The sequence below is a fragment of the Tyto alba genome, unplaced genomic scaffold (assembly GCF_018691265.1).
Source record: "Tyto alba isolate M040663 unplaced genomic scaffold, T.alba_DEE_v4.0 Super-Scaffold_46, whole genome shotgun sequence".
In the NCBI taxonomy this organism is placed as follows: Eukaryota; Metazoa; Chordata; class Aves; order Strigiformes; family Tytonidae; genus Tyto; species Tyto alba.
The window spans coordinates 1-108,691 of NW_024881322.1; the positions used below are offsets into that span (position 1 = coordinate 1).

At 43.7% G+C, this 108,691-nt stretch overlaps 3 protein-coding genes across 5 annotated transcripts; 2 read left to right on the forward strand and 1 right to left on the reverse strand.

Moving 5' to 3' along the window:
- Positions 1 to 31,113: 31,113 nt before the first annotated feature.
- Positions 31,114 to 77,028, forward strand: LOC104362770 (ubiquitin-conjugating enzyme E2 E1). Its single transcript, XM_042806426.1, is given in 9 exon segments — positions 31,114 to 31,308; positions 31,447 to 31,458; positions 31,461 to 31,485; positions 32,031 to 32,095; positions 33,515 to 33,693; positions 35,854 to 35,904; positions 68,610 to 68,742; positions 74,899 to 75,046; positions 76,133 to 77,028. Coding segments are annotated over 9 exon segments (891 nt in total). The 5' UTR covers positions 31,114 to 31,128; the 3' UTR covers positions 76,231 to 77,028.
- A 1,393-nt stretch (positions 77,029 to 78,421) lies between these two features.
- NKIRAS1 (NFKB inhibitor interacting Ras like 1) lies at positions 78,422 to 92,361 on the reverse strand. Of its 3 annotated transcripts, XM_042806424.1 has the most exons (5): positions 92,264 to 92,281; positions 91,477 to 91,570; positions 90,666 to 90,792; positions 83,891 to 84,132; positions 78,422 to 81,139 (listed from the first exon to the last, which is right to left on the reverse strand). In XM_042806424.1, the coding sequence occupies exons 3-5, from the start codon at positions 90,757 to 90,759 to the stop codon at positions 80,900 to 80,902; spliced, it is 576 nt and encodes a 191-aa protein (XP_042662358.1). In that variant the 5' UTR covers positions 90,760 to 90,792; positions 91,477 to 91,570; positions 92,264 to 92,281; the 3' UTR covers positions 78,422 to 80,899. The 3 variants fall into 3 exon arrangements, with proteins under 3 accessions (XP_042662358.1, XP_042662359.1, XP_042662356.1); XM_042806425.1 differs by lacking the exon at positions 90,666 to 90,792 and having other exon boundaries at positions 92,264 to 92,361; XM_042806422.1 differs by having other exon boundaries at positions 90,666 to 91,570; positions 92,264 to 92,288.
- A 40-nt stretch (positions 92,362 to 92,401) lies between these two features.
- RPL15 (ribosomal protein L15) lies at positions 92,402 to 97,313 on the forward strand. Its single transcript, XM_042806327.1, has 4 exons — positions 92,402 to 92,497; positions 93,330 to 93,511; positions 94,554 to 94,690; positions 96,957 to 97,313. Exons 2-4 carry the CDS (start codon positions 93,340 to 93,342, stop codon positions 97,260 to 97,262), a joined length of 615 nt encoding a protein of 204 aa, XP_042662261.1. The 5' UTR covers positions 92,402 to 92,497; positions 93,330 to 93,339; the 3' UTR covers positions 97,263 to 97,313.
- The last annotated feature ends 11,378 nt before the right edge of the window (positions 97,314 to 108,691 follow it).

The following is a 108,691-nucleotide window of genomic DNA, read 5'->3' on the forward strand; positions in this document are numbered from 1 at the left end:
CCCCTGCAACCCTGCATGGCCTCCGTGTGCCCCCTGCCTGGCCCCCTGCCCTGCCTGGGCCCCCTGCACCTCAGCCAGACACTCAGCATCCTGTCTGGACCCCCTCGCACACGACACACAACCCCTGCACCGCAACAAGATCCTACACACCCCAACCAGATGCCCTGCAACCTGCCTGCACCCTGTCTGAACCGTCTGCCCCCCCAAGAAGACCTCCTGCACCCTGTATGTGCCCCCTACACCCTGTCTTAGCTCCCTGTTCCCCAATCAGACCCGCTGTAACCTCTCTGGCTCCCTAGCACCCTGTCTCGGCCTCCTGAACCCCAACCAGACCCCCCCGCACCCCAGAAAGAACCCCTGCACCACAACTAGCCCTACTACACCTTGCCTAGTCCCCCTGCAACCTAAACAGACCCCCTGCACCCTGTCTGAGCCCCGTGCACCCAGGAAGACTTGCTTCGCACTGTGTGGTTCCCCTGCACACCAACTAGACTCCCTGCACCTTCAACCCCTAGTCAGCCCCAGTGGCCTCCACTCCCTCCCAGTGTCTCCCAGTGCTCACACAGTGCCTCCCAAAGAATTCAGCGTCTCCCTGTATCCTCCAGTCCCTCCCAGGGTCCCCAGTGCCCGCCAGCATCTCCCAGTCCATCCAGTGTCCTCCTAGTCCTGTCAGAGACCCCTAGTATTCCCCCAGTGCCCTCCAGTCCCTCCCAGTATCTTCCAGTGCCCCACCAGTGCCCCCAACTGTGTCCCAGCCCGTCCAGTGTCCTCCCAGTCCTGCTCAGACCCCTAGGATCCTTACAGTACCTTTCAGTCCTCCCAGCATCCCCCCCACGGTCCTCTGCAGTGTGTCTCCCGCTCTGTTCCGTGTCCCCTCAGACCATCCAGTGTCTTCCAGTACCCCCCAGTCCCTCTCAGCGTCCCTCCAGTGCACCTGCAGAGTCCCTCAGTGTCTCCCAGTCCTGCCACAGACTCCCTGGTAACTCCCAGTGCCCTCAAGTCCCTCTCAGTGTCCCCCAGTGCCCATCCCAGCATTTCCCAGTCCAGCCAGGGTCTGCCAAGTCCTGCCAGACACCCCCTAGTATCGCTCCAGTCCCCACCGTGTCTCCCAGTACACCCCCAGTGTCCTCCAGGCCCCTCTGCAGCACATCCAGTGTCTCCCAGTTTGTGTCCAGGGTCTCCCATTATGTTCCGTGGCCCCGCAGACCTCCCAATGTCCCCCAGTGTCCTCCAGTCCTTCCCCATGTCCTCCTGTCCTCCCAGTGCCCTCTTGTTGAAAAACAGTGAAGGAAAAAACATTGTTTAGGGTAGTGTAAAAACTTAAGCAATTGGTCAAACACCTGCAACACGTTGTCCGTCACACAGAGGTCCCTGAGCTAAGCGAGCGTGATAAACGCCTCCCGGGAAACGCAGATGTGGAGGGGCCCCATGAGGAAATCAGGAGACTCCTAATCGCGAGCCATTGTCCTTGAAGATTAAGGCCCTCTGAAAAAGAACAAACTAGCTGAAGCTAGGCAAGAGATAAGAAAGTGCAAACATAAACCAAAGAAAGACCAATTCCAAACCATAGACAAAGTATAAGAACGGATGCTCTCCAAAGACCACCAGAGGTGACTGGAGACCACCGACAACCCCTGCAGAAGTCCCTCAGAGACCTAAACTGCACACATAATAATTATGTGATTACAGTAATGACATTTTGGAAATTGGATAAATATACACGTAACGGAGCGATATAAGCTTTGGCTATCATAACGTACAGCAAGCACGTTAGGCAGAACGATTCCCTTGCGTCCCTGGCCAAATAAAGCAATGCCCGCTCGTTAACGCTAAACCCGGTTTCAGTGACGGAGGGAGTGAGACAGGGAGATGCTGAGAACAGGTCCGAGTCACCGGGTAGAGGGAGACCTTCCGATGCGATTTTCACAAGCGACAGGGAAGGCGGCAGCGTGGAAGGAATGAAATGCTTCAGGCGGCTGGGGAGCCAGCAAGGGACCGGCGTGGAAAGGACGTGGAGAAGGCGACGGGGGACGGGGCGGTGTCGGCAGAACAGCAGAAAGCTGCGGGGACCCGGCCAGCCCGAAAGGCAGCCGGAGGCGGGAGCAGGCGGGCAGCTGGAGAAGCGCGGCCGGGACCGGCCCGGGGGGACGCGCGACCCGCCGCAGCTCCCGGTACCGGCCCCGGCCCGAGGCTTTCGCAGCCCCGGGGCTCGTCTCTCCGCCTCCGCCCCTTCCCACCTCCGCAGCGCCGGCTGCCCGACCCTCACCCACGCGGGGGCGGGCGGCACGCGCCTCCGAGCGCCTCCCCCGCGAGGCTTCCCGGCCACCCGGCGGCTCGGGGGCGCCGAGCTCCCGGCGCCGGTGCTGCGCTCCGTCGGGGCCGGCCGGGAGGAATCCTTCCTCGCCGCACGGACCGGCCGCTCCTGGCCGCGGGCAGCCGCGGCTGAGACTCTCTTTCTTTCGCTCCTCAGCCAGATCCCGCGGGCAGGAACCACCACCACCACCACCCCCCCCCCCCCCCCCGACTCCAGCTAGAGCCCCTTTGCACGGTAGGGCCGGCCTCAGCCTCAGCAGCTGCACCTGGGGCTGCCCCAGTCCAGCCCCAGCTCCCCAGCTCCCCAGCTGCAGCCTATTTAAAACCTTGGCCTGGTCCCATCCTCACCTCACCGGTCCCACCTGGGCTGCCCCGGCCTCAGCCTACAGCTGGAGCCCGTGGGTACCCGTCCTGCAATAAGGTGATCTTAACAGGCTCAGGAGCAATACCGTCTTTTATTCAGGCCTGGGGGCTCAGTGGATTTTCCTCAAATCCAGCACAGCTAACGGCAGGTGCAGGTGCTTCTTCTATACACCCAAATCACAGGTTGGTGCTTTTTCAAACATTCCTATTAGACACCGATTGGTCAGCAGCTCTAATACAATTATGATACAAATGACATTTCAAGATGATGAGGCACGGAATCATGACTTTACAACCAGTAAGGTTATAAACTAGGTATGTTTATTCAGCGCTGGGCGCACAGGGGAATCACTTCTTCCAAATGCGTGCCCCACTTGGAGCCAAAAGCTGCTCCTTTTTATTGCTTAAAAACGCTACATATTCATCTACTCTAATACATATGCATCACTTCTCCGAGGATAGGGAGGGAATATTACAATTAGTTCCAAGAAATCATTACCATAACCTCCCCGCCCCAAATTCCGTCGCGCTTGCGCAGTGCTTCTTGGTGGTCGTCGGCAGGGGTCTTCAGATGGAGGCTCATAGTCTCCTTCATGGTGCTCGCTAGTTGACCCTTACTTCTGCGCAAACTCAGTCCTGTAGTCACGTACACCTTGTCCTTCAAGTCTGGGCTAATTTGCAGCTCCTTTGTCTTTATGGTTCAGTGGTTTTAGTTCCCCTCTTATCTCAAGGACAAGAGATACCAGACATGGCCCATCCCATCTTCCTTCAATTCAATCACAAGGGAGTTACCATCCTTTGATAGGGACCATCAATGGCCCATCTTGTTCTTTCTCATTGTCGCGGTTTGAGCCTGGTTGGCAACCAACCACCACGCAGCGGCTCTCTCTCCCTTCTCTTCCGGCAATAAGAAGGGACAGCGAGCCAGGCTTGGGGTTCAAGATACAACTGGGATGGGGAAAAAATCCCCCTTTATGGTCACGAGCAAAAGGCAGACTCGCTAGGGGAAATAAAAAAAAAAAAAAACATACCTTTATTACAGACACTAATAACACGTAAGAGGGTAGGACAGTGAAAAACATTGCCACATCTTGAGAACACCTTCCCCCCATCCCTCCCTTCTTCCCGGGCTCAGCTCTGCTGCCGATATCTCTACCTCCTCCCCCAGCAGTGCAGGGGCAGGGAATGGGGGGTGCAGCCAATGCTGCCACTTTCTCCATCTTCAGTGAGGGGAGCTTCTGGAACTTCTTCCCCCTGCTTCATCATGGTCCCCCTCTCACAGGAGACAGTCCTCCACAAACTTTCTCCGACATGAGTTCCTCCCACAGGCCACAGCGTTCCCCACACTGCTCCGTTGTGGGTCACCAACTTTCTCCAACTGGATTCCCTCCCACGGCTGCAGCCCTTCCCGAGCTGCTCCGGTGTGGGACACCCCCGCATGCTGCAATCCTCCCAGCGCTGAATTACAGCAGTGGGGCTACCTTTTCCCACAAGACCCCGGCCTTCTTCGGGCACAGCACCTTGATCAAGCAGGCGGAAGCCACAGGCCATAAATCAGTGTCTGCTCCACCATAGATCTCCATGGGTGGCGGGGGGGGGGCGCCCTGCCACCTCACCACAGGATAAAGGGGGTCTCTGATCCTGCACACCTCCCCCATCCTTTCTTCCTCTGTTCCTCCACTGACCTTGGTGTTCATGCAGCTGCAGCAACTCCTCCTCACAAGTCCAACTGCTCGTCACCACGTCCCTTCTTAATTACGTTATCGCAGAGGCGCAGCCGATTGGCTCAGTTTCCAAACAGAGGTGGAGCTGACTTGGAGCTGGGGGAGCTTCAGGAAGCTTCTCACAGAGGGCCGCCCCTATAGCCCCCTCCCCTGCCACCAAAACAACTCTACCACTCACTCAACCCAGGACACTCATTCCATTGCAAAGGAGTTACCATCCTTTGATGGAGGCCATCTGGTGAGCACCCCAAGAAGGAGGGGGGCTATCGGGTTAGTGTGAGCATCCCCTGAAAGGAGGGGACTATGGGGTTAGTGTTTCCGCAGATCAGTTCCCCCCTTTTCTTTTCCCAGTAGTAAATTCTTTTACTTTTCTAAAATTTGGATCGCTGTAAAGAGCCTCATACATAACTTGTAGTCACTTTGCGAGTTGCCAATTCTATATATATTCATTCTTCCAATGACCAAATTTTACACTGTGCACATTGATCTATGCCCAGCCAAGGGGGCCCTCGTTTAGACTTTCCTTCCTCTTCTCTATTAGACAAAATGTGGTCCTCTTCTCCTGTACCTTTATAATGGTCCTCTGTGGCAGCAGAGAGGACAGAGATGTTAGCGGTTGCAATCACGAATAAAACTTATCTACACAAAGCAGATAAGCAGGCACTTCTTTATTCCAGTGCTGGGGAACACAAGGGATAGCTCCACCAAAAAATGTGTTCACTGACAGGTACAAAGCACAACATATTTATACACTTTTCCAGCAGAGTAATGGTTACATAATATCAACAAAATTCATAAAGTTTAGTTTGACCTTAATAATGATTGGCTTTCAGTTACCTCACCTTACCTATATTCCTATTCTACAGAAATCATTGGTCATCTTTACTGATTGATTTGAATAGAATGAGGGGAGGGTAATGATCGGCATATTCATGTTATTTCCTGGAAATCATTATCAAATGCAAATGTCTCTAGTGCATGCGTGGTTATGTTGGACGGGGGTCCTCTGGTGGTTGTTAATAGTCTTCCTCATTGTGTCCGCATGCTCAATTCATCTTTGGCCGATGCTCATTTCTTCTTTGGCTGATCTTCCAAACCAAACCCAGTATCTTCTGGCACCTATTGTTTTGACTCGAGATCCATAACCAGTACCCATTGTTTTAATTCAGAGTCCATAACGATTCGTACAGTGTTCAAGGCACACACCATATTAGCTACTAAGGGCCTTAGTGGGCTTTATATTCTCATAGCTGCTATAACTCCGTTTTAAAATCAAAATCATATTCTGAACTAAAATCAAAATAATATTCTAAGATTCAAGCTACTTTGTTAACTGTAAAATTACAAGACGAGGCCTCCTACGCACATAGCCCCGCTCGCCCGTGCACTACGTGGCTGTACCGCGCTTTCAGTGAGACGTACAGACCCTGCGGTGCACATTGGTGGTCTGAGCTGCTGCAGACTGCGAAGCGGGATCCTTCCTCACCCGGAGAGGCTGGCTCTCTCTTCCTGCAGCGGGAGGCAGCTGCCGGCCGGATGGCCACCGGTTTAGTCCTCTTTGCCTTTCTCTGGCCTCTCCAGCGTCAGCCACGGCAACTCCTGCCCACCGCCAGCCACCGCTCCACCTGTTCCTTTTTGCTGCCATGCCGCAAGGTGCACGAGGCCAGGCAGAGACAGCCCACGCAAGCCTGAGGCGGGTGCAGTCAGCAGCATCCCCAGGGGAGGAACGGACAGCCGCATCCTCAGCGCAGCCTCTGCAAGATGGAAAGAAGAAACAGATTGTCAGCACCAGAGCCCACCCCTGGCCACGGCCCCTCCTTCCGCAGGGGCTGCTGGAGATGCAGTTGCGGGCCAGCTCGCTGCCCTCACGACAGGGCTTGGGGGGCGCCTGGGGCTACGGGACAGGCTCCAGGGGAGGGGCTGGAGCTGAGGGCAGCGGCACGGGGCGAGCGGGGCGGGGGCGGCTCAAGGGGATCTCTGGCGAGTTGGGGACGCCCGCCTCCTTTCCCCCTTCCCGCTCTCAGGGAACTCCCCGGGGCTGCGCTGGCGAGGCTCGCCTGCCGCAGCGGAGGGGGTGCAGCTTCCCGCCCCCCCCGCCCCCAGGAGACACCCCCCCCCGCCCAAGGGGCTCGCTCGCCTCACCGCCACCCGCCCCGCCCCGCCCCTCTCTCTCCCGGGCTCCGCGCCTGCGCCGGAGGGGCCAGAGCCGGCGCGCGAACGCCGGGCTGCAGGACCGCGCTCGGCGCGCAGAGCGCCCGGCGGCACCGCGGGCGGGGGGGGGGGGGGGGCGGCGGCTCCTCACCGGGAGGAAGCGGCGTGGGCGGCGGCAGCAACTACCGACACTGCGTATGCGCGTTGCCGTTACCCGCGGACTGGGGCACCATCGCGCATACGCAGCGCCCTGGCTGCAGTACCGGCATTTGTCCGCCCGGAGGCAGCATCGCCCAAACTCTCCCGAGCGCGGAATAGGATGAGAAATCACGGACCGCCCCCCCCCCCCCCCCCCCCCCGGCCAGTTTCTACCGGCCAAAGACGGCAACTACTTACTGAGAGTACGGGGCTCAACCTTTCTCCTTTTCAACTTTTATAGATTTGCACTAATATCTATGTAGACTATGTCTATTTAGACTGACATAGAATATTTCTTTACACTTGTATCTATTTACGCAGACTTACATATTAACACTGATATAGAACATCAATTTATGTCACCAAAATTGGGAATAAAACTCTTAACACCAACATAGCATTAAGAAGCAGGCGTTCTCTTTATAATAGTGCTGGATGCACAGGGGATCGCTCCATCTAGTGTGCATGCCCTAAAACAAAAGTCCATTCTTTATATACCTTGAAGACATTAATATTAATACATTTTCTGAGAAGTCTTCACCTCTACACCTATCTACTACATCTACGTAATGCTGGCGTTGCAAAACTACACTACACACATGCGGGGGTTTCGGGTGGTCACCGGTGGTCGTTTCAGGAGTTAGCCCCCAACTCCTTTTTCCCTTTTTTGGTTACGAGTCTCCTGAGGACAATTTATTCTCCTTGGATGTTTCCCAACTCTGTTCTCCAGCCAAGCTGTTCTTCCTTATCAGCCTCACTTGAGCTGTCCTGCTAGGATGTTTCTATTCTCAAGGTTAGGATATCTTCTCTATACACATTAATTATTTATTGGCCTTGTTAAAGCTAACCATTGTTTAGTAAAAGAGTTTCTCAACATTTAGATTTATAAATTTTCACACTTTAATATCTTTCTAGATTTCTCTATTTAGTCTTATACTTAAAATTTTATCTATTTAGACTGAGTTATCTATTTACACTTAGCATAATCTATACTTAGATTACATATAATATATACTTAGACTTACTGTGGAAGTACAGACAGACTTACACAGGAAGTGTAGACAGATCTCTTCAGGCTTTTTTCTACTTTAAATTGCTTCATATATATATACACATACATATCATCTTTTTTTTTGCATTTTAAAATGCTTCATGTTTTAATTTATATATACAGGAGTTATTTTTGTACTTTAAGACCTTACATATCTCTCCCTCTCTCTCTCTCATTTGTTTATATTCTAAAATCCTTTATAGATATAGTAGCTATAGGGTTTTTAATCCTTTTTTATATATAAAAGACTTCTTTTTCAATACATATAAAAATGACAGATTCTTCTTTATTTCAGTGCCTCACACCCATATTTACAGTTTTTTTTTTAATCCCTCTTCCTGAATTTTTGTGTTAGTGATGGGAAAAACTGTTTGTGTTAGTGCAAAACTATTTTTTGATCTGTTGACTGTATCCGATGGAATAAGTCTCTATTGTTTGTGCCTTCGTCTGCATGACTGCTACACAGGACCCTGTTCTTTTGTAACTACATGTAATGTAACAATTGAAGGTTAAAGCATAAGAAAGTTAAAGATTAAAGGAAGCAAGCAGCAAAACGGACCTCTACCCATGCTATGAAACTGGGCTGTATGCCACTAAAGCCACAGAGGACATTGTTGGGAGGTGATGAAGAAGAGGGAAGATGAAGTCACGACCTTCGGGGGTCCAAGACGACCACCTTTTCTGTTCCATCACTCAGGGCGTGCTTTGCCCTCCTCCTGGCCCTACATGACGGGATGCAAAGGGTAGAGAATTCACCCGGAGCTGCAACACGGCGCGGCAACCAATTCCAGCCAACGCTGTTGTTGCGGAGATGTCCGCTAAGGATTGGTGCCTGGCTGTCGCAAAGTCCGGTCTGTGCTCCAGTGTGCGCTACGATGCCTAGTGGGGTTGACTACATGTGTGTGAGTATGCTGTTGCTGTGCTAAGAAACAACTGCTTTTTGCTATTTTAGTATAATTAATAAATCATTTCTATATATATATAACTGTGTACATATGTATATTTTTTCTACTGCACCTTATCCTTTATGAACCTTTAACGGGAACATAATTGGCGTCATGGACAGGATAAGGTGCTAAGTGAAGAACCTAGGCAGTGGAGTGAACAGCAGTTTAGGGGGATGTGTCAGACATTTTAGCCAGGCAAACCCCAGCAGTGGAATGCACAGCTGTTTGGGGATGTGTTGAACCTTTTGGGAGCTAAAGTGACCTAAACAGCGGGGTGCATAGCTGTTTGGGGAGCGCTGCACTTTAGCTGTGTAAATATTATTTTGAGTTTTTATTGTGTACAGCATTTTTATATTTTAAATAAGAGTTTTGCGTTTTGGTGTATGCAGTGTGGACTTGGCACTCCCTTGGATAAATTGGAGTGGGCGTTTTGTCATTGTTGTAAAAAAAAAAAAAAAAAAGAAGTGTATGGTGAGGTATTTCAGAATTTACAGATAAGAATTGCATATAGATATACTATTATTGAGTTAGGATTAGACTAGGTACCAGATGGGTACCCAGAGTTATACTGTTACAAAGATGAGTTTTCTTCTGAAAAATGGTAAAGATGCTCCTACTGAGAACGCCCCAGCCATGGAGCGCCCTGACCGGGAACAAGAGCCTTGCAATACCTTGTGGAAAAAATGGGAAACATGTACCTTTGTAGCCCCTGAGCTGTGGGTTACAAAAGATCTAGAAAGTTTGCTGACTTATTTGGGACAGTTTATTGAAACTTCTCGGACCAAAAAGCAAGCGGGCTTGTTACACGCTGGGAGAATGGGGGGAGCATTGCCTTTTGCATACAGAGGTGCTGTGGGACAGCTCAGTGAAGCAATAGAACAGGGAAAACAGCTAGAACAGCAAGTGCAGGATTTAAAGGCTGCTCAGACTGTGCATCAGTGAACGATTATAGAAGTGACAGCACAAAAGGAACAGTTAGAGCAGAAATGTCCCTTCTTGGGATTCACATGCTAGATGGGAATGGTGCCCTCCACTACAGATCCATATCGCTCAAGCTGATCCATGGCCCTTTGCTGTGTTATTTGGTGGTCCCCAGGAAACAAACAGGCCCTGCGAGCGTTGGTGGATACTGGGGCGGCGGTCTCTATTCTACATGGGAATCCACAAAAATTTGGTGGTAGAGCAGTTCCTGTTTGGGGTTTAGGGGATCAGCTGATTAGGGGCGTTTTAACTCGTGTCAGATTAAAAATTGGAGATTGGTTACCAAAGACTTTTAGTATTATGATAGCTGAGCCTGGCGAATATATTATCGGTATGGACATATCGCAGGGACAAAATGTAGAAATAAAAGGGAAACTTTGGGCTTTTGGCACCACGTGGTGGCTAAATATTCGCGCACTTCAAGTGGACAAAATAGTTGAAATAGCGGATGTTCCAGTAGCTACTGAAATTCTGAATCTGAAACAGTATCGTATACCAGGCGGTAACGAGGCAATTCAAGCCACTATTAATGACTTATTGTCAGCTGGTGTTGTCAAATATACTCATTCACCTTTTAATAGTCCAATCTGGCCAGTAAAGAAACCCGATGGCAGTTAGCGTATGTCTGTAGATTACAGAGGAGTAAATAAAGCGACTCCTCCGATTACTGCCACAGTGCCGGAGGTGGCTACACTGATACACCGAATACAGCAGCATCAGGGCACTTGGTATGCTGTTATAGATGTAGGAAATGCATTTTTCACTATTGCCATTCCAGAGGCTGCTCAAGCTCAATTTGCATTTACCTGGAATGGCAATCAATACACTTTTACCAGATTGCCTCGAGGATATAAGTATAGTCCTACTTTTTGTCACCAAGCTATTCATAAAACACTCCAAGGTGTATCCATACCTTCAGATGTGCAGATTTTGCAATATATTTATGATATCTTAATACAGAGACATACTGAAGAAGTAGCGAGGCAGTTAGACTGTATTTTGACAAGTTTGCATCAAGATGGTTGGGAAATTAATCCGAAAAAGGTACAGGGACCCAGCCAAAGTGTTAAGTAGCCAGGCATTTTGTGGGCTGCTGGGAAGCAAGAAATTACAGAAGAAGCGAGGAATACCATTAAACAGTGGCCAACCACTGAAACTAAAAGACAGGTACAATAGTTTTTGGGAGCAGTGGGTTTTGGAGAGTGTATTTGCCAGATCTTGCTGTTGTACTGAAACCTCAAGGAAAAAGACTCATTTTCAACGGACATCTGATCAGCAAGCAGCTTTTGACAGGGCTAAAGTACTAATAACTGAGTTTATGGAATTGCATGTTACTATAGAACAAGATGTAGCATTATGGAGCTTATGGCAACTACAGGAAGGGTGTCGCAGACCCCTTGGTTTTTGGTCACATAAACCTTCAGGAGCAGAAATTAGATATACACCTTTGGAAAAGCAATTATCAACTGTCTATTGCTGATTATTGGACACTGAAGCACGCACCATTCAACATGAGGTGCATGTCCGTTCTAACACTCCTATAATTTCCTAGGCCTTGGGGCCTATAGCTTCTCATAAAATTGGACATGCTCAAGAAGCCACCATAATGAAAATGCAGTGGTATATACAGGAACGTGCGAAAATGGGATCAAGAGGTGTACATCAGTTACATGAAATAGTAGTACAAGGGGTGAACCTTCTAACTGAGACAGTGCCACAAATTAATTACCAAACAGGGAAATGGGGAGTGCCATATGATCAATTAAGAACTGGTCAAAAACAAAATGCAAGGTTTACTGATGGTAGCGGAACCTCAAAAGGAGAATGGAAAGCAATCACTTTTAATCCCGTAAAACAGCAACAATTGGTACTTACCGGGAAAAACGGCAGTAGTCAGTTGGCTGAATTGGCTGCCACTTGGCAGGCACTGGAGGCCACATCCGTAAATGAGATCTGCTATTTATACAGAGACTCTTGGGCTGTGTCACAAGGGTTAAGTGAACTGGATAGCTAAATGACATGCTGACCAGTGGCAAATAGGTTCAAAAGCTGTATGGGGTAGGGAATTTTGGGAACAAATTTTGATAGCTCTCCAAGATAGAGATATCCAAGTGTTTCATGTTTATGCTCATACTAAAGAAGAGATAGAAATGGAAAAATTGAATGCTCTTGTAGATCACTTGGCTAAAATACATAAATTGACAATTAGTTCTCCAGAGGAAAAAGCCATGGCACGGTGGGCTTATAAGAAAAGTGGCCATGCAGGGAGAGATGTTACTATCTCTTGGGCTCATATGCATGGAATACACCTTACCCAAGAAGCATCGTTAGAGGCTGCCGCAGCACGTGAAATGTACAAATTGTTAAAACAGAATGATGTCTTAAAACAGCCTTGGGTCACGTTAAACGTGGAATGCAAAGTGGGGAAATTTGGCACATTGACTTTATAGGTCCACCTCCAGAACACGGGAGACTGCGGTATGTCTGTGTGGCAGCAGATACATATTCAGGTGTGACTGTAGCAACACCTAGCTGATATAGTAATGCTTTTACCACCAGTCGTTGTTCGGCTACCATAGAACTGTATTACGGAACCCCCCGAGAAATTCAATCAGACAATGGCTCTCATTTTAAGAACAAACAAGTTTTGCAGTGGGCTGAGGATCACCAGATTGATTGGACATGGCATTTACCCTATCACCCTCAAGGAGCAGGGTTGGTAGAATGAGTAAAGTTCATTCTTAAAGTGCAGTTGCGGGGGTTGGCTAACTCATTGTCTTTTTCCTTTATTAGGACATCACTTGCGGTCCCTCAACCAAAGACAAATGTGTGGGTGACATGGGCAAAGGCCACAGGACAAGACCATCTGTGCCTCAGTCTTGCTACATCCTCCAACCCCTTTTTCGACGTGTTTGGTCGGTATGCCGTTATCTGCAGCAGAGCTGACTCCCTTAGCCTGCAATAGTCTTCCCATACCAACAGATGAACTGCTTTCACAATGGGAGAGCTGGCTAGACACTGTGGGACCACCAGCAATATACCCTTGCAAGAACTGGAACTGTTAGGAACTCTACCCACAGGTAACTGCACCTATTTCAACTATACTTCCTCAAACCAAACTCCAGGTTGGTGGGGGAATAGTTCTAACCCCCTTTACCAGAATGGTGCAGTTTGGTGTAATCATTGTCGTCGTTTGAACCTACTCAGCAGCTAAACGCCCCGCAGCCGCTCACCCACCCTCCCCCGACTTGGGAACAGGGAGGGAATCGGAGGGGCAAAGGGAGGTTCGCGGGTTGAGATAAAAACAGTTTAATAACAGTAACAGAATAATACACTGACAGCAGTATCAACGGGTAATGGACAATACAGCTGCTCACCTCCCGCCGACTGACACCCACCTGCTCCCAGCTGGCAATCCCAGACACAAAGGCACCACGGCAGCTCTCCCAGGAAGTGGCAGCCCCTCCCAGCCCTCTCCTGCCTTTATATAGTGAGCGTAATGTCACATGACATGGACTATCGGCCAATCCGGGCCCAGCACTCCAGCTGTGCTCCCCCCGCCCCCGCGCACAGGTGAGGGCACTGGGACCTGGGGAGCCCCTGGGGAGCCCCTGGGGTCTCAGTGTGCTGCAGCGCTCCTCCCGCTGCCAAACCAACGGGAGCTCTAGTCCAGCCCCAACCAGGACAATCATACACAAGGAAAATGGACACTGTCAGGGAATGTTAACATCTTGTTACCAAAAGGACTGTTTTTACTATGTGGCGATTGTGCTTGGGCAGGGATTCCCAAGGGTATTAAAGGGGGACCATGTACCTTTGGGAAACTGACCAATTTACAACCTAATAGTTCTTCTCTGTTAGTACATCATCATCGTTCTGTATGAAGTGTGATATATGATGAACATTGTAAGTCTGACATTTGTCGCAGTCAAGACGGACCAAACTACAAGACAGATTCTTCTCTAAAGCAAGTTAACATCAAAAGCCCCCCTTTATTGCTCTCCTCCTTTGTTCCTTTATACTTTTACTACAGGGTGTACAGACTTTCCGGACCACCTACCGACACACCACTTCATGTACGTGTTCATACATCGCATGTTCATGGAAACGAACCCTGGCTCTTGCCAGGGCGGATAAATTGATAGGCATAAGCTCATCACACAAGCATAGTAAGATGAAAAGTTCAGAAGTTCAGGCTCCCAAGCTTTCTAGTATCTCTATCCACCTAAAACTAGTTCCAAGTACAGGGTTATCAGTTCTTCCGATGTGTCTCTTCTCTTATTGGTTCAGAGTTGTTATGCTCTCTTACTGCAGTCAATAAGCTTGCTCATCTTGCAGCTCCTCTTGTTCTTGTTTGCTCTCTCAGGGGTAGTTTGGAATCCTTTAAAGGTCAAAGCCGTTCCTTCCCAGGGCCTCAGTCCAGCTGAGGTCCCCCACAATTCCCCCTTTTTGTATTTGTGCTACAAAAATTGCCCGTGTCACCTTCTGCGGGGCCCTTTGCATCAGGGTCATTAAACATGGCAACATCAATAACACAACTACAATTACAATCAATACCAACATTCCAGCCTTGATCAACGATAGAACCCAACCAGATAGTCCCCAACCATGAAAGAAGTTATTTAACCAATCCCATGCATCATCAACCTGAGGCTTCTTCACTCCTTCCTTCAACATTTGAATACTTTTATGAATTGATTCTGAGTGATCTGACAAATTCATACAACACATTCCTTCAAAGTCTTCACATCCATGTCCTTGGGCTAGCAACAAAAATCTATCGCAGCTCTACCTTGCAATGTACCATGTCTGACACTATGAACATCTGTTAATAATCCACTTAATGCTATTATCAGCACATGTCTGTGGGCTAACACAGGAGCCCACATTCACAGGGTTGGGCCAGGTGTCTACAGGCAGCCCAACCAGGCAAGAGAAAAAAAGGTTTGCAGGGGAGGCAACAGAAAGACGTAATGTTTTTTGTCATGTTATGTTTGCCAACGTTACCCATACATTCGCTTTGGGTTGTGGCACCATCCATGCTTCATTATCCTGTGCAGCAGTCCACAACAGGCCGAACACAGCAAGCAGGAATCCATTGTGGTCTGCCATCTGTGGAAACACAAGCATATCCTCTTCCTCATGTCAACAGTTCACTTGGAGAGGACCATTGACCTGTAATCAGATCCCTTATCTGCACCTCGACCCCTGGTTTTACCCCAGAGGTAGGTGTCAGGGATCCAAAATGCCTCAGAATTGGCAGCTGCAGTGAGTCATCTTTTACCTGCAAAAAATTTAAAACATATGTGGCTTTATTAAGGTGTGATTCCGGACTTTCTCCTCCCATTCCCCTTTTTCGTTTTTGAAGCATGTGCTTCAATGTGCCATGGGCAAGCTCCACAATAGCTTGTCCTGTGGGAGAATGAGGAATATCAGTCACATGCTGAATTCCCCAAAGGGATAGAAACGACGCCACTTTGCTAGATTTATATGCTGGGCCTTTATCCGTCTTAAATTTGTTGCGGAACACCTGCAACCATAAACATGCGTTGCCAATGTGGAACAACATCCTTAGCTGATTCCCAAGTGTGCGCTGTAGCAATAACAGAAGAAAAAGTGTCAACTGAGACAAGCACATATTTCATGTGTCCAAAGTCTGACACGTGAGTAACATCAGTCTGCCAAATTTGTAAGGCTTGTAACCCACGCAGATTGGTTCCATAATACTGAGGAATATGCTGTCCTTGACAATCTGGGCATGCTGCGACAATGGCCGGAGCCTCCACATTGGAAAGATGAGACTGTCTTCTCAATGCTCGATGTCCTTGATGAAAAGATCGATGGGACTCAACAGCTTGCTGTTTGACATTAGGTATTGGCCCCATTGCTACGCCTGCTACAGCAGCATCGGCTCGAGCATTACCTTCAGTGATAAAACCTGGCAGCGTCATGTGACTTCTAACATGCAAACCATAATATGGATGCTGTCGCTCTTGAATCATAAGCCATAATAATTTTAGTACCCCAAATAATTTTTCATTTGTCACATGACCTAGCACCGGCTTATCCAATCGTTGGACCAAACCAGCGATGTATGCAGAGTCAGTGACAATATTTAATGGCTCCTCAAACTTTTGAAAAACCGTCACCATGGCTCGGAGTTCCCATTGCTTGTAGAGACTGCGACTGCCCTCTTTTATTGTTCTTATTAGGACACTCTGCTTTTCGGTGGCCAGCCTTGCCACAACTAAAACATTTCTGGTTCTCCAACCGGAGAGCCGACATGGCTGTGGCAAGTTCTGACATTTTACTGACCCTACATTCGCACAGGCAGTGACCGTTTCCTCTGTAGTTGGATCGCCTGGCATAGCTTCAATAATTTTTCGGCAGTCCTCATTTGCATTACCACGAGCTAGTTGTTTTACCAGCATCTGCCGCGAGGTGGGGTCATAGACTTGTTTTTCAACAGATGCCATTATTTTTTTCTGCAAACGGCAGAAACGGCTCTTTAGGCTCCTGCCTTATGGTAGTATATGGCGGTTTCGTCTCTGAAAGTTCCGCAGTCCTCATAATAGCCTCTATACCTGTCGCTTTCACTTGTTCCAACACAAGCGGATGGCAGCGGGCTTGTGCCCGGGCATCCCTATGCTGCCCTAATCCCATGAGTGCTTCTGTTCCCACCCCAAATCTAGGGTCCTGCTGACCTAACTGCAAGTTTTTCGCTGTCTGTACATCAGCATGCTGCCTCCAAATGTTGTGAAATACTGTGTTTTGCACAGGCTGAAATATAATTTGCTGAAGTTGATTTATGTCCAAAGGGACCAACTCATCAGTGGCTACCAAGCGTAATAATTGCATGACTGCAGGAGAATTTGGACCATGCTGGGTAGCAGCCTTCTGTAAATCTTGTATTGCTTTCCAGGCAAACGCAACATACTCATTGCCCTGGCCCTGTTGGGTGGCACGAATTACTGGATATGCGGAGGGCCCAGTGGACTCTTTTTGGACCGTAATGCAAGTGTCTCGCAATCCAGGTGTCTGGATAGACTCGGATAAGTCCCAATTCCCCTCCTCCATGGCTCGCTTCTTCACCTCCTTCCAAAAACTAGCAGGGTCTCTGGGGAGGACCGTTAGCTCGGTGGGAGGTAATGTCCAGGGCCGAGGAGGCCCAAGGCATCCCACTCCCTCTCTTAAGGGTGTTTTAAAATCAGCTGGCTGGGGTTCCTCACCATCCCCCATTCATCTCCCGGTCCTTCAGGTGGCCGGGGAGGGCACCCCTTGGAAACCTCCAAGTCTGTACCCACTTCCCCCACCACCCCTTCCATCCCCTATGGTAGTGGAGGTGTGGAAGGTACTGTCTGAGCCTGTTTCACTAGAGGAGGACACAGTATATTACCCGTATCCCGAGGACATGGATATTGCCGAGGCTCTGTAGTCTCATTGGGCTGCATATATTTCCGTGGTTCTGGGGCACCAGTCAATTTTGAGGAGGTGTCTTTTTTATCAGGAGAGGGATTTCCAACCCCATGGCTATCACTGCTTTGTCCAATCCGTCCTCTGTGTCACTGTTGTTGTTATTAATTTTTTCGATCTCATCTTAATTTTGCTTAAGGGCTTTTCAAGTGTCTAATAATAATAGCCATGTAGTTAAAAGTCATAACGCTTCCTTGTCACCCTGCATTGCACAGTCTATTAACTTTTCTCCTGTTTTTTTCCCATACTGTTATGCTGAACACAATTTCAGTGGATGCTGGCACTCCATTACATTTTCTCCATATCAGCATCCTCTGTAACATTAATTCGTCCATTTTCAGTCCCCGATTTTTCAGTATTGCTTTCCACATGTTCAGCACACTAGCCTCCTCATTTGTGAGTGTCATGCCCATGTTCCTGGTGGTTCACCTGGTATGTTATGTGTCAATTATTGGTCCACACACTTAGCAGCTCCACTGCCACTCTCAGCTTTACCGGCCTCCATCTCCACTGCCCATCCAGCAGTCAGTCTGTTCTCAGTGTTTCATTCATTGGTTGGGGTCACCAGTTGCTGTGGTGGAGACAGACCAAACTACAAGACAGATTCTTCTCTAAAGCAAGTTAACATCAAAAGCCCCCCTTTATTGCTCTCCTCCTTTGTTCCTTTATACTTTTACTACAGGGTGTACAGACTTTCCGGACCACCTACCGACACACCACTTCATGTACGTGTTCATACATCGCATGTTCATGGAAACGAACCCTGGCTCTTGCCAGGGCGGATAAGTTGATAGGCATAAGCTCATCACGCAAGCATAGTAAGATGAAAAGTTCAGAAGTTCAGGCTCCCAAGCTTTCTAGTATCTCTACCCACCTAAAACTAGTTCCAAGTACAGGGTTATCAGTTCTTCCGATGTGTCTCTTCTCTTATTGGTTCAGAGTTGTTATGCGCTCTTACTGCAGTCAATAAGCTTGCTCATCTTGCAGCTCCTCTTGTTCTTGTTTGCTCTCTCAGGGGTAGTTTGGAATCCTTTAAAGGTCAAAGCAGTTCCTTCCCAGGGCCTCAGTCCAGCTGAGGTCCCCCACACTAACCCTAACCCCTAACCCATTTGATGTGGGTGCTACTGAAGCTCATCTTCACACACAGTGTCTAGAGAGCATTGTAAGAAGGAATGAGATTTTCCAAGTGAAAGCTCTGCCGAGAAATCATCACCAGCTGGTGTTGCCAGACAACAGGCAATCACTGTAGGTCTACCTTTGGGTCTGATGTGGTTTAGAGCCCAATCACACAGTGAAGCTGAGCAGAACAAATCCAGGAGTTTCCTCTCACTCTTCCTCTGAGGCAGGGTGTACTCTGGAGCAACTGTGAACCTGCTGCTCAAGGTGTGTAGCTGTTCTCTTGTTTACAAACCAGAGCCAACACTTGTTTGGAGGGAGGGGAAAAAGGGAGAAATTGGATTCAGGCCTCTCTTGAACGTGAGCTGAGAGCTGTAGCTAAAATGGAACAAGAGGAACATCATTTGGAGTGAGAGTGAACCCAGACACACGTCACCTATGTCATTCTGTCACTTGCCACTCCTGGCATGTGCTGGCAGTGCTTGGAGCATGGTCTAAGCCATTGGACTAAGGTGGGGAGGACACAGGGGTGTTGACACACAAGGAAGGAGGCTGGGGAGAGAGGTTCACCCCTGGAGCTGAAGTCATTCATTAAAGCTGTGCACAGGGTACAATGAGTCAAGAAGCTATTCCTTTAAGACTGGAGGTGGGAGTAAAGAATTTAGGACATTACTTGTGGGCTTTCACCAAAGCCTAAGTGAAAGTCTGAGAGAGAGCAATGTGTTTGCACACTTTGCAGCCCAGCCAGGGAAATCTGGCACAGCTCAGGTACCACAGGGTAGAAGTTTTCCAAAAAATCCTACTTCCGTTCTCCCCCCTCCCACCTCTAAATCCATCAAGGCCATTCATAGGGCTCTGTAGACTGTGGAGCACGGTTAGACCGTAGGACAAAACACATTTGTTCTTCTGAACAGAGACCGTGTATCTGTGCCTGGATGCAAAGTATTGTGGGCTGTAGCTGTGAGCCGAGAGAGGCGTATATGAAGCAGGGCAGAAGGAGACCACCACACAAGCAGAGAGGAATAGAGCTTTACACCTGGTGTAAAGGCTTTAACCCCTCCCAGGCCAGAGGACCAGGTGGCGCAGTTTAGAGCAGCCATAACCCCCATCTGGCAGTTGTGGGTGGAGGTGCTGGTGAGTACCCCATACACCTTCTTCCCTCCCGCTCCCCAATCTTTCCATGCATGCTGCAAGCACATCGCCTATGCTGGGGCCAGGAGGGACTGGCAGATTAAAATCTCACCCCTTTGAGCTGCTTCAGAACACTTCATACCACAAGGCCATTGAGTAGTATTCATAGTGAGAGCCAGACCCTTCCTCTTAGTCAGAACTCTACATGAGGTAAGTCTAAGTCTGTTGTTTTCAGTTGGGCACTCGTGTTACTTATTAGGGTTTCTAAAAGTAAATCCAGAGCTTTAATCTTAGAAATACATGATGGGGAAACCTTCCAGCTGTCAAAGTGAGGTTTGACTCAAAAGGGAAGAAAGAACCTGTCTGTTCATAGGCAGTCTCAGAAATCAAAGAAGCCAGCATCTCCACCTCCCCAGCCACGACCTTCGCCGGAGCTGCCTTGGCACCAGGCTCCTTGCCTGAAAATGGGAGTGGGTGGATTTGTATTTGCAGGCTGGAGGGAGTTCCTGTGCTGACACGCTGCCAGATTCGGGCTTTGTTAACTGTTGCTTTCGTTGTCAGCCGCTGAGATTGTAAGGGGAGCATATTTAATAATGTGGGGGGCAAAAATTAAAAAGAGGCCATTAGATTAAGCAGCAACCTGGGATAATTTGTAAGTCATAGTTAAGAGAGAGATATCTGGAAGATCTGCCAAGTTCAAAGGTCTTCATTATTAATGTTCCAGTAGCTGGCTGGATAGATTGTCTCTGGTCTGTGTCCCCGTATTCCTTCCATCTTCTCTCCTAAAGACAAGTGCTTAAGACAAATTTCTAGATGGAGGGATAGACTCTGTAATAGATTATTTCTTATTACTTAGAAATCGGTTAATAATTTACTAGTTCAATTTCAGCGTTTCATCCCCCACTTCAATTAATCTTTAGAATATAAAGTAAATGCTGTTCTTTGTTTTTCCAATGCTAATGAAGAAAGAAACTAATGAGGAGGCCTGGCCTCGATACCTTTCTAAAGATGATTGAGCTGCATAGGAGTTAATTTTCCTTTTTTCCTCTTCTTTTATTTACTTCTACTTCTTAAACACAAAATCCACCCATAAAACTAAAAGTTGTACAAGATGGCTATGAGCCCAATTTCAAGAATGTTACACAAGTCTTACTTTAGTAAAATTCCATTTCTTGGCAGAGTGTTACAAAAGTCATGCATGCCTATAGTCTTCCATTCTGTATATATATATATTTATACAGATGCTTTATACATAGTCAAATAAAAAAAGATACAAGAACTTTTGTAGAGCCATTCAAACTGCTGTCTACCACTCTGGAATGGTGCTTTAAGATTTAGGAGATGTAGAGAGTGATTTGTTTCTAACAAATTGTATCTGTAGTTCTGTGACCATAATGCATATCAAAGAGATTTATTTTAATCACATCTGTCAGGAATTATACAAGTATAGTCAATCCAGCCTCCTGATATCCCTTCCAGTCCTGTTTCCTGTAATTCTATTACCTTTTGTTTCTTACTGTTCTTCTACTGCTTTTTCTTACCCTATGCCTCCCATCAGCATGCTGAGAAATGTTTTAAGCCCTGCCTATAGCACTGTACCCAAGATGCATGGGAGTCTGTGATTGATGGCTGCTTGTCTGCCAGTGCACGTGTGTGAATTAGGAAACCAGTTCAGATTCTGGCCAACAGACTTTTGTTCTTGCAGCATGTTGTGTCATTGGTGGCAGGGGTTTGGATGTAAACACTTAGGGCACTAAATGATACATTCTAGTGTTCAGATGCTTTTTTCCAAGTGTGATTTCACACCTTTGGTAGCACAAAAAAAAAGAAAAAACAAACAAACAAACAAACTGTCAACAAAGCTCTAAATAGCAACATTTCTGTGTTTTTACTTACCAGAGTCCTTTTCCTTAAGATTCTGGTAGCACTGTGCGGTCCAAGTCAATAAGCTCACTTGATGTAATTGCGACTGATGCAGGAAGAAAACAGCCTTTTCCCCCACACCTACAAGCTTGCTGAAGCCTGTCTTATTACAGAACAAGGGTGGTGCCTTAAGCCATTGAATAGTGGGACCAGAATCCTACCTGTGCAACAAAAGAGCGCAAAGGTGCCATTCAGCGTGGGCTCTGCTACCAGAAATGCTATCGGTCAGGACAGGACTCTTCACAGCAGGCTGTTGGCATCCTTTTCCCCACGAACCAGCGCACTCAGATTTGTATCTAGCTAGAGTTTGCTTCCGAGGGCTGCGTAAGCGATCACTGGCTGGAAGGCTATATCCAGGTCTGTTACAGGCCAGCACTCACGAGCTTTTTGTCTTTGTACAGGGACAGGAAATTCCCTGTGCGTCTTATTCTCTACTTTGCCCTTGAGCACAAGAGAGGGCAGGGCTTGCTGTATAAAGTTGACTTTACAGATTCCTAATTCTGTTAAGCAAATACATCTACACACCACAGAGCAGACCCCCAGATACATTAGAATTGTGAATTGTCCCAGATCTTTGGCAGTAGGGCAGTAAGATTTTCCAAGTGACTGAGTAAATTGATGCCTCCAAAACCACTGTAAGCTGACCCATTTGGCTTGACTCTGAACTCCCTTTATTCCAGCGTAAATCTGGAGTAAGCCTGCTGAACTCAGTATGGTTATGCCAAGGCAAAATCAGAATCCTTCTCTTTTCTTTTTTCTTTTACTATGCTAGCTAATCCCATAGCTGCAATGAAACTGAAAAATCGATATATACAAACTCCATTGGCCAGGCTATCTTATTGTGAAACCTACAGTATATCCCAACCTTATAAAAAAATCATTCGAGTCTGACACTGTCCTCTCTCTTGCTTTTCTGATAAGCACAGAGAAAGGGCTGCCAATAGCACGGAAACTAGAAGACGGGAAAATAATATTTCACAATAGGGGAAAAAACACAACTGGATGGAGATTGAGGCAGTTAAATTAAAGAAAGCCACATCACCTGGGTAACACAGCCACCACACAGCACATGGCTGCAGCAGAGACATTAAGGCAACTAAAGGATTCTCCCGATAGCAATCTTGGAGTTGCAGAAAGCAGCAGTATCCCCACTAATGAGTTACTTCCAAAAATCTGCTCCTATCCAATGGCTTGGTTTGAAATGGATTAAACTAGTGAAAAGAACCTTATTGACTTCATCAGTCGGTGCATGAGGCCTGATGAGTTTAAATAAAAGGTAAACTGGTGAAATAGTGTCATGACAAATAGACCCATAGTTTCCCAGACTGAAGATAATTGTAGTGCATTGTTTGTCCTGTGTGACACTATATTTAGATGGGCGAGTGTCATCTTTCTATGACATTGACAAAAAATGAATGGGCATCTTTTGAGATTAGCAGATGTTTAAAACAAAAATAATGGCAGAATTTAGAAGTGACATTGGAAAGGTGTTAGTCCTGTCTCTGCTATTTGAAAAATCTCCAATTTCCTTGCCAACAAAGTCCTAGAAAAAATGGCAGTATTCCATGTAATTATTAGCTGTTTTTAAAAAGCACATGAATATGCGTCTCATATCAGCCCACCCTGTAAAGACTGCCTGTAGTCTGTGGTTTCAATACATAAATTCTGAGATCTGAAATGCAAATCTAATTTTTGAGGACACAACAACTTGTGTACAAATCTTCAAAGAGCAACTGAAAAGATTTTTCTCTGTCCTCCTGGCTATATACAGCAGAGAAAGTACTCTTGGCATCTGTTATTCAGTGTCTTTTTTTTTTTTTTTCAACCACAGTTTTGCAAACAAACCCTTCCAGGGTGTGGTATCATTGTCACCCAAAGCACCACAGAGCTGTTATTGACATTGTATTCTGTATGGGAGGCATGTCCTCCTGATTTGCTTTAAGCATGTACACATGACTGGATTCTTACCAGCCATGTGCCTCTAGGCTGGTAGACATCTTACTAAATCAGGTTCTATAAAAATATTTTTTGACTTGGGGTATTGTTCAAAAAAAGAAGTTAAAACTCTCGAAACAGGAATTAAATTTCTGCAGTTATGTTATTGTGTCCTGTTCATATTGCGGTAATGCCTACAGCCTAGTTATACTACAAGAAGGAAAAGTTCATGTCCAGTGGGCTCCTATTTTTATCATGCCAACTAATGCAATAAGTAGTGACTCTTGAACTACAGGCCACTGTGGACCAGTGAGGCTGTAGAGCATTTGTTGTGTTACTGGTCTGTTGAGAGAAAGCTGCTTTCATGGCGATTTGCAAGGCACTTCAAGAAGCAGACTGTTAGCCTGCAAAAAGCAGGAAATAAGGAGAAGGAACAAATGTAGTGGCATTTTCTAGAGAAGTAGACACCATACCCCCTGGAAGGAAGGGGAAGAAGGAACTAATTGTCCATTTTGTATGCTTGGAGAAGATGGTAGAAAAAAAAATTGGCTGACTGGACACACTGGCCAAAATTCAGAAAGTCATTTGCAGGGTGTTAAGAAAAGCCAGAAACAAGGAAGCGTGTAAAGAAGCTGAAGTGGGAAAAGTTAAAAAGAACCAGAGAATCGTGGCCAGGCAAAAATGGAGAAAGACAGTGCTTCAGGCTTTGGGGAGACAGACGGAAAGAAAAGAAAAAGCCAAAGGCAGAGAAAAGGTGAAATGAATTCTTTGAGAAAGGATCACAAACATCATGAGAAAGGATCACAGCATCAAAGCAAGGCCCTCTAACTCAATGGAAATGTTGAATGAAAAGATTGGCAGAGCAACTTCGTTACACCATAAAGTTTCCCAAAGCATGTCTGTGCAACAAAAGAAGTTTTTATATTATGAAATGTTATATAATTATGCTGGTATAGTTCCTCGTGTGAACACTCTAGAAGTGAGTCTTTTTCCAGTTTTGACTCATATTGCTCTGGAAAAGGTTTTAGTCGAACTGGAGACAGTATTTTTATGTTGGGACAGGAGTTCACGGGTAGGGTTATGATTGTTTAACTATACCTGTATAATTGTATTTATGTGAAGGGTGAAATGTGCCTGTGTGGACAAAGCCTGAAATATCTAGCTGTCCTTCAGGCCATAGACATTACATTCTTTAGCTTAGCGAGAAGCCACATTTCAAAGAGACTTCTTATGATTGTACAGGAACAGAGCAGAATGACGCTTCTTTTTAACAAAAAAAAAAAAAAAAAAGTCTTTTACAGGTATTCAGAAATGTTTAGGTTTCCTAAGCTTATACTTCCATGTAAGCAATTGCTGAAGATGCTATGTGGAAGTTTTGTGATCATGAATGTAAGAAAGGATAACGAGAAAACATTATGTGTGAAGTTTTAGCCCATGCTGTGAACACTTCTATAACCTTTGGCATAATCTGATAGTTACCATGGCCTGTAACAGGAAGAAAAAAGTAGAAAATGGCATTTAAGAAGTCTTGAAATTAAGAGCTCTCTAATGCTGGAGTTTTTAATAGCATACACCTTTTTGTTTTAACTATGGATTTTATGTGGGAAATAAAGATTGCTTTATCCATCAATAAATATGAAAAATATATGATTCAAGTGTTAAATATAAGTAGTGGTTAACAATCAGATGCTTGCTCTATTCTTTTCTTCCATGCGCTGGTCAGACAAAAAAGAAGAAAAGAAGCGCTATACACTGGTTTCTCAAGAATGCAGCATCAGGGATCTGTAAAAGTCTGAGTGATTCTATTGCTTCCTTTTGAAGGGCTCTAATAATAAGGAGGCCTAGGGAGAAAAATTGTAGTTGAAGACCATTGAAGTCTTGAACTGTAGTCAAGCCACAGAGTGAAATTACTGAGCCCTGAACACCTCTCCTGATCCTTCTCTGTTGAGAAGAACCTTTGTTAGATGAGGAGGCAGAGGTTGAAAGACTCAATTGAAATCCTCACTAAATACATTTTCTGAGAAGTTAGGACATGTGGATTTTTTTCCCCACATGGATTTACAAATCCACAGAATTGGAGCAGATGGGGAATAGCTCATTTTTTTAGTAGAAAGAATAAACTAGAATAGGAATATTATCAATTCAGCATATGAGCAAGTAAAGCAGATTTTCTTGTACTAACCTATCTGAGCCAGGGTGACACATACTGTGACACTGAGAAATACTTGAAAGGGCAGAAAGAAAGGACTGTAGGTGTAAGTATTATTTACATGGTGAGAAACCCTTTTGTCTTGGATACTAGGAAAATTACTTTGTCCACTTATTGCTGAGTTCTTAAATAGCCCATTCAGTACAATTGACTGACATTTTATATGTCTTATTGTAGATCTGCAACTCCACAATGAGTGATTTTTCAGGGCACATCTTCAGAGTCTATGGTCAACCCTTAACATTCTGGTGACCATATGAAAAATACTGCCCTTTTAATCTGAATTTATCAAAGCACCTTACAAAGGCAGAGGCATAAACCATGAGCATACACTATTAATAAGCCGTCCCCAGTGATTCTCCTCTCTGATTATTCCGTTGCGAGACAGAGACACTCTGAGGTTAAGCTTACACCAAAAAAAGATCTCTTGGGATAGGTGTGCAGGCAAGACAGTGGTATAGGTAAAATGCAACATCAGGAGGTGCAATTTGTACTGGCAAAACAGTCTTTCGGACTGGCTTTTCCTGAGCTACACCTGGCATTATGCCAGCATAGGAATACCCCAACCTAACCATTTATTTCTGTGTTGGAAAGCTTCAGCTATGGATTTGGCCATTACCATTGGCCATTTAGTGGTGACAAATAAAAAACAAACACAAGTTTCAAAGTCAAGTTGGAATTTCCTGCAAGTTAGCAGGAGGAGTGGCAAAAGTAGCACACTTGTTGCTGTTTGACCCATTGCCTCCAGGAGTCCTTTTGTCTGGGTCTGTTGGCCAACACCTTTCACCTCACCCCAGGCTCTTGCTAACAGGAATGTCATTGACCTGGGAGCTTTCCAAGGGCAGGACTGATTGATGATAGTCCATCTACTGCTTAATCTAGTATAATCACTCAACTTTCTGTGTTTCTTCAGGGCCTGAGTACTGCTGCCAAGGAAAAGTGGTATGTAGAGATGGAGAGCTGATGAGGATCAATAGAGCGGCAGTTTCTGTAAAACGAAAAAGGCAGAAACAGGAAAACCATCTGAACTAAGGGAGCACGCAGTGCCAGAAGAGAAAAAAGTCAAGGAGTCTGGAATACAGCAATCCAGGGAGCTTGTGTGCTGCAGAGACAGAGAAGAAAAGCAGAGCCAGCTACTGCAAAGCCCGAAGGAAGCAGAGAGACCACCGGGGAGGCAGCATTCTGCAGAAAATCAGATCCATCAGGCACAAAAAGGAAGCGACAGAAAAGTCTAATGAGTGGCCAGGGGTGAAGTCTGTATGTGCACCTCTATTTACACTTTCAGTCTAACTCCTGAGTAACATCATTCTCTTCTTTTACAGGAGGGAAAATGAGGATCAGAAATACGGAGTCACTGCTAGAAACATAGATGGGGAAAGCATCACGCATCTTTCAGTCCCGATCACCAAGTACTAGCTATAGGTCAGCCAAACTAAGAAAGCAGTGAATCATCTTATCTTCAAGGTAAAGCAATTTTAAGGCTTAAACTCATCACCTGGAAGCAAGGCAGAAAACCCTGGAAATATATCTCATGAAACTTCTTATGATGCTATGAAACTGAATCGATCTAAGCATCTTCAGTATTTCAGTTTCCAAAATGAACCGGACCATATACCAGGAGAGGCATAAAAGAAGCACGGTAGAGGTAGAAGATATGTATAGTTATATGCAGCTATGCTTCTCTGCTTAAGCTTTTGGAATTAATTGCCAGCCACTCTTCAAGTCTGTGGGAGTTCAGCCAGGACTTTATTAAGGCCAAGAAATGTAACAGGTCTCAAGTCTTCCTGCCTGCACAACAATCTCCCGGCAAGGCCTTCAGAGAGCTCTGAGGACTAGTCTCAAACAAAACCAAAACCAAACAGCAGATAGTAGGGGTCTGACAATGAGAACTAAACTTTTCCTTCCACAACTAAGTCCTCTTTGGCACTGGAATAAAAGGAAACAAGTCTTTTTCCGCTTGTGGACCCTTTCATTCTTCTGTAAGGAACTGAAACAGATATAACTCTAAGGACTAAGAGCTGTATTGTGTGAGAAAATTACAGCAAGGGAAGTTGGACTGCATCATTAAGCTATGGCAAGATAGTCATGAGCAGGAAACTAAAGGGTGAGCCTGTAAATGCACTACCCTTATGTCACACAAATGAGCCACTCATGTTTTCTCTGTTACATTTTCTCTCATTTGAATACAGTTCCTTCCTCTTTCGGCTCAAATCAGAGTTTCTGCCTAGCTTTATTCAAACAGCTGTGTCATAAATCCTGAGCTTATTGCAGCTTTTCCTTGCTGCCTCACCTTGTATCGCAGGGTCACACAAAAAGGACAAAGTGTATCATCACAGGACTGTGTGAGATATCAGCATGTTTCTGGCTTTGCCCCCATCACTTCCAGGCATGACATTACCAGTGAGCTGACATTAGGAGAGCCAAACAGGTGATCATTTCTTTTCTGCTCCCCACAAAAGGCCTGATGCAAAAACTCACTGGAATTGGTAGAAATATAAGGGGCTTTGACTCAGACCCAAACAGACCAGCCAGGAATAATGCTGAAAATGTATCTGGAGCTGAGATGGTACAAAGGGACTAATCCCGGTCACCTTCCTTTACCAAGAGGCTCAGAGTGATTTGAATTGGCTAGCTTCTGTTGCGAATTAAGCTCAAAGCCCCAAAGGCAACTCGATTCTAGTCATCTAGCTTTGCAGCCTCCTCCAAACTTGATCCAGAGGGAAAAGTTACTAATCCTATTCAGTTGCTACACTGAGCTAGTGCCATTGATTAAAAAAGCTTGGGGCACAGGGAAAATGAATAATCTGGGTCAGCTTTCCTCTGCAAGCCCTTTGCACAACTTCACCAAAAAAAAAAAAAAAAAAAAAGGTAAGGAGACAGTGACAGGAAGTGCTGATACGAAGGAAAGTTTCACCCGATGCACGTGCTTTACAGAAAAGAAATTGAAGCAGATCGGTGAACTTTTGTCAAATTTCCCAAGGTAGAAAGAGATTGGATTAGAGGAGGTAGCTCTCCTATTTGCTGGAAAAAGGATCATGTTCTACACTCTTTTCCAGTTCTTCACTGTCCATGCAGGGCTGAGAGGACAACCATGGGTGGGAGCAAGGCAAGTTGCAAAATCACTTCTGGGCATAGAAATTAGCTTCTTGGCTCTGTCTGTCTCCAGGTCTATGGGTATGGCATGGCTAGCACAGGAGATCAGCCCATTGCCTGGTCCTAGCCATGACCTAGGAGGTGAGTCATAAAATGGGAGTTGCCACTGTAACAGCTGCTGAAATGATGACATTTAGTAGATGCTTTCAGCAAACGCACTTTTGGGTAGGCTTCAAAGTAAGTAACTGTGGCTCGGCAGGGCTACCAAGGATTGTGTGCTGCAGAAAAAGTTAAGTCTACAGACAACCCCCTACCAAGGTTGTTAATTTAACAAAGGGAAGATGCATGTGTGATTTTGTAACAATCTTTACGTTTTCCCTGCTCCTTATTGCAGTTAAGTGGACGGCTTTCATTATTAATATCAGTTCTCTCATTTGACCTTGGTGCAGGTTTCCTGTGATGACAGGAAAGGGCCGGAGGTTTGTTTGTGGTGAAAGTGAAGATTTTCTGTTTTAAAAAAGTTGTTTCATAAGCAGTGAAATGTGTGAAGCCTGGTCACCTTGCTTTGTGTCCTCTCATGTCCTGCATTTGTCGCCTGGCACGCACCATTGTGCTGCCAGCCCCATCCTCCACAGCCCCCCAGGTTAGTTAGGAGAATGCTGACAGTTGCTGTTAAATATATAGGAGCTGAATTCTGTCCCCCTTTTGTCAATGAGGTTCATGAAGTGACCAGATCACCCGCCTTTATCTAAATGCCAGTTTTCATGAAATTTATTATATGTCTTCGAGGTCTTTGTCAATGGTAGAGACGCCAAAGCTCCACAGTTACTGGAGGGAAGGATGACCATGGCTTCCCAAGTGTCATTCCCATGGGTCAAACTAGACAGGTTGGCTCTGCTAGCAAGCTGCTTGTGGAGGACAATTCACCAAGGCCTAATACATGGTATCACAGGTAGTAAAGACGGAAGAGGAGGGTTAGCAAAAAAAAAAAAAAAAAAAGGCAACAAACTTCAAAACCAAAAAGCACACCCAAAGGCCAGGAAGTGTAATGCTGCAGTGGAATTCCATGCTTCTGCAGAATTTCTTCTTCTGCCAGGGTGACTCTCACAGCGTCACTGGTGCACCAGGCTAGCACACTGCATGGCTCACCCACACGGGAGACTGGGCAGCAAGTCTGGGGTGGGTGTAGGTAGTTTGGGGGCTGAGCCAGGTGAAATGAGGTGCTGCTGAGATGTGTGCAGAAAAGGGGGGAGGATAGAGAAAGAGAGAGGATGAGGAGAGAGAAGCAGCAGACGCAGAGGTCCAAGGAAACAGAAAAGAGAGTGACCAAGGGAAAGACTGCCCCTGCACAAGCACCCCCTTCAGGGTACCTCTGGCCCAAGGGTTACTGGATATAAATGGCAAAAGATCAGCGCCACGACCAGATCCATGTGGTGAGTCACTCAAGTGTGAAGCTGCTGACCCACAGACGGGAGGCTCAGCATCCCCAGGCAGTCCTGCCTACAGCTGGCCCAAACACCCCTTTTCTTCAGGACCCAAGCGTCCCCAGGAGAAGCTACAGGCATGCATCTCCCCACCCCGACCCTTAGTTTTTTTTTGTTCCCGCTCAAGTCTGCGCCCTTGATAAGGGACAGGGGCACCCCCGCAGAGGATCGCCCGCTTCACCCCGCCGGTCCCACGGGAAGCCACCCCGCCGGTACCCTTCCCAGTCGCTGCGAAGCGGACATGTCCAGCCCCGGGATGTCCCCCCCCGGCGCGGAGCCGTGTCGCCCCTCCGTGTCCGTGTTACCGTCCCCGTTCCCCCCCCCCCCCCCCCGCCGCTCCGGCGGGCTCGGTTTTGTCATTGAACGCCCGGGAGTCCCAAGGCGTCACGCCGTAACCGCAGCGTGTGTGCCCGCGGGTCACCTCGGGGTGGAAGGATGAAAATACAAACTCCTGCAAACTCCTGTTCGTTATCGTGATGCGCGGCAGTGACAGTCATTGTATTTTCGGCCATTGAAGATGCCAAGTAATTCGATAGGCGGTCCCTCCGCAGGCTGTGGAAACTGGCGGCACCGAGCCAAATTTGCCGCGGGTGAGGTCGGTGGGAATGCTGGTCCCTGGTGTCCCTTCACGAGTGGGTCTGGCACCTCCAGGAAGAGCCGCGGCAGCGCAGCGGAGCGGTGGGCTGCTCCCTGTGCCCACGCGTGGGCCGGGGGTGGCGGGTCGCTACAGCCAAGTCACTTTTCTCCGTCGGGTGGACAGGGAGAGCGAGAGATCAGCAGCAAAGGTTTCGGGGAGGCGAGTAAAACGCCTCGCAAATGCGATACGCTAGCAGCCCAGGCGGCTAAACGCCGCTGCGCCGTTCCCGCAGATGGGCTCCACATCAGGAGACTCGGGGGAAAAAAAAAAAAAAAAAAAAAAAAGCGGAAGAAAGAAAAAAAAAATCCCTAATACTTTTACCTTTGGAAAATCGAAGGGGGGGTTTTCGTGCTGTCGCTGCCAAGCCCAGGATTTTGTTTTCTCTCCCAGCATGCGTTGATGACATCACGAAGTACCCCTTCTTTGTGTGTCAGTGATGTCACCAAGTGCAGTGTGGGGGACAATGGAATCCTGAACTCCGGGCGAGGGCGAGTGGGAAGCGACTGCTCCTGCTGCTGGTGCAGGGCTGAGCCGGGGGAGGGAAGGGAAGACACATCTGCTGCTTTAGGGCTGAAACAGGTGAGAGACGGGAAAGCTGCCGGGGATTCCTTTTGCCTTGCTTGGGGGGGGGCGGGGGAGGGGGGAAAGCTTTGAGCTTTTTTTTTTTTTTAACCCTCCTTCCTCCTCCCCCTCCTTATTGCTTTCCAACTGAGACAGGTGAGAAGTTGCTGTGCTGCTGCCGGAGGGACAAAGCAGGTGAGGCAGGGGAGAAGCTTTGGGGTCGAAACAGTTATAAGAATAGGAGAAAAGCAAGCAGCCCCCCCGCCAAGCCTCATAACCCGCACTCAGCCTTTAAAAAAAAGCCGCCCCGGGAGCTTGCCCCCTCTCTTCCAGCCACCTGCCTCGACCGCGTCCCCGTGGGGCTCTCGCACGGAAGCAGAAGTGGAGCCGGGGAGGGCGTTTATCCCTCCCCCCTTGACACCCCTGCAGATTACTTTCCAGAGGGTCTCCATTAAAAACTCTGCGTCCCCCCTCCGAGCGCTCCTTTCTTCCTTCCCCAGCACCCTCCGGAGACGGGGGACACGGGACGGGGGGGCTGTAGCTGCCGTGATCCCCCCCCTCCGGCCCCGGAGCGGGGGGTCCGCCGCCTGCCCCCCGGGGCCCCCGCTCCACGCGAGGCGGTGGGTGGCAGCGCCCCTGCCCCGCCGCCCCCCCAGCCCCGCTCGGCGGTGGGGGAGGCAGTCAGGGAAGCCATTGCCTGTTTAATAGTTGCTGTTGCAGCACTTCCGCTTCTCTCCCAGCGAGAGAGACACGAGTGGCCAGGCCCAGCCGCACCGAGGAGGAGCAGCCAGACACAAAGGGAGAGGTACGGGGACGGGGCACCCCCCGCCGCCCTCTCTGCCGGCCCCGGGGGCAGGGGCGAGGGGCAGGGCCGGCCGCGGCCCGGCGATGGGGCGAGAGGCGGCGGAGCCGCCGGGGCAGGGGGATCGCGCCCGGGGCTGTCAGGTACCGCTGTCGTCGTCGTCGTCCTCCCCCCACCCCCCCCCCCCCCCCCCCGGGCCCTCGCCGCCCGGCCCTGCGGGCCCGCGGCCGGGGGGGGGGGGCTTGGCCGGGCCCCCCCTGCCCCCGGCTCTCTCCTGGCGGTGGGGCGGCCCGGCGGGGGACGGGGAGCTCCCTGGGGGCCTTTGAGGGGGGTGGCGTGGCGGCCGTGTGCCGGCCCCCCGGCCCGCTGCTGCCCTCCGCGCCGCTCGCCCATGACCCCCCTCACTCCCACCCTAACTCTCCTGGGGTGCCCCTGCCTGCCCCCCCCCTTCCCCCCCCCCCCCCCCCCCCCCCCCCGCATCCCTCTCAACGGCTTCTCGCCCCTCCCGGGTGCGGACCTGCCCTCCGTAGCCCACTGTGCTCGCTTTCCTCCCCTCTTACCCCAGCGGTACCCGCATGAAGGCGGGCTGCCTTCCCCCGGCACCCCACTGCCCCCCGCCCTGCCACCAGCCTCCCCAGGCCCTCCGCTCTCACCCCTTGTAGGCCCTGGCCTTGCTTTTCCTTTCCCCTCCTGCCCCAGCACAGACCCTCGGTTCCCTTCCCCGTCTGACGACATGCCCTCGGTCGAGTGGGCCTCAGTGAGGTCCCTCTGTGCACCCCCACTCCCTGCTTAGCTGCTCCCCTTCATTCCCCCCTCCCTGCCCCCCTGCTCCCCACACCCTATCCAGCAGGTAGGGGTCAGACGGCAGGCAGGGGTTTCCCCACCACAGGTCACAGATCCTCTTTTGGGGTCTCTCCCCCCTGTTGCCAATGATGCCCCACTTCCATTTTACTGCTGGCAACTGTCACCCCCCGAGTCGCGTCCCTTCCTGCCTCCCCCCTGTGCCTCCCGGGAACCCAAGGGACCGGGGCTGTTCCATTTTTATTTCCTACACCCCTAGGCTGGATAGTGGTGGGTAGTGATGGCTCCCCTTGTGTGTGCAGTTTGGGGGGAGATTAGAAGGGATTGCTTTGAGCTTCCCTGATCCTCACAGTCGTCCTTGTTCCAGTCTCCTCTCATTTTGCACTTGCTCTCTGAGAGGAAGCTTTAAAAGTCCCTTTCCCCCTGCTCTTCCGTGTGACTAGTGCAGGGGAGGCTATTTCTCCTCCTGCTTCGGCTGTAGGGCCTGAAGAGGAGAGGGAGACACGAGGACCTTTTAAGAGGAGCATGACCCAAACACAGAGCGAGATTGTCAGCAGCCTTTCTCTGTGTGTGTTTGTGTTCACTGTGTGTTCCCCACGCCCCATGGTGTCTCCTCTCCAGGTTGGGGTGTGTGGTGGGGGGGTCGCTATGTCGGATGACGATTCGAGGGCCAGCACCAGCTCCTCCTCATCTTCATCCTCCAACCAACAGACAGAGAAAGAGACAAGCACGCCTAAGAAGAAGGAAAGCAAAGTCAGCATGAGTAAAAACTCTAAGCTGCTATCTACCAGTGCCAAGAGGTGAGGCTGCAGTCAGTTTTCTCACTGATTCGCTGCATCTTCTCTCCTTCCTCATTTTATTTTGCTCCATTCCCAAACTGCTCGTTTGCTGCTCCCATTCTTCATCCCTCGCCCTTGTGCTGAACCTTTCCGCGTGAAGCTGCCATTGTCTCACTTTTTTCAGCATCTCGGTGCAGTGAGTGTCTACCCAACTTTGCTGCTCTCTGGTCTCTTCCTGCTTCTTCCTCTGTTCCATCCCAAATATTTTCCTCTCTTTTCTTCCTCTGGGCTGTTATTCTGTCCCTCAGGTTTTTTTCCACTGTCTTTTCCTTTTTCCTTATTAGCATCAGTTATAGGAATGGTATAGGATTGGCATGTAGGACCTTAGTTCCTTCTCTGCTACTGGAAGCTATGTGCTCTTGAGTAAGGCATTGTATTTCAACATCAGTTTCCATCTCTGTAGGTTGGGATTGATCTAGAGTGGATTTTTTATTTCCAGGACTACTTTGGGGATTAATTAATGTTTGTGAAGAGTTTTGAGTTTGCTTGCACTGGGGGAGTGCACTCTAGTGCAAGTGGTGTAATATAACCCCAAATCTTTTTCACCAAATATATTACTGCTATTCTGTATGCTCATCGCTTATATTGAATTTTCTGTATATGCTTGGATATTGACTAGAATGAGTAATCCACAGCAGGTTCACTTGTCGACATTCTGCTCTACAATAGTTTTTGCTCACAGCACAAAGCAGGTTGTTTTTTTTGAGAATGAAATAAGTTTTGTTCCAGAATAAGGTCTACATGGGGGAGAGGTGCCTGCACAGAATAGTAATTCCAGAGCAGCTACGTCAGTCAGTTTTCTCCACCTGGACAGGCTCTTGTAGCCACTATTTTAAAAAAAAAAAAAAAAAAAAAATATTACCTTGTTATGTTTTTTTTTTAATTTGTTCTCTGTTTCACCTGAATTCAGCACCATCCTGCTTCAGGGAGCTAAACTCACAAATGGAAGTTTTCAGGCAAACTTGCAGTACTTCAGTAAAAATAATAAACCATCTCACTGAGCAGCTTTGTCAAGCAGCACAGAGAGGTTATATCTGTAGGTGTCAAAAGTGACTGGGGTTTTATGCAAATGCCCTGTCATCACAACTGAGTTCTCTGTGGCTTTGTAGAATTTAGGCAGTTTGGTTATTCCAGATCTTCACTTGGCAGGTTTCCATGGCAAACTGACATAGATAGTGGCAAGCGGTGTTTATGTGCCATGCCCTTAACTATTTTAAAACGAAGATGGTAAACTGCCTAATATGAAAAGGCTGTGGTTCTCATGTATGACAAGTGGAAGAGAGGCAGAAGATGCTGGCTGAGCTTCAAGGAGAAGGGAGGCAGACTGAGTGCTGGGTGGGGAAATCTGGAGGGGAAGCCTGAGTGACAGTAATGGGACTCCAGGGAAGGGGATGATGGCTGGTTGGGCATTTTGTGGCAAAAGCAGTGTGAGCCCAGAATAGTCTGGGCAGGGAGGACAGGGTGTTGTCTGAATGCAGTGAAGAGATGGAGCGTCTGGAGTCCTGAAGGAGGGGACTTGGGGATGTTGTGTGGCTCTTGAAGGTGAAGAGAGGGGAGAGTTGAAGGTGGCAGGAATGTGCAGGAGCCTCAGAAATAGATATTCACCTTCCTTTAAGTGTCCTTGGGAATGGCGCAGTAATTCACTGCCTTGGCGCTGATGTTTTTTCTCAGGATAATGATATGAAGCTGGGGGAGAGGGAGGGGGAAGGTCAATTTGGCCATGATTGTTTCTCACAATCCAGCAAGACAAAATTCCTTGTCAGACTGCAGTTTCCTCCTATCTCTTGGTGCATCACGTTTAGCAGAGGTTTTCCCTCATTTACAGGCTGATTGACAGAGTAAAGTGGACAGTCTTTGCCACGGCCCTTGCATGGGGAGCATACAACAGTGTACCTGCCTGAGTTCAGCGCACGGTGCGGGTCAGCTTTTCTGCACAACTCTTTTTAACAGCGCTCCTGTCCTGCTTAGTGTGTTTGGACTGCTGGGAGGCTGCAGTTGAGAGTGCCTCTCTCTTATGTAGTGTTGCAAACTCACGGTGACAATATGTCAGTAAGGCGTATGTGTTAACTGCTATCCCACACAGTGATTTACCTTTGTTCCTTCTCGCTTTTATTGCCACAGGATTCAGAAGGAATTGGCTGACATCACCTTAGATCCACCTCCCAACTGCAGGTTGGTGTTGATTCCTTCCCTGAGGAGGGTGGGGGAAGGTGAGGGGCTGAAGTGTGCCTGTGTGTATTCTAAGTGTCCTCAGAGGCTCTGGATAGAGCAGAGGAATGGCTGTTTAGGTGGCCAACAGTACTTTTGTGAATGTTTGGATGACGTTAGTTTCCAGGTGTGGGGGGGGGGGGGGGGGGGGGGGGGCCTCTGGAGATTATTTCTGTTTTGATACGAGTTTTCTGTTTGTGTTTGGGGTTGTTTTTGGTTTTGTTTTTGTTTTTTTTTTTTTTTAAAACAATTGTATTTCAATCTGTTATACTGCTTTGTGTGTATGTTTCTGAAACTGGCCTATAAGGAAGAGTGTGAAAACTTTCTCCTTGTTTGTTTTTTTTCTGGTTTATAAATCTAATGCCTGACTGCACTAATCTTATATAAATAAGAGTCCTGCCAAGGAATCAGAGAATAGTAAAATGCTATGAGCTTTTTAGCTTAGAGAGTTCTGTTGTGAGCAGTAACTTACAGTGGAAGAGAAGCGTGAATTCATCGCTCAGTGGGTGCCCTACAGGAGCACACGTTAGCTGATGAAATAAAAAGCAGGGATATTCTGTTGCCCTTTATAGAGCAGCTTGGTTTTAAGTATATTTTAGAAACTTGCACCGTTTGTTTAAAACATCTAGCAGGTTGATTTGGTTCATTGCATGGTGGCCCAAGCCTCTTTGCATTTAGAGACGAGACAGTAGTGGTGTAACATCTTTGGTTGAGCTTGTTCATTTGAGAGGAAAGTGATTTTTGGTCTGGTCTATGCTTGCTGTAGTTGCCAAAGCACAACTCTGTTCCTGTCTTCTTGCTGTGGCTGAGGTTTGAGGCTTTTTGATGTTGGTAATAGCAGAAATCAGAGAAAATTCTGTTTATAAATAACTATTTAAGTTGGTCTTTTTAGAATTGAATTGCCACCCACAAATGCACATGAACCTTTTTATTGAAGCTTTTTGCCACTATTAGTCTGCAGGGGGGCATTAGCACAAGAGTTAGTCTGACAGGTCCAGAGCCACTCTTTTGGTACCAGTCCCAAGGATCATAATTAGAGGGATGGGATGAAGCATGTGAGCAGAGGTCTAGGCTGATACTAAGATCTTTGTGGTGCTTGGAAGATGAGCTCTGAACTCTTTAGCTGTGACAGTAATGACTACCTGAATAGAACAAGAGCTTCCAGCTCTTGGGCTGGAGGTGTCTGTCCCATCTGTGTCCTGGCTTTGTGTCAGGATGAAGTCCACATGCTTTCCCCTCCTCCCCCCACCATAACCTGATTTTCATGAGAAAGCAAGCCAGAAACACAACCCAGAAAGACACTGTGGCTTGCTCTCTAGATATCTGAGTCTGGATGATCAAGATTCTGGGGCTGCAGTCTGAACTTCGCAAATCTATCCAAAAGTTGTGATAATATACGAGTATGTCAGATTGCAGGTTTCATCTGAAGGTTTATATAAATAATATTAGAACCCTAATTTGTCCTTATTTCAGTTGGCATCATTCACAGGTAAAGATGGGCTAGCAGACTGCCTGTCAAAATAGAATATAGTTTTGATTTTTCTTTTTTTTTAATTATATAGACCACTGAGGATTATGCACTTCAAGGTCCATATAGTAAGTTTGTGTTGTTTCAGCTTTTATAACTATTTCTAGTGGTAAAAATTAGTTCACAGTAGAAGTAGTGATGATTAATCTTCACTCATAATGCAATTACAGCTATTCTGCATTCCTTCCAACCTTCAAATGAGTGACAGTGAAGACTGGCAACTTGCAAATAATACACAAAACTGGTGTAATTGTTACTGGCTCTTAATATGTTGATAGGTAGAAAAACATGAATGGAGGGGTTTGTTTGTGTGTGTGACCAAAGGAGTTTTGGTATTGCTCATCTTGGGGTGAAGTCATCCTACTTCAGTAAAGAGAGTGCTGAGAATGAAGGAGAGCAGCCCTGCTTATGGCTGACGAGGTTCCAAGTGCACGGGCAAACACTGGGAGTTTACTTCTGTAGCAGCTGGTTTGCAAAAGGGTCGGCAGGTACCAATTACCAGAGCAGTGAGATGAGTTTCGGCTATTGCAGTTATGGGGAAAGTTCACCTCTTGTGGAAAAAGACATAGAAATAGTCAATTTGTGAGTGTGAGGAGATTAAGCAAGTGATAGACTTTGGTTGCTGCGTGATGTTTAAAGTTGCCAGAATTTGCTCTGGGGAAGCCTGCTAACAGTGTCACTGCTTTCCTTTCCTTTTTTTTTTTTTTTTTTTTTTTCCCTTCGTATGAACATTATTAGCATGCTGTGAGTGAAGTATTAAATACGTAGTTCCAGAACTTAGTTTCAATTTTCTGCTGTCATGACTTTGCTTATCCTCACCTTTCCTCTGACCTCCAGCCCCTCATCTCTCTGCTGCCTTTGTGCTTCTACAGACTTTTTTCAGGTGTCACTGGAGGGGAGGGCAGTCCTCTCCTTTTAGGCACCTCACTCTGTCCTGCAAGACTTACCTCAGAACGTACATATTCAGGGAGCTATATGATACCAGGTGCTACCTGGTATTCTGCTGTCAACTTTAGGGGTGACAAAGTCTCAGAAGTCACATTTGAAAATGTGCATCCAAAACTGTATCCTGTGTTATTCTTTTTTTTATGTTTTTTCTACTGGATGTCTGTTCTTACACCACCATCTTTGTATTTTCCCCTGTTCTGTGATGTGCCCAGTGTTTGATAGCAGCTCATCGTTGGCTGTGCTTTAATTTTTGGCCTCATTGCAAAGTCCTGTTCTTCTTACAATCTTATTGTGGTAATGGGAGTTCAAGATATCTAACACATCTCAGAGCAACTCTGCATATTGAAAGAAAAAGCTTTAGGTTGCAAATGATTTTTAGTAAGAACTGTTTTGTTTTTCTTCTTATAAAACACCACATATAAGATGCAATTACAAATAATGAAACTCATTTGATATTTCAAATAAAATAGCTTAAAAACAAATGAGTTTCATTTTTATTTTTGTACCTTGCAGTGACCACATTTTCATGTGTGTAACCCACAGATCATCTGTTTTTAAAAAAAAAAAGGGGGGGAAAAAGACATAAAGCCAAACCCCAAGCACACTCAACACCCTGTGATTGATCAGCTGTGTGGGTTTTACACATTTGTGGGTAATAGGAGGGGAAGTTTATTCCAGACCTTCCTCCTCTCAGGAGTTTCCTTGCTTCTGGTTTTCCATAGCTTGCCTGTGTCCCCCGAATGCTTACCTGTGCTTGTCTCTCATTGACTGCTTCATCATCTCCTGTGGTCCCTTTGCCCCTCATGCCGCCCTCCCTAGGCTGTGATTTTGATTTTACACAGGCTGGTACCGTTACTCATACAGGCATGCAGAATATGTGCAGGGAAACACAGTCTGTGTTTGATCTGCATTCAAAAAATACATTTTTGGACTTGAAGACATTTTCTGAAAATATATATTTAATACATATCACAAATAGTGAATTACTAGTACAATAGTGTATGTATGGCATTTGGCTACTTTTGAATTGTTCTTACTCTTCATCATTTTTGGTAGGCTAGTGCTCTAGAGATGTTTGATTTCTGTTGTCTGCAAGATTATTTGACTTCTGATATTAACACTGAGTTATGAAAGTTGAAAGTAGCTTTCAAGTTCAGAAGGTGGTTAGTGGTTAATACGAATTAAAGAATAACTGTTTAGATCAAAAGTGGTTTAAATCTTTTAAGAGAGTACCTGGTGATTTCTTCTACTTCGTACTATATTAGAAAGTTACAATTCTTGTTTTAGAACACAGAGGGTACCTAGAGAGACTTTGGACTTTTGGTCTTCTGTATATTTTGGTGACAGGGGAATATGTCATGTATGTGCTTTGGGTCGTGGAAGTCTGCATCCGCAACTGTCTGCAGATGTCAAAATATGGTTCCATCTTGCTACATAGGCAGGCTTGATCTTTGTAGTTAACACTTGTGAGCATTGTGCCAAAGCTTTCCTTCTGTCACTGTGACGAAGTTTCCAAAGCTTTAACAGAAGTTAATTAAAGCTTTAAGTACTGTTTATTCTCTTTATGTCATTTATTTGATCTCTGTATCTAAGCATCTCCTGATAGTAAATCTGCTTATTGCCGTGAGGTTATGAAATAAATGTTTTTCCCCATTTTAGGGATGGGGAGTTGCAGCACACAAAACCAGAGTGATTTGTCCACGGTCGCACAGGAAGTCTGTGGCGAAGTGGAGAAATGAATGTAAATCTCCTTTGTTTCAGACCAGCTTGCAGCTGAGCTGTTCTGCTGGAACTGTGTGTATCGGTTGCGTTATGAGCAGGGCTTTGAATTTGTGCTTTATTGGGTGTCTGGTTTCGACTGTATGTAAGCATGGTAATTTAATGTTATTTTTGCCATCTGTGTAGAGGGACCAAAATGGATATTAACTCAAATTAATGTTTTTTAATCTTTCTTACCCAAACTGAAACAAGTTTATCTCCACATGGCTTATTTAAGTCCATACAGGCAAGACCAGCTGTTATTTAAACAAAAATAATTTTCAAATCTTTACCGAAGGAGGCATTTGCTTGCAAGGCTTACCATTGCTTCAGAGTAAAATGCTATCACGAATTCATTATTTAAATAATAATAAAATACAGTTGTGTTTCCTGGCTCCTTCAGCCCAATTTTTTTAAATTCACAGAATAAGGACCAGATCTCCCTGAGAGTCTTGTGAAAGTTAACTGTCAGCACTTTATAAATATATGTCTCGGTATAGATGGTGGGGTTAAGTGCTGTCCACTATAATGCGTAGAATATTCATAGTTTTCAAAACTTTGCAATGTGGAATTAAGATTTCTTGGCTAGAGAGAAGTCTGCAGAAAATGTGTGGCTCAAAGGCAGTTTTGAACTCAATAGTTTAATATTATAATTAATATTTTATCTACATACCATGGAAGTCTGGCATTTGTTTTGATTACATTTGGTTTTATGGTGCTTATAATTTTTTGCAAATGTATTTTCTCAATACCTCCAACTCCAATAATGCTTTAAGTGCTTTTGCTTTTAAATCTAGTGCATTATCTAAGGGTGGATTGTCACTGTTAAACTATTATATTTTATTATTTTTATGATTGGAATAGTCCTTCCTGGACATAGCCATGTTCTGACATGAACTTTTTGGTCTTACATTATGTAACTAAAAATCTTAACTTCAGTGAGGCAGGTTTTTTGATGTGCACACTCAAATTATTAGATCAAGAATGATGTGGAGTTGACTTCCTTGTTAAAAAAAAATGCAGATCACGTTTAATGAAAATTATCAGCTTGCAAAAGTGGTTTTAGCACTTTTTTTTTTTTTTTTCCCCACGTTGTTTTTCTGAAATGGGAGTATTTTCTGTGAGAAGTTTCCAGCTGTAGGATAGGAAGGACCTTCGTTAATTAGTGCTGTGTGTATCTGCAAAATACCTTTTGTCGTATAAACTACCAGTGGTTCAGCATTCCCTCCCTGCTTTGTTTGGCACACGATCCCTGGAGAAATAACTCTTCCTTTTGAAATGGTGTGTTAACTAATTTAGAGATCCTCTGCAGCTGTGTATGGTCTAGTTTGCAAACCATAAAAATAATACTATTTCTACACTCGGTGAATTTGAAGTATGTGTAGGTAGCAGCTCCTGCAGGCGAAGTCCTCTGCCTGCTGTACTCAGACAATAGCTGCACAGGAGCAGCTGCTTTACTGTGGATTGATTAGCTAATATTACAGGAATTCACCTCTCCGAAGATATTCCTGTTTTTATTTATTGTCTCCCTTTAAGAATCAGAAATGTTTTGACGGCCAGGCTGCTCAGACACTGTGGCAGGAGCTGGCTGATGCTGTGGTAGATTTTGTTTGGCACATCCTGGCTCAGTAATTCCCAAATGAACTGCATTCTGTGCTCTTGCATGCCAAACATCGGAACGATGAATCTTGAGAGCGGCTGTGAAATTGTATCATGGCTAAGAACAAAGAGGATTGAAATCCCTTCTGTGCACCCTCTCTTGTACACCACTTAATTTTATTATTTGACTTTCAGCTTTGCTGCCCTTGGAGGGCACTGTGCAACTGTGTTTATGATGCTGCGTATATGTTTTATCTGACAAATTCTAATATTTCCTCTTGGCTATGCAATCTTTAATTTGGTTTCATTTCCGCTGTATTCCAGCTCTGCTTGTCTAGATTTTTATATTGGATATGTGTATAGCAGTGGGTTATATGTCTGGTTCTGTTTTAAGAAATATTCATGATATGTGTATGGTACTTTATAGACATAAATGGGAAACACTGTGTGGAGTATTTATACTTTAAGGGCCTGAACCTATCTTGTCTTTTTATATGAAGACAAAATTATCCATGGAGAACTGGCTAGTCTAGGGGATTGAGAAAGTGATAGGGGATGGTTTTGTGTTTGAGGATTTCAACAGGGACAGGTTGCTAGTGACGGAGAGCTTTGTGCTTTCTGAAGAATGGGTTGGTCTTGAGAGCTGATAAGACGCTGTCTGACAAGGCATTAACTTTGGCCCTGCTGTTGAGGGGGTTTGTTCTGGGAGCAGAGATGGAGCTCACCTGCACCGGTACAAGTTACATTGGTGGATTAAGTATGAGTTAGTGCACAGCAAAACTTCTGCAGCCTCTGCCTGCACTCTTCTGTAATTGTATGTGGCATACCAGCCTTCCATACAGCATGTCTCTAAAAGTATTTAATGTACCAAACAAAAAGAATATATCATTTTATGTAAATAAGTTAAAAGATTATTGCACATCTGTGCAGACTTGCAAAGTTAAGCACTCTGCTTTCTCCACCAAAGAAAGTGCTTTAAACTAAGTTAAATTAATGATGTAATTTAGTCATTATAGTAGAATCTTGCCAATCTGTACACTTATTTGAATGAAATAAGTTTATACTTATTTTTCCCTCTGAGGCTTAACAGTGGAGGTTTAAATACTGACTTTGTAATTTTACAAGATGAACTAGAGAACATGTATTGTCAAGTACTATAAATAAACTACAACTGTCAAAATAAACACAGTACGCTCTGGAATTCAGAGGGGTTTTCTTGTTTCTCTTGCCAATTTGCAAATTTCAGCAACATGCAATTGGTCTTCCAAGTCATTTGTGGAACATGTAATGGTTGCTACAGTGCATTTAATACATATTTTCTGTGCATGAAGGGCTAATTGACATTGCCAGGAGAATATACCACAGATCTGTATGCTTAACTGCAACATCCAAAATGCAGTGTTCTTTTCTTTGTTAACCTGGACTCCCTGGAATGAGAGGTGGGGGAAGAAAGGCGAGTGGGGCATACAGATTGTAGCTCAGGACAGATGTGGTGTTTGATTCTCCACACTCCTTCCAACCTCTTCCATGATTTCACAACTGAAAATGTAGATCAGATAAGATGAAGTTGAACTGTTTTGAGAACTGGGTTCAGGCCAAGTTTTGGCAGTTCATTTGTTTTAAGAGAAAATGCAAAGTGATTGGATTGAAGAGGCTGTACGATTAATGATGTAGAGTCCTGTTAAATTTCTTTGCTTTTGTATTTCTGGGAACCAGTGCAGAATTTAGGGTTTAATTCCTCCAGGGGCTTCAACTTTTGGAGTCAAAAGTGAGCGTAAACCAAATCAACATGTAAGTTAGAGGTATTCTGCACTTTCTTTGTGTCAATGTAAATGATTATTTAGGAGGTATAGAGAACTGCGTTTCTCATCTTTCCCACTGGAGCTGCTGGACTTGCTGTATACAGAGGATCTTGAACTGGTACTGAGAATTGTAAAGGCAGTAGTAAATGCTGTGGGATAGAGTTGAGGTGCCTCCTGGGGCAGGTGGACTGCTAATATATAATGCTATTTCTGCTGTGGGTTATCTGAACAATAGATGTTTGCCACTGAAGCTAATTCCAGTGTCTGCTAAGGAGAAACCAGGAGAGGGGTCTTGGGGTCTTTTTTTCTTTCTTTCTTTCTTTCTTTTGGTGCCTCGGATCCTACAGAGAGTTTCACACAGGAGTGAAATGCCTACAAACATTAAAAATTAATTCTGAAGTCAGGGGTGTCTTTTCACAGTAGATGAATTGATGAAAAAAAGAAAAATACTTCTAGTATGGATTCAAAATGTTGTCAGAGTTTTTAGAGACAATAGCAAAGCTTCAGGTCAGTAGCTACTGTTAAACAAGGAAGCCTGTCAGGGCAACTGTCTCAAAGCTTTTACATGCAGCTTGAATATCTGAACTGAAATTTTAAGGTGCTAATTCTGGTGATGACAGTTATGGATCTGTCATATGTTTGAAATTTTCAAGTGGACAATTTCTAGAAAGTTTCAATGTGTTGTTTTGCATTCTGAACAAGTGTAGACTGCTCTGAGAAGTGGCCTATAAATGGTGGAGAAAGTGCAATATATGTAATTAAAGCAGTGTTTAACTGTTGCAGATGGTTTTGAAAGATCGCTAAAATGCACACTGTTGTAGTAACATAGTTTTAAAGCAATTATATCAATACTGTAGTATACCACAAAAGGTCGTTTCATCAGCAGTTTCTGATCAATCAAACTGATTGTTGTAATATTATATTTGCACATTATTTCCTGTGTGTCTTGGTAACCTTTTTAAAGGAGATAAATTAGGTGATGCATGCAAGCATTTATAGCTGGTGTCCTCCTTGACTTCCCTGTAAGTAGTTTATCAATATAATTGTCTAGTTTTGGTTTTGATGGGGTAATTCTCCATTTGAGAATCTCATCATATTTTGTAGTGCTCTGGCTTGTGAGAAAAGTGTTTATGTTTACTTACCTTTTGGGGGTCTGTGGGAGAGAGGGAAAAGACTGAAGGCTTTGGATAGCTGTGCCAAATAAAATCGCAAAATATCATGAATCTGACTAGAGTTCTCCGTTGCATTAAATCTGTGGTGATGCTTTCCTTCCTACTTCAAATCAAACTTCAACAGCACCCTTATAATCTAGGAAATTGGGCCAGAAGGTGTATGGCAGTGACATGAGTGACCTAGGAGATCTAGGTTTTCAGTGTAACTGGTGTCAGGCTTTCAGCTGACCTAATGCTTGTCTTTTAGTTGCATCCCAGGATTGAAGTCTCCTGTGGCATTTTAATTCTTTAGAATAGCATTTTTCCAATTTTTTCCATCCCCTTATGAGATCAATCAGATTGCAGGCATTGGCAAGACTGAGCGAGTGAATGAGTTGCGGGTGAGGAATGGAAGAGGACATAAAGCCACTTGAGGCAGAAGGGTGTTATGTTCCTATGGACAGGAAGGTTGTGTGAGGCGTTCATGGTGACTGTAAGGGGTGGCAGAGAGAGATGGACCACCAGGATAGCAGAGGCAATTTTGCACTGGTTGCTGAAACAGTTGCAGCAAAGGTGGAAGCAAAGACAGACTGATTCTTTGTCCTCTCCAGCAATTTAGCTCCGCTTTCTTATTGCCTTCTCTAAGGAGCAGAAGAGACAGGGCAGTGTCCTCTTGAATGAATGGGGAGGGCCATCTGTGGACCAACCTCTTCTTGGGCATGAGTGATTTTTTTAAAACAGGCAGACATTCAAGCTGCAACAATAGCTTTTGCTTGTATTAAACCCCACCTAGGAGGCAAAATACTCATATAGCAATAAAGTCAATACATTTATACAGTCTGACACTGTTTACAATGCTTTGTAAATTAGGAAGGCACAACCTACTATACCTTGAAGAATACATGTAACAGGCGTCCAACTGTATCTTTTCAGGCCTTCTTGAACCATTGCATGAGCTACATGTGGCTCTTGAGCCATGGGTTGTCCTTCTATATCTTTAGAAGTGCGTGAGCAAGATGGGATGAGTAGGAGAGGAAAAATGGAGGAGTGATAGCAAGAAAGGAGCAGATGGAGAGAAAGGCAGAGGTAGAAATGGAGGGAGGGGGCAGAAGGGGGAGAGAAACAAGTAAGCAAGCAAAAACAGGTGGGAAAGTTCAAAAAACCACTTGAAACTCAGTCAATCCCAATCAAGTAGACTAGTATTAAAGATAGGAAGTTGCAAATTCAATTTGTTGAATGCCCTATGAACCTAAATCTGCCAAAGGAGCACACCTTGCTTTTGTAGCGACTGGAAGAGAAGCACGACAAGAGCTGTTACTCAGTAAAGTACATAGTACTAGATACAGAGATATTCACTGAAACTGTGAAGAGATCGTTTTAGAACAGATTAAGTCCTTCTGCCCAGTAGGCAGTGTAGTTCTGGAAGCTGTTCCTGCAGGAGATCATGGAGGCAGATAGTATCAGCACACTTAAAAATGGGCTGAACAAATTAATGGGCAGCAGGTCCATAAACAGACTCAGAGAGAAGTTGGGGATGTACCATTTAGCACCCGTAATCCAGTGGCTGCGGATGCTGCGGGAGTACGGGGGGATTGGACTGCAGATGGTGGCCACAGGCACCTATTCTGAGGAGTATTGGCTGCAGCCACTGCCAGGAGTAGGCTACTGAGTTAGATGACCCCAAGCGGTCTTTTTGCATTCTAAGTGGAGTACCCACAAAATGACCTTCCCCCCCACCCTGTTGTCCCTCATTCCAGTCCACTAGCTTCAGTCTCTTTTCCGTTAGATGTTCCACTTGACATCGCTTTTAGTCACAGAGAATGCTCAACTTCTGCCCTTCATGGAACTCCTTCTCGCCTCTCTTCTTTTTATGATTTGCTGTTTAAAGCAAGCCCTCATTTCCTATCACTCAGCCACTTATTTTGTGAAGGGTTAACTTCCATGCATTTGTCTTGCTGAATTTAGACTGTAAAATTTTCAGGGCAAAGGACTTTTCATTTTTGTCTCAGTTTGCAAAGTGGTATGTAAATTTCCAGCTATGTATAAATGTTCTTTAATAATAAAGTAGTTTTAGTCCTTGGGCTTGTAGATGTCTCCCTATGCCCCCTTCCCACAAAAATTAAGTTCTGCTTATGTTGCAACATTGCTTTTTCTTTTCTTTATCTGATTGAGGTAAATAAGCGAGTTGTTTTATTCAGCAGCTATTGTATTATCTTCAGTATGTGATTTGGTTATTTTCCGGCTTTATGCACATCAAGGTTATCACAGCTGTTACTTTGTGATACTACCGCATTGTAATAGGATAATGTGTTTTGAGATATATTAGTGTTGGGATTTTTTTTTCTTCCTGGATAGTGACAGAGAAATAATAAAGGTGTCCAACAGCTAATCTCTTTCTTTGCTGTCTTCTTGCTCCTACTTCACCTTCCACCTCAATAACTAGGAGGACTGTAACTGTTAGGGAAATATTAGGTAAATTGCAGAGTTATTACATGTGCTGAGACATTCCAGTTTAAAGTACTTAATATTCAGTGTGTGTACCTCTAATGACTGGTGAGTATTATGTTACATCTGAGGTTTTGTAATGTATCAGGTATGTCTTGTACATTGTTTTTTTCCGCAGAAAATGCAAATTTTCTAAGCCATAGATGGTGCAAGCTGTACTTTCTACATTGCTTTACAAGTATTTCTGCTTTGCTTTTTGTAGTAGTCTTATTTACGAGGAGATGTTCAGGCAAATAATTTAGCATTGAGGTTGTTCAGGTGCCTGTTTCACTGCAGTGCTAGATAGCACAGAACTAGCCATTTAGGACATACTTAATAACTAGTACTGGATTTTGTCAGGAAAGGCTGAGTCTTTGTATGGTCACACTTTGCAGTGGGGATGCAATGAATCGGCAGGGTCCAGCCATAAGCTGGAGCAGCAGAGTGAAGGGCTGAGGGTGTGTGGGGATGTACTGTGAGCTTTCTCATGGCTGGCTGAACAGCTGGATGGGATTTGTTAGTGATTCACAGCTTGGCTTAAAGAGGGATAAGGAAGGAGTGCTGATTGGGGTCTGGATCTGGGAAGGAGATTTGTCTGTTACTTAGTGAAGTCTGTTCTATTTGCAGCAGTGTTCATCAATTCAGAATAAATGGGGGAAAAAGGACAGAGCTAGAGTTGATGGCTGAAAATATAGGATGGGGTTAGATGTGACCCTTAAAAGCAGAGAACAGAGGGAAAAATACATTTTGCCAGATGCATTTCCAGTAGTAAAGGTGCCAGTCTCTCACACAGTTTCTTAGCTCTCTGTACTTCTTTCCTGGGCTCTCTCTTCATTACAATCCAATGTGTTCCAAGTCACCAGTGTGGTGTAAGTTCTGTAAAAGAGAACTGATGTGCCCACGGAGCTGGGCCTCTTTCTGCAAACCATCACGGGCTTGTAAGGAACAGTGCTAGTGTCTTCTGCTTCCTTATCCTGCTGATCTGAGCAGGTTCTGGCCCCTTCTTTTTTCTTATGGCTGCACTGATCCTTCAGCAGCAAGCCATTACATCTATTAGAGTCTGCAGCCCATGCCTGCAGGGAACTGAAGAGGCAAGGCTGTCCTGTTGACAGAAAGAAAATGTTTATGAGGAATTAAAAAATAAACAGATGAAACCATTCTTGCTTTATTAATTTACTTGCAAATGAAGTAGCAATGATCAGCTGAACTACTGAATGTGTATATTGATTTTTTTTTTTTAATTGCTTAAGTATTTGCATCACAAATCCATGGAGCTTGATGAAAGGAAAAGAGGAGAGTGTTTTTAAAGTACCTAAATGGGCAATTGGGATAATCCTGAGTGCAAGGTAATTTAAGAATTCACATTTGTCGTCTTTATGTAGTACTCTGGTCACTGGAAAAGTGTATTTTATTATCTTGAAAGGTTTCTAGTCAAGAGGATGCAGCTAAACTTCACCTTGGGGTTATGAGGACATTTGACATGTGCATCAGGTAAGCCTGGATGAGCACTTACACAGCAGACAGCTGTATGCCAGGCAAATGAAAGATTCTTTGGTCAATATTTTTACCAATCTTTCTCCCATGGTCCTAGTGAATGCCACATCTGGAAAGTCATCTAGTTGCTGTTTTAGCAAATGGTTTATTTTCAGAGGAAGAATCTTGGGGTTTGGATATTAAAATAGTAATGGAACTGTGATGTTTTGGTAGATAATATGTCATATGCTAATGAGACACTAGGCCAAGTGCTGAATTTCAGTCCTTGCTGGAGACAGTGAATGAACTGTATCCAGAAATAAGTGGTTTTGTATGTCCCTGTTCATATTACTAGAGTTCGAGGTCACTAAAAGAGTTGTGGGTTTTAATGTACAATATGTATGACTTACCTTTTTTAAAAAGTGTCAGACTTTTTATGGAACCACATGAGCATTTACTGTTTTATGTATCGCCAGTGATTTTGTCATCTGGTTATACACAAAGAGGGTAATCATTTCCTTGTTCTTTTTTTTTTTTTATTAATTATGGCAAGACAGCTGGATGGAAGAGTACATCTTCTTTTTGGCTTCTGAAGGAGAGATTTCTCTTTTTGTTTAGTGTTCTGGGTTTTATATAAGGTTATTCTCTAGTAGGGATTATATAATCTGATTATGAAATTATGCTCTGTTCCAAAGGGTCATATGTGATCCCTGGTCAGTAGGGAGAAACTCACACTTTTGACCCTTCTGTCTCTTTGGGCCCATTAGTTGTTGGACATAGTGGTGCTTCTAAAATTGCTTAATTGTTCCAAAGAGATCATCTGTGCTTACTCCGTTATTGCCATTTGATGCTGTCTCTCTACATGCTGCCAAAAGCCCACAGTATATTGCATTTTTATTGTTATGTAAAGCAGCTGTAAAACAAACAGTGTGGTTGTGTAAGTGTATTTGAAATCTTTGCTATTGGCTACTTAATTTTTTCCCTTTATGTCTCTAACTTTTACATTTGTAGTTTTGCCACCACAGGGAGCTAATGAAAAGCAAACATATAGACAGTTTGTTTAAAAATAATAATAATGCCATGCACATATTCACGTTGTTTCCTTACTCATATTTGTTACCCTGTTTTACAGTATAAGAAAAACTAGGACGTGCTGTGCTGGGGTATTTTTTTGGTGGGAGATTTTTTTTTTTGTTTTTTTGTTTTCTCCATGCATTGGTTTGACTGTTACAGTCCTCTGACTTCAGGAAACGTCAATTGTAGAGCAAGTGAGCATATAACAAACAAAGAAAAGAAAGAGATAAATGCGTATGCAGTAAGAGATTGATCTAGATGAGGGGAGGTCTGTTGGACTGGTTTGGTTTTTTTAATACTTGAATGCCTGTAGGGAATCAGTCCCATGTGCATCCTTAGCACGCTCGCAGGATTATGAAAGGTGATTTATTTTGTGTTCAAATTTGTCTTTACAAAGAAAGAAGAAAACAAGGGCTTAAATTAGGCTTAAATTATCCTATATTTTTGATTCTTTCTGTACCTCTTTTGGTATGTAGTAGAACTACATGTCTCAGGAGAAAAATTATGAAATACGTATCTTTATTAAGGGTCTGACTTTCAACACTAGCTGTTTACAGTAAGAGTACTTGCTGAGATGATGAGTCTCTTGATCATTCTTTGCCCTAGTGGGAAGAGCGTGTAAAACCAGCACAACAGTCACTGGGCAGCCTCTCACAACTTTTCATCCATGTTGGTCACAGCTGCTAAGACATTTTTAATAGGTAGACTTTTTCTTCGAGTAGAATAATAGCTTAAACTAATTGGAGCTTGAATAGCTTGGATCCTGCTTTTCACTCTGTTCAGAAAGATACTTGAACTGAGTCACCAGTGAGCCAGAGCAACCCTCCTTCTGCAGCCTGTGCTGAGGAGGCATACCTACTTGTAGGGGGTCTGCTCCACTTGGATTAAAGGAACAGGAACAAACTATAAAGAATAAAAGATGCTCAGGAGGGGAATGTGTACTTGGATTTTGCCAGCAGTTAAAGGTAAATCCCTTACAGTAGGGAAGGCTCTAAAAAGTGCCTCTTGATACGTGTTTTGCAGTTTGTGATTTGTTCAAGAAGAATGACAATAGAATACAGCCACCAGTCTTCAACTTTGAAATAAATGAAGTAGACTTTAGCTTGGTTTGTATTTTGCCCACCATTTCATCTTGCAAATTATGGGGTAATTAATAATAATTTACAAATTCTAAAACTGCTAGATATTATTTGTACAACAGCTCTAAGGGAACAGTGTTGCAAACAGATCTGCTTTTTGTTAGTGGTGTGTTTAGAGCTGTCGTGTGTGCAAACACCCTTGTTGCATTCACTTACTAGAACGCAGTTGTATTTCTGAGAAAGAAAAGGGTTATTTTTTCTTCACTTTTCCCATCCCAAGTGTGCAAAAATAACTATATAGAAGTCTTGTAAGATCAGCTTTCCTTTTCTTCAGCATTTAACCTGACTTGTAGAAGTTGACAGAATACACATTTTCCTAAACTCTGAACATTACATCACCCAGGAGAAGCACACATGGAAAGTCTCTTACGTGTAGGCAGAACAGACTCCAAGGATAATTCTGATTTGCCAGTTAATCCCAGTGGTATAAAGGGTAAGGCCAGACTTGTCATGAGTGAGAGCAAAAGGTGTTAGCTGGGATCAGTGCTACAATACTGTATGTTCTTGGCATTTTCTAGCAAAAATGATAATATAATTCTAGATCTGGCATTATGGAAGGCTATATAAGAATGTGTGTGTTCTGAAGAAATATCTATGCGAAGGGGTTGGAGTGGGCTAATTCTCTTTTATCAATCCTGGATGGTCTTTCTGCATTTCTACAGTATTATTACAATAGCAGTAGCTGTTCATTTTAACTGCCAGTGAACTGAGTGAGTATAGCTATGGAGGCATACGGATTTTGTGTGTGTGTATATGTACATTTGCATGTTTATATGCACATGCACATAGACTCAGATTTTATATATGCAATAGTGTGTGTATGATCAGAAGTAGATATAGCTGTACCTTTGTCACCCAAGTTTGTTAAAAGATGTATGACATTTTTAGAAAGCTCAATCTGAATGTTATCACACCCAGTTAGGACACCTCGTTTTTCACCCACCTGGGTTTTCCTTTTTCCATCCAGTCCTTCTGTCAGCAAGTACTAATTGTGCTCTTGGCTACTCATAACAGATTGGTGGCTTTCACTTGGTCTTTGCAGAGTTTTGACTTGGAAAAATTAAAAATTTAACTGTGTAAGAACACTATTTGTTTCATAAAATGTTTCATTTTTGAAAATATACCTTTAAAAAAAAAATCTGATCCAAATTATGTGTATTGTCAACAAGAGTTTCTCATCTAGAAATTTGTTTTCAAGTCCTCAAAGCTGATCACATATAGCTGATGCCTTTTCATGTGTAACTAATGTATATTAATGATGCTGGTGTAAAGATCAAGGATCCCATGATACTGCAAAATGAAGCATTGCAATGTAAGCATATTTTTTTCCTCAAGTACACTGTTGTTTCCATTAAACATTTGAACAACCAGATTATTCAAAATGAAGAGGCTGTAGTCCTCATTTAAGTAGCATAACATAAAAGGACTGTGATCTTGGACTTCTCGGGTACATTGGTTTTGTATTTGTTCTTTTGAATCACTCTCACATGATTTTCAGTGCCTAGCCTGGGAGAGAGGTTGAGCCAAAGTCACGCAAATATCTTTCTAGCATGCTCTATGCCTACTTGATAGGTAGCTAAAATCTCATACAGAAACTGCCAGAATTCTGAAGTCATTTTTTTCCTGCATTCAGTGGTTTTATTTGGATGATTTGGCAGTAGTTTGGATGCAGCTAACTGCAGTGGTGTTTGAGTCATTGGAAGGTGAGGGAAGTTGGAATTGCCCTCAGTAAACCACAGTGCAGGCTGGTATTGGATCTGAGGGTAGATAACCTTTGTATTTAGAGATCAGTCCTATAACTGAGGTAATACAAAGGCTCTGTAGTTTCCCTGAATTGTCTTTTCCTGTCCTGCAATAACTAAATCAATCAGGGTTTCCACTGAAATTGTAACAGCAATGTCATCTGTCTGTAATCCAGTGAAGTCCCTCTGAAATCTACTTCCACTGCTTTTATAAATGTAATGCCTCTACATAGAGATCCCTATTTTATGAAATATCTGTTTTATTAAATGTTTTTTGTTGAAGTCATGCTTATGTTTGGTGCAGCTTTCACCCAGATAATGGTAGCTGTATACAAATATAGAGGTGTTCCCTTCCTGCAAGTGCCCAGAAATGTTGTTATAAAACTGTGGCATTGATCCTTTTTAATCCATTCATCTGTGACCCTGATGATGGCAACTGAGAACTTGCTTATGCTCACAAAGTTGGAACTGTTACCTGTAACTGCTTCTACAATGAGGTTTAAAATAGAATGGTGAGTATGTGTGATGTCAGAGATTTGGGTGACATAACATGATAGGTTCTCTTCTGCTTTTTTATTGTCCCTCTCCCTCAGTAGCATCTTCAGTCATACATGCTGTATTTCATTTGGTTAGAGCTTGTGGTTGGCTTGTTTGTTGGGGTTTTTTTTCCTCCTTCTTCAGATATAGGTGTACTAGCATCAAATAGGAGACCATTTTTAAACTCTTGTAGTATTTGTTTTCTCATGTTCTCTCATAAGCGTCTTGCTCAGAGTTCACAAGTTTACTTGTTCATCTTTCTCAGATTCTCCTAGTAAGCAGGCAAGTTTACTCTGTCTGGAAGAGCACAGTCAGAATGAAATATTTCAGTCATTTGTTTAACTGTTAGCTTCATGATGCACTGAATACTAGTGTAAAAGAAAATAAATTGGAAACATCTGTTTTCTTTTTCTCATAACAGAAGAACGAAGAGTTATGTTCTATTGAAATAAAAGGTGGCAAATATAACAGTAATAAAAGGGAAGGTATTATGTGTCTTTCACACATATAATTAGTCTATGAAACTTACTGTTACAGGAAATTATTGAGGCCAAGAACATAACAGGATTTGAATTAGAATTGGGAGGCATGTAACTATCATGTTCAAAGTCTGTCTTATTAATTATGGTGAATTTGGAGCAGTATTAAATCCATGCTCCTAGTCTTAAGCAAGATTATCTTGAGATGTTGTATCAGAAGAGTGTGCTTTTTCATGTGTTCCTTTGAATTAAAGTTGTCTATAGACTAAAACTTAATTGAATTCTGAGCACTGCATGGAAAACTTTTTGTCCAATACTGGCTTGTACATATGCAAGTGTTTTTGTCCCTCTCTTCTTCCACATATACACATACACACCTGTCTTGTTTCTTACTGGGACTGGATATCCCCCTCAAATATTTTCTTTGTCCCTTTCCATGCCCCTTTTCCACGTCTCTTTCCGTATCAGCTCATCCCAGGAGTGACCATTATGCATCACGTCTGATCAGGTTGCACAGGAATGCCTGCAGAAATGACCTACAAAGTGAGCAATAGAATCCAAAGACTTATGAATGATTAATACCTACACAGAGCAAGAGCCACAATGTTGATTAAACTCGAGTATGCTGTGATGAGTGAAATCACTGTATTTCTGCAAAGGAAGTGATGACGGTAGCAGGTTCTTTACTATGTCTTGGCTTTTTAATAAGTGGCACTTCAAGTTATGGAATTAATTCCAGAGAGTGGAAGAATATCAGGAATGAAGTAATAAATATGTTAAAAGGTTTGACTATTGTAGTTGACATTTATGCCTGCAAATTTCAGCAGGGCTTTAAACTACACAGTTCCTACACGCTGTGGCCAGGGAGGAGAAATATCTTCTTGATATGCTAAAGCTTTTTTTTAAAAAAAAAAAAAAAAACCCAAACAAAAAAAAAACAACAAAAAACCCCCCCACAAAACAACAACAACAAAAAAACCAAACAAACAAACAAAACAAAACAACAAAAAATCCCCACAAAACCACCAACCAACCAACCAAAACAAACCTAACCAAAAAACAACAAACCCACACCTGTAGTGTCAGAAAGAAAATAAAAAAATAGTTGAGCAAAAGCATAATAGAAACAATAATTAGAAATCCCTGGGCATTAGCCAAAATATTTCTGGTTTTTAGATTCTCTTATTGGGAGTTTAGGAAAGGCAACTTGAATAAATCATGTGGCTTTAAAGGAAAAAAACTTAAAGTGTCTCCTGTAGAGGAGTTCAGCTCTCTGCAGAGCTGTGTGCATTTCTTTGAAAGGTTCTGCTTTCCTTTAATTATCTAAAAACTACAGTCAGATTAATGACAGAAGCAAAGCTTGTTGCTTGTTTCGAAGATGCCTAGCAGCAGCCTTTATTGATAACAAACTGTTAGAGTTTATTCTTCCATAAAGGACACAATATTCTGTATTTTTACAGGATGCAGAAGCAACAAGGATGCTTTCAAAAGTGTTCTTTGCTGACAGTAAGTGTGAGAATGAGGAATGACATAATTACTGACTGGGCTAAGTGTGATGAAGCAAACCCTCATCAAAGTGCTTTGCAGCAATCTGTTTTTTGCAGTCACTGCTGTTTTTTTTTCCAGATTCCCAAAAGAGATTTCTCTGTCCTGCGTTGCATGTGGATTTGATTGAAGTTTTGTCATTGACTTCCACTAGCCCAGACTGATACAGAAGTACTGGCTTCTAGAAAGACACTTGACAAATGTATTTGCGAACAGGACAAATCTTTAACAACACATGGTCTGCTGCAAACTTTTTTGAAAGTAGGGAAGAAACTTACTCTCTACTGGCCTAGTGCTCATTAAAGGCACACCTATGGTGACGTCTTCCAATTTTGAAAAAGGAAAGACAGTAGATTTTCCTGGCATGTGACTGAGAAAAACGCTTAATATAGATACATACAAAGTAATGTCTTGTCCATCAACTTTTGTCTAATGCTGTCCACTTTATCTCAAAAAGAATATTGGAGAAATAGGTAGATTTTGGAGAGGAGAGATGGAAATTATTAAAAAACAAACTGGAGGAGTGCTCGTGTGAAGACACAGGGATTATTTCCTTCAGAAAACAGCCTGAATGTTTATTTTCCTTATTTTTATTCTCTAGAGAAAATAGATGGGAAGCTTATTTTCCTCTGTCTTCTAATACAAGAACAAAGGCATATGGAATGAGATTAAAAGATAGAGAAATATAATTTATTTAATTTTTACAGAATTAAATTAGACACAGGGATTCCATGCTGTATTATATTGCCGAAACCAGGAATTTAACAAGCTTCAAAAAGATTCAGACTTCTATGGAGGGCAAAACCAGACAAAATTACTGCAGCTTATTTGTTATGCTCATTTCAGAAGGAAAACAGATGCCTGTTTTTGAGGCTCAGTCAGTTACCACTGAGAATGTTGCTAAGGTAGGGAAAAGCAGAAGACCTGGCAGGAGCCTTTCAATGCCCATTTCTAAACCATTTAACACTGGAAACCAGTGAGACACTTCAGATCCAGCCTGGTGATTTTCTATATTTATTTTGATAAGCTAGTAGAGGAACAAAGTTCTGTGACAAAATTTGCATTTGACCTGTGATCAGTGTCTTTGCAGTAATACTACTTCTATTATACTAATCGGTGGGCTGAGCTTTATTTTAACAGTGTTGTCGGAGAAAACTGTGTTTAGAAAAAATCTTTGTAAGTTGTGTTATAAAAAGGTTTGGGCATTGTGAAACACAAAGACATATATGTATCTATATATAATGTGCAACAAAAGCACCTTTAAGGATAATTTCCAAGAGTATTTTCTGTAATATTTTAATCAAAGTAATATTCCTTTCAGAGAATTGAGTCTTAAACCTGAAAACGAGTGTACACATACTTGGGTGTCTTACTCCAGTACTTAATCTTAAGGTTGACTTTCCCTGATCACATTTCAAGCTTGTAGTGTCATTAACTCAAGGCTTGAAAGTTGCGTGTCTGACATGCAGTTTTATACATATTTATACAGAGTGAATTAAAAAATAATTTTAGTATGGGTTAGTTTGCTACTCTGTTATTAATACTACCATTGAGGTGATTTTGTGTGTGTGATCTGTTTTACTCTTCTGTGACAGCCACAAGCTCAGCAGAAGAGAACTATTTTCAGATAGTTTGCCTTAACTGGAAAAAAAGGAATTGTTTCATCGTAACTTTTAATTACATTTGATTAAAAACCCAGTATAAAATAAAAAAATATTAGATGTCTGTTTTAATGATGGAAGTGTCAGCTGCCTTTGGAATTTGTCTATTCTTACTGCTTTATTAAGAACGCTATTTCTGTGTACACCAAGGGGTTTATTTACTGGCCTTTCTGAACTGAGATCTTGACATAGAAACTTAAATGAAGAAATATCTCTTTATTATTTTGTCTTGAAAGTTCAGGTGGGATTGCCTAGATTGACTAAGGAATTTTCTAACATAGTGTAAATAGTGTAAATATATTTACATTGTAAAAGTATTGCTGTTTGAACATCTTTATTTCACTAAAAGGAATATTTTAAATGACTTTTAGTAAGAAAATCAAAGTGAATGAAGCTGTAGTGACTGGAAACAATTTTTCTTTGCTCTTACAGTGCTTTTCCCTACCTTCATACCCAAACCCCCTGTGATTTGTAGTTAATGATAGATTTATTTTTCTTCTTATGTTATGTATGTAAAATTACATCAAGTGTGGGTATTGAGGCTGTCAGTTCTTCCAGGTGTTTTGCCATACTACTGTATGCTATTATGCCAGTTTTGTATTTGTGCCTGATTAGAAGTAATGTGTTCAGTTTTGCTTCAAAACATAAGTAGTGTAAAATTAGGTGCAAACTGTACATCTATCTCTGTGTCTGTGTTTCTGTTGCCGCCTATATGGAAGTAGTTACAGCATAATGAAAGTGATGCACAACTCTCAAAATACACCCAGGAACTCTTTCCCAATCTTGCCACTCTTGCTTTAAGGTGTCACTTGTAACAATGCTCAGGTTAAAAGGTTAGAAAATGTAAACTGTAAAACACTTGCATGTATGTGTGAGGTGTGCTTTCCTCCTTCTGTTTCTATTTATGAAATACAGTACCAAATTTCATGCTAGCACTACTACCAATTAAAATGTTAACACCATCCAATAAAGAAACGTGGATTTTTACTAAATGCCACTAAAGAGCCTTCTCTGTGAACTTAATGGGTTGGGCAGGAAGTTTGAGGAAAATATGTCTTTTTTTTTTAATGAGTAGAAAAGCCTCCAGGTCATGGTAACATACCTGAAGTGTTGTTTAACATCAGTGTTTTCAGCTAACTACAGTGTAAACTTGACAGGATTTTTTTTTTTTCATGACAGCAAAAGGTTGAAACTTGATTTAAACTCCGAATGTCAGTGGTGAGCTGAAGGAGCCATGTTTCCAAGCCGCCTGGGACCGGGAGCGCTGGTGAGGAGGGTGCCTGGACACCCTCTGCTCCCTGGCAGTTCCCCTGCCCACTGCCAACCTCTGTCAGCAGAACTTAACTGCCACCCATGGGTGTTGGCTTTCCAACTTATTAAATCGTTGCTAAGTCGTCTCTCCTTGGTGGAAATCAGGGAGGAGCAGACACCTTCTATGGTGGTTTCTTCTTTTTTTTTTTTTTTTTTGCTGGCTTTTATGTTTGTGAATGTGGCGTTCTTTTTATAAAAGGTGTAAGTGATGTAATGCCCTAAGTTGAAACTCTTATTTCCTGGCACTTCCTTGTCTTCAATGTTTCCTTACATTCAGAAGATACATCCAGACAAAAATGTCATGAAGTGAAGGCATTGGGAGGTTTGAAATTCAATGATGTGGGGTTTTTTTGCTTTGGGTGGAAGTTGCTTAATGTCAATTGCTAAATAGGGTTCTGGAGAAAAAAGATAATTTGTGAAGGGCTATATCTGTATCTGTCCTTCAAGTTAAGGCGTGCAAGTTGGCCACAGCACTGTATACATTGCTTAAGATCACTGTTTAGTCCTCTTGTGACTCCTAATGTGGATTAAATTTAATGTTCCTAATACTTTGAAAACAAAAAAAAATCAACAAAACTTTAGGAAGCTACTACAAATGCCTATTCAGGCTATCTTTATGCATGTGAATATGCTATCAAAAAATCAAAAGCCTGATTTTGTTTTTAAATCCCTTGAAAGACTTTTTGGTTTTCAAGCTTTTGCCTTCACATCAGCTTCAGAATAGTATTTGCGTATGTATCTGCTACAATAAGTGCCAATTAGCTAGTGTGACAGGCTGGTGTTTGCAACTGTTATTAATGAGAACAACTTGCAGTGGTATATAAACAATTTTTAGTGACTGCTATATAGTTGGCTGGCAGCTCTGGTGTGTTAAAGTGTACATAACCTTGTTTTACTTAAAAAATAGCGAACTCTCAGATATCTCAGATAAAATTTCTAGTCTGTGCATGTCACAGTTTCAACACTTAAAGGCAGTTTTTTCAAATTACTTTTCTGCTAGGCGACTTTGATAGTAGTTTAGAATTCTGAAAATCTGAGATGCTTTGGGTAGTGCAGCATAACTGAGACTATTTTGTTGTTGTTTTGAGAAGAGTAACCAAATTTTGTTTCGGTATGGGGTGGTTTGTGTAATTTTGATGTTATTACCTTCAGTGAAATTGGTTAATACAAATGTAGTGCTCTTGATTTATTTAGTGAATGACGAGGAAAGGAAGTTGATGTAAAGAGTTTAATGTAGGTAAAGGAGAAGGGGAAGATAGCCAGATTAGTGGTTTTTTGTTTTGTTTTGTTTTCTTCTTTCTAGTTTTCAGGTGTTATGAAGATATGCCCTTCAGAACATAGTGTATTTTGATTGTCAACATAATGTTACCGGGATCAGCATTGGTATGCTGATGGGAAGCAACATAATGATTGAAGCCAAGACAATGGCATGACCTGGTTCTCTAGTAAGTGGTGTTGACTTTACCTATCCTCGATCTAATGGGAAAGAGACTCTGTTGGTGTTGATTGGCTGATAGAATTGTTTTAATTCGTATCATGTTTTTAGGGTGAGTTGGCTGGTAGGTAGGTAGGTGGTGGGACAGGCGGATCAGTTTTGAAGCATGTGGTACATGAGCAGATTTCTTTCCTTAGGTTATGTTCTCTTGAAAACTTAGTTGCATATAAACTAGCAATCTTAAAATACTGCATCATCTGTTCTGAGTACAGACTTTAAATGGATTTCCCGTAGTTTGGTGCGAGAGAGATGGTGGTGTATCTCTATTCTGGCAATGTATTGTCTTCCCTCTTCGAAATAAAAAAGCACTTTTATTCCCCATGGAAGTAAGAAAGCTAGCTTGAGGAGACAGTTGGGTGAAGCCACAAGAACCATGTCCTTATTAGTTTGAGGAAGCTCAAGAGTCTTGTCTGTTTTCAATTTTCAGCATAGCAGGGGCGTCTTGCCAACTGTTACACATCATCTTTAACTTTCTGGGGCCAGTTTTTCCAGGCTGGTTTGTATCTGCTGTTGACCTTTCGATGTAAGTTATTTAGCATATGCGTTTCTTGATTTACAGAATTACTAGTTATGATGGAATCAATAGGGCAAACTGATGGTAAAGTCCAGGATAACCAGTCCACTGTGTTATCTCAATGCTGGATTAGGTAGGCTTATGAAATAGGTGGGATCTTTTTATTTATTTTTATTTTTCCCCCTAAGTAGAGCAGGTGACACTTGAAGAGACAGAAGTCTCCAGATCATGTGGGTCCAAACTTAGCAGTTTTACAATTGATGTACTATAGAGCACCTAAATATTTATGACATGCTGGCTTTTTTTATCAGTTTATTGAGACCACCTTTCATATTCCCACACTGATACGGTCAGGACAGGAAACAGACATGGAGGACAGAAACACAGATGTAGGTCCCAGCTTGATTCTAGAATGGCAGGTTAATTGTGGTGGATTTCTATTTCCCCTAAAGGATAAAGCATAGTATTTAGGAGAGACCCCTCTGATCATTTAATTTATCACAGTTAGGACTGCTTTTGGGGCATAAGGGGACATTACTGAACTGTGTTGTTGTCAGAGAGGGTAGTTTCTTTTCCATATGTGAAGAACCTACTATGTCCCGGTGCCAGGAGGAAGTAGAGCTTTTGTTTTCTCTTGAGGGGTATGCCACACTTGAGTTTAGTGACACAAGAACTTCCATGTTTATTAATAGTAGTGATTCCCTTTTACCGTCTTTAAATACAGGACTGTCAAATTGATGCTGGGCAACCACTTTAAGAGTATATTTGCTTTACAAAAGCATTAGAATTACAGAAACAAGTAGGGTTACTAGTTTTATTTCTATACCAACTTCCAAAAACCCATTGGAATGTGAAGAGACCCCAAGAAATTGATATAGTTGCAAAAATGGTGCATTTGTGAAATTGCCTATTTCTGTTTACCAGTTGTAAATTACATATCTGTGCCATAAATACTGAATTTGGAAATGAGGTCTGATGATGTGAAGGAATTTCTGTCCCTATGTTGGCAGCTAATAGTCCAGTTGACAAATGGCAGGAAGGAAACTGATGTAAAAATAACACAAGGTTGAGTTGGCAGAGCACAGTTTCTGCCATCACATCTTCTTGTCATTTTAAATAAGCCCTTGCTAATTGTTAGGCAAGTCAGATTCTCTTCTTCTCTTTCCCAATTTGTTTTATTGTTTCTTGTGTAGGGTATTATTTAATGGGAGATGCAAGGTCAAATATAAGCTGGTACACTTTAATTTATTTAATTTTTGGTCACGGTGTCAAGCTATAACTATGAGGAGAAAAGGAAAACAGATGTGCACACAATTAAAATAATTTCATTGACTACTTAATTCGGCATTTTCTGTATTTGCATATTGTACGTAGTAAAGCCACAAACTTGCAGAAGCAGCCTCTCTGCAGACATGTTGGACACTGAAAATGTTCCTACATGTAGTGGGACAAACTTCCAGTGCTTTGAGGTGGAGAAGGCTAGGAAGAAACCGCTGTAAAGGAAAATGGAAGCCCTTGAGAGCTGAGCAGGACGGATTTACTTTCCATTTTGGAACCAATGCTAAAATGGATTAATTTCTCTTGAACCTTTTTATGAGGACTTGCTTCTAAATTGAAGTGATTATTGTTAAACTGAATAGAGCTGCAGCACACTCCTGAGAATATCGTAAGTGTCCTTCTGACCTCCCTGTTAACTGAGATTTTATTTTAAATCTTTGAAGCCTGGTTTAAAAATCAAACTCTGCAGTGAAATTATTCAAGAGGTTTGGCCTTTTCACCAAGTAGTCTAGTGGTAACTTCACAGTAATATTTTGCAGAGACTGAAATATTTCAGGTGAAGTTCCTAAATTTGCAAGTACTCCTGGGCATTTCTCTTCCTATTGTAATTGAAGAGAGTGAGATCTTGGCAAGAAGACTCTAGGTTGTCATGTGATCTTATTGCCAAGTGTTTTTTATATAAACGGGAAAATCTAGTCTCTTCTTTTTTCTTCCCACAAAGAAATCCCCCTGAAAGAGTTTTCCTTGAAGTCTCATAAATCCATGCATAACACCTTATCAGCTCCATTATCAGAGCTATTTAGTTATTTAGTTCCTTTTTTAACCTCGTAAGAATGTAATTCGCTGCACCATTTATCCTCCAGTTTAAGCTTTGTGCAATTTATGTACAATGTTTCAAACCTCCCCTCCCCAATTTTACATTAGTCTGATACTTAAGGGAAAAGCTTTCCCAGATGGTAAAGCAGAAATTTTGTGTGTGCTTTTCTCTGTTAGAAATGTGGTGAGATTTGTAAGGTGACTTACTCTTGTGCAATAATATTGTGACTGCCATTTTAAATTTAAGACAGAAAATACAGTACCTTCAATGAGTTACCAGAGAACTAATAATATTTACTGCTTTGTACTTGAAAACCTTGCCCCTGAACATGCATTAGAAGGAGAATTAAGTTCTGTTTTCACAATTTTATAGTTTGGATTGCTGTAGCAATCTGATGTTCCATCTTTGCTTGCTTACCTCTCCTTTCCCTCCTTTACTCCCTTCTTACATTTTAATTAAAGCCAGCTGCAACTTCTTCCCTTGCTGTCTTTTCCCTGTGTCTCTCATTGAGCTTGGAGGCATTGAACCTGGTCAATCCATCATTTTTAGCTAATGTTAACCCAGAGGGGCAGCTTGGCTGCGTATAGTGACAGTGGGCAAAAAATATCACTCTGATTCACATAGTCATGTGCTAATTCAGTATGTTACCTTTAACTCTCCATGGTTGCCCAGGACGGGGTTTGTTGTGCTTTTATTTTTTTTCCTTTCTTTTCTGTTCATTTCCATTATTTGACTAAAAATGGGAGGCAAAAGAATTATATCCCACTTTTAAACTACTTACAAAAAAATGGCAATAAAATGGCAATTAAATGTATGGCCCAGGCTGTCCTTTTAACTACTTCTGTCTTGTCTGGTTGAATTTCTTCCTGATAACTGTGTAATGTTTTAATGCTTATTTTATAATTGAAAAAACAGGGTAAGTTGTGTACACAAATCTTTGGGTTGCATTGTAACATGCTTAGCATATTGGCTTCCTGTCTGTGAATGGAGTGTCTTGGTGCTATAGTAATAAAAATAATAATAATATATTTTGATAGCTAAAGTGTATCCAGAGGGTGACAGTTTATTTCAAAAATGAGAGCTATGCATTAATACAGAGATTTTGAAGTGACATTGTGGCCAAAGGATTAGCTGCCTGGTTGGTTGGCTGATTTTGACTCTGTTCTTTGACATTCCCATTTTTAACACAGCTTGCTTAAAGATCTGCAGAGCAAAATTTCTTTGAATGAGGGATTTTGTAAGTGTGTGTTTTTCAAAGGCTAAGCTAGATGAGCTATCCTGTTTCTTTGTAGATCCTGCACCTGCCTCCTCCAGTGATCTAGGATTCTGGGGTGCTTTTGCAATATCTGTGCCAGATTCAGCCTTACAGTGTAGGTGAGCAAGCTCAGTGTGGACCCGCTTGGTGGACTACCAGAAAAGAAAGGATATTTACCCTGAGGTCAGGACTGGGGTGGATGAAGAGGGAAAACCAAGGTGCACCGGAACTTCATTTGAGAATGATACTCTGCCTCCCTGGCAGTCAAGATTCCTAATGCATTTTGGGCTTGCATCTGTTAAAAAAAAATAAAATAAAATAAAAAATGAGGGGGGTGTGTGGAGGGGGCAGAGGTAACAAAGCAAAAAGTGACTGACCTTCTAACAGTCAACTAAGTATTTCCTAAAGCTGCCTAGTAGGGTGATGTGTACATGACCAATGTGCAATTTCATGTGCAGTCATTCACTATTTCTTACTACAAAACAACAACAAAAAATTGATGGTGCTCGCAGTTTGTAATGGCACAGCTTTACATTGGAGATCATTAGATTCTCTGCCACTTTGGAATTCCCATGTGCTGTTCGTATGTTGTTCACTTTCTGATTTGAGCTGTGTCCCTTGGAAAAGGTCATGTCTGCAGTGCTTTTGGAAATTATATTTATTTTCGACAAGTGTTCAGCTTCAAAACAGCTTAGGTACTTGCATCAGACTCTTTATGTTCAGGGCAAAATAGCCTCAAAAATAGAATCTAGGGATATGGAGTAGCTGGAGTATGAGTTTGTGGTTTTGTTACTTGCGGTTTTAACGGAAACATGTTGTAGTTTTTCATTAGCTGTTATTTACTTCAAGATACCATGAAATTGCCCTTCTTCTCACCACTCTAGCAGATAGCTGTCTGGCATTTTTAAACCACTCTGCTAAATTAGTTAGCTTTTAAAAGGAATTTATGCCTCTTTGTTATAGCGGGGTATTAACCTAGTGTCTGTAGCATTGACTAATTTTGATTAATTTATCACTACAGTGACCTTCTATTGCATGCTTTCTGTATTTTGAAGAAGAGGGACTGCAGTATTCACTGGGCAATATTTTCACTAGAGGAAAAACTTACGTTATTATTTAGTCAACTCCTAGAAAGGATTAGGTAGTTTCCAAATGTCCTAGCAAGTTCACATGAACAGTAGGCTCTTTCTGAGTCTTTCTACTGGAAAGTATCATCAGTGTGTTCCCAGGGATTTTTGTACATCAGTTACGTGTGGTGAACACCAAAATATCCTGCCCTCCGTCCATGGCACAGACATACTTTGAGTGATTTCTCAGGGATGCCCAGGTGGAGGAGGGAGCTGAGCTTGTGCACCAAAAATACCAGTGTTACCATGTCATGTATGCCTGAGGTAGAGGTTGTATCTGGCTGGCTTAACATTAAAAAGCCACAGGCTGGCTGCTCTTGCAGACTATCTGTCATTTCAGCCTTTTCAATACATGAGAAGGTGTGTGTGTGTGTCTTCTCCATGAACATTTAATCTCTGAGACAGACTTATGTTTACAATTGCTCAGTACTGCAAGGCATCTGAGCATGCAGCCGATTTACCGAGGCATCATTCTGCTCCTGAGCCCCTGCTCCTGGCATTCCTAATTTACCTGTTTGGTTTTTAAATCGAGAAAGAGCATGATACCTGCCAGCAAAGGGAGGCAGAACAAGATGAGATTTTTCCAAAGCAAAGCAAGGCTGGTTGGGACTTGGCCCAGGCAGAAATTTGAGCTTGGTCTCATCTGTGCCGAGACTTTCTTTCTGCCTTGCCTTTACCAGCAGGGTTCAGATCTCTGCTTCTAGACTTGGAAAGGTAGAGTTCTTGAACAAAAACTGCCTTGCACTGGGCATTATTGTCGTAACATCTGCCCAGATGATAAGTTCGCAGCAACTTGGGAATGATCAGAAACAGTTGTTACGGTGGGTGCAGCACATCTTCACTGAGTACATCACTGTTTTTCCAGGGAAGAGAGATTTTATTTGCACTGCTGTGTAACACATGCTGCCTGATATGATAATGATGGGTTGGGATTTTTTCAGTTTTCTTTCGGATGTCATCTTTGGCTCTGCATTACCAGTCTTTGTCTCGTTTCTTTCTTTGAAGTGAAGAGGTTGTAGTTTGAGTTCAGTTCAGAAGGTTGTTGCTCTCATACTATTGTCTTGCAGTGAAAACAATTTTAACTTAATTGGTTAAAATTGCCTTTCCAGTGGTCATATGTTGGACAGCTTCAAAATGTTGCATTAGTAGATCTAGACACTTAATTTGAGCAGTGATGATACACATCAGGCAAGGTGGCAGATGAGCCGGTGAGCCCTGTCTCTATGCATCAGTGAATTTCTTTTTGAAGCAGATAATTGCAAGGATTTTAAACAAAGAATGTAATCTTTAACCTTTGACAGATTTTTTTTATCTCCACCAAAAGTTAATGCCACTGCACTTATGCTGTGGTCCAGTATTGTCACTTTTCTGTTAAGCAGTAGGTCTTCTTGAGCTGCTTGATATTACCTAATCCTAATTTAAATCCAAGCAATATTGTACTCTGAAGCTGGCTTCCATCTTCCGCTTTCCATCTTTTCTTTATAAGACATCAATGTTAATATGTAAAAACTGGACATCTACAGCTATTTCACTCTGTTAATTAAATTGTGAAAACCTTAAAAGGTAAGCTTAGTACGTCACTGTTAAAGCCCACTGATGTCTTACAAAGATATTGCACTCTCTTAATATGGAGGTCTAGCAATATATTACTTGCATGCAGCAGTAGCTCTAATTGGAAACCTAACAGGATGCAAGAGATTTCTAAGACTATTACAAATAATACTATATTATTTTTTAAGTCCGTGGGATTTTTTTATTGACAGTCCTTTGGGTTGAAGCTGGAAGTAAAATGCAAAATGTTGAAATATTTCTTGTTGGTTCAGAGGGCTGTATTCAGTGCTAATCACACATCACATTTCTTGAGTGCTGAAGTGCTCCCAGTGGGCAGTTTTCATGATATAAATTCCAACAGTAAATCGGTGCTAACAAAGCTCAAGTACCTGTTCCGTTCAGTAGCTCCACCTTTAGGGGAGGGAGGGGAGGATGATCGCCAGTGCAACTTGCAGTAATGACAGTGTGTCAGTAGGTTGCTAATACGTACATAAAGAGGTGATTCCTTGGAGTGGTGGCTAAGGGTGCCCCAGAGTCCTTTTCAGTGAGTTTGCACAGTTAAGCGGGTGTCTTTCAAGAGGCAGAGCTTTCTGTTGAAACAGAGCACTCTTCCAATCTAATGCACAAGTGGTAGCTGGAGAGTACTGAATGCCCAAATATATAGACCTGCACAGGACAGGGACAAGTCATTAAGGTGGAGCGGGATGCCAGGAGCATTCAGGATGGAATGGCTTTTACTTTAATTTAGTACCGATCTTGAGCTGCACGGGGTTTTGTATTCTGAGGAGAGAAATCTTTCCCTAGGGGCTGGTGTGTCTCTTTGCAGAGAGCCTGTCTCCCTTTACTGCTTTCGGATACGCTTTCCTTCCCCTGGAAGTATGCTTTTAGTCATAGCTTCACCACCGTTGAACTATTTAGCACCAACATATTGTGAACTTTTATTTTTAGCTTAATCTGAAAATTAAAATTTTAGGTTTGATAACAGAATTAACTCCCTTTCTCTCCCCTGATTCCCCTGCTGTCAAGAGCATGTTCACCAGTACTGCAAAGAGCAGGGGAAAAAAGCATGTCTCCGATCACTGTTGTTACGTTGAGAATTTATGTTTTTGTAATTGTATTTCTATTTGTAACTGTTATTAACACCTAGCAATTAGTCTGGTTCCATTCACATTAATCAAATGCATATTGTCTTGTATATATTGAATTTATTGGATTGCCTTCCTGCTCAAGTAATACTGCTCCACGATTGTTATAATATGAAAGGAGCCTTTTTTTATCCTTCTGTCTTATATTAGCTTTGTTAAAAGAATGGGGAAAGAAGAGCAAGGCTGGTTTTCATTGTATTAGGGATGTTAAAATCCAGCCCCTTACAGAACAAGGGGAGAAGAGATTTCTGAAGTAATAGCGCATCCATGATGGAAAAAGCTGTGTCAGCACCTCCCTTTATGCAAAGGGAGCTTTCAGCCCTGGCATCTTACAGAGAAAATACTACAGAAAGAAAGAGGTAGCAATGGAGTCCTAAACCATTAATGGCTTTATAGGTTGAGCTGTACTTTGAAATACTCAGTGACATATGGCATGCTACAGAATACAAGTGTCTGAGGATCTCAGTAAAACTAATTTTCAACAAACAGACATTTGTGTTCTGCAGCACCTTTTAGTTTGTACTGCTCTTGGTGAGCTGCTAGCAGGCTAGGGAGAATCTAGAATTAGACAAAGCCGATTTGAGAAAGCACTGTTTTAATTTGACACAGTGATTTTAATTCCCCTTACAAAAGCAGTTCCACAATGCAGACAATATCAATGGGATGAGTTAATGCGGCTTAAAAATCATAAAAATGTAGAAAATTTTTAGATTTAAGAATATCATCATATATTTGGCTTCATTCAGTTAATCTGTGAACCTCGGTTTAGCAATAATACAGGAATATATTTCAGTTTTAAAGAATACACAAGATTAATTAAATCAACATAAGTCCTTTATTTATTATGGTCTTTGATGTGGTACAGTTTTGTAAAGGCTGATCAGAAAGAGCCATTTCAGAAATACAGTAGGAAATTGTTCTTTGAAACTTAACTTTCCTACTGTGTTGAGATTGTGTAGCATGTTTAGTAGTTCTGGGCAGTTCTGCTCTTATAAGTGTCAGGAGAGAGAAGCTGAAAACCATACCGTACTTCTAGTTTCTCAGCTTTGCTAAGCAGTCTGGAACGCTAAGTCCAGGTAAGAGCTCTTGAGATTTTGGAAGCATTCAATCTACTTTTAATCCCTGTCTTTACTTCAGGTGATGTATGTAGTGTAACACTGAAAACTTTCTTCCATATCATATTTGAAGAATGTAACAGGTCACATTTATTTGAACCGTGGTAATATTCCTAAACAATTTGGTTTTTTATCTCTTAGCGCTGGTCCCAAAGGTGATAACATCTACGAATGGAGATCAACCATTCTAGGACCTCCAGGTTCAGTCTATGAGGGAGGTGTTTTCTTCCTTGACATCACATTTACACCAGAATATCCTTTCAAGCCTCCAAAGGTAAGAGACGTGTAGCTGACGTCTTAAGTCATGAACCCTTAACAGGCCATCAAGTAGCAAGCAGTGTTAATGGAATGCAGCCCATTGGAAAGTCACCCTCTTTAAGATCAAGCTTCAGCTCTTTTCAGACATTACATTGGCTTCTGCTGACTAACCTTAACAGCTTTTCTAATCCTCTTGATCGCTATTTTTGAACTTGTTTTCTTTTTCCCTGCTTCTGTTTGTAAGAGGCCCTAAGCAATTAATGCGAGCATCAGGACAGGACTGAGAAACTGAAAAGTAAAAAAACTTGGGAAGAGGAGAAATGATACAAATACTTGTTTCTCGAACCACTTGGTTTCTGTATGCATAATAGTTATGTATGGTTTGGCCACTAAATCAGTATTTAATTTTTCAGTTTTGTGGGGCACTTGTGTTGTTTATCTACTTGTACAGTAATGAACTTTTTCTGTAGGTGTGTTATATTTGTGAAGCTCTTATATTCCAGTGTTGTTGTGTTCCAGTGCTACAAGGCAAACACCAGTGTAAGTGAATGTTACCTTGTAGTTCACGTACTTCACCGGAGGAAGGGTGCCGGGTTACAGGAAGAGGTGGTTGTGTATACGCTTCATGTTTGCCTTGTATCTGAAAGCATTTATGTTCACGTTTAACTTTCTGCTTAAAAGTTGTTGCATTGATGAGATAAATGCCAATGACTGCCCCATCTTCAAACTTTGGTCTAGTCTGCAGTAGAAAGGACTTGTCATAGTTCAGGCCATCAGTCCATTTCAGCAGAGACGATGCTAATTGGTCATACCAGACAAATTAATACAAGCTCCCCAAGTTAAGGAAACTGTTGGACTGTTCTTGCTAGCATAAACTTCAGGGTATATGGTAGTATCAACAGAACCTTAAATTCTACCCCTGAGCTAGGGGTCTGATTCACAAGCAGCACAGTCTACCTTGGGACATCTCTAGTGATTTCCTGCTGACACCTGTCCATCCCATTCGGAGGTTCTCTGGCAGCACAGATGCTTCTCTTGTATTAGAGTTTAATTCAGTTCAGAATAGATTTCATTATTTTGGTTTAATTAGTTTGCATTGAATAATTTATTGTTCAACCAACTTTATGCAATAGTTGATGTCATGAGCCCAACAAGCATTTAAAGAGGGAGCTTTTACCTTCCCGTGTGTGCTCTGTTACACCTTTGCTTTCTACGCTACCTTTATCGTCCCAGGTTTGTCCAGCCTGATGCCTTGCAAGACCATACTATAACTACCAGTGGTATTGACAGCCCTATATGCCAAATTGACTGATGCAGAACCAGAGATAAGGTTTTCTTATTCCAGCTCAGCCCTGCTGTCTGCTCTGCACTTCTGACAGGGATCTCTTTGCCTTTATTGTTGGATCTAAACCCTCACCCAGATGAAAAGGGTGGGACTAAAAAAAAAAAAAAAAAAAAAAAAAACAGGCACCACTTAGTAAGGCCTTAAAAGACAGTGGAGATTCACTGTATGTAGCAGAGTTGCATTTAAATGGAGTCTCATCTAGCAGAGTCTAAGTTGGTTTACAAACCACATATATCTATAGAAATAAAATACATGCAGCTTCAGTTACATTGAGATGGGATATAAGAGAAAGCATAGCAATTCTCTAATAGAACATACTTGTGCTGCTTGGGTACTTCAGGTTTAAATGAAGAACCTTTCTCTTGCTGAGGACCAAAGACTCTTACAGCAGCTCCTGTGTTAACGCCTACACTAGTGTGTTAATCAATGATAATGTGGAAAATATAATTATCATATTGCTCCCGCTTTGTTCCCGCTGATTTGTTCATTTCAGATTGCCCAACTGCTTGCAGCGACTGATAAATATTGTTTGTGGGTCATCTGGAAGTAGTAGGACTAATGTAATTACCATAGCCTTCCTGTATTTGTCTTTTAGGGCAAGAAATAAAGAAACCGCTAGTTGAAACAAAAGCCAGTGTATCATTTTGACGATAAGCACCAGTAGAGCAGTAGACTGGTTGAAGGTCATTTCAAAAGACTTGACATCTGAAAAGATTGAGCTCTCTAGAGTGAAAGGACTAGTTTCCTTTGAATCTTCCTTGGTAAGCCTTGCAAGACCAGTGGAGGAAAACCTCTACTGCCTCTTTGAGTCCTCGGTAATTCTTATGAGGACAGTCCCTGCTGTGGGCTGCCCCGTGGTGAAGTGCCTATAGTAGAACACATTTCATAACTTGAAAATGAAATGTCATTAAAGGATTTACCTTCTTAAATAAAGTGAGGTGAAACAGGTCACCCTGGCAGGCTTCCAAGCCCTTAGTACTATGCATGAGAGAAGGTGTTGAGACATAGCCACTATTGACAAATGCTGTGTGGTTGAGGAGTATCCTAGAGATGTCTGATGAAGGATGTACAGGTGCAGGCTTTGAGGACTGGGTCTAGCTCCAGCTGAGGGTTTGATTCAGTATGTTGGAGCAAATTTTCAGGGGGAGGATGTTGCTATAGGAGAGCCAGAGGACTCTGCTAGAAGTGATATTAACAGATTCCTGGAAGGATATAAAGAGGGTCTGCACTACTGTATTTGAGGCTGGAGAAATTAAAGGTCTTAAAATTTGACTTGGAAATGCATTGCACAGTACAAGGAACTTCAGTGGGAGAAATGTGATACAGGGACAGATACTCTCTCTCCTGTCCTAAATATGTATAATGGACTTGTTTTGCATTTATTGAGCGACACTGAAGATGTTAGCATTAATCTGTTCTCTGCTTTTATATTTTCTCATTTTGTGTGGCATTCTCATTCTGCCTTTGTTTCAGATAGCAACTGAGTCAGGCACATGCTGGGTGGGCCTGGATTCAGGAGAATCCAATGAACAAGTATAATTAGAATTTAAGAGTTCAGTACTTAGTCCTCAAGACGACTGCTATTCTTTTGTACTATTGCAATGGCCATTTTCCCAAGAGTTAGATTAGAGTTGGGTTAGATTTCATTTACTGACGTGAAAACAGTAGCTTGTATTGACCTGGTATGTGCTTTGATCATTTGTATTAATAACCTCTAACCACTTTCTTCCCCCCCACTCCCATTTTGCTGTTTGTATAAATTAACCTCTGCTATCACTTCAGGATAAGGTTGAGATTAGCTTCTTTTATGTCTCTTCAAAAGCTCTGTGTAGTTACTGCATTAATGTAACCTCAGGTGAGACATTTCTAAAGGATTGTTCAGTTACACTATATTTTTCTGCTATTCCACATGCTGTTCTCTTGACCCTGAATACATTGTACTACCTTCCACGTAACTCAGTTTGTCTTGGTTGTGGTCTGTATCTGCTATGTTTAGATGATTTTTTTTTTTTTAATTTATTTATTTTTTCCCTCTGTAAGGTGTAATGAACATTAAATATTTTTGTATGGTTTTAAGTGGGCCCCCAATTCCTCCCCTTTTGCTGGCTTCATTTAGGTTCTCTGCAAGACTGGTTTTTCTACCATCAGCAAAAAATTGTAAATGGCAAACAGCTGGGCTACATGTGTCTAACACCATCCCCGTTCTAACTTTCTGCTTAAGTGAAAACAAATTTAGATTTTTCCCACAGTGCTTTGGTTAGATAGAACTCCTCTAACTTGAGAAAATGGCTTTTGGTGCCATGGATATAACCCTTAAGGGTTATTATATCTTGAGGTTTCTTAAGGAACCAGGGTGTTCTGCAAATATATGGGAGTCATCTTCTTTTCTCTCTTTCCTCTCCTTCATGAATAATAATCAAAAAGTAAGTCTTATTTTTAAAGGCAAATGGGATTCATGCTCTTTTATTAGTTACTAATCAACTGGACTGAGAGACTGCCTATAGAGTATTTAGCTTTTGTGCTTAGAATCAGGATTAACAACTTTCCTTTTACAAATTAGGACTCTTGACCTTTCTGTGAATTTGGCCCTTACTGTATCAACTTGGAAATACTCCACGCTTCCCTTTCTGGAAGTGTTTAATCTGTTAAAATTATTACCTCACCTACATGTAGAAGACTTCTTGGAAGGAGTCCAAAGTTGCAGGTCAAACAGAGAAATACTGATCAAGCAGTGGGGCTGGGCTGAGGGCTGCTGAGGAACCCAGGGCAGAGCCATTGCCAGCAACTCCAAAGGCCACAAACTTCTGGTTTGCCCTAAACAGCATGGGTTGGGGCAGGTCCCGCAGAATGTGATCCTGCCTCCGCTCCGGCTGAGGTCTGCGGATTTCTGCATGGCTGCAGGGAGTCATTGCTGCTTTTCCTCTGAGGGTTAGATGATCTGTGAGACAAAGGTCGTTTTGGTTTCTTACCTGCTATACCTCTAAGGTTCCCTAGGTAGAAAGCAGCAGGGGTTCTTGGTTTTGGAGCTGCAGCTTGTTGCAGAAGTTGTGGAAGGGGGGACGCATCTCCGCTCTCTTGCCCACATTTTGTCATTCCCACCCATAATGTGCAAAAGTTTAAGGATTTGGGGTGTTTTTTTTGTTTGTTTGCTTCCCAGCTTAATGTAAAATCCAAGCAGTTTACAAGGAACAAAGCCGAAAGTCTTCCCAAGCGTGTGGTGTGGGTGTCTCCTCTGTGACAAGTAACTGCTTTAGCGAGTCTGAAAATAGCCCGGGCACTCTGTACATTGGGAGCTTTCTTGAGGACATGGCGCACATGCAGTGTGTGAGGACACGCCGGGCTCTGGGGCTGTGTAGCTGCGTCACCCCACCCTGAGCCTGCAAGAGGGAGGGTCACAGGCAGCATTTTCTGCATCAGAAAAACAGTAGAAAAAATGAGGGTTGGCTGGCAAGTTTAATGTGTGGGCTGGTCTCATTTTGAGAGAAAGCACTAGTGTGTTCTTGTCATACCATGCGCTCAGGGAGGGTGTTTCACAAATACCCCCATGACCTATAAACAGACAATAAAATTTGTGGGTGTGGATAGCTGACAAATTCTGAGGATTTAGGGCATGAACTCGACAACCTTTATTCACACCGATAATCCTAATCCATGCAAGTTCCATCGAATTTGTTGTTGCTGTTCATTCAGTGAGTCAGGGTAAGGCTTCTCTGCAGGTCACATTGTATTCTCCTGAAAACAGCTCGTGGCGCTTTTGTCTCCCTTTTGGATAGCCTCAGTGGCAAGCTGCCCTGCTCATTCCCATCTCCCAGATTTTAAAATCATAAAATCTGGCCAATTTTCCTGATTGCTGAGCTCTTAGAAGCGATGGGAGCCATGCTTCCAAGTGCCCTGGCATGTTTGGGGGATTTTATAAGTCCTTGGGAGCCCAGCGGGAGAAAATGCTGGTGTTAAAGCCCCAGGCCCTTTTGCTGCTGTGAGCAAAAAGACAAAAGGTAATAAATAAAACCTAAAAACCCCACAACCTGGGTTTTGGAGTAATCACCCAGGGCTGGAAGGTTGGCCGCTGTGTTTCAGGGGGGTGGTGGATGTGGTGTCAGCTGCGAGCCCGCGCTGAGGCTGCCGTGATTCACCCCAGGGCTCCCGTAAGTCACCCACAGCCTGCGTTTCAGTTCCTTTCCGTTGGATGGGAAACCCAGGCCGTCGTGTTTGACGCCCCTCGGGTGTACCAGAAACGGTACTGCCACCCACGTGCTCCTGAGACGCTGGGGTTTTTTTGTTTTTTGTTTTTGTTTTTTTTTTTTTAATTTTAAATCAGGCTCGTTTTGATTTGCCTCTGGCACCAGAGATGCACTCCTGCACTCTCTTTTGCCTTTGCCCTGGCACTACGGGTGGGAAATGCCCGTTGAGTGCAAGGCGTCTGCGGTCGGCTGGGGTGGGGGCGTTGGAGGACCCCCTGCATTGCCCGGAGAGGGGGGGTGGTGGTGGTGGGTGTTTGGGGGACTGTGGGGTGTGCTCCCGGCAGCGGCCGCGAGAGGGCGGCGGCGCCCCGGGGAGCCCGGCCCGACACCCCCGGGGCGGTCAGGCACCCCCGGGGAGCCCGGCCCGGCACCCCCGGGGCGGTCAGGCACCCCCGGGGCGGTCAGGCACCCCCGGGGAGCCCGGCCCGGCACCCCCGGGGCGGTCAGGCACCCCCATCCCGGGCCGAAAACCCAACCCTCGTGCCCACTCCTCCGCCAGCGCATGTGGGCTCTTTTCCTTTCCTGTCACCATGCCACACAGTGTGTTGGTACCCCAGCACACCAGCTAATAACTGTTTTCTTGCAGGTAACGTTTCGGACAAGAATCTACCACTGCAATATTAACAGCCAAGGCGTCATCTGCCTGGACATTTTAAAAGACAACTGGAGTCCAGCATTAACCATCTCTAAAGTTCTCCTCTCCATCTGCTCCCTCCTCACAGACTGCAACCCGGGTAAGTCCCCTGCACAGCCGCACGAGTCACCTGCTGCCTTGCACCCCACCCAGCACCCAAATAACATGGCCCTCATCATCTCATCTCATCTCATATCATCTCATCTCATCTCATATCATCTCATATCATCTCATCTCATCTCATCTCATCTCATCTCATCTCATCTCTGTTGGCTTTGGCCAGCACAGCTCTGACCTCCAGCACAGCGCATTTCCCTCTCCAGCTGCCCTGGAGAGGGGCTAGAGGTGGTAAAGGTAACACACCTCCCCTGCCTGCTGTTCACCCCTCCTCAGGCTGACCGGCGGGGAAAGCAGCCATTCTCTTCCTGCACACAAAAACTCCTTCCCCTTCCACACCAACTCCGGTTTTGGATAAGGGTTAAACATTCTTCACTAGTCTGTAGGACTACAGTAATTCAGTAATAGAGCTAGAAGAGCCACAAACATAGTTCTGAAAACAAGGGAATTGGCCTTTTACCTTCGATCATCCACTTAAAACCAGTGACCAACTATGTTTCTCTAACCCACCCATTATCCACACCAGTTAAGAGGAATATCTCTTCGTTTCCAAAGTCAGTTTTACAGGTTTTATTTCTATATATGTCTAAAAATGAGAGAAACACCAGATTTCACACTGTATTATGTATAATAAAAATAAACTTGTTGGAAAAATAAAACCTCTTCTTGAGATCTCATCTCTCCTAAAAGGCAGATTTGTATTGATAGAAGTACACTTAGCAGTGAGTATGTCCCGGGTGCTTTTAGGAGGGGTAAAATAAACCTGAAAGGCATGAATCAGTGGAAGTCCTCAGTAATGAAGAATGACTATTGGATTGTTGTCTTTTAAACTTCTTAAAACTTCAACTGGCATTTCACTCTTTATTAAGTAATAGATTAATACATCACCATAAATACACACAAATCAGTGCAGATACAGACTATCAATTCAGTATATTTAGATTGTTGCAATGTACCTTACTTGAGTGTTTCCCTTGTATTAAGTGCACACTTCAGCTTTGTTTTTGAGATCTGACTCAGTAATTTGTCTGAAATAAGTGGTTTGTTTTTGTTTTTGTTTTTTTTTCAGCTGACCCCCTGGTTGGAAGTATTGCCACTCAGTATATGACTAACAGAGCAGAGCATGACAGAATGGCCAGACAATGGACCAAAAGATATGCTACATAAATTGAATTTTTGTCAAACTCTTACATTATTCGTCTGTGATGGAAAGAGCTGCTTATGATTTTGGAGGGGTGGGGGGAGGGAGGGTGCTGGTAAAGAGTAGGGTATTTCTATAACAGATTTTATTCAGTCTTTTATTTCCTAAGATTTTGTTGTTGTAACTTAAGGTATCTTGCTACAGTAGACAGCTAGGATTGGGTATAGCATATTTTAAGACTGTAATTAGTTCAGCAATATTAGCTCACATATAGTCCTGAGAAGAATGTAAGCTTCTTAGACTTCTTTGGTTTTCAGTTTGCTTGTAATATGTGAAAGATTAAAACAGCTTAATTTTGTACAGGTACATATGTTGACATTTATGTAAAAGTCCTTTCAAGACTCTATACACTGTTTTTGCTTTTTGTTTTGTTTTGGGTTTGGGGGGGGTTATTTTGTTTTGGGTTGGGTTTTTTTTTTTTTTTGTGAAAAGATGTCGGGATTGTTTTCCCCTATGGAGGGCACATTGGTATTTAACAAATCCTTTTTAAAGACTGTCATCTCATGATCTGTGATATGGAGAGGTGGATATATGGCCTCATATATGAAATGAGAAGTAGTTAATGTATTATTTTATAAGCCAATCTATCTTTGTGAAAATAATAAAGGGTTTAATCAGGACTTACGGAAACCTGTAGTGAAATACCTTAAGCTGTTTAACTGTAAGGCGTGGGATAGGAGTCACTCAGTGGATTGGTTGTATGTTGTGGGCTACTTAAGTCTGCATTTGTTACTGTGCTAATAAAAAGATGTTTAAAAAAAAAAGAAGAAGAAAAGCTTTCTGCTTAGTGCCTTTGTCATTTTGTCAGAACAGTGTCTCCCAGTACGCTTTGAGGATTACAGCGTGGATAAGGGCCAGGGAGATCTGCAGGTGAGTGCACTGACTGCTGTTATTTTGGGAAACACTTCTAGACAAGCATACAATGAATGACGGTGTAGGTTTTTTCAGCTGTGTGCTGTGTAAGTGTTGTGCAGGCTGGCACGACCCGTGAGGAGGTAACCTGCCACAGAGGCCCTGCTAGTTACTTTTTAGCTTAAGTTTTCATAGCATTGGCTTTTAAGGACTGGCACATTATTTGAAAATACAGCTGGAAGATTGTAAGAGATCTGAAAGGGAAACAGGCAGGAGATAAAAGGGAGAAGAGAATTATCTTCATGGTTTTCTGATGGTCTATTGGAAGAGGAGAAGGAATCATGTCCTGGTAAGCTAGCAGAAAACACCTTAAAGGAGAGTAAAGGAGACTTAATCTGTAGATCCTTTAACTACCTACAAAGATTATCTCCTAAAGACATAGTGTTTACATTGAGGTGTGTAGCAGCAGGGCAGTTAGTTGTGGATATGGCATTTTTGACCACTCCCTTTAAGGTAAAGGCCGGAAGTACAGATTCATTTTCACACAGCAAATACTTCACCTTGCGACATTCTTCTGAGTGCTGTGTGGTCATCCATGCTCTCAGATTTATTTTGGTACTTTAAAATATATTCTGTATATATTTTATTTATATACTTCTCTTCCTCTCTCTATATATAGAGAGAGAGATCAAATCTAACTTACTCTGAAGTAATCTGTTAGAGGTACCCTTCCTTGGCTGGCTGGTTATGGGTAGTAGTACGTTAACCTCATCTGCTGAACTGCCTTCTTTTGACACGACGTATGTTTTGTGTATGAGCTCCCTCAGCTGTTTGGCTCAGCCTAGGAAAATTATTGGTATATAGCCACATCACACCCAGGAGCATTGCTGGTAATCGTTTCCTCCTCTCCCTTACAAAGTGAGGAGGTAAATGGCTTAATCTCAGTAGGTTTTTGTCAGCTCCTTGCTTCGTGCTACCAGGACTTGCCAAATTAACTGTTGTAGCTGGCAGGGGAGAGGGAGCTGATTTGAGGTAACTGATCTGCACAGTGTTTATTCAGCAGCATAGAAGTTTAAGAGGAACAGAGAAAGATGGTTCAATTTACTAATTTTTCTTTTTTATAATAACTTGTCCATTGTATTGTGAAGGGACTGGCTAGCTTTGTAGTGGGTAAGTGATCCAAGTGACCTGTTTTGAGTCAGTGGAACAGTAAGAACAAAATACGTGTTCTGCCCTTTAACTACTACATTATACTTTGTACTTTACTTATTAACCCTATGTAAAACTGTACGACAGTGATTTTCATTTTTACTCAGTCACTGCATGTAGTTAGTTTATTTGCAGAGGAGCCACTACATTTTCCATCACTCGTCAATAAAATACTATGGTATTTAGAAAAGACAATTGATTTGAGTGTTTAATAAGCAGCAGAGTAAGCTTATGAAAGAAAACAGTGGGTGGTAGTTGTTTATGTGAATGCCCGAGATGATCTAAACTCATTTCTAATGAATTTAATCAAATCAAAGATAAAGTGTTTGCCTTTATGTAACCTGTTTGGAAAAATGGCCTTAGTCAGTCAGAAGACCCCTTTTCTTCTCGGCTTTCTTAAAACATGGTTAAGTCCTGAGTGTCCAGGGGAGCAAGTGAGCAAGCTGATCTCACACAACACAGTGTCGGCAGCCTACAGGTGACATCGGTCTTGGCAGTGGAATCGGCACCAAGTCTGGGGGGTGCAGAACTGGACCAGAACCAGTCATATCCATTTCTTCCATCTCCACACATTTTAAGTAAATTCTGACTTGTCAACCTCTGCTCCCTCGGCTCAAGGGTCAGCTTCTGTGACAGCATGCAGTCAGCAGAGAGCTTCACTTGATTGATGCAAAGCTGAGTCTAGTCCCTTCTAGAAGGAGTGTTCTGCAGAGCTGAGGAGGATCACCAATTCCTTGGTGAGATGCGGAGTCTTCTGGGTAGGGAGCAGCCTTGAGTACACGTGTGTTTGGTAGGAAATGAGTGAGGAGGGAGTGTTGTTCTGCAGCATCGCCAGGGACCATGACTGTTCCTAGCCAGGTTGGAGGAGATGGTACTGTAGTGCTTACTCAGCTGCAGTGTTGCAATGGAAACAATTGTATGTTTCCAGCAGGGCATTACAAGAGCTTGCTCATTCATAATTGCTCTCTTATCTTACTCCTCGGCCACAGTAATCCAAACTATATTGAGTAAAGCACATAAACAGTTTCGTCTACCTTCATTATAAAGGTAGGAATACCTGCTTAGCTTTTAGTGAATTGTACTGCCTGCCACTCTGACGTTAATAATGCTGACAGACTTTATTTGGCAGTATTCAGGAAGAGCAATGCTATAAGCGCAGAGTTTAATTGTGATCATTAAGCACACTTACTATTTAGCAGTTATGATATGACAATGCAAATATTGCTTGTGGTTTTGCTTACTCACAGTGAAACTCTCAACATTCTCAATACTTGTCCAAAACAACATTAATTTAACGGAAAACGAGGGAACTGAGTACTTCAGTTCACTCCCTCTCCCCACTCTTGTCTTCAGATATAAAAAAAAGCTAGTCTCAATTAGTATAAGAGGTGGTTAGAGACCAAAAGCTGCCCACTCTCTCTGGGAACAGTTGCTCGTTCTGTCCCTATATATCCAATTTTGTTTAGTTTACTGACAGGCTAACCTACAACAGCAGGTTCCTGCAGCACAGGTTTATCACTGTAGAGTCAAATACAGCATGTATAGATGTGCTCCTGCTGCTGGACCATGTGTGGCATATTAAGACCAAGGCCATTTGTACAGGTATTTCTGGGCATTTGCCGTGGGGATGTTCCCAAAAGGCAGCCTCCTACGTTCCCTAGCCCCCTCTCTGCCCCCCTGCTTTGCTGAATGGCTGGGTGGGAGTATTATGCAATGCACTAAGCAGAGCTCGGGCAGTACCTCCTGCATACAAAACTGCTCTGTGCAATTTCTCAGTAAAATTATCACCTATGTGAATGTGGCTGATTTGTACTGGACATGCTGGAACAGAAGCACATACAGCTATGTCGTCCTTCAGGTCGCAGTTAAATTAATGAGTGCTCTGAGACCTTTTCTGGTTTGTACAAATAAATTCCTGAGCTGAAAGCACTACTTGTCAGACTTTGCCGACAAGCTTCACATCAGGGTAGATCTTCCCACAAGATTTGTTTATTGTATTTTTTTTTTTTTTTTTTTTTTTTTTTTCTTCCAGACACTAGCAAAACTTCAGCAGCATAATCTGCTGGTAGTTGTTCCTCCTGCCCCAAACCCTTACTGACCTCAGCCTCCTGCAGCATCAAAAAGTCCTGTAGTCCTGTTGAAGGTCCAGGTAAAAGGATTGTTGCCATTTCAAACATATCCTCTTTCCAAACTGAATGCTTTATTGCAGCTAGTACTATTTGTGACTAGAGGCTATAGATCTGCAGGGGTATTGCTTAATGACAAGTTTGTTGATTTGTCCCTCAACATGGCTGTGTCCAGGCATACTTGAAGCCCCTCTGAGAGGTGTCCCCCTGTCCCTGCCTCCTCTACAACTCCTGTTGCAAGACGACAACTCTCATAAAGTGCTTTTTAAGGCTTTTACCACCATTGACTTTTTCAAGCTAAGTCCGTGAGAGGGAAGGATACCTCAGCCATAAGCTTGCCGATTTTATTGCTGAATGAGATTATTGCTTTAAGTGAAACTGTGAGAAGCAAATGTTACCGAAAGGACTTAGGCTGTGACCTGGCAGCAGCAGACAGTGCTAAGGTAGCTTAGTTATCACAGTTATTCCCTTTGTTCTTCCTTCCAGGCAAGGGAAATGTTGATTTGTTCTGGGACTGGGAGAGTTTGCTAGCTAAGAAGGTAAAGGGCTCAAGCAGTGTTTTCCGATCTGTCACCGTCACTTCCCACAGTCTCACTTTCTCAGCCCTTGCCCACTGCTGTGCTGCTTCTGTCTCCACTTGCCTCTGGTCCAGGAGGTCAGTTTTGTTTCCCAAGACAATAACTGTTACCTATAAACAAAACAAAAGGGTGAGCTTTATATAAAAAGCATCCACCACTCACAATGCTTTTAAACAGCAGGCAAGTAGCAACACAGTTCAGACCTGTTCTTTAATTTAGCACTGGCACAAGGTAAGCTATGAGCAGTTTGGAAGATCAGGGTCTGGGATTTGATTTAGCCTCGTCTATTTGTGGGCTGGGAGCTGGTTTTAATCACAGGATATGCAGGACTTCCCCTTCTCCCCCCCAGTGCTTAAAGGGAAACGATACCCAAGAGAGCCGAAGTTAAACAGCCCTATTCTCCATTTACTTGGCAATTGAGCTGCCCTAGACAAATGCTAAGAGCGTGACATCAGAGTAGGTCAGAGCAGTGGGTGATGGAGAGATGAAAAAACGCGTGGCAGCAGAGAAAGCCTGGACCCCACCGTTGTGGATTTTGCCCAGCTTGTTTTCCCCCAAGCCCCAGCCTGCAATATGAACAAGGCCAACCCTGCGAGAAGGCAGCCTGTGTGGGCACCTGGGCCGGCTCCCCACGTGCCGTGGGCACGAGGGACCTTCTGCCACGGGAAGGGTTGGGTAAGCACCAGCACCGTCCTCTCAGAAGCAGTTTCAAGAGCAGCTGGTTGGCTAACAAGAGCAGCAGAACTGTGTCAAGCCAGATCCCGAGTTGTAAGGATCCATCAGGTGCCAGGCAGAACAGGGTGGCTGAGCTCAGTGGCCCGCCTGGTACTTCAGTTTAGGAAGTGCTGAAGGTAGTGCTGGCTTCTTACGGTTAGTGCTCCTGCTTATTCTAAATTAACTGTTTTCTAAAAATATTTTATCAGCATTAGCTCTTCAGGGAAACCATGCCTATGTTTATAGTTCCAGGTCCGTAGTCAAACTCTGGTCTCCTCTCTACACCGGTGGTTTGACAAAGATCAAGTGATAAAGTCTTCTCTTGCTGATGATTTGGGGTTTTTGCTGTGGCCACACCTGCTTGCTCTTTCCTGTTCATCAGGCTAACTTGGGGATGTCATCTGTTTCTTTCCAGCTAGAGATTTTTGTCCTGTTCCTGTGAGGTCTGAGGCTTCCTTTCTTTTCTGTAGCAGCTCAGGGTGATTGGAAAAATGTTTTTATCCTCTGCAAAGGCTTTGAAAGAAGCTATCATGTTCATGTGCATTTACCACATGCTCCAACTGACTTTTACCTATGGCTAAGCTCTGTCAGTACAAGAGAACACAACCTCTGCTTAGTGTAAAATTTGTCCACATTTTAAGGTCCGTGCTGGAGAGCCCCCACAGCCAGCAGAGGCAAGGAACCAGCCATCGGTGCTTTCTGTCATCTGCCACACAGCAGGGACTGTGCCACTCAACACGGTGAAGTTCTGCCAGCTCAAAAGCACCATGTGGAGATATATTCCCTAAATCAGGTAAGGATACATTCTAGCAGCCCTAACTTTAAGTCTACTGATGCTATCTTAAGGTAGGACTCCTGACCTCACGTTCTGTGCTTCAAAGCCTATTTTATACGGACTAGAAATCATAGGATTAAAACTAATTTACCCAGCTTATTGTGGGTACCACTCTTTCAATTGTTATCCTCAGTCAAGGTCACAACTATAAGCTCTCCCAGAGAATAAGCAAATAGGCTATTTTCTAAAATACCTGCATGCAACGAGAGAGAAGAATTTTGGCAGATAACACAGACGGGGGACACAGATCCTGTTGGGGCTGTGACTCCCTCCCCACATTACGACATCCTGTAAAGTAACAAATCAGGGCCCTCACAAAACAGTGCCTGGGAAAAATTTCCTGCTTGTCCACCTTTCCCTGCCCTGCAGGGGAGTTATGATTGAATTCTGTATCCTTGATATACGTGACAGCCTGCAGCTCACACCAGCCCTACCAGCTAACATACCTCTCCTGTGACTACACATTTGGCTGCTGTCAGACTTGGAGCCTGCCTTCCTCTACCACCCTATGTGCTGTCAGTACTAAACAAGTCACATTTTTGGAAAGTCTCTCCCTACCATTACCCAATTAATTCTTCATGCACTTTTTTTTTTTTTTTTTTTAACAGCATAAAACAGACATTTGGAAAGCTGTAGGCTAAAGACATTTAACAGGGAAAATTACTTGCGAATATAAAGATACTGTAGGAAAAGACATAATGCTAATGCCACATGCAAGTTATATTTGTTTAGCTAAGCTGGAACACTGTCAGCTGAAAACACTAGCTGCTTTCTACGGGAAAATAGAGCAGTCATTTCACACAATTGAATTGATTCAATATGGTTGTTAAAATACATTAAAGCTGCTTTGCCAATTGACTAATGTCTGGGAGACCCATTGTCAATTACACTAGTTTGTAAGCCATCAAGTACATGAATACAAAACAAACAAAGATAATGCCCTTTGTTATATTATGCTATGCACTTGACTTCCCGTGTACAATATCTAAAAAACATATGAACTGCGCTGCTGTAGACCATATGTTTTATTAGTCATAAGTGTCCTGGCTGGTGCATTTAGCTAACTGAATTTTAGCTGTAGTAGAGGAAGAAAGAAGACAAACGAAAAAAAAAGCATTCTTTTGCATGACCTGCATGGCATGTCAATTAGGCTTCCCCAGTATGAGAAAGCTTCCTTTTGCTGGATTGCCCAAGGCTGGGGTTACATTCCCTTGTATGCAAGTTTTACAGAAACAAACTCTATGCTTTGCAACGTTAGCTTCCTATCATGGATACAGCGATAAGCCAAACAGTTAAGACACCCTGAATTTACCTCCTTCTTGTCTCTGAAGACATCGATCTCCTTTTTGAGCATTTCGACTCTTTGGAAAGCTTCAAGGCTGGTCACGGCGTACACGAGAACGAAGCCGTCGGCGACAGAGAAATAGTGTTTTGGCAATTCTATGCCTTCCTGCAGACCCCTGGTGTCATACAGCCGTAACTGTTCCTTCACACCTCGGTCTGTCTCCACCGACGCCAAGTATACATCTTCCATTGTGGCACCCTCTTCTAAGCCTGTTTTAAAACAAGCAGGAAAGTTCAACTGGTGTTAAGTACAGCACCACTGTAAGAATTATTTGCAGTGCAGCAGATTTCGACCCTACAGTAGGTTGCGGTGCATGTTTTCCAGAGTGGCTCAGCCTCGCCTGACATCCCCACGAAGGGCTGTATTCACAGATCACCGCACCAGCTATTTACAATAGCAACACTGTGTAAATACAACAGTGCTCTCATATATGAGTACATGACTACGCCTGTAAAATCAGTCTATACAATATGCCCATTCAGGACAGGATAATACATACAGCTCTTCCCCCAGTTTCCCAAACTCCAACCACCCAGTCTACCAGTTCTGTGCCAAACGTGCTGCAAATGGGCCTGCCCAAACATACCCGTTTGGAAGAACAGCCAAGGAACACCAGATAGTGAAGTACCAACATCTTGAGCCTACTTGTTTGCTTCATACTGAGCTGGATCATACAGCAAAACCAGGAGCCAAAAGAATAATTCTGCGAATGAATGTGTTTCAGTGGTACAACTAACCAATAAGTGAAATCAAGCCAGAAAGGGAAGGGGATGTTTGCATGCAAGCAAAGTTGCATGCTAAATTTACTCAAATACATAGTGAGCTTTTTCCATCCCTTAGGGATTTAAAATGACTCAGATTTGCTAATAGGAGCAAGCTCATTTACTGCAAGGCAAGAGTGTGCACAAAGTGACGAGCTTTCATATATATATATATCACTGGTCCAGGGTAACTATCAGCATACTGGCTCTCCTTCCTTCCTCTCCCCATGGCAAATGTGAGGTAATACAAGGCAGCTTACTTGGCACTAATTAAAATGATTTTTATTCCTAGCCAAACCTGAAAACACATAGATCAGCTTAGCTTTGTGTTCCCCCTGCATGCAGGTGCGTAAGGTTACAGGTCCCAACAAACTATGTACTGTGTAGCTGGGCCACTTTCAGAGTCAGTTTTAAGTATTCCTATAAACCCTCTGCAATTCACATTTTTGCCTCCACTGCACTCCTATATACATGAGTTGTTTGCCATTGCAGGGCTACAATAATGAGTCCCACGTAATTTTCTTTGTCTGCCAAAAAGGGACCATATTGCAGCATTGTTTAAGAAAACACGAGGGATTATCTGGCCTGTGAAAATAAGGATCTTGATTTATTCAATGACACTATTCAAAATACTTTACATTGACAAACAAGCTAAAGCATTCCACCCACGCTGATGGTTTCCCATGATGTATGCAGCATTCCTGCGCAGGAAAGTGGCACAAGCTGTTCTTTTTGCCCCTCTCTGTGCAGTCTTCATAGATCAAAATCTTATTAGGTTTGCAGCGAATTAATTTATCTTGCCTCCAAATATAGCCATGCTAACATGCGGGAGCAAAACTAAGAGCAGAAGGACAAAACAAAGGTTAATAAAAAGAAGCAGCATGAATGCATTCTGTGTGGCTGGAGAATGTGTTACAAGGGCATTTTTAAAGACTGAAGTAGGTAACGGAGCCCTTTCTGGATATAGCACTGTATTTTTTCTTGCTCTGCCTCGTTGCATTGTACAGGCAGGTCAAGGAAATATCTAGCATCAATAAATACTAGTATGGCAAGAAGGAATGAACCATAAGTACCTAAGTTTTTCTTTTTAGAAAGCAATAAATAATGGTGTACAGGTTTTTACCACCTAAATGCTGCACTGTAATTCAACAGTCTTTAATATATCCACATTCTCTTGTGACAGTCTCTTCCTAATGGCATTAAAAGTAGCAGTGAAAATTATGTCTTTCAACATCCTACTTGAAAATGAAGAGGAAAAATTAAGACCTGGGGCTTAAGTCAGCAGAATAGAGCAACAAATTTTGATGGGAAACGGGGTGGGGTGTGGGAGGGCACTTTGGAGGGAGCTGGAATTTATGCATCAGTATCAGATTCCAGAGGTGAAATTTCACCTACGTACATTGCGGAGGGGAGTATATGCAAGTAGGTTCCTAGGCAAACACAGAGAGTTTTTAGCCATACCTGTGTCGCCTTATTCTAGACCCTGCTTCTAAAGCCCAGACCGCAAGCTAGCCACATCTTGCTGACAGCGACATTTCCACTTCTCGTTAGCACTGTCCCACTCAAACTTTCGCAGTCTCCATTCAAACACGGGCTCAGTAAGTTGTTGTACGAGTGGCAAAACTGGTCAGGAAAGCCCAGTGGCCTGGGAAGGTGTCTTGCTCCACCCCATCCTCCCTGTCACAGGGACCCCGGTTCTCCTTTCCTTCCCAGGCACCCTCCCACCTTCGCTGCCGCAGGGGGCCAGGGCAGCTTGCGCCGGGGCGTTACTGCCATGCAGACTGCTGACAGCTGCAGTAGGTTTTCCTTGGAGAGGAGAGCGTTATCACAGGCCTTTTCTCTCTTTCCTGCTACCAGTTTTTCTAAATTTACAGAAACATATTTTGAAATATCTACTGCTGTGACACAGATGAATGGGCAGATGGAACCAGCTTTCAGGTTCAGAAGCTACGGGGGGGAAAGGGGAACTAACAAGACAGTGAACAATCTCATGGTTTCTTTGGAAACTAAAGATGAAAAAAAAGTAAAGGAGGGAAGGGAGGAATAGACAGAAGATTGATGCCATTCTCTAGCGCGTACTTAGCTGGTACACATCTCAGGAGAAGCAGAAAGATCTTTGTCTATGTTACCAACTGCTGCCACAGAGGAACTGCAAGGGGAAGCCTCAGTCATAAATTGGGTGGTGTTTCAACCCCTGGTGGTTTCCCAGTGAGGAAAAGAAAAGGCTCGATATACTAATGAATACTGCACGCTCAGGCTAGGCAAGGCAGAGATATTGCAAATACCAGAATGAAGCAAATTTTCAAGATGGATGGAATTTCAGAAGTTCCCAAGTGACTCTTGAACATAGCTGCAGTGCAAATTTTATGTCTTCCTGAGTACTTCTGAAGATCTCCTATGTAATCCCTCCTTCCCTCTTTCCAGCAGGAATTTAGCAAAGAGCTCCTATAGCCTGCTATTCCTTGTGTTTGTAATCTGCAGGCTTTGCCTACTTAGATCTCAGACAACAGCGTATCAGAGGATCCCTGACTTTGAGAAGATCCGGGAAGGCCTCAACTGGATCTGTTCTATTTAGCCTTAGCTGCTAGTTAAGTACTGGTCCCACCAGCCAGTAGGCAGGGCTGCGACCCTCAGTTGCATACATTCAGCTCCATTTTTGTCTATTTCTAAAATGCAAAGCTGACCGCAGGTCTATCAGGAAGCAGTTTTGATTTAAGAAACAAAGACGTAAGAATGCATAATTTAGTTAATTGGCCTTTCACATCTGTGAGAGCCAAAGCCCTAAATCCCTTCAGCTGAGACCAGGTGATGCAAATTTCTCGTTACGGGTTCTACCACAGTAATATATGGTGTTTTCATTCCTATCTAGTAAGATGATTTGAAGTAGCTGCTTATGAATAACCTGACCATACCAGCTATTTACACAGCCAGGAGGCAGAGATAAGGAAAATCGTGTTCTCTACAGGATGAGTTCTCATCTCCTCCTGTTCAGCTGATAAGTTTTACTGTAGGTTAAAGGGACAGAGATATTTTAAAGACAGAAAGAAGACTTCTTTCTGCACCATCACTGAAGAGGGACACTGTTTAAGGAAAAATACCTATCCTCTTTACGGTGATGTCCTGTGCCAAAGTTAAGCCAGCAACTCTCCTGTTAGCCCTCTCAAGAGAGCTCAGGCCAAGCGGTGCCATGTACCACAGGTATTTAGTGGGACAATCTTCTAGTGCCAGTCAAAGACCCATTTCATGACTGAGGAGGAAAGACTGGCCCCTCCTTCAGGAGTGCAAGAGAAGGTAGAGTATTTGGATAAACACAACATTGAAGCCACAGAAAGAGAGGTGATCCCAGGTACCAGGCAACCATATATATATGTGAAAACCTTAACAACTATTTGGCCTGACCTATGGCAATATAGTCCCTTCACAACTCAAAGCTAAATCTGCACCCATTTCAAACATCTCCTTTCATGTTTTGTCCGATTCCTCATATTGGTTTAGCCGGAGAGGCTGCCATGCAATACCTGTTACTTTATGTGGCTCTGACAGCATCCCATTTTCTTACCCTCTCCTTTCTCATCCTAGGGCCCAAGGCAAACAGCCCCTCTTGCAGTTGTAAAGCCTAGCACAAAGCCCAGCACCACACATCATTGTTTGCATGCTCCAGGGACACAGATACTCCTTTTTTGGGAATATTCCTCTCTCCTGAATACTTTTTCCTCTTTGACCTCAAGTAATCTTACTGCCTTTCCAGGAGTGCTAGCTGCTGACCATGTAAACAATGGCAGCAGTTAGGGACTTCACCCATGACAAGCCAGAGAGAGCTGAAGGTGCACATTTTTCTCGGAAAAGAAACACAGCGCAACTGGCTTTACAGCACCATCACCAAGCACGCAGCCAGGGGCATGGGCTCAAAGCCAAGGATTTTATATAGCAGCGTGAAACCTCCAAGGACACTAATCACTTCCCTGACAGCAGCTGTGCCACCGCTCCTTTTTGCAGGAAAGTCACCAGGAGGCATGTGAGCGCTGACAGAGACTCCTGGCTGATTTACAGTCAGGAGGAGCCCCCCACATCAGTGGCCACGACACCCCAGAGGATGGCACCGAACCTCGTGCTCTGAGCCTACGACCAAGTTCGGGCACACCTCTCGCCGCCGGGAGGAGGATGCGGCTGCCGTCAGGAGCGGAGCGACTCAGAGCATTGGCTCAGCAGTCCTCCCCACGGCCCCCCAGCCCTCGGCCCAGCCACTGTCGAAGTGGGCTGAGGAAGAGGCAGGGAGGACAGTGACCGCCCAGCGGGACTGACAGAAACACCAGCATCGCTTGAACGTGCCCGATGGCACATGCAGGTGGTATCAGAGGTGCTGGGTCACAGCTGTTTGCCCCTTGGGGCTGCAGGGGCTCCATGTGAGCCCCCTCCACACTCTGATCTTGACTCTGCTATCTGCCCTCTTTCTCTGAACGTCTTGGGAATAAGACTTGACCAAAATAATAGAAAACAGGAGACTATCTTCTTCCTTCTCCCCTTGCACCCTCCGCTCCGCTATCAGTTACTCCCTACCTTACTGTTAACTCCAAAAAATAAGAGCAGAGCTGTGAGAAAGGAAAACCATCTTTTTTAAGAGGGGGGGGGGGGGGGGAAAGTCTGTGTTGTGCAATGGCCGAGTTTGAGAGGAGCGCTTGGGAGCAACAGAGGGACAGCCGCAGCTAAACCCTGGGCATGAGGCCTCCCTCCAGTTATGTCAGCCAGTATCCATCACATTGTATAACCGTGTACATGGCTGGCTCCATGAATAGCTCCTCCGATCAGCAGCACCTAAATATCCTTCCTGCCTGGGTCGCTAATAGGAGCTCGGGGCAGGAAGTAATGCAAGGCAATACGATTTAAGAAACGTGGCCCTGCTCATGCTGCTCGGGTGTCTCCGACAACCACCCTGCAGAGAGGCAGGTCAGCAGCAAAGGGGAAAACCTTCAACCTGCAGGTTTTGCAACCTTCACACTGAAAGCTACACGGGGCTACATGCATAGGGCTCGGTAGGATGCTGGAAACATGTTGCTGCAACATTAGAGGAAATCCTCCTTTTAAACAAGGGTATTAGCACGCAGTTCTGTATCTCGCTTTGCCAGCAAATTCCTCCCATCCACATATTTTAAAGGCGCAGTGCCTGCAAAGCACCATTCTAGAAATCCTAGTGTTTATCCAGTAACTCACCCCAACATTTAATGTATCTACCCAAGGAAAAAATACAAACATCTGTCAAAGCCCTGAGATTCACCCCTGGTGCCACCCCTTGTTTCTGGGTGAGGCAGGAATAATTTGTCAGCCTGCAGATCGTTGCCCTTCCTCTCAAAGCCAAGTCATGTGGAAACAGAGGGAAACAAGATGGCTTTGCCTTCATTCCCTTTCTTTAGTGCACAGCAAGTCTGAGACTTCCCATGCTCTTCTCTCAAGTCTGTTTTCCACAGGAGGATTTCCTGGAGAGCCAAGAAGCTTGGCCCTTGAAGATCAGCACAGAATGTGGGACTTAAAGCTGGGCTGTTTTTCTTTCCAGCGCTTTGATTAAAATTAGCCAAAACCAAGCAAAATAAAGCTTTAAGAAGACAGAACAAAAATGTAAACAGTCTCTCCACCCATCATGTGACATCTATTTATTTTTTGGGCATCTACAGCATCCTTCAGGGAATGAGATACTTCTTACGTAAATAGGCAGCAAGCACATCACCTACTTTCTGTGTTTGTTTCTTTTTAAACATCTCTTATAACTGGGAACATCACTGAAAGGGTTCTTCTCCAAGCGTCTTTTAAAAATTGATAAGGGACTATGAATTTCAAGAACTGCCCAGAGATGCAACAAAAACCGCATCAATTTCTTCCTTCACCCCAGTGCAGTTCACGGTCCTTGGCTACTGTTTTTTTGAAGCCTGCACAGAATAAGATGCTGGAAAAGGAAACAATCCCCCCCAAAAAAAGTAAAAATGTCTCACCAACAGTATGCTTTCCATAGAGAAGCTGCTCCAAAATCGCAGTCTTTCCCACTGAGGCCATTCCACAAACCACCACCTTGTAGCCCTTTCCCATCTTTCCCGCAGGGGCAGAGGCAGCCGGCGAGCCCTGGGCAGACGCAGGAGGCTGTTAGCCCGGTGCGGTGGCAGAGCTCAGCACCAGGCAGAAGCGAAGCCCGTGAAAGGCGAGAGGCAAAACACGAAGCAGCGGGTGCACAGCTCCCTCCTAGGCGCTCACCAGTGACTGATATTTTTAGGACTAGAGTTTCCTCCCACACCATTTTTTAATGTTTTAGGATGCTGCCATCGGTGCTGATGCTTGCCTGAAGCCTCGACACTTGTCCCGTCAGGCTCGGGGAGACCGTTTACGAGCGCTGAGGTGTGTAAACCCTACGGGGCCAGGGCTGTGTTAGCTGGCGTGTATGTACACTGCAAGAGTTTTGTTATCGGGCTTTGTGGTTCTGCTGCGGGCCTGATGGTATCTGGTGGTATCAGGACAGCTTCTGGAAACGCAACAAAACGGCGGTTCCTTCCCTTTTATTTCACACACAGAAAGTTTCTAGCTTTTACAGGCTAGGAGCTAGGAGCATTAAAGGCAGAAGCACAGGAGAGCAAATGCGAAAAGCAAGCGTTGTGTTCTGCGTTAAATCAGTTTGGATGGGTGGGGGTTGGTTTTGGCAGGAGGCCTCCAGGAGCCAGGGGCAGTCCCCTCTGCCAGCGAGCCATAGCAGGGCAGCGGGCCGTACCCCTCAGTTCGCTGTTGGGAGCAGCTTGCCCCAGAGCTGAGGAGTACCTTTGTAGGACCAGGAGGGGCTGGCGTTATCTTCCTCCGATTCCAGCTTCACCAGGCAACGCTTCAGAAGCTGGGGTGCTCTGCAAAGCATACACTGAAAAACAGAAAGGTCACTCCGCAGACGCAGGGAGGCAGGGAGAGCCTAATTCCCATTTTGATTCCCCAGCAGGGCCTGACACCTCCAGGGCAGCACACTGGGGATGGTGTTGGGAACCAGAGAGGGGGACAAAAGTCCCCTCAGCACAGGGCCCGTCCCTACTCCTGCAAATTCACTACTGCGGGTGGTGGGGGGGAGGCACAGAAACACCGGGGCACTGCACGCAGGAGGGACGTGGGCAGACCCACAATGGATAAAGCCAGGGCCAAGGCCCCAGCACGTGTTGCTCATGCAAACCTCCTCGTTGGGGAGCACCCCCCCCCCCAACCTGCAGCATCAGGGGGCTCCCTGGTGCAACGCTCCCCCCACCTGAAAAGGTTTTAAGGCTTTATTGCCCTTAGGACTTATTATATAATTGGTTGATTTTTAAAATTATTAATATTTTTAATGATTTTTTTAAAGGTTCTTTTCAGGATTTTAAGGGCTTTTTTATGCCAAAACACACCCCCCCACCCCCAATCCCTAGCTAGCCTTATGGGGGGCAGGGGCTATTTCAGAGGGTGCCCCAGCCGGCAAAGCCCCTGCCCCAAAACCAGCCCCCACCCCGGGGGTGCACCCCCCCCCCCGCACCTCCGCGCGCCCCCTGCCCCGCGCGCGCCGCCCTCCCCGCGCCCCCGAGCGAGCGCGCACCTGGGCAGAGTTTCCCGCAGTGCCCCATTGAGCGGCGGCTGGCCCCGCCCCCCCCGCCCGTGGCCCCGCCCCGCTTGTCGCCTATTGGCGGGAGCGGGGGACGGGGCGGGGAGGACGGAACGCCTTCCTTCCCTCCCTCCCCGCCCGCGGAGGCGCCGCTGCCGGAAGTGCGATGTGGCCGCAGCGGATTGTGGGAAGGGGGCCTTTTCCCTTTCCGGTGCCGGGCGCCATCAGGTGAGGACGGGTCGGGTTGCCACCGCTCCCTCATCCGGCTCCATCCCGGGCCCCGGCGGCGGCCACCGCCTCGGCGGGGCCGCTCCCGCGGCCAGCCGGGCCCCGAGACCCGGCAGCAGCGCCTCGCCGGGGCGGGCGGGCGCTGGGCGCCGCGGGTTGCGCGCGGGCCTTGTACCCCGGTGGGGCGTTGGGTTTGCGGCTGGGTCTGTGGGGTGCTGTGCCGCGGTGCGGTCCGAAAGAAGGAGTAGCTGGGGATGGGAAGGGGAAGGCCGCAGCTGGGCCTCTCTCTGGGGAAAAAAAAAAAAAAAAAAGGAGAGATAGGGAAAACCACGCGTCAGCCGTTCCGGGTGGAATTTCTTCTGCAAATAAAATGAGTCGCGTTTTTCTGGTGCTGATGTGGGTGAGTTTTGATGGAGTTCACTCCTATGTGCAAGTCCATGCAGGGATGTGAGAGCTCAGAGCGTTTTGGAGATCATTGAACCATGTTCAGAACAAAGACCACACCGCTCACAATCTGACACTGCGGGTTAATATTTACAACTTGTTTCAGATCGTAACTGCTGGTTTTGGTAGTGTCTGGCATACGTATCTGAAAACTTACCACCTGAGAAGTTCCAGCACTTAGGAACACGAAAAGGAGGGAACTTGCTGGGAAGGGTAAGGGTAACTGGAGGCTGCCAGGTGTCGGCTGTGGCAGGGGTGCAAAGCTGGGGAGCACCTTGCGTTCCAGATGTGTCAGCGCATGGGTTTAGGCAGTGTCTCCCTTGGAAGTTGTCCAGATTTGGAGTCAGATACCGTGCACCTTTTTTTCACTGACTTATTGATTCAGCAGGTAGGCAAACATGGGTGCCTACAAGTACATCCAGGAGCTGTGGAGGAAGAAGCAGTCAGATGTGATGCGGTTCCTGCTGCGTGTCCGCTGTTGGCAGTATCGCCAGCTGTCTGCCCTGCACCGAGCTCCCCGGCCGACCAGACCAGACAAAGCTCGCAGGCTGGGGTACAAGGCCAAGCAAGGTAACTAGATGGAGAGGTGAAGTCCCTGTCAGCTTCCTTGAGTTACAGCAGAATAACAAAATCCGAAACTTAAACATTTCCCAGGAGCCTGAAGTGTCCCACATGAAATGAACTTACTCATATAAATGTGTTACGTTGGTAGCAGTGCACATAGCCCAAAACCTGACTTCGCTTTGAAGTGCTTACTGTAATTTTGAATTCACACCTTCTGCAGCCATTTTGGCAGATGGAGATCGAGTGGGTTTGGGCTTTAACTCTTGTGCTGTGTTACTACTGCAGAGGTAACCAGTGCTTTTAGTATCCTAGGTTTGGTGGTGTCTTTACTTTGCCCAGACCGTGCTATGTGTTACTTCGTGTCAGAAAGCTACATGTGCTCAAGTAAGCAAGATGACAGTTTCTACTGTCGTTAGAAAACAGCTACTGGTCAGTGAAAGAAGCTTGGGGAAAGCAGCCATCCATCTGTAACTTGAGCAAATCCTTGAAACACTGTGTTCTTTCACTGTGAAATATAAAGCTAAGAGTCTCTGCCTCTGTTACTGTTTGTGAAGTTTGTCTAGTTTCCTCACTTCTCATTAGTCACATTTCAGCAGGGTTTGCGAATGCCTTGTGCTACAGTGCTTTATGAATGATGCTATCAGGATAGGGGATTTGGGGTTCCGGGTGGTTATTTTGTTGGGTGTTTTGGGGTGTGTTGTGTGTTGTTTTGTTTTGGTTTTTTTTTTGTCTTACAACGTAGCTGTAGCTGTACTTAGTGTATTTGAAACTGTAGAGTGGAAGAGTGCCATAAGCTCTGGTTTGGAACTAAATAATAGTCATGATAGGACATCACTTCCTTTGCTCAGTTGTAATGAAAATAACATCTTGTGCTAGCCACCTCCAGTTGTAGGTTTTGGTGAAGATGAGTATAGTGACCTAAGTTTGCAGCATTCCATGTAAAGTTTTTGGGGCTGGAAATATAGTGTGGGCATCAAACTTGTCTTGCCATGTTCTGCACTTACTACACTACAGAATTTTTCTAATTCCTAAGTCACCATTTTTTTAGGTTACGTTATCTACCGTGTCCGTGTTCGCCGTGGTGGTCGTAAACGCCCAGTCCCAAAAGGTGCAACCTACGGTAAACCCGTGCATCATGGTGTGAACCAGCTGAAGTTTGCCCGGAGTCTTCAGTCTGTAGCAGAGGTGACTATTTTGGTTATTGCTTAGAAACTTGATGATAGGAAGGTCTTGGTTGGTAAAAGTTTAAAATACTAAGAGACAAAGAAAAAAACCGAAACAACGGTTTTGATAGTGTGTTGGGTAAAAGATCTTGAATACTGATGGCAGGAAAGCACCAGAATGTCTTGAAAAGCTGTATTGAAAAAAAAAACTCTTCAGACTTTACAGACAGGGTCTGGGGGAAGTACTGCTTAGGAGGTCTGTTGGAGTTCATAGTATATGCTTACTTCTAAAGTATGGCACAATATTTGTAATGAAAAATAGACATGCACCTAGTGTAAACCCCAGTAAAATAAAGGGTTAGGCATGAGAAATAGAAGAATGAGTATGCTAAGGTGTCTGACTTCACTCATCACTAAGTCCCACCTCTGTGTTCCCTGACATGTATGTATTACCAGCTCTAGGTAATGGTCCTTTCACAAAGTACAGGTGAGTTCCTGTGTTGAAGTCCGGAGCAGGAGTGCTGCACAGTGTACTTGGCTGTCTCCTAGGGCCTGAAAGCAGCATGCCAAACACCGCCTGCTTCTTACTAAAAAGAATTTTGGTACCTCACAAGCACAAAGACTGGTGGTTAACTTGTTTTCAGGTGAGATGTTGAGACTCGCTGAAATACTCAAAATGTAAACCTTCATTTGATGAGATCGTTCAAGTTTCATAATGTCACAGTAGTATTGAAGAGATGTAGTTCTCACCTTCAGAAAACTCTTTCAGAAAACTCTTTCAGTAGGCTAGAATTAATACTAGTCTGCATGCTCAAAAAAGACATTGTGAAAGAATGGAGACTGCTCATTGCCTTTCCATCTTGAAGCAGAAGGCTTCTCTTCCCAGGACTTCAAAAATATTCATAAGTGACCTCAGCAAGTTGAATATGGTGGGGTTTTTTAAAAGTTTAAAAAAAAAAAAAAACAAAAAACAAAAACCACAACAAAACAAAAAAAAAACCACACAAAACAAACAAAAAATAACAACAACAAAAAAACAAACCCAAACATAAAAGGGACATGCTAATTTAAAAGAGTTTAAATTAAAAATACAGTTCTGTGTGTTCAGTGCTCATGGCATGCTCTTCATATATGCTATTGCCAGATACCTGATGGCTAATCCCATGCTCACTTTTGACACCTCACAGAAGAGATTATTGGCCCTCAGTTTTAGCTCCAGAGTTTTTCAATCTGACATGCTCTTTCCTGGAAGACTTAAACATTTTTCAAGTAGAAATACTACAGAAATATTAAACCTCTGCTGTAGCTACCATCCCCACATGAAGCTGACTGAGGGTGATTGGTGTTTTAATGTTAAATATATGTGTTGCTCTCATGTGCTAGAATAAAACAAGGACTTGAAAGAATTTTATTACATTTGCAAAAAATAGGCAAGTGCTGTTTAGTGGAAAACAAGCAATAGGTTGGGATCATGTTGAGATAGAAGATGGGTGGGTTCCATTGGTTCATACTTTCCCAGGGTGGTGATGAAGTCCCGTGTTTAAAAACACTTCCAGTGTTTTAAGTAAGGAATGTTCTTGACAAGAGACAGATGAAATTGCATAATTGATATTTTCTGCTTTGTTTTGTTTTCTAAGCTAAGACTGCTTCTTTCCAAGCACAAGTGAGGATAGGATTTGCAAGCACTAAAATGTCAACAGTCGAACAAAGACTTGTTAAATCAGCTCTTTCTTTTCTCCTATTAGTATGGGCGTATTCTCTGCAGAAGTGTCTTTCTCCCCTGTAGCTTTGGATGTGCAAACATAACTTCCCACAAAAGATTGTTTGTGACCCCAAGTGCAGCTAGTGCTCTTTATCTTCATGTTAAAATTGTTTTTAAATCTGTATTTACTGATTGGTTGCTTCTGTGTACAAAATAGTTCTTTCTTTTGTCAACCAAGCACCTTCTTCTTCAAGTTCTTTAAAACCTGTTTCTTGCAGGAACCCAAGCAGCCTGGGTTTTTCTGTTGTTTGTTGGTTTTTTTTTTTTTTTTTTTTTTTTTTTGGTGTGTGTGTTTTTTTTGTTTTTTTTTTGTTTTTTTTTTAATACAGCATTCCTTTCAGCTGTTACTTTTTCTTGCATCTTTGCAGCTGGAAGGGGAGCAGTTTTAGGAAGAGAGAGTCTCAAGGCAAATTGAAATTTCTAGCACCTACAAAATTTTAGGTTTGAGTTACTCATATCTTTCTGCATGAAGAGTGCCCTGCATCCATGATTTTACAACCTTTTGCATTACTTTATATTCCTCTAGGAACGTGCTGGCCGTCACTGTGGGGCTCTGAGAGTCTTGAACTCGTATTGGGTGGGTGAAGACTCCACTTACAAGTTTTTTGAAGTGATTCTGATTGATCCCTTCCATAAGACCATCAGGCGCAACCCTGATACCCAGTGGATCACCAAGCCTGTCCACAAGCACAGAGAGATGCGTGGGCTGACGTCGGCTGGGCGGAAGAGTCGTGGTCTTGGCAAGGGCCACAAGTTCCATCACACCATTGGTGGTTCACGTCGTGCTGCCTGGAGAAGACGCAATACCCTGCAGCTGCACCGTTACCGTTAATTCTTGTAGACGTAACGATCTAATAAAGCTGATGCGGGTTGTTGAATTTAACAAGTGCTTCTGCTGCTTCTTGGTTTATGTGGAGAAGTGTAGAATTCTCCAGGAGTTCAGTTGTTTCCATATTTTGAAAGGCTTTTGAAAGTGTAATTTGATATTTGCGAAGATTGTAGGCCCTGAGTGTAGAGTTCTGCGATGGGTTTCACTTTTGATAGACCAAAAAGACATGTGCAGTGTGATGTGAAAGCCTAATGACTAGTCCGTGTTCTTTTTTATGTTGCTCTGAGTATTCACTGTTTGTAGGTCGAGGTCTCTCGAGTCCTGTGCTTAGACTGAAGACCAGCTTTGATCTTGTGCAATGAGATGTAAACTGAAAGTGCTAGTTTATTTTTTATAGGTGATTAAATACTAATGGCAATTTTATTTTTCAAGTTCTGTTTTTTTGTATGACTTCAGTGTGAAACCAGCTCTTGAGTGTGTGTTACCTGCAAACGTTGGTTAAATTGACTAAGCACAGAATAGAAAGGTATGGCTTGCTCTGTTCATTAAAAGCGCACAGTATTTTAGATATGGACACTTTGCAAAGAACTACACCATGTTTTATGTTGAATAATAAAATCTTGACCATAGAGCAGGTATTACTTCATTTGTGCAGGATTCCAGGCTATTTGGTTTATACTTTGCAGTGGAGACTGTTTCTTAGGTCTGCCTTTAGTTACCGGAACAGAACATTTCTCTGGTGTTGGAGCTGCATTCTGGTTTACTCTGCATGGTTAGGTAGTAGAAGTAATCACATTTGGATATCATACAGTTATAATCAAAGATTAATATATTTTAGGATATATTTTGTTAAAATTACAGTGTGACCTTTCAGCATGAAGTCAACTTGCATGTAAACACTGAGAGGAGAATAACTGCAATTTCTGTGAAATTATCTGCACGGTTGTCCTAGCTTGCACAGATTTCATACCCCATCCGCTGGGTAGTGATAGGAAAAGGGGTCAGTAGAAGGCCCAAGAAGTATCTGTGTCTTCCTGGAGCTTCAACTTGGGATGTAGAAAGATTTTTAAAAATAAATGTGCTGGGACTGAACTATTTCAACTGAGAAATTAAACTTATGCTCTTTAACTTCTTGCAGGAGAAGTGTAGTCTGAGGAGACTTTTTGATGGTATTCTTCAAGCCAGGGTGAACAGCTCAAGGGGGCAATCCTTTCATGACATGTCAGGTTTGGCTCAAGAAAAATTTCAAAAGGGATCTCTGTTACAAAGTACTGTCTGCTCTTCTAAAGAAGGGAGATTTGTTTTTAATCTTTCCTGTGAAGTAGCACCTAGTATTCCTGAAGGCAGCTCCTGTGATGGTGTAGGACAGGAAGTGGGGAAGTGGAAGTTCCCAGGAGCAAATTCAGTGAATGAGCTGTCCCTGAACACAGGGTGGGTTACTCTTTTGTGGAGTTAAGGGTTTAAGTATAGCCAAGGTGTCTGTTCCTGTTTGGGTTTTTGTTTTGTTTTGTTTTTTAAGGTAACAACTTTGAATACTGCACTAGGTCTTGTCAAGCTGTTGAGGACCATTGCTGTTGATGGGGGAAGGTGATGTCCGGTGATGGGCAGTCAGCACAGGTGCTGTGTCCTTTGTCAGGGTTCAAAACTAGCACGTGGGTGGTGTCTTCAGTGAGACTTGCCTGAGGTTTCCCCTCATGGTCCTGTAGCTTTTTGAACTTCTAAATAGTGGGGAAAATACTATCCCCTCCAAAGTTTATTGAAAGCTACTGATGAAAGTGTAAGAGGGCGTGGTACTTACCAGTCTAGCGAAGGAATTTGAAACCTCTGGTACTGCGTTGAAGGGGAGCTCTGGGTGCATACAGCTCATCCTGAGCCTGGGAAATCAGATTGCCTTAACATCTTCGCACACTGGAAGTGTCTCACACTCTGTTGAACAGTGTTTTGGGTTGGAAGGAGGGGAAACTGCAGTACAGAATTTGTGTGAAGAGGAAAGGCAATTTATATTTTTTTTTCTTAAAATCTGTATGTAAAAAAGGCAAAAGACTAAGGCGAAACTTTTCTTTGGGGTTCTTAGCTTGGGAAACCAGACATAAAGAAGTTATGTGATCTCTGCCTTTTCTGTTTGATGATTTTTGAACCTCCTGTGCAAGTTCAACAGATTGCAAGTTTGTGCTCCTTAAGTTTGGTGAAAACCAGTCATCTGAGACAATAGTACTAGTAGGAGGCTGTTATTTGTGTTCAACCCTCCGTATACACCAACAGTCTGCCTGAAACATGGATACTAAGCTGTAGCTGAAGGAGGGCAGGGGGAAGGAAGAGGAATCGTCAGGAATTTCACGAGTGGAATTTATTAAGACACAGAGGAATCCAATAATCTGTTTCCAAGATACCTACTTGGCTCTGCTTGCAGGGGTGATTATTTCTTGGTCTGAACAGGCATGTTTTAGATGTAATTAAAAGAGCTGTCTGGTTTCTAGGCCAGACAAAATGAGTACCACAGTTAAACTGCAGAGAAATGGGACTGGACAGTACCAGCCTATTTCATCCTGGTATCAGGTGCTGTTGGAAATAGTTGACTGTAAGCTTTTATTAGGTTGGATTTCACTTTTCTGTAAGCTGCCTAGATGAACTAATTCCTTAGCCTTTGGCGGAAGGTGAAGGCCTGACAGGTAACTCGTCCCCTGTTAGAAGTAAATTCTGTCCTCCTGGGGGGTGAGATGTGTAAAAACAGATTGTGTGATGTAGCATGTTCTTTAAATAAGCAGGTAGTAAACTCCCTTCCACATAGAAGTGCTCATTACTTGGCAACACTAGTGAGTCTGTGCTTTTCAATTTAGCTAATCAACAGCGAGTGTAATTGTTTCCTTACATTGTCTCCGAAGCGTTGGATGTCTTTGCAAGGCAGCTGTGTGCTGCTGGGCAGGGGCTGCCGGCGTGCTGCCTGCGGTAGCATAGATGCTGGTGGAGAGGGCGGTTAGCTCCTTCCTGGCAGCGGAAGGTTGTTGAATGTCAGTGGTGATTTTGTGGGGGTCTTAGAATGAAGTAATCAGCGATGGAGGAGAGGAATAACTCAACTTGCTCACTTATCTCCGTTCTTGTAATGCGGCAGTTCACTAGCCTTGACCCAGTGAGAAAAGTGACTGCATGTGAACAGTCTCATCCAGCTAACGAATTAAAAAGATAGACTCTAAAAATAGAGCCCGATTCCTACTCTTTTATCTACTCACTCTCCAAGATAGGGAAAAAACACCATCTTTTTTGTCCTTGTACGGCTCTTCTTTTGCAGCACACACAGATCTAGTTCTGAGGGTACCAAGCCAAAATATCAAGTGATGGAAACAGTGTTTCAGGCACAAAAGAGCAATTTGGATTTGAATTGGATGTGCTTTTTGGGGGCTTGGAGCAAGCACCAACTTTTTGATCCAATTTTTTTCAAGTAATTGCTGGAAATATAAAGCTGTGTAAGAGGATGGAGGGCCTGTGGGTCGTTCTCTTCATGTGTCAAGGTTCTGAATCAGCCTCAATTTAATAATAACACTCAGAGTGTTTAGGTTGCAAAGTCTAGCTCCCTTAAGTTAGGAAGTGCTTGAGCTACGCTGCTTATGCAACCTTTAATTCGGTGGCTATCCTGCTCTTACCCAACATGCTAGAAGAGGCCTCTGGCAAAGCCGGGCCTGGAACCCAGTTCTTCTGGGCCCCTTGTCACTGCCTGAGATTTAAGAGAGCATACTTTTCTTAGGTATCAAAGCACGTCCAATGGTATCTTATAATTAAAGGGTCTTATGTAATGAAGATGACATTTAATCTCATTAAGTACTGTCAACACTCCATCATTCAGGGAAATGGAGAGCTGGGGTGTCCTGGAGATCAGGATGCTCAAGGGGAGCAGATAAGTGATTAAATTAAGCCTGGCTCTGTTAAGATCAATGCTGGCTTAGACCACACTCTCAGATGGAAGGCAGTCCACTCCCGAGCCTGCTCAGGTCTCCCTGCATTACCTTCCTGGTACCAAGCTTTAGAAAAACCTTTGCTAGTTAGTATGTTGGACCCTAGCTGGCTCCGTGGGGGTACGCAGCCTATATCTTGTTGTGAGAGGGCTGTGGAGGCATACCTCTGGGCCCAAGCTGGCTGTCCACGTGCATGCTGAGAAGTTCCCTTGAAAATACAAGAATCAAGAGCCATGGTAAAGGGAAAAAAAAAAAAAAAAAGGAAAAAGAAGAGGACACAAGTCAGCTGGCTTCCAGCAGGGCCTGTTAGTTACTACTCCAATGCTGCCCGGTGAAAGGAATGTGTTTTAGTGGAGGCTACAACCAGCCAGGGCCCTGCAGGGTTCATCAGCCAGGTTGGGTGGTGCAGCCCTGATGGCATGAACCCGGCTGGACCCAAGTCTCAGCACAGAACCAGCTCCGCGTGCCTGTGTCTCTGGTGTCACCGGGCAGCGGCTGCACTTCGCCAAGCCTCGAGCAGAAGGACAGGTCTCGGCTGGTGCTGTGAAAGGCACCACGTCCAGCGCTCGAGGCCTCCGTCTGCCCGGCCTCCTCACCAGGCTGAGTGTCCGGAGCCAGAACAGCCAGCAGAAACCAGGACCCATTGCGCTCTGCGTTGTGTTCACACGTGAAACAAAAATGAGTCGCCATCCCCAGAGAGCTCACACGCCAAGTGGAGGAAGTAGCTCATTAGTCTGGTGCTCACTCCTTCGTTTATTCATGCATTTTTCTTCCATCATTGTTTTTCCATGACTAACAAGTAATTATCTGAACCCTTTCCTTGTATGAAAATCACGGCCCTTCAACTCATCTGCTGTTACGATCCACCTGCCTCTCTCATGGGTTTCGCGATTAGTCAGACGACTTTAGATAGCAAGTTATGCAACCTTTATAAATAATGTGTTTTGAGCTTTGTGTTTTCAGTTCATTCAGAGATATGTATAAAAATGTTGTCTTATAAGTTGCTGTGTTGTTCACAACTATTTGGAAAGCAGTTTTGTCAACGCACAGTTAAAGTCACTGTAAACCTTTTACGTAAAATAGAAAATTTAGTATTATTTTCAATTTGTTTACAAGTTATTGCTATAGGTGTTGATGGAGAACATCTGCTTATGATCTTTTTTACAGAAAAAGACACAAAGTAAGATTCAGCTACACAACAAAAATCAAGGACAGATATAAAGCAGTTAATATTTATAAATTTAGTAAAAGAGGTGGAAATAGAAGGAACTTAATTTTTTAAAAGTAGATTTATACACACATTGTTTATACAAAATACATGATTCCGTTGGTTCTATTGAATCTGGAGAATCTAGTTCCCAATCTTAATGATGGTAATTTTATTTGATAGATGCCTGGTTGTCCATTCTTAATAGGCAGAGACTAAAACCCCATGTGAACTGATAGACAAATACTAAGTTTTTCATGTTAACACCAATGATTTCTGCTGGGAAGATGATTGCTGCCCTTTATGTGTGATACACATTTTAGATTATACTTGCTGCTTGGGGTTTGGGCCCTGTTTTACCCAAACAGCAATTTTAAAGGAACAGTTATACCACATCCATGGGAAACGCAAAATAAATTAATTACTATAATGGGGTACATTCAAAACCCAATTCTTAGATTTTTGATTTATGTTGCCGAGAAGATAAAAAGGAGAAAGGAAAACAACCCACTGTGAACAACCGAATCACTGTTCTGACTCCTGGAGCTAAATGGAAAACTCTGCTATAGTTATTATTTTCATTGGCTAGTTTAATAAAAAATACAAGAGTCATAAAATTATGGAAAACATATGGCATACACGAGTTCTATTTTCTCTAGAGATGGTCCCATCTGTTTAGAACTGAAAACTTTAAGGTACCTCTCTAATAAACGATCTTGCCTTCTAGTAGGTGCCAGTCTGGCAACATTCTGAAATTTTAATTTATTTTAAGAAAAATAATTTTAAAAAAAGGAAATAAGAGATTTGTTTTGAGCCTAAATAATTGTTTTAGCCAAATTATGACTGTGTGGAAATGAACTGCAAAACAGGAATTTTGTCCAGATCATAATGAACACTGAAACTTGATGGGTTTTGGAGATTTTGCAAATTGTCCTAAAATCATATGCAGATTTATTTATAAATAAGCATATTTTGATAATATTAAGCATATTTTTATAAGAAATGATAAAATTATGATTTTATACATAAGCACTTATTTAATAATATTTATTATATTACAGCTTGAAATTGAACTGCATGGTCCTTTCACAGCAACTCTGTAATGGCAGTTAAGGCTGAAGTAATTTCGTCGTATGCAGAGGAGTGAGATGGAGAACCGGGGAAGCGATTACCTTCCATCTTTCCCCACTTAGGCCCCTGCAGTGGTAACCCTGGCCCAGCTCTTTCAGCATGTGCCCGCCAACCCAACCTGACCCATCTCATTTCTCCTGGGTTTATTACAGCCCTGTGCAACAGGCTACTGCTTGCTGCTGACACGGTTCTTGTTGTTGTTCAATAGGAGTGAGATTACCAAAGTTGTAGTTGTTTGGGTTTGTAAAAGATGAGCTTCTCAGCTTTGTGTGTTGACATTGTTTGTTTTCAGAAGAGCTGATGCCCGCTGTCCGTCAGGCACGGTGGGGAGGAGAAGAGGTGGGAGAGCAGTAGCTCTAAACTGGCCAGCTCTGAGGCAGGAGACTTCCTAATTCAAAAACAGGCCTGGTGTAATCCGCCTAGATCCATGACCCAGGACCAGATTAAGACTTGGCATTGCCTCAAAGGGAGGGGGGAAAATGTCTGAGCTACTCAAGCCCCTGGCTCTGGTGACAGGAACGAGGACAAGGCGTTGGCAGCGCCTGGCCTCCCACCACGCAGCGCCAATCCAGAGGTCTAATGGGCACGGTGTCTGCTTTTGCCAGGTACCAGCGATGGGTGTTCGGAGAAAGGCTGATGAGCACAGAGCAAGTCCAGCCCCGTAGGTAGCATCTCCAGCTCTCTGAAGAGCAGGGTAAGGATTTCCTCTCACCGTGGTTGCCCTCAGATTGTCCTGCTCAGTAACTGCAGCGGGACCTGCGTGCCGACAGCCGCCACTGTGACATGCAGGGAACTCCCACAGGGTTCTGGCTCAGCAGGAGCGTGGGCTGGATCCGTGCACAGGATGGCATCTGCAGGGAGGTAAAGGGAAAATGATTGCCTCGACTCATAGATGCCTCCTGTAATTTGAAATGGGAAGTGGAAATGGAACCTGTTTTGATGGTCTGCTCCTGGAAGCTCACTGAACCAGAGACTTTCCAGATGACTCAGGGCAAGATGGTTGTTCGCCGAGAACTGCTGTATCAAGGGTTTGGCAGGATTATATAACAAGCAGTTGTCCTTCACTGCTGATAATGTGCCTTCTCGGTAAATCCAATGCTTACAACTGACCGGTTTTGAGGAACTGCAATAAAATAAAATGGCAAGCTTCTGGAGGCATTTTCAGGATGCAGCTGAGCTCCTGCCCAGAACAGACCTTTTATTTGTTTCTAGGTATTGTGCTACAGTTGTTCAGGAAAAGAAGATAAAATTTCACTGCTAGCCTCATGATGCCACCCGTTCCTTTGCAGTGGTTCCCTTTAAACTGTGTGTAGCGTGGTGTACCTCGATCTATTTAGCAAAGGCACTAAAACTTGTTGCAGAGAATGTACCCATTTCTTTGCCGTTAAAATGGCCAAGGTCAGAGAGTGTGATCTTTTTCCATTTTGTGAGCTGGGGCAAAGCTGGCTTCTTTTGTGTGCTTGAATTTCACATTGACTGTTTCAGTGCCCCTTCTGGGTTGAACGGTGGTCAAAATTGTCAGTGTTTGTAACTGGAGGTTAAGAAGATCCTTTATGGCCTCAAAAAAAAAAAAAAAAGTGTTGCATTCTCCCAAGTTCAGAAAAAAACCCAGAAGAAACAGGAATTCTCCTTTTTGTTAACATCTGATATCACCTTTTGAAGAAGAAAATTGATTGTGGCAGGGAGTTCCAAGAGTATTTTCAGCCCTTGAAGCTGTGTTTGAGACCCTAGCTGGGAATCGCATGTATTTGCTGATGTTCACCTAACAATAGATGAAGCGATCACGATGATTTTATTAAAACTGTGAGTGCCTCACCAGGAGGTTTTGTTGGCTTGCCTGTGATCGCTAGAAGGAATGAGAGAATTTGCTTCATTTCTTCTGATTTGTACTGTTCTAGAGCAGAAAGTTCTTCCTCTGGCTTACTTTAGAGAGCCAGTTGTTGAGTCTGACTAAATGCATGCCTGTCTTTATTCACGAGGCTGATAATATCCAGCTCCATTTCCATCACATCACATCCGAATGGTCCGTTAATAGGAATATCATTGTGTCAGGAATAATCTGGGCAAGTCGCTAAGGCATAACACAGGCAGGCCCAAGATTCAGGACAGCCAGAGAGGTCAGTATTTCCACCACTTGTACAAGTGCCAGCATTACAAGCATAGATTAATTTGGATCCACATCGATGTTTGTATCCAGAGATAGCCCACAAACGTGTTTTTAAGAACCAAAAAATGTAATTTGGATTTTACACTGGCATTACAGGATTATAACCCTTTTGCTTTCGATAGATTTATTTCAGATTTATTTGGAATCTGAGTTATTTTAAGCAGCATTGTGTATTTGCAAAATAGTTTGAATACCTCAGGCTTGTTTCTAGTAAGCTTTCACTCTTGCTACCAATGCTGTGCATAGGATTTTATGAGAGAAAGTACATTTGTTTTAACAGTTAAGTTTTTATAGCTGGAAGCAATTTTCTTTAGTGTAACATTTCAGAAGCCCTTTATGGCTAGCGATATTTCATCAAACGCCTGAAGATTGAGACCTACTGCATGACTTTATCATGTATAAAGCTTATTATCAGACATAATTTGGTGCATAGCAGGCTTATTTATTTAAAAGGTCACACAATCATATTTCACCACTGGTAATGGCATTTTTATCCATTTAATAGGTTTATCCTAGAGCATATTTATTCCTAATACATTTTAGTCAGAAGGTGGTTAATAACTTTAACTCTTCAGGCTCTTAGTGGAACAGAGAAGCCAGCATTTCAGAACGAGAATTTGACCAACGAGGCCCAATCCAGGAGGACACAAGGTCCGATACAGTGTTCCATGCGTCACCTCCCAATACAACTCAGCACCTTGAAGCATTAGGCCTTAGATCATCTTTTGACCTCCAAGTTAGCCAAGGTGAGACAACAATCAGGAAAAAAACACTGCACTGTATAAAGCTGCTGAAAGTCTGAAGCTGGCCTGGCCCTTGAACTGCCAGCTATCCTTTGGGTAGTTACAGCTAACAATTCCTGGGGCCAGAATCTGTTTTGATTTATTCCCCAGATAAATTTTACTGATCTGAATATAGCTGCCTTTGTTTTGCCTGGATGCAAAAAGGCAGTCCCCTCTCTCGGGGCCAATGCACAGGGACCAATGGCACCTGTAATGAAAGGCTATTTGTTTTCTACAGTCCGGGGCTATTTAGGGCCCAGTTGCAGGTGGCATTTGCCTCTGTTTGTGACTGAGCTGAGTTTTCTCTGGGATTTTCCTTGTAAAATATGCCAGTAATCACAATAAGCTTGTGCTGCTCCAGAGGAGAGAAGCAAAGGTAACACTAAAAACCTTGCAGGAGCTGTGGGTGACTTCTCTGACTTTGTCTCCCCTCCATGTGACCTGCAGAGTTTTCCCAAGATGAGGAGAAGGCATCATTCACACCTCTGCTCTGCCCAGGACTGAGCTTTTTGTTTGTGTCACACTACACCCCTCCAAGGATTAACAAATTTTACAAAGAGAAACAGGAAACTGGATTTATGTTTTGGTGGCCCAGAGGGTTCAGAAGGGAAATGGTGGAGCCAAACTACATGATTTCTGAAGCAGTGGTTTTAATCTGGTGACAGTAATGCTGCCACACTGGGGATGTCCTGGCCAGCGCTGTGTCACACAGTGCCAACACAATCGCTGGCAGCCTGCAGCATGGCTAACTTCCTAGAGAGCATCAGTGCTTTGAATTAAGATGCTCTGCAGAACACTGTGATATAGGACAGTTTGAAAAAGGCAGAAGAAAATCCAGACTTAGAAGGATGTTTATTACAAACGACAGCAGAGGGAGAAAGGCAGTTGCCCCTGGAGAGGATTGGGTGGTGGGGAGAAGGGACTGGCAGCTGTCAGAGTGGAAGGCAGCAATCGTCTGCTGGCTGTGCCTCCGATACAACACCGCTGATGTCTTCTCCAAGACAGGGCAAGGTGTCATTAGAAATTGCCTGTAGTTATGTCACCTAAGTCGAGGTGTTTCAGTGAAAAGGGTAGTTCTTCGTGCATCCCTTGCACAATCCATTCTGCTTCTCTCCCAATAACCGTGATTGGCCCAACCAAGCAATAGATATTCTCATCTTTGTTTCATTAGCTGAAGATTTTATTTCTGGATAAAGAGATGATGTGCCAGCAGATTAAATAATTTACAGCGCAAAAAGGAAAAGGTGGGCAGTGATATTTCTGCCGTATAATATAGGCTTAATTAATGAAAAATCAATGCTTCGTCTTTCTGGACTTTAGTCCAAGTCCTCACCTTCCATTAATATCTGCAGGGGCAGCTGAGGCTAGTTGTAATATGTCACTATTGCATGAGGTTATTTCTCATTGTTTTGGCCAGCCTATAAGGCCACTTGTATTATCAGTTTATGTGAATAAAAAACACATCTGCAATAAAACTAGGTAAGAGAAATGCAGAAGCGTCACACACTTCAGGCCATAAACCAACTGCTCAAGAGCTGAATCAGGAAGAAAGTCACCCTATGGGCAAGTTAGAATATAACTGTCTATTATGAGCTTTTATATCTTCCTCCAAGGCTCTGATACTTGGCACCGAGAGACAGGATGTGAGCGCGGGGGAACAGTTTGTGAGCCAGTTCCTCTGTTTCGGTTATACTTAGCTCTGTGACTACACAGCTCCCAGCACTTAAGTTAGTTGCATTCGTGTCATGTAGGCATGCCCTTAATGGGTAGGCTTTAAATGATTCTATATTTAGCTTTTGCTTCTTCCTAAAGCATTCTGCACACATTCAGCCTATGAAGGGATGCGATGACAAGCTAAAGACCTCTGGGACCTCCTTATCAGGATTTCTCTTCAACAGAGAGAAATAAAAGTGCAACATTCTGAAGAGTTAGATACATATGTGAAATAGAAATAAGGAATAAGTAGGACAAGGGGTGAGAAAACACTGTGTAAAGCTTGACCCAAGCCAACTCTAATCAATGATAGAAAAATTACCACTGGCTTCCAGAGTCCGAGATAGATGAAATATTGCTATTTATATAATTTAATGTAGGAAAGAAGTCACAGTTATAGCTACCACTATAATGACTTTTAGGGGGCAATATTTAAGCTCGTAACTGGAGATAGCAAGTAAATATTTGCTTTAAAGAAGCTGGAA

Coding starts and splice junctions, on each gene's coding strand:
- RPL15 (XM_042806327.1), top strand. CDS start 93,340: ATGGGTGCCTACAAGTACATCCAGGAGCTGTGGAGGAAGAAGCAGTCA. Junction 93,512..94,553: donor GGGGTACAAGGCCAAGCAAG/GTAACTAGATGG, acceptor CCATTTTTTTAG/GTTACGTTATCTACCGTGTC. Junction 94,691..96,956: donor GTCTTCAGTCTGTAGCAGAG/GTGACTATTTTG, acceptor ATATTCCTCTAG/GAACGTGCTGGCCGTCACTG.
- NKIRAS1 (XM_042806422.1), bottom strand. CDS start 90,759: ATGGGAAAGGGCTACAAGGTGGTGGTTTGTGGAATGGCCTCAGTGGGA. Junction 84,133..90,665: donor CTATGGAAAGCATACTGTTG/GTGAGACATTTT, acceptor GTTTTAAAACAG/GCTTAGAAGAGGGTGCCACA. Junction 81,140..83,890: donor TCTTCAGAGACAAGAAGGAG/GTAAATTCAGGG, acceptor TTTTGTTTATAG/GTAACAGTTATTGTCTTGGG.